General features: G+C 50.9%; 1 protein-coding gene across 5 annotated transcripts; it reads left to right on the top strand.

Annotated features, from left to right (window-relative positions):
- Positions 1–629: 629 nt before the first annotated feature.
- On the top strand, positions 630–104,586 carry Rgs12 (regulator of G protein signaling 12). 5 transcript variants are annotated; one of them, XM_052736141.1, is made up of 18 exons: positions 633–767; positions 16,832–18,814; positions 34,596–34,712; positions 58,382–58,403; positions 83,323–83,492; positions 84,281–84,373; positions 85,073–85,216; positions 86,466–86,645; positions 86,921–87,062; positions 88,166–88,242; positions 89,755–89,949; positions 90,241–90,314; positions 90,786–90,912; positions 92,340–92,436; positions 93,899–93,978; positions 94,357–94,510; positions 95,764–96,384; positions 104,077–104,586. In XM_052736141.1, the coding sequence occupies exons 2-18, from the start codon at positions 16,934–16,936 to the stop codon at positions 104,301–104,303; spliced, it is 4,401 nt and encodes a 1,466-aa protein (XP_052592101.1). In that variant the 5' UTR covers positions 633–767; positions 16,832–16,933; the 3' UTR covers positions 104,304–104,586. The 5 variants fall into 5 exon arrangements, with proteins under 5 accessions (XP_052592102.1, XP_052592101.1, XP_052592099.1 ...); XM_052736139.1 differs by having other exon boundaries at positions 86,921–87,077; XM_052736140.1 differs by having other exon boundaries at positions 635–767; positions 86,924–87,077.
- The last annotated feature ends 1,188 nt before the right edge of the window (positions 104,587–105,774 follow it).

The raw sequence follows: 105,774 nt of genomic DNA, 5'->3' as shown, positions 1-105,774 counted from the left end.
CCCCGTCCCCTGAAGGAGGACGAAGTGATCACCTTTCTCTACACGCGAAGGAGACCACACTTTCCAGCCCTCCGGAGCCACTCAAAAAGAAACCTTTCAGGCGTTTGCGGCTCGGTGGGGCAATTCAGCCCCACAGCTAGACCAAAACCGCCTCCACCGGGCGGAAGTCCCGCCCCGGCCTGCAGGCCCCGCCCTGCCCCTGCCTATCCCTTTGCCTAGGAGGTTGTGCTTTCCGTTAGGTCTTATTTCCCGGGCACGTCCCTACTTCCTGAGCACCCCTGTCCTGGGAGCCGTCTTTCCCCCCGAGCGGCTGTCCAATAGCCGGACCCTGTCCTACCAGGAGCCGCGCCCCCAGAAGCGGGACCCTGTCGGTCCCTGACCCGCCTCCTCATCAAACCCCCGTCCCCCAAACCCCGGCATCCTCCAAAACCCTGAGCCCGTAGGATCCAGAGTGAACCCCGCCCCCAAGACACTGCGTCCCACCCTCCAAATTGGTTGGACCCCGCCCTTCCCTGAGCCACGCCCCCAAAAGCTGGCCCTCGCGGGTCCGAGTCCCGGAGTCCACAACGGCCTGACCCGCCCCTCACCGAGCCCCGCCCCCTAGACCCTGGGTCCCGCCCTACAATGACTGGGTTCCGCCCCCAGGAGCAGGAGCTCCGCTATCGGGGGTCGGACCCCGCCCCTCCCGGAGCCCCGCCCCCGGCCCGGCGACGGCGGTGACCGTTGGTGCTTTCGGCGGGCGCCCGGCGGGAGCAAGCGGCGGCCCGGTAGGTGAGCGGGGCCGGCGCGCCTCCTCGCGCGTCTTTCTTCCCTGGCGCGCGCCCCCGCACGGCCCGGGCTAGTCGGCCTGCGGCGGTGGGGCCGAGTTCGGGCGCCGCCCGCGCCTTCTTTGTTCGCGCGGGACTCCGGGAACTTGCTCGCGCGGCCGGCGGCCGGGGTCCCACACAGGCCCGATGTGCAGGTTCTGCACGGGCCTCAGCCCACAGGACCCGGGTGGGATCTGACCCGGCTCAGAAGCGGGCCCGGCCGGCAGTGAGGGGGATTTAATGTCCAACTCAGCCCACGGGTGCATTGTTTGGGCAGAGACCGTTTCCAAGGGACCCGAACTGAGGAAATGTAGGGCAAGAACGCAGGGCAGCCCACAGCGAGGATTATGGAGTATAGACAGAGGGGCTAGAGCTGTGGAGTATAGACAAGGGGCCTCAGAGCTGTCGAGTGTACACGGAGGGGCTCACACCCGTGGAGGGTAGACAGGGGGCCCCAGACCTGTGGAGTAATGACCAGGATGCAGAACTGTGAATTGTAGACAGGGGACTCAGCTATGGAATGTAGATGGGGGGGCTCAGACCCCTGGAGTGTAGACAGAGAGGCTCTGACCCATAGAATACAAATGGAGGGGCCCAGGCTCCTGGAATGGGCTCAGATCCATGGAGTGTAGATAGAGGGAAAGCTGGTACAAGGGAAGTCATCCTGGGAGTAAAGCCTTGAGCCTACAGTAAGCAACTGGTGTGTGTGTGGGGGTGGGGTGGGGAGAGGAGCAAAATCAATTATGAATCAAGGGATTGTGCTTAAGTTTTAAAAGTTTCTGAAGGAAGCACACTTGTCGGTGTGAAGTTTCTTCTGCAGAAAGACTGGAATAAAAATGTTACACCTTTTTTATTTGGGGCTTCAGGGACACTGTTGAGACAGGGAAACTCATGGGGGTAGAGGGGCATGGCTTAGGTAAGGCTCTGGGGTAGGACCTTGCAATGATGAAGACAGGGAACAGGTACCCAGGAATCTGGGTCTTTAAAAGATGCAAGGCCATTTCTGTGAAGCTTCTTGGAACGTACCCTCAAGGGGACTCAGAAGGAAGGTTGCCTCTGACAGTGAAGAGGAGAGGGAGAGGCTGGAGAGCTGGCAGAGGAGGCCAGCAAATAGCAGAGCTGAGGAAAGGCCCTCAGACTTGGGGTGGCATGTGTGTTCCAGGCTTTGCAGGAGTCAGGCGAAGGCAAGGGTCCATACTGAGAGGACCTAATTGCAGTGCATCACTGAGTGCCAGCTTGTGATGGGAGGCACTTTGTGGTTCTACGTGGCACACAGGAGGGGCCCAGGGTCAAGGACTGGCTCACGTTTTGCCTTATGTTTAGAACAGCAACCTCAAAAGGATGGAATGATGGTGGGTGGTCACAGAGGCGATATTGAGCCTGATGAACCGGCTGCTGCAGTAGGTCCTTTGAGGATCCCAGAAGTGGGAGAGGTTGAGGCTGAGCCCTGTATTTCTAATCCTGTTGCCATTTGACATCTGTATCTGAGACAGAGCCAGCATGCAGGTCCCATCTGGCCAAGGCAGAGTGATGCCTTACTTGTGGGCTCCCTGCCTTGCTTTGGCAGCAAGTGCACCATGATGGTATGGGGTGGCCGAGGGCCCTTAACGGTGGTGTGTGTGTGTGTGTGTGTGTGTGTGTGTGTGTGTGTGTGTGTGTGAGAGAGAGAGAGAGAGAGAGAGAGTGAGAGAGAGAGAGAGAGAGAGAGAGAGAGAGAGAGTTAGAGTTTGCTGGAAACCTTGCAAACATTTACTTACTAGTCAGCACTTGCTTTAGTTTCGTATTGAGCTGTTGCAGAGACTTGAATTTAGTGGCTTAAAACAACAGTTTATTCTTCATGGTTCTGGATGCCAGAAGTCTCACTGGCCACGTGTCCTCCGGGGCTCAGGGAGAATCTCCTAACTTCTCATGTCAGGTGGACCCTCATCTCATCCCTGGGCTCAGGGCTTGGTTCCAGCATCATGTGACCTCCTCTATTGTAAGCCTCCCTCTGCCTTGGTCTTTGAGGACATTGAGGGTTGCCAGGAGATCCAAAGTTCTCAGTTTACATCTGCAAAGCTCCTGGTATGTTTGCCCCTTCTCACTGAAGAACAGCTGTGTCCTGCATCTTCCCCAGGGTGGGACCCAGGGATCTACCCAAGGGTCCCACCCACCAAGGACTGCAGTAGTTTGTGGTGGCACTGCCCTGTGGAAGTGTTTCTGGATGCACGCCCAGTTATAAGAGGGTGCAGTGTCCATTGGTTCTTTCTCTTTAGGGAGGTGGGGCTCCTACTCCTTCAGCAGGCCAGTGAAACAACAGTCTCCAGAAGTCTGCTCAGTAGTAGCCTGTAACCCCGGCACTCAGGAGGTTGAGTCAGGAGGATGATGGGTTGGATGCTGGAGCCTGGGTCAAGTGAGACGGCTCAAAACAAAAATCACTGGGCTAGAGAGATGGCTCAGTGGTTGAGATTGTGTACTGCTCACGCAGAGGACCCATGTTGTTTCCAGAACCCGCCTTGGACAGCTCACAACTCCCTTTAGATAGAGTTCCTGAGGAACTAATGCCTCTGGCCTCCTAAGGCTCTGGAATTCATGAGCATATACATGTAGTTAAGAAAACAATCTTTCTGGGTATGGTGGCACATACCTTTAATCCCAGCACTGGGGAGGCAGAGGCAGGCGGACCTCTGAGTTCGAGGCCAGCCTGGTTACACATTGAGTTCCAGGACAGCCAGGACTACACAGGGAAACCCTGTCTCCAAAACAAAACACACACACACACACACACACACACACACACACACACACACACACACACACACACACGCACACACGAAATCAACCCCCTCAAAAAACAAACAAACAAACCCAGAATCGTTAAAAAAGCCCCCAGACTTCAAATTCCAAAGTAAACAAGCTCAAATATGCACTTTGCGTCTGATTTTCAGGGGCTACTGTTTTTAGAAGTGCCCAGTTTCTCCCATGGAGAAGTCACTTGTTCCAGGCAGGAACAAACCTGGTTAGTGACCCCACTCAATGTCATTTGTCCTTTGTTTTCTTTTCTTGTTCTCTTATGACCGCACTGTCCCAGCTTTGTAATAAGGACATCCCCATGTGTTCCCTTCCTTGTTCAGGCAGTTACATACATGTGCACACACTGTATGCTACATGCATATGTTTTGTACATCACTCATCTATCTCTGAGCCATAGTCTTAGTTTTCCTTCCATGACACCGGTTTGTTGGGAACTAACCCATGGGTTTAAATTCAACAGTGGCATTCTGTGCCACTTACCTAGCCCCAGAGGGGCCACCCTAGGTGGGTGGGGTCTTCAGGTCTCTCTGCACATTCTCCCCCATGTCCCGTATTTTAAAAAAGATACTTTTGTGTGTGTATGACTATTTTACCTGCATGTATGTTTGTGAACCATGTGCATTCCTGTCAGATCCCCTAAGCTGTGGTTATGGGTGGTCGTTGGTGACCATTAAGTGCTGGAATTGAGTCAAGAGCCCTTAAACACTGAGCCATCTCTCCATACCCCTTTCTGTAGTGGGGCCTCTTGCTTAAACTAGCCGCCATCACTGAGCTGAGCAAGGACTTGCAGAACAGCTCCCATCATGCACTTATGGGTCGATCTTGCTGTCACTGGTGTACCCAAACTGGATTTCATTACATCCTCGTGTTAGTCTACCCCCGCAGCTGGTGGTATTGAAAGACCCTGCTCCAGTCTGTTGTGACGTCCCAAGATCTGCACAGAGCTGTCACCTGGGCTTGTCTGCTGTACTGCTCTGTATTGGGTTCCTGTGTGATCTCAGATCCATCCTTGTTTTGTTAAAACTATTCTTTTTGGTAGCTAAGAAACGTAACTGAGAGCCTTTCCTCTTGATTTTGAAGCCATCCTTCTTACCGTCTAGTTCCTTTTTAGTTTAGCTGGGTATAGAATCCTAGACAGCTATGCTTCTGTGCTTTGTGCAGTTGGTGCAGGGGGACAGTTGTGAAGGAACTGTAGTAAAGTTAGCTAGGAACAGGAGAGCAAGGTGCCCCCAGGATGGGGAAGCTCAGGCTCCTTGGGTGGGACTATGGGCACCAGGGAACGAATGGCCTTGTCTCTTTATAGTTAGGCTTGTCAGAGAAAATAGTGCTGCATAGTACTTGAGACGCTGGAATGCCAAAAAGCTCTTTGTCTTTTATGCAGCATCTAAGATGTGAATGTCTCAGGTTTTTGTTTGTGGAATCAGTCAACTCTCTTCAAAGACTTACTTTGCACAGGTTTAAATACCACAAACAGGAATAAATGTCAAATAGAGATAAAATGGAAAGAGCAAATAAAAATAAAATGGAAAAATTGGGGTGGTTTACTCTTAAATATTTCAAAGATTTGGAACTGGTGTGTGTTTCTGGGGTCAGAATTGCCACTGCAGAGCCGCTGACAGTGAGGACCCATGTCCTGATGAGCTGTGGCCTCTGCATCATGTCCTATCACTTTCTCGAAACTCAGGAGCCTAGGTTGGTGCCCAGAGCCAGAGGAATGAGTTGACAAATGGCCTCTGCCTAGCAGACTGTGGGCCAGGGTGGCATCCATTCCCAGGGCCAGCCCTGGTCTCAACCGGCCGTGGGGTCTCATGGAGTAGTGATGGAGGCTAGCTACCTCCTCTGCTGATTCTTGGGTCAATGTGCTGCTGCTATTGCATTTGAAGGTCTTCGACCTCTGGCAGGTGGACCCCATGCAGTCAGGTCCTCATTGGCTCCTCTTATGGCTCATGGCTCTCTTCCCTGCCCCGAGAATTGGGTCCTCTACCTGTGTGGGCACTGCAGAAATGGGCACTGCTGGTTTCTGCAGTTCGACAGTGGAGAATCCCAGGAGACCAAGGGTAGTGCCCATTCCCGTGTTTCCTCACCCCTGCAGTGACACAGTTCTCTCGCCCCACTTCTGCTGGGATCCTGTGAGTAGCTGGAGGCGCTGTCTGCTTGCAGACGATGGGATCTCTACCACCTTTTGGATCTCTAAGTGTGCTAGTCCTTGGTAACCTTGCACTTACATTTCTTTTATATTGGCAGCTTGTATATCTTTGTTTCCATGAATAGGCTAGCCTTTGGGTTTTGCTAGTTGTGAACTTCATATCATGAAAGATTATAGTTGCTCAAAGACTAGAAAAGCAAACCTTTTGCATTTTGAGATAACATCTTTGCTGCTAAATCTGAAAAAAGGTAAGTGTGAGTTGAGCTTTGCCTGGAGGCAGCCTCTGGACATCCTATGTTCCTGGTCTTCTCTCTTCTGGGGTCCCTGGGTGTGCAGCAAGTCCTGGCTCTACTTTCTATGGGAAACACTGCTCTTTGGGTCCTGGCAGCTTAGCTGGTACTTGGAGGGTGCAACAGAGCTGAGCACTTGTGAGTCCTCTGGGGACGGGCTGTGAAAGCCACCCATGATGATTATACCCTGTCTCCTGAGGCCCAATATCTAAGCTCAGCCAGCATTTGAAGCTTGTTTCATGTGACAGCTGTGACATTAGCCTAGCTGCGTTGCCTCTGATCCCTCTGCCTGTCAGTATTCCTCGCTGTGATGATAGTATGTATTTGGAGAAGTGGAGCAGGCCAAAGGTGGATGTCTTCACGTTCTTCTCTACCATCCCTACTTCTTTCTCCTTTGAAACGTTTTAATCTAAGATGAACTCAGATTCACTATTGAAAGGAATTCTTTTTTTTTTTTTTTTTTTTTTTTTTTTTTTTTTTTTTTTTTGGTTTTTCGAGACAGGGTTTCTCTGTGTAGCTTTGCGCCTGTCCTGGAACTCACTTGGTAGTCCAGGTTGGCCTCGAACTCACAGAGATCCGCCTGGCTCTGCCTCCCGAGTGCTGGGATTAAAGGCGTGCGCCACCACCGCCCGGCTTGAAAGGAATTCTTAATGCCTAAGTTCTGTGCTGCCACTTAGCAATGGATTAAATCTTTGGTATTAAGATTGACTGGGATAGGGAGAAAAAGGCTTGCTATGCAAGAGCAGAATTAAGGCATCTGTGTGGTCCAATATTTGATCTCAGGTTTCTTGGAGCCTAAACTGTTGAAACCATTACAGAGACCCCGGAGGAACCCTGCCTGATGAAGAGCATGGGAGGGGATCGACACTATGCTTACTGGGCCAGGCAGCGCTGCCCCATCAGCCCCTGGGCACACTGACAGTGCAGTGGCTGCTAAGCTCCTCTCAAACACATTGGGGACATGAGCTGCCAAGGACTTCCAGCAGACTCTGAGAACTGTCTTTGAGTGGAGATCGGGAACCATGGTGTGTCCAAATTCATTTCTTCATTGGTCAGTGTGATTAGTAGACTTGATGATGAGACCTTAAGCTGTCAGGTGGCTGTCCAGTGGTGGTCACTCCCAGCCAGTTCTTCGGCTTTCTTGTTGGAACAGCTCCGATGTTGCAGCCTGGCTCCCCTGTCATCCTGTCACAGGCTCCGTTTTAGGGAACCTGTCTGAAAACACCTACCCATGCTTGGCCACCTAGCAATGCTGTTGTGTGTGTGTGTTTATAGTGGAGTGCTGGCAGATCAAAGGATTTTCATTTTGTGTTCTCTGTGACATTGGTCATCCACGACTGAACAGGCAGCTTGTCCCCAGCACAGCAGCTTACACAGCATGCTTCTGTGGTCAGGGCTCACACAGGTGGGATCTAGCTGTCAGTCCTAGCTGTGGTGGGGGGAGCTTCCAAGGTTCACCTGTGGCAGTTGCTGGCCCCAGAAGATCCTCTTCCAAGGTTGCTAATACAGCTGCTGGCAGACTTCCCATCTTGTTGGCTCCCTGTCATGTGGGTGTCTAGTTAGGGAAGCTCACAACCCGCCATCTCCCTTAGAGTGAGACAGAAGGGAGAGGCAAGACAGAAGCCATGGTCCTTTTGTAACCTAACCTCGGAGGTGACACCTCATCACTTTTGCCTTGTTTTAGTACTTGGAAGGGAGTCACTAGGTCCATTTTCATCCAAGGCAAGAATACTATTAAGGCAGGATGAGTAAGAGGCCTATTGATGGACATCTCAGAGGCCGCCTCTCCCTGCCAATTGCTGGTCCCCGGCCCTTATCCTATATACAGAATATGTTCCCTATGGCCCTTCCACGGCAGTAGCAGGTCCGAATCTAGCACTTGAGTTGGTTTTGATGCAGATGAGAGCCTGACTAAAGCCCCTGGAGAAGAGCTGGTCTCCATCTATAGAATAAACTGAAAGGATAAGCTGTCAGCCCACCAGGCCATACCCAGGACAAATGTCAGCTGAAGCCACCACCACTGCAGGCCTTCCTGCTCAGTGGGAAGAAGAATGGAGACGAGTTAGGGTCAGAGCTGTGGCCACCCTGAAGCCTGGACTGGCAATGGCTGCAGGTTCCTTGTTAAACCTCAAGACCGCAATATCCCTCCGAGTCTGGTCTCTCCTCCTGGAATGTGCTCTTCCTGCAGCTCAGACACTCCTTGCCTGCTTCCTGTTAGGAGGGTTTGCAGGATCCAATGCCCACTGTCCTCCTGAGGCCCTCTGCCCTTTTAGTTCCATCTGGTAGTGTTTCTGATGCCATTGTTTTCTTAGAAACTTGATGGCTCTCTGGATCTCCTTGTTGGCACTCCATATGACCTGAGTCATGGCCTGCGAGATAATCCCTGTTCACACTGTTTGATGTGGAATCATGCCCCTCAGTTTTCCTGGGAGTCCTCTTTTCCCAGAGGCCTTTTAGAGGGACTCTGTCTGTCTTGTTTATACTCTGGCTGTCTTGTTTAGTCCATGTACTTCACTAGCTGGCTTTCACAAGCAGGGACTCTGGAACATTAGGTGCTATGGGACGGTGACTGCTCAGAGTAGGACTGGATGTCAGGATGTGTTTATAGGAGGGTGTGGATTGGGGAGACAGATGCAGGTGAGTGTTCCAGGGAGTGGTAAACCTAGTGTGCTGAACAGGAAACTGGGAGTTGTCCTCCTCCTTCCTCCTCGAGTCCTTTAGATTTCTTTGGCATAACTGGGCTTTAGCAGGGGCTTCCTGCCTGCCTTGCTGAGAGACCTGTGCGGTGCATGCCCCTCCGTTGGTTATTTATCTGACTGAGGTGCTGTCTGCTCTGCTGAACCTTGGGACAGCTAGAGAGACAGTGCTGTATGCATGTGCCCGTCTTATAGGGTGACCAGTACAGGTAACCTGGCAGGGAGCAAGGAGTGGTCCTGACCCCAGCCACAAAGTGCTGTGCTTCCGTCCAACTGGGAGAGCTCGTGTGTCCCAGGCTGGTCATCCTCACAGCACTTGTTAGGGGGTTGGATTGGGCTGGGCACAGCATAATGGTTTCCTTTCCTGGAGGATGGACGGCCCTGTCGCTGTGGGCAGCTGGGAAATGTGCCAGGGTGTTTGCCAGTCCTCTGGTGTTTGGTTTCCTTCTGAATGTGTGCTCATCGGGCTCCCGAGTGATTGATATAGATATGTGTGTGGTCGGTGGACTTCATGGCTTGAGCCTGTGTGAAGTCATCATGGAGGGGAGCAGACGGTGGAGCAGAGCTTACTTCATGGAGCCAGGAAGTGAAAGACAGGCAGGAAGGAGCTGGGGTTCCAGTACTCCTTCAAGGGCACACCATGTCTCATTATTTTCCTGTTGCTGAGATAGAATAACTGACAGAAGCAATTCCAGGGAGGAGAAGTTAACTCTAGCCCGTGGTTGGTTTAAGGGAATCCAGTCCAGCGTGGTGTGGAAGGCATGGTGACTGGGGCATCATTGGTGGTGGGAGTTAGCAGGACAGATGGTTATATCTGTGCAGATCAGGAGGCCAGAGCTCAGGCTGGAACTGGACCAGGCTAATTCTCAGGGTCTGCTCCCCAGTGACCCTCTTCCTCCAGTTAAGTTCCACACCTTAAAGGTTTCACAACCTCCCAAAACAGCACCACTGGCCGGAGATCAAGTGTTCTAAATAAAGGCTGTTGGTGACATTTCACATCCAAACCTTACCAGATCTTGATGCCCTAGCTTCCTCTAGTCAGCCCTGCCTCCTAAGGGTTCCTCCACTTCCCAGTGGAGTGTGGAACAACCCTTTCTCTGGCTCAGCAGCTTCTGGTAGAGCTCTTCCTCTGAGGGTGGGGATGTGCCTTGCCCTCTAGATCATGGGGCACCCTGCTAAAGGCCCTGCCATAGACATCTCCCTTTCTGTCACTGTAGCAAAAATACCCAACACTGGGGTACTCAATAAGGTAAAAAAAATTGTGTAACTCTCCAAATTTGACTAGCCCTTTCTGACTGGCCCCTGGTCAGTCTCATGGCCATGGTGATCTAGCACCACAGAGTAGGAACACAAGCAAGAGGAAGCCAGCAGGGAGGGGCCAAACATACCCTTTCAAACAGCCTGCTCTGGTGGGAACTAACCCACTCCTGTGAGACCAGCATTACCACTTTTACAGGGTAGGCCTAATGTGTTCAATGTCCCGTTACTTTTAAATACTGATGCATCGGTGAATTAATGCGAGTTTGAGGGGGACAAGTCTCATTCAGCATGTTACGAGTATACCAGGGGCCCGTGTGATTTGAGCTTCTGATAGTGGCCCTGGGAGTGGGAGATGGGAAGAGTGTTCCAAGAAGTGGGTGCAGGTGAGGTGGGTAGGTGATGAGGAGTGGAGCTAGCATGTTTCTGCCCTCAGCTTGGTGCCTTCTTTCTTCGATTCTCTGCACGGACCTGTGGCTCCCTGAGTGCGCTCTGCAGGTGGGCCCTGGTTGTCCCTGTTGGTTCTCTCCTGCCTGGCATGGAGAAAGCTTTCGTGTCCATGTGTGGGACAGATGTGGGCACAGCAACCCGCTCCTTCCAGTGAAGCTGTTTGAGGTGCCTCTGGGAAAGCAGGCAGGACATGCTGACTGAGAAGGCAGCCTTCAGAAAGGGAACAGGGAGTCTTTAGAAAGGCAGACGGGGATACTCGACTTCCCTGAGGCATTTGGGCATGTCTCACTAGGATACTGGGGCATCCAGGCAGATGACATTTGCCAGGGCTTTGTAGAGCATTGTGGGTGCTTATTGGATTCTTGGTACTCAGTCCTTGACTAGGCACTCACATCCTTGGGCCAACCTGTGGACAGTTTATACAGGCCACCAGTCTATTTAGTGTTTCTAGGGAGTGGCCATGAGGAATCTGGCCACCTCTCTGCTGATGCCTGTGTGAGGACATTGGGCTGGGCAGGGTTCCCCCACAGTGGTCCACCTGTCCCCTGAGACCAGAGCTGGTCCCTTCAGTGCAGATGATGAATCTGGACAGATGGAGAAGACTAACTAGAGATTGCAGTAATCTGAGCAGGACAGAGTCATCTGGATGCCTGCAGGTCCAGCTGTGCTCATTCACACAGGTGCCTGGTGGGAGGTGTGGCCAGCCCGGTGCGTTAGTGGGCTGGACCTGGAGCCTTTGGTCATGTGGGTGTGGCGGCTGAAGTTCTGTGTCCTCTCAGCTTAAGTGTTGTCTGTGGCACATTCTTGTCCTTTTGCTCTAATGTTTTATGGGGCACTTTCCATGTTCCCTGTTCTCTGCTCAGAACTTTTGAGCTCACAGCTCCTTGTCCATCTTTGGCTCTGGGAAATGACCTACTAACTTCTGAACCTCCCTACCCACCATTGGCCCCCACTAATCATTACTCTCCCAGGATCCAAGCCACCAGCAGCTCATTTAGAGACTGGATAGAACTAATGGGGTCCCTTGGTGTCTTGTCCTAACACTACAGCCTATGTTCCTTGAGTTGCAGGGTAGGGTGGGGCCCTCTTTTTCTTTTAATAGCTACATGATCCCTCCCATTATTCTCTGGGTTTCTTTTTCGTAGCTCCTCCTCCTTTAAAAAGTCAAACAAGGCCAGACATCCTACCAGATGCTGGCACCTGGCTTCAATTTCAGCTGTGGCCAGGGTTTACTGAATAGAATTCTCCATTCACCCAAACCTACAATTTAAGTTGGACATCCCCAAACATACCCTTGAGGTAGGGGCCCTCCTGTCCCCTTGCAGACAAAGCCAGCTCGTGTTTCATCCTCCTGTGTAGCTCAGGGACAGGGCCCCAAGCCTTTATGGTTCCCCTTGCTCTGCTGTATGCTGTGGATGGCCACCATTCAGCCCCATGTTTTGGGCTTAGGAGATGTTCTATTGTGGTGGTCTGCCATTGTTTGGATAACTTTATCTTGGGGTGGTACTTTCTGGAATCTGCATGTCCTTGACAAGGTTTTAGGGGTGCTCTCTTAGGGGCCCTTATGGGCTGGCTGCCTTCCTCTGACATCTGGGGAGCTGGCCCTGTCTCTGAGGATGTTTGGACTCTGCTGGGACTGAGGTGTTGGGCATTCTTTCGGGAGATAAGTGTATAGGGGACCAGTCATGGAAAATCCCTGGGGATGAGGTCAGCTGGGACCCCTGCCTAGAGGCTGAGCAGGAGAAGGGGAGAGAGAAGAGAGACTGTCACAGAGGGAGGCCAGCCATGAGCTGGAGCCGGAAGGGAAGGGAGAGGCAGCTTTCAGAGGTCTGGGAGCACAGTGAGGGGACCCTGGTGTAAAGGACTTAAGAGGGGACCCAGGGCCCTATGGTGGGTGGGATGCCTTGTGGCAGAGGCAGTGCCGGACAGCCATGTGACTTGGAAAGCTTGGTGGGGCAGCTTGAGGCCCTGGGGCCTGAATTTCCTAAGGAGGCTGATGCATGTATAGGGGAGAAGAGGTCCAGAGGGGACAGGAGGAGAGGAAGGGGAGGGGAGGGAGGCTTTGTAAGGTATGTAGCTTGTGAGTTGATAGCAAGTGGGGTTGGTTGGTTGGTTTGTTTGTCAAGGCAGGATTTCTCTGTGTAGCCCTGGCTGGCCTCGAACTCAGAGATCTGCCTGCCTCTGCCTCTGCCTCCCAAGTGCCGGGACTAAAGGTGTACACCACCACTGCCCAGCTGTAGCACATTTTTAAGGGAGAGCTCAGAGTGGGGGCTTGGAGTTCAGTTGGACAGAAGTTGGGTCCTTAAGGAGAAGAAGCAGACAGGAGATTCCTTAGTAGGTGAAGGACTCCCTGGTTGAGAGCAGCTGGGTTGCCACTGCCTTTGGGAATAATTCATGAAGCAGCAAGTGTCAGAAGTCAATGGTGTCCTCTAGAGCAGAGGCCTTGTGGCCCCCTGGTCTGTGGGCTGAGAGGTCTTCACATAAAGAGCTATTTTTTCTCACCTTGCTGCTCTGGGCCTTGCTTGGTGACAACCATGTGGCTTAAAAACCTGCTGGATCCTACTTCTATCCTGTGTTCTCATGGATCCAGATCCAGGTCTGCCAGGGTCAGGAAGATGGACGGGTAGGAGGACAGGCCTGGGTCTCCATAAGGTTCTTCAGGAAGGGCCTAGGAGTGGGGTTGGTATTAGGCTGCTGCAGTAATTGGGAGGCCAGGGACCATCATCTTGAACCTGTAGGGTGTTGCCACTGGGACAGCTGTTGGTATTTGGTGGGTGCCTGATGTAGAAGTTGGTGTAGGTGGTGCCAGGTGGGGGTTTGACAGCCACAGGTCTTGCTGGGTGGGGGTAGAGATATGATTGCTGTGGGGAAGGGCAAGAGATGGACGGGGGTCTGCTGGGGGTAGGTCCCTGTTAGAGAATGTGGCTTGGCGGCACCTGTGCTGATGAGGTTGGGCTCTGCGGAGGGCCTGTCTCAGGCCCAGTCAGTGCCTTCTGTGTTCATGGACTCTTGTCTAGAGAAGCCAGGGGTTTCTTGGCCCCAGAGGAAGACAGCCTGGTGCCGCAGCTCTCTGGTCCTGGAGCAGTTTGCAGGGGTGACTGACCTTCACAGTGACACCATGGTCAGTACTGTTCCAGGCAGACATCCTGTGCTGTGACCCCTGCAGTCCCTTGTGTTTGCTTCTGGAGCTGCCCAAACAAGAAACTATAAGGCTGTGGCTTTACAGCTTGCCTTGTGGTGACCCGTGGCTCTGGTGACCTGGCTGAAGTCATGGTGTCACAGGGCTGATTCTTCCTGGAGGCTTTGTTGCCTCCATCTTCTGTCCTGGGCCCTACCCTGTCTCCCCATCTCAGCATCCTTAACATCAGCTCATTGGCCATGCTTTGTGGCTGGAGAGGGGACGTGGATGAGTTGTGGGCATTACAGTGCAAATGTGTTAGAGGCACAGTTCTGCTCAGCACTCCCCAGAGAGGATCCAGTGAGATCTTGTTTTTTTTTTAATCTCAGCATCCTTAACATCAGCTCATTGGCCATGCTTTGTGGCTGGAGAGGGGACGTGGATGAGTTGTGGGCATTACAGTGCAAATGTGTTAGAGGCACAGTTCTGCTCAGCACTCCCCAGAGAGGATCCAGTGAGATCTTGTTTTTTTTTTAATTTATCTATTTTTATTTTATCAATGTTTTGCCTGCCTGTATGTATGTTTGTGTGAGTGTGAGGGTGTTGCATCCTGGAGTTACAGACAGCTGTCAGCTGCCATGTGAGTGCTGGGAATTGAACCCAGGTCCTTTAAAAGAGCAGTCAGTGCTCTTAACCACTGAGCCATTTCTCCAGCCCCCAGTGAGATCTTAAAACAGCTTCTTGGTCATCTTCAGTGTGGAGTGGAACCCAGGGCCTCTCATATGCTAATCATTCTCTAGATGGAATTGTACTCCCAGCTCCAATATGTACATCTTATTATTGAATATACATATATTTATACATAGTTAAATTATGAATATCATCACTTGTATATTAAATGATGCCATATTTTATAGATAAATTGTTCTTTCTTCGCTCCTGTGTATCAAAAGTAATTCTACTCAAACATGCATCCTGTGTACCCTTGCCCTCCCTGTTGGGACCATCCCTGCAGTCTCCTGGTGCTCTTCCATGGCCTCTCACTGTTTAGCCTTGGTTGTCTGTGAATCATTTAGAATCTGTTCACAGTTCTGTTACTGGAAACTATCTTAAGACACAAGAATGTCTTAAGAGAGTAATTAATTCAGCAACGTGTTCTGCAAATACCAAGCTCACTATTGTAGTGTGGATCATCACACTCCAACCTCTACTGTATTGCCTTTTCTTCCAGACATAGGGTCTCCTAATAGCCCAGGCTGACCTCAACCTTCTGGAGCTCCCCTTCCTCAGCCTTCTGAGTGTGGTGGTTATAGATATATGCGTGTTGATATCTATTTATGTGTGTGTGGTTTATGTGTGTGTATGTGTTTGTGCATGTTCAGGCACACAGGCATGTATGTCTGTGCATGTGGAGCATATGGAGGCCAGTTGTGCTTGCTCTCTCTGTCTCTGTCTCTGTCTCTCTGTCTCTCTCTGTCTCTCTCTGTCTCTCTCTGTCCCTCTCTGTCTCTGTCTCTGTCTCTGTCTCTGTCTCTCTCTCTCTCTCTCTCTCTCTCTGTATGTGACAAGGTCTTACTCTGTATCCGTGGCTGCCCTTGAACTCACAGTCTGCCTGCCTCTGCTTCCTGAGTGTTGGCCTTAAATGTATAGGCCCCCACATCTGGCTTCAGCCTTATTTTTGAGACAGGCTTCTCACTGAGCCTAGCTTCTCAGTTAGGCTGCATTGCCTTGCCCATAGCCCCTAGTACCCTGTCTCTTCCCCCAGTACTGCAGTCCCAGGCAGGCACTGCTTTGCCCACTTTTTATGTAAGTGCTAGGCGTCAAACTCAGTTCCTCATGTCTGCACAGCAAGTGCTTTACCAACTGAAGCACCTCCGCAGCCCTGTGTTGTTTTTAAAGATAATCCCGAAAGAGTCTTAGGCAGTAGAGTTCTCAGAGCATTAGACACCCATCCAAGCGATGCCTGCATGCTGGGACAGTGCCTGCCTGCCTCCACTGGAGGGAAAGGGTCCTTGTGCCTTTGCTGGCTGTGTAGACAATGTGGGTTATGTCCATACTTGCTTTTCTTTTGGGAGCCTGGAGTTGTGATACATGTTTTACAGAGGACACCAGTGGTAGTGACAACCCTGGACTCCGAGTCTCTGCTGGGCCCCTGCTTGGGCATTTCACAAGTGCATGTTGTCACAGCTCCTTGCTAGAGGGACTTAAGTGTGCCCTTGTGATTCCCTCGGGAGAAGATTCTAGAAGCTCATGCCTGGTTTCTTGGGCATCCCTGTGTATCTTTTCCCTCTGCTGATTTTGTCTTGAGTCCCTTCATTGTAATGAATCTTAACCTGTATGTGCCTCTGTGCTGAGTCCTGGGAGTCCTGGGAGTCCTGTGGATCACTGTCCTGGGTGGTGTGTGGGACCCTGACACGGGTCTGTTGTTTAACCTTTTTTTAAGTTTACAGTTCATTTAGTGGCAACTGGTAATCACAGAATTTTTCCTACAATGGCTCCATATTCTTTAGAGTAAAGTAGCTACACTTTCACTATCTTAAGGCTGATTAAAAAATACCCTCAAGGAGCTGGGAGAGATGGCTCAGCCATTAAAGGCTAAGGCTCCCAGCCAAAAGGACAGAAATACCTAGAATCTCAGGCCTGGATTTTAATGACAACCAGTACTTGGTGAAGTCATGCCCCCTGGAATAAGTCAGAACAGCGTGGCTTTGCTTTGTTCAATTGCTGTCTTTATCTCTTCTCTTGGATGACCTCCATGGTTTTATTGATTGAGGTTGTTTCAGACTTACGTATTTTCCTAGCATAGCACTTTGTTCAAAATAAATTAATTGTGGGAGAGTCATGGGATATGGAGAACATTTTGTAGAGGAGATTTGAGATGAGATCAAAGAGTTGGGTAGTGATATTTAGGGCCTTTGACCCCAGGACAGCAGTAGACCTTGCTCTTCACACTGGAGCCTTCAGAGGAGCCTGGGCCTGCACCTGACCTCTTTCTATCTATTCAGGCTGAATGCAGAGGCCTCCACGCTGTTCTATGTACATCCTCTTCAGGAACCCTGAAGGAGACCACAGCTTTCCACTTTGATATCAGGGTTCCTAGCCCAGCATCAGAGCCACCAAATTTAGATTGTTTGCCTTTCACCTAACATTTATGTGGTGACTGTAGAGACCCTTGTGATTTTTTTTGTTGTGAATTACCTTGTAGAGTCAGGAAATGCCACTAAGGTTGGAGTTATGGGATCTTTAATAACAAAGTATTTGCATTTCCTCCTTAGGACAACATTTCAAGACAAAAAACTCAGTAGCATCGAACATTCCTTGACACATGGAATCCCTGGAATAGTGGGATATGCGATCGGCCTTGACTGTGCACCAGGATGTACAGGGCAGGGGAGCCAGGGAAGCGGCAGCCTGGCCCTGCGCCCCCTCGAGTGCGGAGCGTGGAAGTGGCCCGAGGCAGAGCTGGCTACGGCTTCACCCTGTCAGGACAGGCACCCTGTGTGCTCAGCTGTGTCATGAGGGGCAGCCCTGCGGATTTCGTGGGCCTCCGGGCTGGAGACCAGATACTTGCCATCAATGAGATCAATGTGAAGAAAGCCTCACATGAAGATGTGGTGAAACTAATTGGAAAATGCTCTGGAGTTCTGCACATGGTGATCTGTGAGGGCACCAGTCATGTGGAGTCCTGTTCCAGCGATGAAGAAGGCGGCCTGTATGAGGGCAAAGGCTGGCTGAGGCCTAAACTTGATTCTAAGGCCTTGGGTATAAACAGAGCAGAGAGGGTTGTGGAAGAGGTGCAGTCTGGTGGGATTTTCAACATGATTTTTGAAAGCCCAAGTCTCTGTGCCAGTGGCCCTGAGCCCCTGAAGCTGAAGCAGAGGTCTCTGTCCGAGTCAGCTGCTTTGCGGCTTGACGTTGGCCAGGACAGTCTCTGTGCTCCACATCCCAGCATGCTCTCCAAGGAAGAGATATCGAAAGTTATCAATGACGATTCTGTATTCACTGTGGGGCTGGACAGTCATGACGACTTTGGATTAGATGCAAGTATTTTAAATGTTGCCATGGTCGTGGGCTATTTGGGCTCCATCGAGCTCCCTTCCACAAGTTCCAACCTGGAGCATGACAGTTTACAGGCCATTCGTGGCTGTATGCGCCGCCTGCGGGCTGAGCAGAAGATCCATTCACTAGTGACCATGAAGGTCATGCATGACTGTGTGCAGCTGGTCACTGACAGGGCTGGTGTGGTGGCAGAGTACCCTGCTGAGAAGCTGGCATTCAGTGCAGTGTGCCCAGATGACAGGCGGTTCTTCGGGCTGGTGACCATGCAGACCAGTGATGATGGAGGCCTGGTGCAGGAGGATGAAGGTGCCCTAAGGACATCCTGCCATGTGTTCATGGTGGACCCAGACTTGTTTCATCACAAGATTCACCAGGGCATCGCACGGAGGTTTGGGTTTGCATGCACAGCCGACCCAGACACGAGCGGCTGCTTGGAATTCCCAGCGTCTTCCCTCCCTGTGCTTCAGTTCATCTCTGTCCTCTACCGAGACATGGGTGAGCTGATTGAGGGCGTGCGGGCCCGTGCCTTTCTGGACGGGGATGCGGATGCCCACCAGAATAACAGCACCAGCAGCAACAGCGACAGCGGCATTGGCAATTTCAACCAGGAAGAGAAGAGCAACAGGGTGCTTGTAGTTGACCTGGGCGGGAACTCAAGCAGGCACGGCCAGGGCAATAGCCCAGGCTGGGAAGGTGTGAGTGGGAGGGGCTCACAGCCTTGGGGTGCACCCTGGAATGGAGCCTTCTGCCACGACGCAGAGGTGGGCTCCCCGTTGGAAACCAGCCCCCACACTGACAGGTTCTGGGACTTAACAAAGCATTCGGGGCCTGCCTCTCACCTAGAGGTCCCTCCAGCCTCCTTGAGGAGTTCTGTCCCCCCTTCCAAGAGGGGTGCCACAGGTTCCAGCTGTGGTTTCAACCAGAGGTGGCTCCCGGTCCATGTGCTACAAGAGTGGCAGTGCGGACATGCCAGTGACCAGGAGTCTTACACAGACTCTACTGATGGGTGGTCCAGTGTCAACTGCGGCACACTGCCCCCTCCCATGAGTAAGATTCCTGCAGACCGATACCGGGTGGAGGGCAGCTTTGCTCAGGCCCCGCTGAGTACCCAGAAGAGAGACTGGTCCAGGAAGGCTTTTGGAATGCAAAACATTTTTGGGCCCCATCGAAATGTTCGAAAGACCAAAGAGGACAAAAAGGTAAGTTGGAGGGATTTCGGGAGGAATGGCTTCGCTCTAACATGGCCAGTTGCCGCTCACAGCCCTGGCTTACTCCTAGTGGCCTTGTGGCCTCTGCAAACTGTCACAGCAGATCTGCTCTGCCCTGCACTGAGGCTTTTGTCCTGCTCCGAAACCTCTCCGCTGGTCTGGACCCTGGCCTTAGGCTGTTCTCTGACTGGTTCTGTCAGGACATCTGTGCTGGACAGGTAGTAACCGTGAGAAGGTGATTTCTCCCAGCTTTGGTAGGACGACCCCCCCCCCCCCCCCCACACACACACACACTGCTCTGGCTCCTGGCCACGATGGTTGTGTGTGGCTCCTTTGAAGCCCATTTCTGATCCCAAGTTGTCATTGCAGTGTGTGAAGTGAGAGGCTTAGAGGAGCACAGGGGGCCGGCTCACTTTGGGACCTCCCTGGCAAGTTCCTGGGCTGGCTTAACTTCCTTGCCTGCAGCTGATGGGGCCTTGTGAGCATCACTGCCTCAGAGAACCTGATCTGTCAATGGTCAGTGTCCCTTGGGGACCTTTGGTTTCCTGCGGGATCTAAGTTTGGAACGTAAGAGAAGACAGTCTGAAGGTGGTGCTGCTGATTGAGATGAGGGTGTGCTGGCCACATCGCGGCTCAGTCAGCACTTACCTCCTTGTTTCTGGGAAGCTGTTCTCAGAGACGCTTGTCGTTACAGGCACCTTTTCTGTGTTGGTGCATACTTTGGTTTTAGTAGTGGAAAATGTCTCCCAAACCCTCTGAAAGCTGGCCAGGGCATGGGGTAAAGCAAAGGCTGTGACTGTCACATTGTGGGATTTTGTCTCAGAGCTGTAGTGATTTTTCTTATGACTTATATCCAGTGCTCTTCCCCCCAGATGGTCATAGGTAACATCGGTGTAGCTAAGTGCAGATTTGAAGCGAACACACAAAGTTGTACTTGTACTGGTTTTCAGCCTAGTTCTTTTTCCCTTTCTAAGGAGAAATCAAATCTTAGCAGGTTGTTCGAGCAGGAGATTTTGTAAATGAGTGCTGTGGATTCCCAGCTTGGTAAGTGCAGCCCAGACAGCAAAGAGGGGGAGGTGTGTCATCTTCAGGAAGGAAGGAGAACACTGGGGCGTTCCCAAAGCAGTGCCTTCTTGGGCAGAGGAAGCATGGGGCTCTAGAGATAGTCATATGGGGAATGTCCCATCCCTGAGCATGCTCAGTTAAGGAGTGCATTCCTGAGCATGCTCAGTTTAATATTATGGAGTGCATGCTTAGAAGATTCATGCCTCTGAGCATGATCAGTTTATGCCCTAAAATTTTAGCTGAAAATAAAGGATAGAACTATGCTGGGCTTGGGGTTTGTCAGAAACGGAGGGGAGGCCAGAGAGCTGAACTGCCTGGAAATGAGAGGAACAGAAGAGGCTGGAAAGGGAGGGGGCAGTGCTGGAGGGCGTGGATAGCCAGTGGTCAGGTCTCACAGCACTCCTGATTCTTGACAGCTGTGACTTAAGTTCATCATCTGCTGGGAGGCAGCTAGGCCAGCCAGGATCTGGTGGGGACACAGAACACAGCGCTGCGATGTGATCAGGGAGCCTCAGTGTGTGTGAGGGCAACTCAGGAAGGGCCTGAAGCTACTGACTTAACAGGAGACAAGGTGGTGAATAAGAAAGGGGTGTGTGTGTGGCTTAGAAAAGTCAAGGAAGAGACCAGACACTGAGGAGGCCCTGCAGGGTGAGAGTCTTGTGAGGAGCAACAGATGGTGGATCCCTTAATGACAGGAACGACTTGTGGGTGGCAGTGGGGCGCAGCTGCTGAACTGTAGTGGCTATCCCCGTGAGAAATGAGCTGGAGAGATGGCTCAGCCGTTAAAGGCTAGTCACAACAAAAATATAAGAGAAATCTTGTCAGGGTTATTGCATGCAGATCTCCCCCCACCACTTGGAGGAGATAGACACTTTAACCTGACTGTCCCCTCCAGTGCCTCTGGCAGCCCTGGATGTCAGCCTGTGGGCAGGGGCAGAGTGATCTGCAAGGTCCAAGGTGCAAGAGCAGGAGCTGGCCATGAAGGGTGGCTTGGTGCCTGACGCCTGGCATGACACCCCTGCCTGGCCACACAGTATCCCTGGCACCCTCTGTCCAGTACCAGACAGAGCAGCCCAGTGTCCCTGGAAGGCAGGCTTCCTAGTGAGAGTGCCCTTTCCCCTCGAGGAGTCCCAGAGTTCTTGTTTATCTGCTGTGGCTGTTAATTGGCCTCCTTCATCAGAGTGTAGGGGGTGTGTTCTTTGTTATGCACCCATGAAGTGTCTTCCTGGTTAGCTTCATGCCTGGCTCATGATGGAACAGAGATGTCACATCTTAGATGCCTGAGACAGTCAGTTCTCCAGCCTTAGCCTTCTCTTCCTTCTCAGATGGGAACTGTGGCTTTCTAGGTCTTTCCTGAGCTTGTAGCCAGCCCTATGGCAGCTTTCTAGATTCCTAGGGATATGTCGTAGCTTTCCTCACCCTTCTCTCCCCACCCACCCCTGGGGTCTACTTCTGTAGCTTTTCCTTTTGAGTAAGCCTTGGCCAGAGCTCCTTTGAGGAGATCCCTGTGACCAGGAGCAACTGAGGCTGGGCAGTCCTGCAAGCAGTGGGTACAAGTGCATTTTAGCCAGTACGGCAGTTGTCTCCTGTCCCTGTCCTGGTAAGAATGAAGTGGACAGACAGCGAAGAGTACACATTGGAGGTACTTTGTTGTCAATTTGGGACTGACCTTAAATGAGGTAAAACAGCCTGCCACACGGGATTTAAATAAAACAAGTTTGAACTGTGGCGAGCAGCAGGCGGCTAGCCAAGAGCTGAGGAGGGTTGCAGCTCAAAGCTCCCGAGGGCCCTGGGATGCCAGTAAGGAGCCATCCCTTCCAGAGCAGGTCTGCAGCTCTGCCTGCAGGTCTCTGAAGTGGTGGGTGGTCTCACTGTCTGGAAGCCTGAACAAATTCTTGCCTGTATCTGATCCATGAAGTCTCAGAGACCCAGGCAGGATCAAGCCCCTCAGTCTGCAGCTACCCATCCAGTCCTCTGAAGAGCCCTGACTTCATCTCTTCTTCCTCCATTGAGTTCTAATGCACCCTCTTGCTGAAGCCCTGATTTATAGGACATCGGCTGGGCCTTGATAGGATCCAGCCTAGTAGGGGAGGGGAAGAACCCTGAAGCCACCCGAAGTTGCTAGAAGTTCAGGTTAGGTCGAGGGTCTGCCTGTGAGGACACTTGTTAAAATGTTTCAGGCAGTCCAGGTGGCTGCCTGTCACTTCCTTCCTTACTTCCTCTAGAAGGGGTTGCTGTTCCATTGGCCACTGCTGCAACACTAACGCTTTAAACTGGACGTGAGCCTGCCAGCTGACACAGGCCTGTCAGGAAACTCAGGGATCAGACACCCTAACGCCAGGACTGCCGCTGCCCAAGGCTTCTGCCGGGGGCGTTCTTTCAGAACTTCCCCATCCTCACTCAGCTGCTGGACTCCGGTGAACAGCTAGGGACCATGCAAGGATGGTGATGCTCCCTGAGAGTGGACGCCTGCCATCTCTGCCTGCTGAAACACCAGGGAGGGTAGTTGAAAGGACCCAGGGCGTCAGGTGGTTGGAGCTGAGAGGTCCTTACTTTGTTTGGGCTTCCAGGATGGCCAAGCAAACCTCCCTTCTCTTTGGTCTCAGGAGGCAGAGAAATGTTTTCACTGGTGTGCAGTGTGTGGATAGGACTGCCCTGGGCCATGAGATGTCCGAGAGTCACCTTGGGGCCTGAGGGTGTATACCTGCGTGGATGTGTTGAGGCCCATGCCAGGGCTGTGTGGGCCGAAGGTGGAGGTGTGTTCTCCCACAGACCTGGGTGGTCAGGCTGGCTCCTCTTGAGGCCAGCCTTGAGTGGAGTCATGGTCCTCTCCGTATGTCCTCACAGAGTCATCCTGTGTGTGTTCTGATCTCCTGTGTCCTGTCATATTACATTAGAGCGTACCCAGTGAGCTCGTGTGATTGGTACCTCTGTAAAGGTGCTGTCTTTAAAAGTGTAGGCATGTGCTGAGGTTCTAGGTTTAGGATTCAACATGTGGATGTTGGGGAGCACAGACCGGCCTGTGATAGGTAGTGTCCTCCTGGGATTGATGGGGGCCATGTTTGTCTCCTGCAGTAACCAGTGCCAGAGTTGTGAATGATAGCACCGAATATGCCCAGTGGGAACATGAGAGTAATGTTGGGAGAAGGGGGTCAGCACAGGGACAGGATGGCTCACGACAGACGGTGGTCTCACCCTATGCTGATGTCATGATAGGTAGGGTCTCTCGATCTGAAGTATTAAATCAGCAATTACATGACTGTCCCTGCCAGTCCACCGAGCTGTGAGGGATAGGCATGAAACATACCACGCAGGGACTCAGACATAATGTGGTAGGCTATCACAGACAGACTGAAAAATCACCTGACTACTTGTAAATGGATTGAATTTGCATTAGACATCATTTGGGCTTAGGAATCAAACGGAATTTTTTTTTTTTTTTTTTTTTTTTTTTTTTTTTTGAGACAGGGTTTCTCTGTGTAGCCCTGGCTGTCCTGGAGCTCCCTTTGTAGACCAGGCTGGCCTTAAATTCACAGAGATCCGCCTGCCTCTGCCTCCTGAGTGCTGGGATTAAAGTCAAACTGAATTCTGTGCAATGTGGGTTCCTTTGCAAGTTAACCTTCTTGCTTGCCTGAATCCGTGGATGTGTTAGTTGGAGTTGGAGGTAGAGCTTGAGTCACTGGGATTCAGGGGGGGTTTCAAGAAGTGTGCAGTCGGTCAGCCATGAGGAAGGACAGTGTGTGACTAATGAGGGACTCCTCGTGCCAAGGGAAAACAGGTCACAGAAATGCACATTTAAAGCCCTTTCTTGTGTAAAGGTTTCTATGTCCTCAAGCCGTTGTTAACTGTCCACATGGATTTTTTTAGCTTTTAAATTAATTGTGTATGTGCACACAGGTGGCCCTGCACATGTGTGTTGTATGTGGTGGTCAGAAGACAACATCTGAGAGTTGGTTGTCTTCTTTCACTGTGGGTTCTAGGCTTGAACTCAGCTTATTAGGCTTGTGCAGTGATTTTACCTGCTGAACCGTCTGGCCAGCTCAAGTGTGCACATGCTTAATGCAACAGATGATAGCGCAGGCCCGTAACCCAGTTACTCTTAGGCTGAGACAAGAGGGTAGCCTGTTCAAGTCCCGTTTAGGCTCCAGAGTTCAAGGCCAGCCTAGAACTTACTTACAGCCAGTGTAGTAAGGTTCTGTCAGAAAGGAAAAGAGGGTTGAGGATGTGGTGCATTGGTGGGATGCCTGCCTAGTGTGTGAGGCCCTGCATTCAGTTTCCACTTCAACCCTTCACCTCCCACACACAGATCAACAAAAGAATTTCAGCAAGCACACTGGTAATAACCATTACCTTAGGGGCCAGTGAGAGCCAGGGAGGGTATATGACACCTTTCTTTTTGTGTCCGTTTTTTATGATGGAAATGTGAACTTAGTGACTAAAAAAGTTTCCCTCGAGAAAAAAGGCATTATTTTAGATAGTTTAAATTTTTATTTTATTTATTACTATCATCATCATCATCATCATTAATGTACACACACATGCACACATGTATGCCATGGCATGCATTTGGAGGTCACAGGACAATTTTTGGAGTTGATTCTCTCCTACCAAAAACTGGGGGATTGAGCTCAGATCATCAAGTATGCTTGCTAACAGCTTTTACTACTAAGCCATCTTGCTGCCCCTAAAGATTCTTTTAAAAAGAACAAAGCCAGCTGTAACCAGCACTCAGGATATGGAGGCAGGAGGACCAGGAGTTCGAGGCCATATAGTGAGGCTAGTCTGGGCTACATGAAACCTTGACTCCAAAACAACAAAATCATGAGATAGTGAGGCATGGAGTTGGAAACTGTAATTCCTCCTTCATGTGGCCCAACAATGACGGGCTTACCAGAGACCAAGCCCTGAGAGCTCTGTATTCAACAAACAGATTTGGGTAGTTTTTCCCTGTGTGAGAGGAAGTTTCAAAATAGATGTAAATATTTTCTCCTGGTACTTTCAACAAAGACCACACCTGAAAAAGGCCCCGCGGTGTCACCTCCCTGAGCAGGATATCTGTGACCATCACCTGTGTAAACTGAGACTCTTAGAGCTGTCTTGCCCTCCAGTACCCACCCCAAGTCTTTGATGGATGAGGCAGCCAGTGGTCCCGTGTGTGTACTGGCTTCTTGGAGATGTGTGCCCTGTGTAGCCCCGCCCCCATGAATGCATCAGAGATCCTTGCAGTGCCAGCCTTCCAGGACCGTGTCTGACCTTTGGATGGTGCTGCTGGGAGGGTTGGTGGACCTGGGGTTGCAGAGGAGCCCCTGGAGGTGGAGGGATGCACATGGGTGTGCCTGCTGCCTTTTCCCTTGTCTGCTGGAACAGTCCCAGCTGAGCGAGTGGCTTCCCAAACATGGGCATCTGCTGCCCTTCCACTGTGTGCAGATGCTTTGCAAGAGTCTGCGCTTGTTTATAGTAGCCCAGTACAATGTCAAAGCCTTCCCTGTGATGTTATGTGTAGCTGCAGCTTGATCACCTTTCTACTGTATTAATGTTCCAGTGTGTAAATGTGTCACACATAGCTGTTATAGTCCTATCTTTCTTAGATTTATTATCTTTAGCTCATGAATATTTCGCCTGTGTGTATGTCTGTGAACCACATGTGTGCTTGGTGCCCACAGAGGTCCTAAGAGGGTACTGGATTCCCAAGAACTGGGGTTATAGGCAGTTGTGAACTGCCTTATGTGGGTCTTGGGAACTGAACTTGAGTCATCTGGAGGAGCAGCATACAGTCCTAGCTGAACCAGCTCCCCAGCCCTCTGTTACATCACTATTAATGCCAGGTGGGCATTCTTGCCGTGTCTAGGTGTGGTTGGTGGCTGTTGGGCCTCTTGACTCTGGTTCCCTAGCACTTGTAGCTGTGGCTCACTGTGGCTTATGCTTACATTCTCTTGATTATTTAGGTTGTGCTTTCTCCTTGCTGGTGCATTGCTCACACCTCTTGTTTGCTCACACACTGTTTCTGCTAGGTAGTCTCTTCTGGGAGGGCAGGACTGTAGATGCTGACTTACTTGCTCTGTGATGATAGTAAGACCACACATTTACAGACACATGTGCATGCACACACACCCCAGCCTGTGGCTTGATTCCTTTCACTTCTTCATGTGTTTTTGGATGCCTAGAAGTTCCTGGCTTTCCTTTAGCCAAATGTATAATCTCTGTCTTAAATAGTAAAATTCTGCTACCTTACGATCAGATATTCTTCTCTCCCACAATTTTTTTTTAGAGTTAACTTTTTAATACATGTGTGTAAGTGTGCATATGTGTGTGTATTGTATATACTATATGCATGTGTATGTACGTGTGTATGTAGAAATCAGAGGCTGATGCTGGGCTGTCTTTAATAAGCTTCTCTACTGTATGTTTTTGAGAAAGGGTTTCTCACTGAACCCGAGGCTTGTTCTTCAGCTAGATTGGCTGGCCAGTAGGCCCCTGGTATCCTTCTGTTTGCTAGGAGTCCAAGCACACACCCAGCTTATATTTTTTAAAGATTTATTTTATTATGTTAAATTATGTGTATGTATTTGTGGGGGGGGGGATGTGCATATGAATGCAGGTACCTGCAGAGGCCAGAGGCAATATATGCCTGGATCTGGAGTTCAGAGTGATTGTGAGCATTAGGGATCCAAACCCAGGTCCTCATGCTTACACAGCAAGCACTTTGTCCACTGAACCATCTCCCTGGCCCCAGAGATAACTTTGTGAATAGAATCTGGTAGGGTGAAGGTTCTTGTGGAGGACATCATTCTAGCTGAGTTTATCCTCTCATCTATATCAGTAATACCCCATCATAGATGGCACATCCCCCTTTTTGTCTTAATAAAAATGAAAGGTTTAACTTTAACATAGTAAAATTACATACAACAAAAAAAGTTATCAAGTAAGAATTACATTTACAATATTTAGTCCATTTGTATTTAGAAAATTTAGAGAAAATACTCCATTATCTATCTTATCTTAGTGACTTCCAAGTTTTATACCTAATTTACTTTCTATCATAATTAAGGAAAACTGCAACTATAATGATCTAGTCTTCATTTTTATCAAAGACCCCAGAAGGATATAATATTACCTGACAACAGAGACATTTGGCTGCCTGGATAGTCACCTGAAGTTCCTCTGCTACATTGGGGCATCCATCTTCAGCCTACAGGCCTGGAGTATCTGGCAGACTCTTCTATGAAGCAGGAATCTTGAAGGACTGTCCTACTTTGTTTTGGCAAAGTTCAGCAGTCACTTTCCTGTGGGTCTTGCATGTCCAGTTTATACAGCATACTGTCCCCAATAAAGGCAAAGCAGTTTCTTGCCCAAATGGCTAGCCTTACCACATTGAAAGAAATTCTGTATGGAGTTTCTTCAATGTCCATCATCCTTTTATGAAGTAAATTGATGCTTTGAAGAACAGATGTGCCTCATTGTCATGAAAAACCTTAGGTTATTAAACATCTTAGATGCCATATTCTATAGGTCTTTGAAGTAAGTGTTTGAAAATCATCTATCTGTAAAATATACGTTTGACCTTGAAAACATACCTAATGTGACTACAAGTTTGATTTTTATAGATTAACTACTAACCTCATTTCTTAATTATACATTGCTTTTTAAAATGAGCTACATAAGCACAATACCCCAAACAAGAGTAGAAACAAATATATAGTATAACAAAAATAACTTTAAATTTATATCAATATACCAAAATCCATGCCAGTGCAAAAACATCTGAGATTAATAGTTGTCTTTTTATCCTGTATTCCCCTAAATTATAACAAACATCCATAACCCACCAAATAGCCAAAGACCACCCACCCCATCTCTTGGGAATGTGGGCATCATTTTCTCTAGACTGCTTCTTATTGTCTGTGGGTGAAGGCATCTTTTAGGGGTCCCTGAGAAAATAAGATAATTGCCAAGTCCTGGGAAGACCAGCAGTAACCTCATTGATATATACCACCTGTCAAGATTCAGGAGGTCTTCCCTGATCAAACCTAATCCATAACAATCCTGAAGGAATCCACAACTTCTTGTCTCCTGTGGAAACAAAAGCAAGACCTCTTCTCCAAAGCAATGCATCTTTGAAGTTCCATTTTACAAATACTGTTTTTTTTTTTTTTTGGTTTTTCGAGACAGGGTTTCTCTGTGTAGTTTTGCGCCTTTCCTGGAACTTACTTTGTAGACCAGGCTGGCCTCAAACTCACAGAGATCCGCCTGCCTCTGCCTCCCGAGTGCTGGGATTAAAGGCGTGCGCCACCACCGCCCGGCCAAATACTGTTTTTTACTTCCATTTTAAAGTTAAGGCATTCCTAAAGTATATAGACTGGTTTATTTAAAAAAATCTCTCTTTCAATTCCAGGTCTCTTAGCAGCTGTCCTTTGCTTACCAGCAATCAAAAAATTCAGAATCAATACAGCAACATACAGGATCTAGACTCCCTGTGTATTTCCCAACTTATGTAGCTTTTTTCTTTTATATTACTTTTACTCTCTCTTTAAAGACTTTATTACTTTTTAAACTATTTATTTCTTTTCTTTCTTAAGCCTATGCCATTGTTAAATACACTGGAACCTGTTTAGAAGTTCTTTTCTGTCTGGACCTATTTTACTGCGTATCTCTAGTGTTTATTGACCATGTGAGCAGACTTTAAGCTTCTAAGCTACAGCTGGATCGTCTGCATGGCTCTATAAGCTGGCTCCACCTGCTTCTAGGTTTGTGAGAGCCAAGCCTGAAGCTGGCAGCCCGGTCAGAGGTGTGCTTGACCAGGAACTGCATTCAACCTCCCAACTCTAGAATGCCAGTGTTGTGCACTGTGGCAGATTTTTTTACTAATTTTTTTTGTTTCTATTTAGTGTGAAAAAGGCTGTTTAAGTGCTCTGCTATAGTGCAGAGTTAAAGGAGCCGTATCCATTTTTTTTTCAGCTTTCTTTTTTTTTTTTTTTTTGAGCCCCACAATGGGTGCCAAAATGTAGGGCTGTAGATGTATCCAACCTTCCCATCAAACAATAAACACAGAACCAATGCAAAGAAGAAAGCCAAGAGGTCAGAGCCAAGAGCCAAAACCTTACCCTTCCTCCTGCAGTGGTCCTACCTCTCCGAACCAGAGCTACCCCTGTGTTAAAGTCTTTATATAGAGTTCCTGTCCTGCCTTCTCATTGGTTGTAAACCCAACCACATGACCGCCTCCTCACAGCCTGTCTGTATAGGCCTCCAGGTTTTCCATGATTGGTATTAAGATTAAAGGCATGTGTATCCAATAATGGCTATATCCCTGAACACACAGAGACTTACCCAGCTCTGTCTACTAAGTGCTGGAATTACAAGCGTACGCTACCACTGCCCTGCTTTCCTATGGCTTGCTAATAGCTCTGACCCCCGGGCAACTTTATTTATTAACATACAAATAACATTTTAATACAAATAAAATATCACCATATAGGGCTTTTTTTTTTTTTTTTTTTTGTTACTCTTTACTCTTTGGGATGCCTGCCACCCTGCTCCCAAATAAATACATAGAGTCTTATTTTTACTTATAAATGCCTGGCCTTAGCTTTGCTTGTTTCTAGCCAGCTTTTCTTAGCTAAATTATCTCATCTATCTTTTGCCTCTGGGTTTTTATCTTTCTCTATTTCTGTATACCTTTCTTTACTTCTTGCCCCTGGTTTGCTGTGTAGCTGGATGGCTGGCCCTTGGAGTCCTCCTCTTCTTCTCCTTTGGCACCTCGATCTCCTCTTCCCAGATTCCTTCTCCTATTTATTCTCTCTGCCTACAGCCTTGCCTACCCTTTCTCCTGCCTAACTATTGGCCATTCAGCTCTTTATCAGACCAATCAGTTGTTTTAGGCAGGTAAAGTAACACAGCTTCATAGAGTTAAACAAATGCAGCATAAAAGAATGCAATACATCTTTGCATCATTAAACAAATATTCCACATAGTCAACTAGTATTCCACAACAGGCATGCTCTGATGTGTATGGGTCTGTTCCTTGGCAATTTGTTTTTCTGTTGTCAGTTTATTGTAGGTTTATGATGTTTCTGTGTCTCCAGGGCAAGACTCTATATGTATGCCTGTTCTTGCTTTGTCAGTACCCCAACAACAGGATTCTAACAGGAATTCAGATGGGACAGTTCTTGTGATTTGTTTGTTTGTTTGTTTGTTTGTTTGTTTTTGCCAAGAATTTGGCTGCATTTTCCTGTCTTGTGAAAACTTGAGTAGGGTTAAGTTTGAAGATGATGGACTGATCTCTGTTTGGCAGAGGAGAGTCACGGCAGGATGGTATTCAGGCTGGTGCTGAAGAAGCAACTGTAAGTGGTAAGGAGATCAGCATCACTGTAGAGAAGCTTCCTGTGTTGTACTGGGACAAGAGGAAGGCTATCCCAAGGGTAGGACCTCACCCATGAGGTAGGAGGCCTCATCCTGTAGAGAAACAAATTCATTTAAAGGAATGAAACTTAATCTGAAAAGGTTCCCTGCTCCTCAGGGGCAACTACCTAGGAGAGTATGTCCTCAAGGTCTGCATATGGCGTGGTCGGTCCTAGGAGCCTGGTTACACCTTGAGCTGGCAGCAGAGCTTAGCAGCATTGCAAGCATTGTGGACATGGTACTGCTTTTAAAGACAAAGATGCAAGGATCCTGAAGAGCAGCTGAGGCCAGGCACCCCTGTGGCAGAGTTGTAGTCCCTGTGGAGAGGCCATTGTGTGGAGCTGTGAAGGTGAGACCTCAGTTGCAGTGGAGACCCCAGAGTATTGGAGATGTCAAGACCATAGGGCGTCTGCATCCTGTGGATGCAGGGAGAGCTGCAGTTGTCAGATAGAGCCAGCCTTAGAGAGAAGCTGCAGGTACTGTAGCTGGCAGAACTCAAGGGCTCAGGGCTACTCCAGCCTTTAGAGCCAGATGATTACATTCTAAGTTCCAGATGCTGGACAAGAAGGTGTAGGGTTTGGTATCATCTGATGGATTTTAGTTTTATTTTGGTGTGACTGTCCTGTTCCCTGGTTCTTCCCTTTTAGAATAAAATATATTTATACTGTGCTATTATATGTTCAACGTATATAACTTGTTTTTTATTTTAAGGCACTCACAGTTAGACGGGATTTTTTTTATTTTGTTTTGTTTTGTTTTGTTTTTTGAGACATGGTTTCTCTGTGAAACAGTTCTGGCTGTCCTGGAACTCACTCTGTAGACCAGGCTGGCCTCAAACTCACAGAGATCCGCCTGCCTCTGCCTCCCGAGTGCTGGGATTAAAGGCGCGCGCCACCACCGCCCAGCTTTAGATGGGATTTTAAAGTGTTGGAATTTTTAAAGACTGTGGAGACATTTTTAAATGATTTATTTTTATTTTATATGCATTGGTGTTTTGCCTGCATGTATGTCTATATGAGGGTGTCAGGTCCCCTGGAACTGGAGCTCCAGACAGTTACAAGCTGCCATGTGGTTGCTGGGAATTGAACACAGGTCCTCTGGAAGAGCAGCCAGTGCTCTTAACCGTTGAATCATCTCTCCAGTCTGACTATGGATACTTTTAAAGTTGTGCTGTGCTTATATTATGAAAGAAATATGAGTCTTTGGGGACAGGATGTGGAAGAATATGGCTTAAAGAGATGTGTCTGTGTGTCAAATTGACAAGGGGTGGGGATTTAAGACAGTATGTATGTATGTGTGTGGAGAAGTGCACATATATACTGCAGCGTGTGTGTGGAGGTCAGAACAATTTGCCTGCCAGGAGTTGGTTCTCTTCACCCCCCATGTGGGTTCAGGGGTCAAGTTCAGGTGGTCAGGCTTGGCAGCAAGTGTCTTTACCCACTGAGCCATCCCACCACCTTGTTTTTTTCCCCAGCAGTTTTGGCAATTACCTTCCTAAGAGTCTTTAATAAGGCTTATTGTTTCATTAGAGTCATTCCTAGCTGTTTTATGCAATTTTGTTGCTATTATTAATGGTACCATCATGAATTATAAATGCCACCTCTGGTGATACATGAAAAGTACAGTTGGTTCTTGGCCTTTTTTACAGCTCTCTGAGTTTGGAAAGTTCCTATTCTTCCTTTGTTAATACGGATCCTCCAATGGGTGTTCTAGTTTAGCTTTTCTTTCTGAATATTCTGCATCCATCGGATTGTGTGGGCTTCCTCCTCTTCATTAGATTTTCAAATGTTAGACCACATCTGCATTCCCAAGATAACCCAGCTCAGCACAATGAGCTTTTCATATGCTAGTGGATTTGGTTTGCTAATATTTTTGTCGAATTTTTAAATCTGTTTTTGTGAGACTCTTCTGTAATTTTTGCTTTTTCTCATTGTTTTTGGTTTTGGTAGCAATTTTTTTTGTCTTATAAAATAAATTATATTCTATCAAATTAATAGTGTGTTTCTCCCTCTCTTCCTTCTCTTTTTCCTCCCTTTTTGTATTAACCTCCATCCCTATTTTAGTGCTAGGAATGAACCCAGGGCCTTGCATGTGCTCGGCAAGGGTTCCATAGCTTAGTAACATCTCTGGCTCTGGGGTCTTTTATTAAACACCAACAGAGCAATCAAGCCATACCAGCGACACAGCTTGTCTGAGTCAGCACTCTCTGTTACAGAAACGTTTCCACTTCTGTATTGGAGGTAGCTAGTTGGATTTCTTTCCCAATTTAATTTGAGATGCTTCTGTTAGCATAAGGAGTGATATCCGAAGGCATCTACAGATGTGGTCCATCCATGTAGTAGGAGGAGAGGTGAGTCCTGGGCTCCTGGAAGGCCTTTCACTGTGCCTTGTTTTGTTTTCAAGGCTGTGCGGGTTGTCTCCTTAGTCCCCTTTCTTCCTTCTTGTGTGGCAGTTCATACTTGGTTTTCTTCTGTAAAGGTCCTTGGCCTTGCCTGACAGGTATTTGGCCCTTAGATATTTGCTAACTGATGTAATTTGCCATCGTATTTAAATATGCTTTCCTGTGTAGTTGTCCATTCCTTTCTTGAGTAGAAGACCCGGATTTTCCTACTTCTCAGAAAGGTGATTCACAGCGTCCAGTAGTAGTTTCTTAAGCAGTGTGAGCATGAAGTGCACGGTAGGGCTGAAGGGAGGCCTCATTTGGTGAAGTGATTCAGATCCCTAAAATTCAGTCCAAGCATTGACAGGATGGGCATGGAGATAGCGAGATCCTTAGGGCTTGTTGGCCAGTCAGCCTAGCCAGCTTGGTGAAGTTCCAGGCCAGTGACAGACCCTGTCTGTCTCAGTTAGGGTTTCCATTGCTGTGATAAGATACCATGATCAAAAGTAACTTGAGGAGGAAAGAGTTTATTCCAGCTTATAACACTCAGCTTCTTCATACAGTGCAATTCTGCCCCGAAAAGGAAAGAAATTCTGACATGTACTGCAATACGAATGAGCCTTGAGGGCATTATGGCCAATGAGAGAAGCTAGTCACCAAAAGATAAGGACGTACAGATTCTGCTTACATAAGGTCTCAGAGTGACCATTATCAGACAGAAAAGGCAGACATGGGGACAGTTCCCCTGTGGGATGGTGAGAAAGTTCTGGCTGTGGAAGGAGGTGATGGCTGCCAACACTGGTGGTGGTGAATTTTGTGTTGCTGAATGCTGATGTCTGAAGACTGTCTTCCAGTGTGCCCTCTCTGAGTGGTGTAGGGCCAGCTCCATGAACTAGTAAGTGTATTGAGGTGACTTATAAACCATTGGTGAGGGGTTATTACAGGACTGTGACATCTTTAGGCAGCTGTATTACTGAAAAGCCTATTCCAGCATGAGTGAGGACTCAGGAAAGCTACATCCTGGGAGCTCCTCACGTAACAGCCCACCGCTTCCACAACTGGGGTGTCCGAGGCTTTGTGAGTCCTTCTGACTCTCTAAGCTCTCCAAGCCAGCTGACCTGCCTGCTTGCCTGCACTCTGTCGCTCTCCACCCCCCCCTTTTCTAAAATGTGTATGTGTATGTCGTGTGTGTGTAGGTGCCAATGGAGGCCAGAAGAGGGTGTCATATTCCCTGGAACCAGAGGTAGAGGTTGTGATTCACCTTTTGTGGGTGATGGGATCCAGACTCGCGTCCTCTGGAAGAGCAGCAAATGCTCCTGACTTCTGGGCCATCTCTCCAGATCATAAGCCTGGTTCTATCAGCTTTGAAATCATGTACATTTTGTTAGCTTCCTAAGTCTTCTGAGTCCCTCTCCTCCTTCTGGGAGGGGATGTTTGAATTGGGAAGAAATAGCAACCCAACGCTGTCATTTCCTGGAGGAAGAAACACAAGCTCTTGCTGGAATGATCTTCAGACACTGGTTAGGGCGTCTTTAGCTTCTTAAAGCGATTATAAGAAGACAGGAGCGCACAGGAGTGATGAAGACAGCCTTCACATTGAATTAGTCTTCACATACTTCTGCTTTTTAGCCGTCAGTATCAATCCGCCCCTGAGACAGGCTGTCTGTGTGCGGTTTGGGAAAGCAGGGCGGGCCTTATCATCTAGGGTACACAGTTGCTAACTAGCAGCAGATAGCTAAAGAACCTGGGAGGACTCTTGCAGTTTTGCATATTTTGTGGTAAGTATTTCAATTAAAATGTACCAAACAATGACTTCAATTGAATCTCTCACTGTGTTGCTGGGCTTGGCCTTTCCTTCAGTGTAGCACAAAGGATAGAACTGATGATCTCTTCCCAGGAGGGTAGCCTAACACATCTTTTTCTTTTTTTTAGAGCTCAAAATTGGGGCGCGGAGTTGCCCTGGCCCAGACTTCGCAGCGCACCTCAGCTCGAAGATCCTTTGGAAGGTCTAGGAGGTTCAGCATCACGCGCTCCCTCGATGATCTTGAGGTAGGTGGATTGGACTTGCTGGCCACTGTGTGCTGTGGCCAGTCTTTCCCCTCTGTTCCCCTCCAAGGCTTTGTACCTACCCTCCTGGGAGCCCAGTGAACTCTCCCCGTCAGCAGGAGCTTCCAGAGCATGTTGCTGGACTTTTCCTATCCCTCAGAATGCCTGAGTCACCTGGACCCCCACACTGGGGAGCCTGATCAGACAGGAGTATGTTTAATCCTGTGGGACAATTGAGGTAGGACCTAAAACCTGGTCAGCCAGATCAAAGGCCATTTTTTTTTTTCGAGACAGGGTTTCTCTGTGTAGCTTTGCGCCTTTCCTGGAACTCATTTGGTAGCCCAGGCTGGCCTCGAACTCACAGAAATCAGCCTGGCTCTGCCTCCCGAGTGCTGGGATTAAAGGTGTGCACCACCACCGCCCGACTCCCCCCCCCCCCCCCCCCCCCCCCCCCCCCCCCCCCCCGAGACAGGGTTTCTCTGAGTAGCTTTGGTGCCTGTCCTGGATCTCGCTCTGTAGATCAGGCTGGCCTCGAACTCACAGAGACCCACCTGGCTCTGTCTCCTGAGTGCTGGGATTAAAGTTGTGTGCCACTACTACCCGGCTACTCAAAGGCCATTTTAAGAATAGATTTTATTCTTCTGGGAAGTTTTAGGTTTCTAGAAAACTAGAGCAGAGAGGAAGTAGAGATCCTGATGGTGATGCCCCACTTGTCACCATGTGAGGGTTGAGTCCTTGTTATAGCCAGTGCTCACTGTGGGGGCATTGCTGTTAAAGACAGTGCAGCAACATTGAAGGGGCATTGAAGGGGCATCTCCTCTGCATGTGGGCACATGTGCCATGCCATGCCATACTAGCCCACACAGCACATACAGGCCATTGACAGCACCCCCAAGGTCCCCTGTGCTCTCTGTCCCCTCCCTGAGCCATTAGCACCCACAGATCACGTTGCTGGCTTTACTCGTTTATGAATTCTGACAGACACAGTTGTCCTCCCTGCCTTGTTCCGCCACTTTTAAAGTGCAGCCCCATTTGCTCTCAAGATTTATGTTGTGGTTTTATGTGGCATGGCGTCATAAACCTGTGGCAGTTAGACTCCTCTGTCTTGATGGACATGCTGGGGAAGATGAAGTGTCTACTAAAGAGGCTGTGTGAGTGTTCTCCTACACATGTTCTGCACACGTGTGGAAGAGCTGAGTGACAGGTGCCCATGGATGTCCCTAGTGTCTGCTTCCACACTTGGCCAGGTGACAGTGATGACTAGCTACAGGGCTGGTCCATGGTGTAGAAGAGAAAAGGCGTGTTAGATGAGAGGCTGTAAGGCAAGGTCTGCCTGGGCCTGGGGACCCTCATGGCATTGCTGGACCTCATGAGAAGGTGGATTATAGCTAGCCTGCCTCCAGGCAGGGCTTCCTGCCAGGGGTCTGTGTCTGTACTTCTGTGAGAGGCCTTAGTGGGTCTGAGCCCTGAGCGTGTATACAGCTTCCTGGTTTATGTTTGAGAAACCACTGTAGAGGTTTGGGCTCTGATCTGCTTCCCTTCCTCTCTAGGAATGTGCTGGGTCTTCCTGCTGGCCAGCAACTGAGTCTTGCTGTTGTCAGCAGTTGGAAGTAAGCATGGGCTGGTGTTCCAAGCCTCTCCCTCCTATCTTCAGACCATCACAACAAGGGGGTTGTCAGAATGGCCTTGAACTCACAGCCTCCTAAGGGCTAGGATTCCAGGCCTGTGTCTTGCTGACATGGCCTCTTTACAGATAGGAAGCCCATTGCAGACCAGCTGTGAAATGCTTCTTGGGTCACATGGCAGTGATGCTGTGGCTTTTCATCACATAGGTAACATCTTATTTAATCTTTCTGAACTTCTCCTAAAGATTTCAAACTGTGGAAGCAACAAACAATCCTGACCACCTGGGGAGCTGGAGCCTGTACTTGACTTGGCTCCTGTGGCAGGTGTGCTCGGAGCTTCCTCCTAGTCTCTGCCTCTGTGGGCTCCACAACCCTTGGGTGCAGCTGACCCTGGTGACCAGGACTGCTGTAGAGTACAGCAGAGTGCTGGGATGTCGCCCGGATGGCTAGATAGTGATCAGCTCTGTTCACTGGAGGCCACGGGTCAGGCAGCTATCTGTGGTCAGCAGGCCGCTGGGACGGAAGCTGTCTCATGGATGCTGTATGGTCCTGCCCCTGTTGCCATGTGCCACTCATCCCTGCACTCTCTGGCTAGTGCCAGAGGTTAGCCCTGTCCTTCTAAGGACTCCGCTGGTGGTCTAGGGATATTCTGTGGTGGATGTAGTCGTGTGGGGCAAGGGTTCATGCTGTCGCTCTCCTCCTGCCGTTCTGAGGCCTCCCTCCCTTCCCCAGCCATCCTTTTTAGCTGAGGTCTTCCAACCACATCACCTGCCCTGCTCACGAACCTTTACATAGTCTTACCTGGGCTTGTTCTCCTCACACATAAATGTGGCCAGGCTACCCTGTCACAATCTGATCCTTTTGGCCATCTGTTTTTGATCCACTTCATCCTGAGCTGACCTGTTTGCTTCGCTGTCTCCTCCGCTGTCCTCCACAGTCACTAGTTACAAGCACTTACCTGGGTGGCCCTAGGTGTGGGTGTCCTGGCTGTGAGTGACATGGAGTCTGCAGCCTGCTCCTCCCTGGGGTGGGTGTATCCATGCTGTCTCATGGACCATTTGGTGCCTGGAAACTGACCATTGTCCCATGTAGAAACTTTATATTCTGGCCCAGCAGCACTAGGAGCTGCTTTTTTGGCAGCAGGAAGTAGCAGTAGGAGCACAGTATGTACAGAAGGAGCTGAGCCATGTTCCCGAGGGAGAGGCAGTCAGCATCTAGAGCCCAGACAAGCCTCCAGGCTGTGGCTTCTCTGTGATTGGTGAGAGGTCTGTGTTAATGACTTATCTCTGCTTGGAAGGGATGACTTCTGACTACTCTGCTGATGGACAGCCCTGAATGCAGGTCTGTCTCTTACCCTCTGGGGTTCCAGTGCTGGACCAAGGCCCATGTACCTGCTGCTTGATGGTATCATGAGCCCTGCCCTGTTGTGCTGGTCCAGGGGCCCAGATTATTTCTGACTGTCCTGTGACAGGGTGAGCATTGATGTTGGCTTGGAACAGCTGCACATGTTCCCAGCATGCTGTCTCCCAGTACTGTGACTCTTTATGTTTCTTTTCAAGTTGCTGGGCAGAAGCAACATAGGAGAGAAAGGATTTATTGGCTCACAGCTCAAGGTTATAGGCCATCATAGCAGGGAAGTCAAAGTGGCAGGCTTGAAGCAGTTGGTTGCGTTGAATCTGCAGTCAGGAAGCAGGGAATGGTGATTGTGCTCATGCTAGTTCTCAGCTGGCTTTCTGAGTTGTATACAGCCCAGGATCCTCTGCAGGAAATGGCCTCACCCATGACTAAGATGGGGTTCCCCAGCTGGGCAGTGGTGGAGCATGCCTTTGATCCCAACAGACACAGCGGATCTCTGAGTTCCAGGCCAGCCTGGTCTACAAAGCGAGTTCCAGAATAGCCAGGGCTACACAGAGAAACCCTGTTTTTTTTTTTAAATGGGGTTCCCCATATCATTTAACACAATCAAGCTAATCTTCCATGGGTATGCCCAGAGGCCCATCTCCTGGGTGATTAGTTGAACACTAGGGAAAAACTAAGCAACTCCTACTGACAACACTTGCTTTGGTGTCATAAGGACCTTCCTAATTGTCTCCTGATAGCTCCCAGCCAGCTGGCACCAGGAACACCTTGCTCTGCCCTCAGTGAGGGGATGTACTGGAATCAAGAGTTCTGTCTTCCCCCTGAGTCTCTGGAGGACTCTGCTCCCTGCCCTCTGGCTGCAGGGGATGGGATCCTACCTATTCCACAGTAGCTTTGATTGTGCTCAGTCCCTCTAGACCTTAGTCTCTTTTCCCTCTTGGTGTGGTTTGGGATTCAGTGCTTTCTTGCTACACCCTCTTCGAAGGTTGCAAAGCTGAGCACGGGCTGGACCATAAAGCAAGTCTCAGAAGAATGAGAAATGGTGCCCAGCCTGTTCCTGCCTCTGTGCAGGCAGACCGGAAACAGCAGCACCTGTCAGCTCAGTGGACTGTGCCTTGCTAACGCAGCTGGGTCAGAGAAGAAGTCCCCGTGGACATTAGGGAGTGTTTGAACTGAATGGTGGTGAAAATATTACCTGTCTAAGCGGGTAGGGTGTGGCAAAAACTGTTGTTATGGATTGAATCTAAAATGCCTCCCATAGGCTCATGTTTTAAATGCTTGGGCCTTAGCTGTTAGCTCTGCTTTGGGAAGCTGTTACAGGCCCATCAGGCAGAACATCAGTTAGGGCCTAGGAGTGACTCTTTGAAGGTTATCCTGCCCGTGGTTGCACCCTTACACTCTCATTCCTGCTTTACCAGCGTGTGAACAGCCTCTGACACTCATTAGGACTGTGAATCTCAGCCACACTGTCCCCAGCATGAGGGGCTGTGATCCTCTGCCCCTGCACCAAGTGATCTTCCTCCCTAAAGTTGTCCTGTGATGCAACATAGCAGTCACACCAAATACTAACTTAATGTTCTTAGGGCTTCTAAGTGTGTGTGTGTGTGTGTGTGTGTGTGTGTGTGTGTGAGAGAGAGAGAGAGAGAGAGAGAGAGAGAGAGAGGGAGGGAGAGGGAGAGGGAGAGAGAGAGGGGGAGAGGGGGAGGGAGAGAGGTGTGTGAGTGTGAGTGTGCGCACATGTGCATGCAGGTGGAGGTCAGAGATTGACATCAGGTGTCTTTCTTGGTCTGTCTTCACTTTATATTTGAAGCGGATTCTCTCACTGAGCTCATGGATTCTGTGAGGCTGGCACCAGTGAGCCTCAGGGATCTGCTTGTCTCCGCCCTCCCCAAACACTGGGGTTGAAGGTGTGTAGCACTATGCCCCAGCCTTCATGTAGGTGCTGTTAATCTGAATTCAGGTCCTCATACTTGTGTGACAGGCCTGTAGAGATGGGCTGTCCCCCCAGCCCCCACAGTGTGCAAACAGGGAAAGTGGAATGTCATCTCAGGTGGGACAAGAGCCATACAACAGGATCACAGGAAGCGGAAGCTGGGCAGTAATCAGATTAAAGCAGTTCATCTAACAGTAGATAAAGGGAGTACTTACTCTCGGCTCGTTTTTATGAAGCCACTGAGGAGAAAGTTTGGGAGATTGGCTAATACTAGATGTAAGAATCCTAAACAAGATATTAGCAATCTGAGTGCAGCAATTTTTATTTTAGAAAAATATTGTTTGGATTTTAAATTTTTAATTCTCTCTCTCTCTCTCTCTCTCTCTCTCTCTCTCTCTCTCTCTCTCTCTGTGTGTGTGTGTGTGTGTGTGTGTGTGTGTGTGTGTGTGTGTATATGTGTGTGTGTGTGTGTAAAACTTACCACATTAACAGAGTAAAGTAGAAAAAAATTACATCAACAGGCAGGAAAGGCATTTGGTAAAATTCGCTACCTATATATAGTGAGACAGAAGTTACCAGTGTAAGAATGGAAAGGAGCCCCTAGGTCCCACAGTTCTCAGACTGGCCTGGTGTGCATTATACTAAGCTTTCCCTTTGAGACAGGGACAAGATACAAATGTCTGCCTTTCCATTTAAAGTTGTACTAGCAGTACAGTTAATACACACAGGAGATAAAAACAATAGAGAAGTGAAATGCTTGCAAAAAAGAAATGAAAATGTTACTGTTCCCAAGTGATTAAAGATTATCACAGAAAATCCCAAGTGATGGCCCAGCTACTCAGTGTAATGAGGAGATTAGCAAGGTTGCTGGATACATGGATACTGTACAACAGTCAGTTATGAACGCAACTAGAAAATGATCTGCAGATTCAGTGCAGTGCATTCTTTTTCAAGTTTAAGTTAACATACTGTTGTATTTATTTATCATGTGATAGAGTACGTGCCTAGGCCTTGGGTTCCATCTCAGCACATACGTGTATACACACACACACACACACACACACACACACACACACACACACAAAAGTAAATTCCAATTTAAGACCTGCTTCTGGCTCTGTGTTTCTTTTGTGTATGTGTAGGTGCTTATTTTTTTTTATTTTTTTATTTTTTGGTTTTTTGAGACAGGGTTTCTCTGTGTAGCTTTGCGCCTTTCCTGGAACTCACTTGGTAGTCCAGGCTGGCCTCGAACTCACAGAGATCCGCCTGGCTCTGCCTCCCAAGTGCTGGGATTAAAGGCGTGTGCCACCACCGCCCGGCGTGTAGGTGCTTATGTGTGCACTTGTGTGTGGAGACTGGAGGACACTCTCGGGTGCCATTCCTCATGCATTGTCCAACTTCTTTTTGTGACAGGAGCTCACTAGCCAGCAGCTTCTGACTCCAGGGGTCTGCTTTCTCTGCCTCCTAGTACAGGGTCGTAACATGTCACCATAACTGGCTTAAAAAAATAATATGGGTTCTGGGGATGGAACTCGGGTCCCTTGTGCTTTGCAAGCACTTAACTGACTAAACCATCTTCACAGCCTGATGGTCCTTGAACTGTTTTTTGTTTGTTTTGCTCAGCCCAAGTCTTGCCATGCCTGGCTTACAGGTCAGCTCCTGAGGCTGGGTGGCAGTTTGAGCAGTGAAAAGTGGGATGGTGAGGCTGAGGTGGCTGCCTAGGAAAACATCAGGTCCCTTTACTTGATGCATCTTTGATTGCTCGAGATCCCTGACTGGCTTTTGCTGTCTGTGGAGCCTAGAGATGGGGACAGGTGCGTATGAAAAGCTCTTCCTGAGGGTGCTGGGGATACCAGCCATCTCTAGTAATTTATTTTAAGTAGTTTTTTTGTTTTGTTTAGTTTTGTTTTTTATTTTTTTGTTTTTTTCGAGACAGGGTTTCTCTGTGTAGTTTTGGTGCCTGTCCTGGATCTCGCTCTGTAGACCATGCTGGCCTCAAACTCACAGAGACCCCCCAGATTCTGTCTCCCGAGTGCTGAGATCAAAGGCATGTACCACTACTGCCCGGCATCTCTATAATAATTTATTAAGGAGCCCTTGTTCATGTATGGATTTGCTGCTTTTCCCAAACCCTGCAGATTCTAGGAAGCACAGCAGAGACAGACCTACCAAATGGCACAGGGAGGGAAGACATCTGGGGAAGTCTGGCCTGAAGCAGCTGCACCACTGGCGGTGTTTAGCCTGGCATACTGGCAGCCAGGAAAGAAAGCCAGCACTGGCCAAGGAGGTCTGTACACTGTGGACCCTCGTGGTTGGAGCAGGTTTGGTCCTGAAGATTGACCAGTGACTGAGGGAGTTGAATGCTTGGTGCTGGCCCTGGTGATGGGAAGTTGCAGAACCAGTCCTGGAAGGAAAGCTACCCTGAAGCCTTAGCAGAGCCTGAAGCTCAGGGAAGGCATAGCCAGGGATCAGCTGGAAGGGAGGCATAGACCTCCCAGGAGAAGCCTGTACCCATAAAGCTGTATGTGTCTGGTGATCTTCAACTCTCCTTGACTGCATCACCCATGAGTTGAAATGTGATGATCTCTGGCTCTGAAGAGGTGGATGGGAACCACCTTCCATTGAAAACCATTGTTCTGTGTTCACTTGGGAAGTAAGATGTAGCAGGCTTTCTTTTGGGCCACCAACCAGCTCCCAAATAAAGACAGGGAGACTTAGTATTAGTTATGAATGCTCAGCCTTAGCTTATGCTTGTCCCACTAGCTCTTATAACTTAATTTAACCTGTTTCTCTTCATCTGTTTTGCCTCAGGTTTTCTTGTTTTTTTGTTTTTCAAGACAGGGTTTCTCTGTGTAGTTTTGGTGCCTGTCCTGGATCTCGCTCTGTAGACCAGGCTGGCCTCAAACTCACAAAGATCTGCCTGGCTCTGCCTCCCGAGTGCTGAGATTAAAGGTGTGAGCCACCACCACCTGGGTGCCTGGGGGGCGCGGGGGGGGGGGTTACCTTTCTTTCATTCTGTATGTTCCACTCTCTGTCTGACTAGCTGGTGGCTGCCTGCCTGCCGTCTCTCCTCTCATTCTCTTCTTTCTCTCTCCTACTTGTTCTCTGCACACCAACCCCACCTACCCCTCTCCTGCCTAGCTATTGGCCGTTCAGCTTTTTATTAGACCAGTCAGGTGCTTTAGGCAGGCAAGGTGAAATAGCAACACATCTTTTCATAATTAAACAAATACAGCATAAACAAATATAACCCACCTTTACATAGTTAAAATAATATTCCACAACAGTAAGAGGCATTGGTCACATTGAGTTTAGTTCTGTAGCTGTTGTGGGGCCACCGTGCAAGTATGGAGAAAGCCTTGCCATCCTCCAGGCCTGCTGGCTCTGATCACATGGTGGTATCAGTGCCCACAGCAGTCACCATGCCTTGAGGTCTCCTGGTTGTCTACTTGTCTTGTCCTGAGTGCACCCCATCATCCCATGCTCAGCTTTTGGTACTGGGTCCTCTAGTAGATACCCGGGAGACATGGGTGTCCTTATTCCATATGGAGATGGCCAAAGTTCCTGCAGGGTAGGGACATAAGCGTTTCTTCCGTAATAAGTTGGAACCTGGGGCAAGAAGCCAGGAATACTGTGGCCGAGACCGTGAGTGTGTGAGGACTACAGCCAGGACATTGCCCCAGCAGGCAAGTCCTGATCGCATAATAGTCAGTTGTCCCTTTCAGGAGACTGTAGGGCTGGGTGGTAGGGCGGTCACCTGTCCTTCGTGCCTCCTGTCATTCCACACTGTTCCTTTAAATGACACTGGTGCTAACATTCCTTCCCAGGTGAAGATGTAAGCACTATCTAACCCCTTCTTCTGAGGTCCCAATGACGGGCCAAGACTGCATTCCCCCAAAATTCACTCTGGGGAACAGAGTTTATTGGGCTCTGTGCTGGCTAGTTTTGTCAACTTGGCACAACCTAGAGTCTTCGGACCGAAGGGAGCCTCAGTTGAGAAAATGCCTCCAGAAGATTGGGCTGTAGGCAAGCCTGTAAGGAATTTTCTTAATTAGTGATTGATAGGAGAGGGCCCAGCCCATGGTGGGTGGTGCCATCCCTGGGCTGCTGGTCCTGACTTCTGTAAGAAAGCAGGCTGAGCAAGCCATGGGGGCAAGCCAGTAAGCAGCACCCGTCCATGGCCTCTGCATCAGCTCCTGCCTCCAGGATCCTGCCCTGTTTGAGTTTCTGTCCTGACTTCTTTTGATGATGAACAGTGATGTAGAAGTGTAAGCCATACAAACCCTTTCCTCCCCAAGTTGCTTTGGTCATGTGTTTTATCACAGCAATAGTAACCCTAACTAAGACAGACTCCCTCACAGAGCATAGATGAAGGGTTAGTTATAGGGATGTGGTTCCCCCAGAGGGCTACATCTGGAAGTCTTTACTCAGCAGGGATGAGGGCTTCCTCATAGTTCATAGGTGGCGCTCCCTCCCCTCATCTCAGCTTCCTCAGCTTATATACTCTGGCCCCTCCCCAGGCCACGTACAATGAAGCAGAGTTGCATACACCAGGTGGTAGGGAGAGACAGGGTACTCAGGAGAGGGGGCTTGTGACCCTTCCCACCCCTCCATGAGAATATGTAAACAGTCAATAAGTCCAACTGGAACAATCCTTTTGCAGGGTAGGGGCCCAACTGAATTCCCCATGATGGCTATTGCTTAAACTCTGAGGACATTCATTCACAATAGGCAGTGATGTGCCCAGGAGAGATCTTGAGCCCAGGGGACTGCTGTCCACATCAGCAGACAGTGAACAGGCAAGGCAATAAAATGAGACAATAAGCCAAGCTCTCTGGGCGAAGAGTGGAACATGGCTATTTTGAGAAGGAGGCTGTACCTACCGAGCCTTCCATACTGAGAAGGAACCAACCACAAAGAACTCAGGTCACAGGCAGTGTGTCTGAAGGACAGGGAGGGCTGGAATGGAAGTTTGGATCTTATTCTTGATGTAATAGAGCTTTGGGTAAGTTTGTAGCAGGGAGCTGAGAGAGAGCAACTGCCCTTGGGCCTGGGATGGGTGGTCCAGGCTCTTGCCTGTGACTCAGTTGGGCTGTGCCAGTGAGAGCTGATGTGCAGTCTCTCTGGAAGCTTAGTGTGGCTGTGTTTAGAAGGGCCTTGGGGCAACAAGTTTCAGTTAGATAGGGGCCTGTGTAGCTGAAGTTTTCTGCGGTCCTGCCCAGCCCCACGAACCCCGCAGCTGCTTATAAAGTAATCACTCAGAAGCTTATATTAATTAAAACTCTTTGGCCATTAGCTCAGGCCTACCACTGACTAGCTCTTACATTTAAACTCAGCCCATTTCTGTTAATCTATGTGTTGCCACGTGTTCCATGGCTTTACCTGTGTGCCATTACATGCTGCTCCCTGGATGGCGGGCTGGCGTCTCTTGACTCAGCCTTCCACTACCCAGAATTCTCCTCTGCTTATCCCGCCTATACTTCCTGCCTGGCTACTGGCCAATCAGCATTTTATTTATCAACCAATCAGAGCAACACATTCACATCATACAGAGCAACATCACCCGTCAGGCCTGGGGACAAGCCTGGAGGGCAGTGCAAGAGGGAAGAGCCCACAGTTTGCACAGCCATTGGGAGTCCAGGAGGCACTGTCCTGGGCTGGGGCCCTCAGAATGCCGTCTAGAGCAGGCTGTCATGTTTCCATGTAACAGGAGCTGCAGCATAGAACCTGAGGGCAGGGTGGATAGAAGGCGCTTTGTGAGGGTCTGGGAGCTAGAGCTGCTCCAGTTAATGACCACAGCCATATCACCTAGGCTTGTATCTCAGCTGTTTTTGTATTATATTGGCACTGAGTGGTAAAGGCAGGGTTAGGATGGCTTGCAAAGCTGAGCATGTGCCCTCTGAGCCTTTCACATAGAAGCTCGCTGTGTTCTGCTCTGAGCTTCCTGTAATTGTCTAGGTAGAGCCTACAGGGCTACAGCAGGATAAAGAACTCTGTCTGCCTCCCTGTGGCTCTGGATTGTTCAATAGCCTGTTAAACAACTGAATGAATGAATGAATGAATTTGTGGTGGGTGTGTGTATGTGTGTGTATACATGCTTGTGCCACAGCATCAGTGTGGAGGTCAGAGGACAAGTTGTGGGATTCAGTTCTCTCCTACTGTGTGGGTTCCAGGGATTTAACTCATCAGGCTCTGTGGCATGCACCTTTATCCAGTGAGTTGTCATCTTGTTGGCATTTGTTTTGATTTTTGAGACAAGGTTTCACTGTGTAGCCTGGCTGGTCCTGAACTTGTAGCAGCTTCTTTGCCTCTGCCTCTGGAGTGATGGGATTACAGGCATTCACCATCTATCTTGCCTCCACATTGATCCTTCTTGTGGCTCCCACATTACCCTATTCACGGGCCATGCCTGCCTGTCCTGTGTGCCCTGATCTCTGTTCCTGGCTAAAGCCCATGTTCTAGCCTCTACTCCTTCCGGCACTCAAGGGATCTGTTAGTGGCCCTGCAGAGCACTGTGCTGGGAGGAGCTGGTTTGACCTCTTTTATCTAAGCTAGGGTTACTGCAGAGTTGCCTGTTGCTGTAACAGCAGTACTGTTTTGCTGGTACTGGCAATGGCAGGTTCTGGGCAGCAGGGGGTGCCCAAGTCACAGTTTTGCCTCCATCGAAGAGCCATGAAGCAGTGGGAGAAGGCCCTACGTGGGTGCTTTGAGGCTGTCTGTAGACTCAGCCCACTCTTCTTGCTTGTCATCCAACCCCTAGCAAAGCATGCAAAGACCCCAAGCGGAAGCCAGGACAGGACGCAAGGGAAGGTGCCCTCTTGACGTTTGGCAGGGTTGGTCGCTTCCACTGCAGCCCCCCCCAATTCCCCCTCCCCCCATGCTGGTGGTTGCAGAGCGGGTTACCTTCTCTAGGACGGCTCTGCAGATAGCTCCGAGTAAACTCTGTGTTCTTATTTCTTACATCTGTCCCTCGCTGTTTCCAGAGTTTCGATTCGAAAAGTGTGCTTAGTTTGGTCGTTCATACTCCTATCTTCTCATCCTTTTTAAGGGGAATTATTGTGGTCTTCATTCACTCAGAGACACACAGTAGGGGAGCTCTGCCTGGAGTAGTTCCTCATTCAGTTATGGCTCACTGGGGCCCTTCCGTTTCTGCACACCCTTTAGTCTGGGAGCACAGCAGCCAACAGAAGCTGATGTGGGTGCAGGCCGTGGAGAGCACCAGTGGGAGGTGGGCCTGCTCTGGCAAAGTGGGCGAGGGCAGGAGGCAGTGAGGGTCCTAAGGCTCTGCTCTGCTGTGATGGTGCTGGTAGGTGGAGGGGACTCAGCCTGGCTAGTCTCTCCTCCTGTCCAGTTGGCAATGTTTGGGTGAAGAACGGGAGGCTGGGCTCGGGGAGCCTTTTGTCTGCACTAGAACTTTTGGGGGACCCACCTCCCATGAGTTCTCACTTCTACTTGGTCTTGGTCTTCTGCCCACTTAGAATGCTGGTACTCTCCTCTTGTCCCTGTGCTTCTGGCCAGCCCCTTGTCCACATCCCCGTTTGCTCCAACTTTCTTATTCCACGTGCTGGCTCTGGGTGTAAGGCAACTCCTGGGCTCCTGTGGGCACTTAGTAGGTACTTCTTGTCTGACCAGGTAGCAGTCTTCTGGGTACTCTAGGTTTAGTGTTCCACCTGACAGCCCACATGCACTTACTGGTCTGCCATGTGGTGGCTTTGGCTCTTCTCTGGGTTCCAGGTAGCTGGTGTGGGAGGCGGCTGGCCTGAGCTGGAGGGTGGATAGTGACTCACTCTGAGCTGGTGCCCAGTGCTTTCTGCTCACCTCTCACTGTCTTGGTGAGGTCCTCTGCTGCTGTCTTCCTGGCTTCTGGTTCCTGAGCTGGCCATAGGCTTACATCTGTGAGGCTGTGCTGGGGCTGGTGGGCCCAGACTTGAAAACGATCCCCCAGCACTGGTGGTGAGCAGAAGGCAGGAAGGCATGTGAAGCTCTGGCTACCACCACTGTTATCTGTCACCCTTGGGCCCTGATCTGGCAGGCAGCTAATCAGTCCTTGCTCAGAGCACGTGTGGGTCAGGAAACAGCAGGATGGCACCGAGTCCTGGGTGTTGGCCTGGTTGTCTTCTAGGCCTGTCCTCAGATGAAGAGGCTAGTCTCAGCCTTAACAATGACCTCATCAGGTACAGAGGCTAGGCCAAACAGCAGGTATGAGGAGAGGACGTGGCCTTAAGTCTGCAGGGTGCTTGTGGCTGAACCACAGCCTCCATACAGACAAGATCCCATTGTTTCTTCCTTTCGAATTCCTGATGGAACATACATGGGATGCAGGCATTTCTGTTTGGGATAATGAAAGTAAGCACCTAGCACTTGCTGTCTAAAGTTCTTAAGTGTTATATGGCTGGGTTGTCTCCCAAGGTCCCCGCAGGTTCCTCTCTGCACATTAACCATACCTGGCACATGTGCACCTCGATCACTCATAGCTGTTTCTAGGGTCTGGGAGGGCTTGTGGACTAGGATGTGCTGCCCTCTGCACCCCTTCCAAAACTCTGTAGATTAGTGCCAGGCCCTCAGACACTTGTCACTCTGACTGCTGTGTATCACCGGCATGGAAACAGTTCCCAGTAGCCATTGGATTCACAGGACTGACTACAGCCTCCATACTGCTCACATAGCAGAGGTGGTGCTCCCTTTCAGCAAGGAGCATCTCTGCAGAGGGAGGACTAGGCTGTCTGGGCGTCTCTAGCTCCCCTTGTTTGCTTCTTCCCTTGTAAGCCCCCTGTCTGGGTGTTAGCAGCCCTTACCTGTGCTAGCGGTGAGGACGAGGGTGGTGCACATGAGCTCTGCCCACTGCTGCTTTCACTGGCTCTGTTCCCGTGTTCATGACTGCAGCTCCCCCAAAGCCACTGGTCTAAGGAGACTTGAGCTATTGCAGGTTCTCACCCTGCCTGGCAGTCACTGTAGCTTCCACATGGAAGGGCAGGTAAGGTGCTGTGGCTTCAGCCCCTTGATGCTGACCCTGTGGTCACACATCTCTCTCAATGAAAAGCCCTAGGCGCTCCCGTCTGGTGGCCTGACAGACCCAAGACCCAGCCCAGCCTAAAGGCCAGAGGCACTGCATTTGTCATTTCTGGGGCTGCCCCACCTAACCCATTGGTCTAGGGTGATGGAGGACTGCAGAGCCTGCTTGGCCAGGCCGTGATGCCCGGAGACACCTAGGTGAGCCGTTCACCGAGTCTCAGGGAAGCGGCAGGTAATTTTGCAATAGGACCCAGGTTATAGCCACAGTTTCTTTCTCCCCTCCTTTCTTTCACAAGCCAGGATCCATCAGGTTCACACATTCTTGGGTTGTTCATACTTGGGAAGCAAACATAGCCAATCATGTATCACAGATGCTGCGTGGAGGTGGAGGGGTTTTTAGGAACATACTAGATCCTGCTGGCTGCCACCGAGGAAGCGCGTGCATATGGAGCAGGCTTATAATAGAATCAGCGGCAACTGTAATTAAGGTTGCAAACCATACCACGCCGCTAAAACACAAATTCTCTGCAGCTGTTGTGCTGAGAAATTACCCCTATCAGCTAGTGTTGCTCTTCAGATTCTGTAGAGGAAATGCTTTAAAAATGATCTCACAGGGTGATTTATATATAAATGGCTCTTCTCTATGAGTCGATCAAGATAGAGTCAAAGTCCCTGGCAGACCACAGCTTCCTCGGTGTCCTGTTGCTATGGGTGACGAAGGGAGCACATGGAACTGAAATGTCTGAACTTTTCTGACATGCACAGGCACGCTGCTGTGTTGGATGAGGTTTTAGATCCAGGTGCCTGGCGCGTTATGGACATTTTCTTGTCTTAAGATGAATTTGGAACAGGGGCTGTCAGAGGATTCGGATGTTTTTACTGACCAGCAGGTAAGTGATCCAGCTGCCGTGTGTTGTGTAAATGGACTTCCGTAAGAAAGCTTGGCATCCGGGTTACTGCTTTATCTCTACCTGTTCCGGGAATAGTAGTTGTGGAATTTCCAGGTGCTTTGAAGTGTCAACTTTGAAGCTGCTTTAATGGGATCATGAGAACCCAGTGGAGTGAGTACCACACCAAGGACCACAGCCCCGGTGCAGGGCTGGGCTGGTCAGCAGGGCAGAGTGAGCTCCATGGGTGAGTGTGGGACTCAGGCTGTCTGTGGCTGCTTGGGACACTGGTCCCTCCTAACCCCTTGGGAGCCTGTACTGCCTGAACCCTGTGAGCCTGTCTGAAAGCACCGACGTTTTTCTTTTAGTTACCCAGAGTAATTCTAACAGCTCTTAAAGATGTTAGTGAATGTTTTGTTGAAATACTGCGTTTCAAGTGGATAAACATTAACATTTCTCTTCTTGTTAAATTGCTAGCTTGTAGCTCACATTTCAAAATATAACAAATTGGCTCTGCAGGAACATACAGACGAGTACTAGAGTTTAATGTTTGGTTATTATAGGAGTGTATGGAGTTGAATGTGTTATAGAGTGTTTTTTAAAAAATGTTTGAGAGAAGACAAAAAGAGCATTTTTCTTTTTGTGGCAGTTCTGTGTTGATAGGAAGGTAAAATAAATTTAAGCTTATATAGAAGATTGTCATTAATGTCTGGGTACTGATTTCAAATTTTTCCTTTCCTGAGAATTGCTTAATCTTTCTTCCTGCTACTTAATTCACACTTCCTGGAGGAGAAGCTGCTAGAGTGTCAGCGCCAGGTGTGAGTGTAGAATTCTAGTGCACAGGAGGACGGCCGTACCCTTTCTTTGCCTCAGGGCCAGAACTGGTCCCATGGGTCAGGGGTGGGTTTCCAGGGTAGAGCAGTTCCCACCAGGTTGAGTACGTTTAGGTGGCATGGTTGTGTTTGCGGCAGTGACAGCTCCCTGCTTCCTAGCTTTCTCTTTCCCACCAGGCGCTGGCCAGCTGAGTCATTCTGCTGGGGACCGAGACAGGTGCTCCCGTCTCGGTGTTGGATGTAAAGTAGAGAGACTGTTCTCAAACCCCGGGTCCCAAGGGAATCTCTCTTTCCTCTGAGCCTCAGATTGCTTGTCTTTAAAATAGGGGGTCTCCTAAGAATACTGGGGTTCTGTGTATAGTGTATATGCTCACTGCAGCCTTTCTTAAAGGGCAGGCGTCTGGACTTTCTTTGCCCTGAGGCCAGCAGCTTTCTAGTTTTCCTAGGTCCTGTCCACTGTCTCTCAGGGCACATGGACAGCCGAATGGGAATTAGACGCAGAGAGCCAAGAGTCTTTCAGTGGCCGGAAACACTGACCATGGCTTCCTCAGATTATGTAGATTGGGAACACATGTACCCCTTTGCCATACATGTGCTGGACTGCATGACCATTAGATGTAGTCCTGGGCACTGGTATAAGAACTACTTAAGGAGAGTAAAACCTGTAGTCAAAAGAAACATGAGTTATCATAGGAAAGCAGCATTTCCAATCTGCCAACACCCTTCCAGGGTCTCTCTTCTCCTAGGTGGTCTCTTGGGAGTGGCAGTTGTACCCAGAAGCATTTAAGGTCCTGTGTGGATTGGGGTGACAGTCAGCACATCCCACAGGTGGGATGCTGTTTCTGCTCCAGGCCTCAGATGTTAGGACCGGCAGGTTGGGCCATGTGGTCATCATGGGACCACATTGTGGGAGAGTGGCCATTAGATTGTATTGAGTTCTGTTTAATATTTAATATAGTGAAAACTGGTCCTGTTGTAAAGAAAATACATGACTTTTCTTTCTGGGGTGTGCGGAAGGCCCATTGTCTCCTTGGGGTGGTAAGTAGGACTTTAGTGGGTAACATGTACAGGACATGCACCAGCTCCTGCTGGAGGCTCTGTTGCCTGTATGGCTCTAGCTGTGCCCATGACACAGCAAAAGACCTTTGAGCTTTTGGTGAAGGCAGAGCCTTGTTGGGACATGGGGAAGTAAATGAATAGCACAGAAGATGAGTGTTGAGGGGACTTGGGCCGTGTGGCGTGAGGGGCGGCTCAGATTCAGTCCAGAGTGCCCATTGCCTCTTGTGTCTGGAACCTTCTGACTTGTCCTCATACTGCCTGTCCTGTATGAAAAGAGACTGGCAGCCGTGGAGCTGGCAGTGTGGGTATGCTCAGCAGTGATGAGTGCGGCTCAGCCGGGGGCAGCCGTGGGACGTGAGAAAAGCAGGCGATGTGTTTGAGGTCGCCTCTGCCTGGCTCTGGCTGAGCCTTGGTGGGCTGAGCTTGAAGAATATTGTGGAATCTTTTCCCCCTTTGAGTTTCTCTTCTAGTCAAATTAAATTCCCCTGTTTGTCTGCCATGGACTCCCTATGCCATGGACTCCCTATGCCATGGACTACCGATGCCATGGACTCCCTATGCCATGGACTACCTATGCCATGGACTACCTATTGTAGCGCTCTGAAATGATGTTCTGACCAGGACTGAGCATGGCAGACCCACAGCGCTCTGAAGTGCACAGCAAGGTGAAGCTGGTCAGCTGCTTGGGGGATTGAAACAAGCTAGGAAGCAAGGAGCAGCTAGTGCTTAAAACATGACCACGACGCTTAGGCGTATTCAGCATGTTCACATGAACAACTTACTTGCATTAGGAAAACTTTAGACAAGTCCAAACCATTCATGTGGGCACTCACCATGGGTAGATGTCCACGGACCTGTTTTCCTAGCAGTGAAAAGTGGAATAGTGTAAAGCTGCTTTGACGTGCAGTTGAAAGAGTGCTGCTGACATGTGTCCAGGCTATGGCTGGGCGGTGACCCACTAGGATATTGCAGTGGGGATTCACAAGAATATGCTTCTGCAGAGGCACATGCCCTCCTAGTCCTGCAGGTCCAGCCTCTCTGCCATGTAAGGTGTTGTCCCTAACTCTACCTGTCTTTGTCAACACAGGCTTTGTTCCAGACCTTGAAACTAAGTCACCTGCACACTGCCACCCGCAACCGTTACAGCCTTCACTGCCTCCCTGGGCCCCAGAACCCTCCACACATCCCTGTCTTCCCCTGGATATCTGGGAGCTCCATCAGACTTGATTTATCTCCCACCCCTATATCTCTCCCCTAGCTCAGGAAAGGTTAGCCTCTGTCCTCGGACTCAGGCCCAGACTCTGGTGCTTCACATCAGCAGCTGTGAACTTGACCTTCAGACTCCTAGCCAAGTTCACATGTTCTCCCCTCCCCTCCCCTTTACCTTACTTGGAGTGCTGACCCATGCTTGGAGTCTGTGGGCCTTTGACAGGTTGACGGACAGGGACTTCCCTGAAGGGCTGTGTGGGCTGGGTTTCCATGTTCAGTTTTGTAAGGAGTACTGCAGGCACAGGTGGTCAGCCATGGCTGTGTGTGAGTGTGAGCATTGTAGCATGTGTTTCCCTACACACTGCCCATCCTGATCACAGAGACTGCCTGTGGCCTGTGCCTCAAAATTACCAGAGCCCAGGGTGGTGCCTAGATACAGTGGGGGCTGCTGGGAGAGGGATGGAGATTTGCCTGACTTACAGTAGGAGGCACCAGGACAAAGGACTGGGTGCTTGTGCCCGCTCAGCCTCACTGCAGGAGAACATTTCAGTCAGATGTGACACTCAGCTGTGTGTGTGTGGTGCTTGCCATGTGCCACCTTGTCACAGTACTTGTCTGGACTAAGTGCTTCTCGGAATCTTCTAGGTTTCACAGCAGTGAGAGGGGCACAGATGTGAGGCTCTGTGAGAGATGTTGTGCTTAGTTCCCTGGTCCCCATGTCTTCTGATTGTACTGAAAATGGAAATGCTCTTTTACAGCCTCAGTCTCTCCCTCTCTTCCTCTCCCTCCCGCCCCTCTCTCCAAGCACACCCCCCCATTCCAAACTTTTTTCCCCCTGAGGTCCTGCTTGTTGAGTAGCTTTAAGCAGAAAGAACTTAGAATGTTCCCACTGACCTGCCGTCTACTTTGGCTCTTGGATCACAGAAGTTCTTCTTGTCCACGTCTTCCAGGCGTGCAGCTGCTGTGCGCCTCTTCCGCCTTGCCCTAGGTGAGCATGGGCTCCAGCTGTCCCTTTATTTTCTCTTAAAAAGAGAAGTACTGTATTGTGTTGGTGCAGTATGTACCGTGTCTGAGAGCATAAAGAGTACTAGTAGGCTGCAGGTTGTAGCTACAGGTACCGGGCTTTGACGCCAGCTCGGTAGTGCAGTCCAGCCCTTAGCTGGGGCTCCTTGGAGCTCTGCGGAGCCAACCTTCTCATTCCACAGCCAAAGAGCCCCAGAGCAGACAAGACCTGGCCAGAGGGTAGCAAGTGGGGGGCCATCCAGAGGAGGTGCTAGTTTATCTGAGCCCAGGGGAGGGACCCTGCCAGGTGAGACTGCTGTGTGATCTGGGGCAACAGCTCCACATTGGGTTAGAGCATGCAGCCAGCAGGAAAGGATTGACTCCTTCTTGGGACACACCAGCAGTCCTCAGACTAACCCCTGTGGGGAGGTAAGTATGCATCTCTTTAGGACCTGTGAACCCAGATGGACACATGTCCACACATAGACACTCAGAGATGCACACTCAGGTGCTTGCATACACATAACACACTGTTCGTTCCAGTTTGATAAATCATCCTGACCAGAAGCAACTTAGGTGAGAGAGGGTTTGTTTCAGCTTGCACTTCCAGGTCACAGTCCACTTCTAAAGGACCCCAAGCCAGGAACTCCTTACAGTAAAGGCAATGTCAAGAAAACAAAAAGACAATCTCACAGGCGAGAGAATACTTGCTAACCATGTACCCATTAAGGGTTAGTAATATATGAGAAACTCAAACAGCTCAATAGCAACAAGGAAAAAAATCAGAACAAAACACTACTTATAGGCTAGGTGTATTAGTGAAGCCTTTAATCCCAACTCTCCAGAGGCAGGGTCAGAAGCAGGCAAATCTCTGGGGGCCTGAGGCCAGTCTGATCTACAGAGTGTGTTCCAGGTCAGCCCGGGCTTCATAGTGAGACCCTGTCTCAAAAACTAAAAATAGATAAATCCTTCTTGCAAAGTGGCAGAGGAACTGGTTTTCTGAATAACACGTGCAGACCACGTCACATGTGCCCTTCGTTAGGGAGATCACAGGTCAGTAAAGTGCTGTGGACTCAGGGATGCCCATGCTCATTGATGTGGGCCCACACTTGGGTGGCCGAGAGTAGATTCCCCACACAGATACCTTGGAAGGTGAGGGTATGCCATCTGGTATGGTGATCATGCTGTTGTGAACTTCAGGTATGCATGGTCTTTCTCTGTGTAAGGAAGCCATAACCACGTCCTCCGAGGGCAGCTGACTGACGTCAGTCCTTTATGGATAGTTTGTAAGGAAAGTGACACCCCTGTGACAGTACTGTGAAAACCACTGCATTGTTAGCAGTGGCACTGATGACATAGTGTGCAGTTTCTCACCACAGGTGACTGTACCTCTCACAGTTAGCCACAGTGTCCTCCTTCCCATGCCCTCAGGAGTGTGAGAAACACCTCTGGTTATTCAGGCTCCTCCTGATTTCCCTCTGTTGGGAACACAGGCCAGCCCAGTCAGGTCCTGGCAGCACAGTATGACTGCTGTGCTGAGCCCATGTTGTGAATGCTCCATCCCTCCAATGCCCTGGGGGATAAATGTTCTGGAAATCACAATGTAATGTAAAAAGTCACATTGAACTGCAGGTGACTGGTTTACCATTGAGACAACATCCTTTGGGACTGTTACGAATCCTAAGGAAAAGGGGAATGAGTTGGGGGCTCCTGCCTCTTCCCCTTCCCTGTGCCTCCTCATCCCTCCCTTACATTCGACCACTGCCTCCTTCTCTCTTCTAATGGCACCATTCATTTCTGCATGGTCTCATGGCTGTTTGTCATTCTGTCAAGACCTTTCTAGTATGTGAAACTGCTGATGTTTCTACTGACTCCTTTCAAAAATGATTAGTGTGTATGAGTGTTTTGTGTACATGTATGTCTGTGCACCATGTATGTGCCTTTTACCTGTGGCGATCAGAAGAGGGCTCTGGAGTTGCAGATGGTTGTGAGCTACCCCGTGGGTGCTGGGCATTTAACCCAGGTCCTCTGGAAGAGCTGCCTGCCAGGACTCTTAACCACTGAGCCATCGCTCCTGCTCATGTTTCTCCTGATTCTGGCATGTGTGGGCCTCCCTTGGGTATGGCAGAGCTTGTGCTCTGGTGTTGCGTGTATAGGGACTCCTGAAGGTGGGGTCATGCTGCTGCTTCCCAGAGGACTGTGCCCTCTCCTGCCCCAGGGCAGCCTCCTTAAGGACTGTGCCAAATGAGTGGAGCATCTCAGATGAGATAGAGTGCATGACAGTACTGTGGCCAGGCTGCTCACTGGTGGCCGTGGCTTTTCCTTACTGCTCCCGATCCCCTGACTGCCTGCTCTTTCTTGAGGACTCTGACTTTTGTAACAATAACATATTAAAAAGTACACATCTCTGTCCTGACTTTTTCCTATAAGTTAAAACTGTTTCAAAAATTGAAAGGTTACCTTTTCTAAAAGGTGTCTCTTGAACTTGACTCAATGCACTGTCAGATGGATACAGCGCTGTGCTCATTCCCACTTTCTCATGGGTATCGGTCCTTGAAGGCCATCTTCTTACTGCCTGTCTTTGGCTTCTAGGCCCCTGTTTCTAGGCCTCTCTGCTTCTCTAACTGTGGGTTCTGCTGTGTGTTGAAATTTCCTGGTATCTGTGTCTAGTCGGCTATGATTTGAGGGGCTGCGTTTGTCTTGAGTAACACAAGGTGACACCTTGTTGAGGTTTACACTCTAAGATTGACAGGATTTCTGAATATGCACGGCAGCAGGGATCTTCCTCACAGTCCCCAGGAAGAGCTGGCTCTGGTGCCTTTCAGCCTCACACTGGTGGCAGATGACTGGCCATGGCATGGGAAATCCAGCCTGTAAAGGAAGCCAGCATACAGGATGGTCGAATACTGCTTGTAGATGTCCAGCAAGGGGAAAGTTAAGTGGCTACAGGGCTGGGGAGGTGGCTCAGCAGTTAAGAGCACTGGCTGCTCTTCCAGAGGACACGGGTTCAATACCCAGCATCCACATAGCAGCTCACAGTCATTTGTAACTCCAGTTCCAGGGTTACAAATCTGATGCCCTCTTCTGGCCTTTAGGGGCACCAGGCACGCACGTGGTGACAGACCTACAGGCAGGCAAAATAACAACATACATAAATTAAAAATTAAAAATTAGTTGGATGCATCCTGTTGGTGACTAGGAAAACTGGATTCCTTAGACCTGAGTTTTTGTGGATTCAGACCCCATCACAGGTTGTAGCAGTCATAATAAGAAATGACTTCTCTCTATGTTCTATGACAGTCTCTTGGTCATAGGTGGAAGCTGGCTATCAAGGTGGACCCATTGAGTCCTTCATCATGTATCATAGCAGGGTAGTGATAGGAGCCCCTCAATATCAGCCAGGGTGGATAGAGAGTTCTAGCTGGCTGCCTGGTAGGCCTGGACATGGGATGTAGAGTTAGATAGGAAGTGCACAAATCCAGGGGCCCTGGTGGGTTGTGGATCATATGTCCTTTGACTTACTTGGGGAGAGTGGATGGTGTCTTATGGCCATATGTTGACTGCCACTGGAGTGTCTGGTGGACGCCACCTGAGTAGATTGTTTTACTGGAGGGGTCTTACAACATGCCTAGGGGAAACCCAGATCTGATGGTGAGCCATACTCTGCTCAATTGCTGTCTGTTCTCTTAGAAGCTGAGACCTGAGTGCTATGGCAAAAACGGTAGAACCCTGGCAGTACAAAGCCTGGGAGCATGGGCCTAGGGAGCTTTCTGTAGGGCCCACTATAGCCCAGGCCACAGGAGGGGAGGTTTTCTGGGATCTTGGCATGCTGCAGACATGAAAGCAGTGCTGCTGGACCTGCTCTGTGTCACATGCCTTTTCTGAGCCACCCTGGCACTCCGCTGTCCTGCCTGCTTTTGGAGAAGAACCGTACCGAGGCCGGGATCCTAATAACCACGGGCTACACTGGCTCTTCCATGCTCCACCTTCTCCTACTGGGTCCTTCTGCCGCCCCTATGATGCCTGCCTCCTTATCCAGCTACCTTTCTCTCCTGGTCCCTATCCTGGGCCACTTACCACCTGCTTGACCAATACCAAATGTCCACATGAGCCCAGGCTGGGCTCCCTCACAGAACCACTGACAATTTTTATTCCCAGAAGATCAGCCTTTCTACCCAGTAGTTCTTAGCAACCTCCAACTCTTTTTATCTGCCCCCCAGGCCTTTCCCCAGGCCTGTAACAGCCACTCTCCTGTGTGTGTGTGTGTGTGTGTGTGTGTGTGTGTGTGTGTGTGTGTGTGTGTGTGTGTGTGTGGTTAGGGACACACACACTTCCTGTCCTGCCTTCTCACAGCCCAGGTCCCACTTTGGGGTGGAGGTGACACTGGTGGATACACTGGGCCTGAGCTGAACAGTGTCTGGCACTGAGAGCCCTGCCCTGCAGGGTGCCCTCACTGGGGCATCAGTCTTAAGCTGCTATCACAAGGGCTGTTAATAAGACTGTGATGTCAGACATGCTGGGATTTGTTCTTTTCAAGTAAAAATGACAGCAACTTCCTCTTACAGGGAGTCACCAGCTGGGGCGGAGTTGGAGCCCCAAGGCTTGACTCACTGTCTGCTTCTCGGCACCTACCTGGGTAGCTGCGAGTCTCGCAGGACCTTGGGTTGTGTTCTCGATGGAGGAAGTGAAGTGCTGTTCCCTGAATCTTGTCATGAGATGCAATTAACTCATGTCTCTCTCTCTCTTTTTTCAGTCTGCAACTGTGTCTGATGGTGGTAAGTCATATATATTTTATTATTTTTATTGCCATTTTCAAATTATGAAAATATATTTGCCATTTGATGTACTCAGGAAAGATGTTTTCTCTGCCTTTCCCTTATGGGAGGGTCTCAGTTGGAGTTTTGCTGGGGGAGCGTCCTGGTGGCCTGGGCCTGTGTTTGACTAACAGGGCACTAGAACCTCGGAGATAGACAGCACAGGTAGTGTGCTGGGCTGCAGTTCGTGCTCCTGCATGCCTGTGATCAACAAGCAAAAACATGCTTGCTGATCCCTTGTACATCCAGCTTCCAAACGAGCAAGTTCAGCTTTCAAAGCACTTGCTGAATTTGAGCCATTCTGGAAGTTTCCTTCTTAAGGAAAGCATGGTAATGAACTGAGAGTGTAGGAGGAAGAAGAGTCAAAGCCTTTCTCTCAGTCTTCAAAACATTTTGTGTACAGGCTCTTTTAGTGTTACGACTAGGAAGGGAAACACCAGCCAGGTTTAACTCCATTTCTCTGAGATAATCCCTGGTTTTCATTCAGAGTTGTGTTTTTTTTTTTAATTTAAAAAAACTGCCTAAAACTATTTGGAGGGTTTCATCTAGACACTCCTCATGAGTGTAGTAGTCTTAGTACGACAGAGAACTTGGTATAATTTCTAGAAACTTCTGCTCTCTCTCCTCACTGCTGCCCACCTCAGGCTGGTGCCTGTCTCCCACAGGAAAGTGCAGGCGGAGCCTCTGGCATTAGGAGCTCTGTAGGGGTCACAGAATGTTGAGTGGAGCGGAATACAGCTTGAATTACAAACCTGCTCATGCCAGAACACAGACCACAGGGAGCCTGAGCACCAGTGTTAGCATATATTTTAGAATAAAGGGGGTTATATTTCCTGTGTTATGTACAATAATGATCGTGTCATTTAATCAGTCTTAAGACGGGAGCAGGAAAAGCCTCCTTAATGCAAGAAAAGAAGTAGGACATGCAGCCAAGCCTGGGCCAAGAATGCAGGTTCACAGCCTTGGTTCCGACTTCTCTTTTCTGGCAGAGGACATTTAGTCTTGTGGGAAATTTATATACTTGAGAGGTTTCCATAATCCATCAGTTTAATAGTATATAGTATTTCTTATTGACTTTCCAAAGTTCTTCCCTGTTGCTAGGAGTCGGGGAAGCCAGCCCTTCCTAGCCCCAGCATCTCAAGTTGTCCCAGAGGCTTCAGAATGATGGGAAGCCCCTGGCTCCCAGCCCCCACCGTGTCTTTCTGAGGAAGTGGTGTCCTGGCCAGGTGATTCCCCTGTCCCTGGGGGCTTTCCGCCCTCTGTCCCCTCCTCCTCTACCTCAGACCCCAGGGCTGTGGTCCTGTTCTTGCATGGAGGGCCTGCTATGGCAGGAGGCAGAGAATTTCAGTAACTATTAGACAGCCGGATGTATTTTATTTGTCACTTTTCATGCTTTTATTATTTTTCTACTTTTAGTTTCTTTTCTGATTATAAGATTAAAATGAAGAGACTGTTTGGCTCAGTCTGTGTTCTCGGAGGTCAGTGTTATGTGCCTTGGTTACATTGGTACTGAAGTAGTGTAAGTATCACTAGTTGAGGTCCCTGGAGCTCAGGCCTGGAGAAGAGCCTCTGCCCTTCACTCTACTAATCCAGCTAAGGCCTTGCATTTCCCACAGGCCCCAGGAGCTATTTCCTGCTCCCCTATGCCATGCCCAGGCACCTATGGAGAAGGGCTAGGCAGAAGCGTGAATGTTTCCACCTAGAGATATTTTATAGACTTGGTCAGTAGTAGACAGGTTCCCACATGGAGCCTCAGAACCGCAGCATCCCACTGCTTCTGTGGAAAACCATGCTGCAAGTGTGGGCAGAGATGAGGGGCCAGCTCAGTCTGTGCCCAGTTGGGGCTATGGCTGCCTCCTCATCCAGCCTGGGCTGTGGTTATCAGGAAATCTCATACTCTTCAGAAGTGTCCTGCATCCAGCTAACTGTGTCCTTGACATGACGTGGCTCTTTGCTGTCATTCCAGGCCGTGTGTAACGTTTGGTAATGTGTTCCTACCATGTCATTTCGTGCTGTTTTAAGGAAGTTGGGCAGTGCCACTTACGATTTTGCTCAGAGTGTGCTTTTCACTTGCTCAGCAGGAAAGGGCTTAAGGCCACCACTGCACCACAGCCTGCACATTGGCCTTCTGTGGAGGGCAGACTGTCCCTAAGACAGCACATCCTGCTTAGAGAAGGAGTGTCCCTAGCTTCGAGACTTGCCAGTGACCCACTTGTTGAAAACTTATCCAAACAGAAAACAAGGTTAACCTGGAAGGTTGAAAGTGTGTAAACCAAGTATGGGATGGGGGTGTAGCTCGTGGTTCGAGCCCTTACGTAGCATGCTTGAGCCCAGGGATTTTATCCCAGTCTCAGGGAAGAAGGGAGGAGTGAGAAAGATGGAGGGAGAGGAGAGGGGAGGGGACATAAATGTGAGAGTCCCACTGTTGATGCTGGTACTGAAAGGAGTTTTCTGCCTCGGATACAGGCTTGGCTTTCCCACTGTCATCTGTGGTACCTCAGCATCATGCTCCCACAGTGCTCCACTCCTGTGTTCTTGCATTGTTCTACCCTTGTGCTCCCGCAGTGTCCCACTCCCGTGCTCCTGTAGTGATCCACCTCTGTGCCCCCGTAGCGTCCTACCCCTGTGCTTCCATCTCTGTGCTCCCGTAGTGTCCCACCTCTGTGCTCCCAGTGTCCCACCTCTGTGCTCCCAGTGTCCCACCCCTGTGCTCCCACAGTGTCCCACCCCTGTGCTCCTGCAGTGATCCACTTCTGTGCTCCCGCAGTATCCCACCTCTGTGCTCCCACAGTGTCCCACCTCTGTGCTTCTGCAGTGTCCCACCCCTGTGCTCCTGCAGTGATCCACCTCTGTGCTCCTGCAGTGTCCCACCTCTGTGCTCCCGCAGTGATCCACCTCTATGCTCCCGCAGTGATCCACCTCTGTACTACCTCTGCGCTCCCATGATGCCATCTCTGTGCTCCCATGGAGCTTAACCTCTTTAACTTCTTATTGGCAGCTCTACCAGGATCTCCCCTCCCACCGGACTCTTGTCTTCTCAGAAGGGTACACCACTTTCTGCTGCATGAGGACATTTAGGTGTGCCTTTCCTGCTAAAGGTTCAGTAGTTCTGGTGTATGAAGTCAGCTGGCAGCAGGCAGATCATTAGAGACATCACTACCAGTTTTAGCATGCAGACAGCTTGAAAGTCACAGAGCTTAAGAGAGGAGTCTATGAAAGGTAGGAGAAAGCACTCCAGGGCAGACAAGGTGGTCTTGTCACAAAGGTAGTAGTCACGACCTAGGATCTCCTGCCTGGGTCGGGTCAGAACCCCTCCTTTCTATGGAAGGATTCCTCCAGCCTCTGGTTATACCTGCTCCTCACTGAGATAGAAAGATACAAGCTTCTTTTAGCTTCCAGGTCCCTGTGAGGGTAGCACCCTTTGATTTATGCCAGAGAAGGGCTGCGTGATGGTTTATAGTGGGTAAAGGCACCTGCCACAAAAGCCTAAAAATCCTGAGTTCTGTTCCTGGAACCCACATGGTACAGGGAGAGAACCAGCTCCCCAAAACTGCCTTCTGATCTCTGTAATCACACACACACACACACACACACAGAGAGAGAGAGAGAGAGAGAGAGAGAGAGAGAGAGAGAGAGAGAGAAATAATGAAAATATGCCAGAGAAATAGATTGGAGTGGAGGAAGTTAGGACTGTCAGCATGGTGCATCCTGACCTAATCAGCCTGTAACGTGTGACGTCAGTGGGTGGGTGTGGCTTTGGGATCTGTGTAACACCCGTCCTAAGCTCTCTGTACTGTCCAACCTTAGCTCTCCTGCAGGCCTGCTGGTCCTGGAAGCCGCCGTTCCTCATGTGCTCATGTCAGACCCTTCAACTCTAACTCCCCTGCCCTCACCACATCCACGGATCCTTCGTGTAGAAGTGAGGCTTTGCCTCCTCCATCCCGCAGTGCATGCTCTGTCTCCTCCCCGCAACCGCGCCTGTCCTCTGCAGTCTCTCGCAGGGCAGTAGTCCACACTGAACTTGGACCCCCTTCATCTGACCAGTCCACAGTGTACTGCTGTCCCAGACTAGTTCCAGTGACCCGTCAGTGGCTCTCCAGCACTCCAGGTCTCTGGACCTCCCCCTCTACTCTTCCTGATGTCATTCTCCTGTCCCCGCCTGCCACCTCCCCTGCCCCTTCTCTGAGTGGTAGTCTGTGTTCTTTCCTGCCAGTGACTGACATGAGAAAACTTGGTGAGAGGGTCATTGGATCTGGGCCCCAGTGATCTTCAGTGACATTAGCCCAAGTGTTGGAAGGCTGGGTTAGGGCAATGGCTTCTAAAGTGTTTTCAGTAGCAAAATGCTCTTAAACCCAGTCAAGCAAATGTCCTATCCTGGAGCACAGATGGAAAATGCCTGGCTGAATGGCAGGGGGGTGACCTGGTCTGTAGCACCCGTACCTGGCTAAATTCCAGAAGGCACCTCAAGTCTGTCTTCATCTTCTTTTCCAGGCTGCTAGGCCTCAGGTTAGGTTTTCTCTGCTTTTATCCTTTTCTTATCTGAAGTGTGGGCATGAGTGTCCTCTTGTTTGACCCTCTGCCCAGGTTCAGCGTGGACAGGAGAGCCAAGGAATGTCTCCCTGAGCCGTGTGGCAGTGGCGCACGTGACTGTAGGTTTGCTTCATGGTGGAACTTTCAGTGGAACTTGAGGGAACAGAGTATCGGGCCAAGGGCGATTCTTGGCCTGCTGTGCCCCATGGGGCTCTGGGTGCTTGACACTGGTCTAAGTACTTGTCTGGACTTGGTACTTGTCTAGACTCTAGGCTGGCATGGACACTGGGCTGAGTGCTGGGAGTCCCCAGACTGTCCTGGAGACTTGAGCAACTTTGATGAGGACTAGTATGCCTGCTGAGAGCGGTGGCCGCACCTTTGTTTCGTGTTTTTGTCTCTGTGACCTGTGCTAGGTGCTGGGGGCTTGGCCAGGTCTGCTTAGCCTCCCCCCTGGTGAAGCCCTGCCTCCCTGAGGAGGCTGCTGGGCTCTCTCAGTCTTCTCAGTCCGGTTAGTTTTGGTTTGTACTGCTTGCAACTCTGAGATCTGGAGGGCTGCTTAATGTCTCAGACTGTGAAAAGCTTATCTTTACCTGTGGATGTTCTGGGAATGACCATGCCCTCCTGCCCTTTGCCCTCTTCACTCCCTGGCACTTCTTACTGTTCATCCTCACCCTAAGCTGTGGGGTAAAGATTTGGGGTCTGCCCAGGGCTGCACTCAGGCAAGCCATCATCCCTTCCTGCCTGGCAGCTTTGGCTTGGCCCCAGCCTGATGGCATCTTCTGTCCTACAGAAGTGGCTGCAGCGGTCCACATCACAGCTGTGATGAGCTGACGTGGACGCCGCTCGGTGATGAAGGGCCGGCCGTTGTTGCCACAAGGATTTGGAGTTAGGTCGCATTCACTTTCAACATATGGAGCATTGTAATTGTGAAGATTCTTGGCAGGTGAACCCATATTCTATAAAATCACCAGAGATGAGGGACGTGAAAGGAACCCCAGTGGAACCTCGGATACTGTGCAGCGTGACTCGGTGGTTCATGGCACCACAGCCTGATCTTGTACTTTTCACTGCTCACTAACTAGTGGGAATGGAATGTTAATTTGTAGCATGTGGGGTGAGAGCAGGTGTTTTAATCAGAGCCTTTTATTTGGCTCAGTAGTTCCCATTTTTTGTGGCTTTTTTGGACTTAAAACTCAAACAGACTGTAGACTGTTGGGGAAGCAGGCAGACTTGGTTTCTGCCAAGATGCCTCCCAACACACTCATTTCTTTCTGGTTTTACAAGACATTTGGAAGGAGTTTTTATTAGTAACTATGTTGTGAATTTTTTTTCAAGCAAAGTTCAAGAGTAATAAAGCCAGTGACTTCTTCTTCCCTCCCCTCCCCTCTCTCCCCTTCCCTCCTCCCCCTCTTCTGCTTGTGGGAACCTTGGGCATGTTCAGAACTTGTCTTAGTGCACTGGAGTGGGAGTGGGGTCCTCTTGGTTCCCCTTCTGTCTTTAGAGGCCCACCGAGGCAGCTCTGCACCTTCCCCTCACCAGGGGAATGCATTCCCTAGATTCCTAGAGGACAAGACTCTGTGGAACTGAGCCTTGTGTGGGTCTCTGTGGCAGAAAAGCACTGTGAACCTGGCTCTGAGATCAGGAGGGTAGAGTCAGAGAGGTGATGCCCAGGGGCTTCCTGCTTATGTGCCAACACTCCGTTTCGGAGGAGTTGGCATAGTATGCTCACTTGCAGAAGCCTTTGCAATACATGCCTGGGGCTTGTGCTCTTTTACACTTTGATAAAGAGCTGTGTAGGGTGCTGTCCTCCCTGTGGTTCCCCTTGGCGCCGTAGAGCCTTTGGCTGGAGAACTGGTTAATGGGAAGGAAACATGAGTGTCTTAAGTGCACACATACGAGGATCTTCATAGGAATGAGTAGGAAGGAGTGACAAAGAGCAGCAAGTCTGTGATGGCATAACAAGGGGACTGGACATCTGGACCAGTCTGGCACTTGCCAGGAATTTTGCTAAGAGATGTGGTGGGACACGGGATGCAGTTGTCCTAGTCCGTTTACTCAGTGCTCGGCAGCAGCAGTTCCTTTGTCAGGTGACCAAGGTGCTTTCCCGACTTGACATATGAAGGATACTCCTCCTGAAAGAGCCTTTATGTTCATGGCTTGATGGAGTCCCTCCAGGGATTCCTACAAGAACTGGTTGGATCTGGAACTTCCCCAGACTTGTGCAAGGGCTGGCAGCCTTCATCCTGTAGCTCCACATCATCTTGAGCATGCATTGCCTAGAGTCAATACTAAGATGTCCTGGGTGGTCCCCAGCCTAGTCTCCTCCAATTGTGTTTGGACTGCATGCTGCAGCCCCTTAGCTTTCTCTAGTTCTCATTTGTCTCTTCAGCTCAATGAAGTGTCAATTGTAGAGACCCTTTCCTGCTGTAGTTCCCAACATGCCTCCTGGTAAATGGGCTGATCTAAGCATGCACCCTCCTTGATGGCTTTCCCATCAGGAGTGACAGTCTTAGGGTGACAGTGGTCCAGCTTCCAAGGGTCATTGCTACACACATTTAGTTCAGTTTTCTAGTGCTGCGTGGCAGTAGGGTTCCAGTTACAGCCAGACCATCACAACCAACATCCTGTGATTGCAATGCTTTCACACTCGAGTTGTGGAACATGATTTAGAAAGTTCTGAGCTCAATACAAAGAGCTCCCATGGTTTTTCATTCCACAGGTAGAACACTGTCTTTAGAAGCATGAAGCACCAGGTCTCACCCCCAGTGTGCCTGGGGTATCCTGTGTCCCACACATTCCAGGCTTGGGAAGTAATCAGTTCATCATTCATTCAGAGCTGATACCTCATTCTGGAATCAGCAAGCCCTGCCTGCCTGTCCATCCTGTTACTTTTCTCTGCCTTTACCGAGCATTCTGTCATGAAAAGTCAGCGCATCATGATGAAGTGGTGGCATGGCCCTGACCACACCAGAGCCTGTCTTCTGAGCTGTTACTGTTCCAGGGCACTCTGGTGCATCTTGGTGTCCTACCCAGCTCTCCAGGGAGCAGTGTTCTGCACACTATAGAATATTTGGGCTCCCTCCTGGGAGGGCTCTTTATCTGGCACAATGTGGTGTAACACTCAAGGGTGTCCTTAGATTAGGGGAAGGTTGTAGTGCTGCATGCCTAAATAGCAACACTTAGACCCACAGGTTCCAGTGTATCCAGCCCTCACCTCAGTGAGTGACAGTTGTAATTCAGGTGCAGTGTAATCCTTCTGCATTTGAGATCCAGACACGGAGGCCTTGCAAGGTCTCAAAGCTGGTGAGGAGGACCGTTCCCACTGTGTTACAGGCTGGTGGGAGTCAGCACCACCATTTGCTCAAAGATGGCTTTGTTCTCTGAACAAAGGATGTGGACAGGATCTGGGAGCTTCCTGAGGTCCCTTGCAGCTCTGAACACGATGGAGGTCAGCTAGGTGGCACTGCCATGTACTTACTCCTTATCCAGTGACTTCACCTACCAGTTATAAGTGGCACGAACTGGTTGAGTAACATGGACTTTTGGTGAGCCTTGTACAGAAGGGATTGGGGCCAGCTTGCAAAGGCCACTTACAGACAGCATATCTCTGGGACAATTTACCACATCCTCTGGGAAGGAAGGCTTTTATGTAAATATTTTAAAACAAAACCCAAGACTCATGACCTAATGATGGCTTTCCTGCCTTTAAAAAGGCATCCTTTCAAGTTAGTTGACATTAATGGGACTACAGTGATTGATGCCAGTGATCTTTACAACACACTGGGGAACGGCTGGCACTGGAGGAGGAAGGCACCTACCTATTCTTGGGGCATCATCCTTTCAGTCTCTGCCTGGTTCCCAGGGTACATTGACCTTCCACGTTCACTCTGACTCATGTATCATCCCTACCACGTGATCTGTTAAAAATGAAAGCACATACACAGTCCCTGTTTCATTGTCTGTGCCCCAACCTGGTCACACACAGGCCATTTGTGCCCAACATAACAGCTTCTTTTCTTTTGGAGACAACTTCCCATGTGTTTGGCCATTTGAATTGCCAAACTTGATCATATAGACAGCATCTGAGAAAGGTTGCCTAAAGGCAGAAGCCCAGTGAGAGCACTCACTCCCTTCCACAAAGTTATGCTGTGTTGGGGGAACACACCTAGAAGGTGCATCTCACAGTTCACAACACTACCGGCTTCGGGCACTTGACGTGAGTTTTGGTGACCACTTTTCAAGTAATGAAAACTTTTTATTGAAAAGTAGCTTAGACACTGAAAAGTATACATACCATCACCTGGGGCCTGAGTGGTTGGCTACTGTACCCACTTGGACTAATGCTGCCATGTGTGCTCTGGTGCCTGACGACTTTCTGTGAACATGCCTTGTGGGTCAGTTACCATTCACTCTGGCTCCCGTGCCCTGTTCCGTTGTTAAATGGCCACTGTCCTCTCTTGCCCCTGGTGATAGCGTCTGTGCTGGTTCAGACTTCAGCTAACACAGAGGTGTTGTAAGACATGCCTGTGCAGGTCTCTGCATGGCCATCTGTGTGTGCCTTGCTCTGATGAGCTGGCCATTGGTGTGTGTGTGAGGCAGTCTCCATTTCCAGTGTGCACACCACCCAGCAATATGTAAGAAACGGCCTTCTCAGAGCTTCCTGTTGTGTTCATCGTGGCAGCTAGGGTTTCTGTGTGGCCATCTGATTTTTTTTAAATACTCAGTCCAGACTTTTGCTTCGATGGGTGTCAGTGTAGACTACCTGACAAACAGGCTTGGGGCCCTGCATCCCATCCTAGACACTGCCAAAAACAGACAGGCTTGGGGCCCTGCATCCCATCCTAGACACTGCCAAAAACAGACAGGCTTGGGGCCCTGCATCCCATCCTAGACACTGCCAAAACCAAACAGGCTTGGGGCCCTGCATCCCATCCTAGACACTGCCAAAACCAAACAGGCTGTGCTTGTTGCTTTTTTTTTTTTTTTCCTCATTTGGCTGGTTTATGTTGTTGTTAGTTGATCAGTAGGAAATTGAAAAAATAATGAATTCTGACAATGATTCTTGGATTGAATGAACGAATTGCGATAATCTTCTATATTGGCTACTTTCCCATTGCTGTGATAAAATGCGGTGACAAGGAGGCTTATAGAAGAAGTTTATTTTAGCTTACAGTTTCAAAGGGATAAGAGTCCATTATGGTGGGGAAGCTTGGTTCTAAGTGGCAGGCATGGCTGCAGGACCAAGAAGCGGAGAGCTCACATCATCGAGCAGAGAGTGGCCAGGAAGTGAGGCAAGACTGTGAACGCTCACAGCCTGCTCCCAGGGATGTACTTCCTCCAGCAAGGCTCTCCCTCCCAAATGCTCAACCACCCCTCCCCCCAAACAATGTCATCAGCTGGGGACCAGGTGTTCAAATCCTGGAGCCTATGGGGACCGGTCTCCTTCACACCACCACAGCTTACATTTTGGATTGCATTCCTTCTTGGTTTTTGTAGCTAATGAAATGAAAGAAGGAATGATAGCATTTGAGGAAGGCATACAGGCAAGCCTTCTGCGGTTGGTTCTCAGTACTGTCTTCTGAAGACTGGAAGTTTTTAAGATAGTCCCAGGCGCCTCCCCTTTAAGAAGGCTTTTGTCTTAACTCTCCTCCGCCCTTCCTGAGACCGTGAAGGTAAGACTGTTACCATTGTATTGTTCACATTTAAGTCTTGGATGCCCCCGGAATCCGCTTTTCTGCCTGGTGTGGGGGAGGGGTTTGAGTTTCTGCTTCGTTTGCAACACTTAGGGACACTCCTTGGGGGCAGACCCAGTCAGTCCATCAGAGTTGGCTTTCAGGGCAGATGATGGCAGGCACACGAGCAGATCTGTCACAGTGCAGAAGAGGGGAAGCCAGATGACTCACACCATGGAGGCCAGAGGAGCAGCCGATGGGGTCGAGCACTGGCTTGACTTGTCTTGGTTGTACTCAACGATCGGAATAACACGAGCATGTCCACATCTCAGCAACTTTAGGTTTTAGGTTAGCTAAGAGTAGAAAGACAAGAAAGAGAGTCTTTAGGACTGGAAAGGAGACAGCTACATATGCACAGTTCACAGTTGACATCGTCTATGACCCCAAAGCAGAGCTCCTGGCCAGCCCTGACCTTCACAACTGATTGAGTTCATCAAAGAGAAAGCAGGACCTTCCTTAAATGAGGTGCCATGTCTGTGTGGAGAGGGGATGAGAACATGAGTTTAGATACTGACCAACAGAAGGTTTAGATTTATATTTAAAATTTTAAAGAGGAAAATATGTTATGAATCATGACTTAACACTGCAGATACATAGCTGGAGTTGCTCGCCCTTTCACACGATGTTCAGGACTAGCATGACCCAGTTATTAGTTGGCATCATTCAGTGCCTGTGTGCCTAACGTTGTCACCACTTTCCTGTGATGATAGTATATAGTTATTACCAGGTTTTATTGAAAGGTTAAGTAGCTTTCCAGTGAGGAGTGGAGTGCACCCCATCCTATGAAGTTAGCTCCATCATTACACTTGGCACAGCCAGAGCACCCTCTTTGACAAGGTTTATGTAGAAGGTGAAGCCTGTCTCTAGCTCCCAGGTGGGTGTGTGGCTCCGGAGCCTTCCTCCTGAGCCCAGCCTCTGGATCCCTGGGCTTATGTTCTGGGCAGTGTGTCTGTCTTCTCCTTTGTCCAGGTTCTCTTGCCAGGTGACTGTTTCATGTGTGCCCATTGATGTGAACAGAAAAGGAGAATGTCTTCATGATCCCAATTTTTTTATTTGTCAAAATGAAGTGAGTCTATTTCGAGAAAGAATTAGCCAGTTAAGGAATCGTGACCCTTTTTGGTTTCAGCTAGTGTGTGAATCTGATCAGGGCTTGAAAGAGATGCTGCCCCTTTCTGGCATGTCCTAGGGCCCCCTGTGGTCCAGTGACCCTCATGGTGGCAGCCGATGGCTCCTCAACTGAATTCTGAAAATGCAGCATGACGAACGAAGGAACTATTTGCTCCCACCACTTCCCACACTGACCCTTGGCAGCTCCTGCTCTACCCACTCTTACGGCCCTGAAAGCTCTTGGCATTTGCCCATCTGCTTGGCATTTCCTCTCCTGAAACACTGTGTCGTTTCACATGCTGAGTTTGGTCTGCTGGGCTCAGATGGGTCTGGTCTCACTTCAGGACAGCATTTGGGTTTCTCCCATTCTGTCCCTCAGGGCCCTTGAAGTATACGTAATCATGTGATCCTAGAACAGCCCCAAAGGACTGTCTGGCCTTGTACTCCCTGTGAGACTGTGAACCTGGCTGGCTGATGCCTGGGAGCAAGCAGGGCAGGAAGGGGTACTGGGACACCACCTGAGAGTTTGTGGTGCCTGCCCAGTTCTACTACCCACCACTATCCTAAGACCTCAGAAGCCTCACCCTCACAGTGGACCCATAGAATTAGACCAACAATTGGGGGACTCTGTTCTGAGGAGGTACTGTGGGGCTCAAAGCATGTCATTCTGATTCTCATCGGGATCTGTCATTGCTGGCTGTGGTTTTCTCAGGTGAGGAGCCAATGGCTGCCCTCAGGTTTCCACTACTACATAGTGGAGACATAGACTATTCTGTAGCAGTTAGTACTGTCCTGAGCTCCTCTCACTGCTTAATACGAAGTGTCAGCAGCTCTTGGAGTAAGGTGACAGAAGTCAGATACACAGATTGTGACTCAGGAAATGAGGTGAGTCCAGGGCTGTCTTCCCCATGCCATGCAGGACTTCCATGTAGACCTGGCCCTCCAGGTAGTTTGAAGGTCTCTCTTGTTGATGATGTGTTAGCTTCTATCTGGTACAGTTCCAGTACTTGGATGTGTAGCTTGGGATCCTTACTGTGTTCTCCGGCCCCAAGCCCTGCAAGTGTTCAATTCTCCCCATAAGAAGGGCAAGACATAAACATAAGGGATCATGTGATCATCATGTCCTGTCACCTAGATTCAGGTCATGTTGTGCTCTGTCTCTGCCTGGCTTCTTCCAGAGCCAAAATTGTCCACAGTGGTGACCTTGTGGCTGATGTTTACAAGAGCACTGTGGGAATGAAGGGACCATGTTTACAGAGAGGCAGTGGCTTCACTGAGCAGGTGACAGGACTTCAGGGCTCAGCAAGGTTCGTAGGAGGACTCCCCTGTGAGTGGGAAATGCAGAGGAACTCTAGAGAGCTCAGCTGCTTTTGTTGAGGGAATAGTAGGAGTGGGCATCAGGAGTGAGAAGGAGGCTGTCCACTGCTGGAGAGGAAGTGACAGGAAGATACCCAAAGGCCAACTCCTGGGCGGAGCAGGGAGAGCACACAGTGGGTCTGCAGGTCTGTGTCTGTTTCCCATCAGTACTCAGTGCATGGGAAGACTCACAGGGACACAAGGCCCACCTGATGGAGAGCTGAGTGGGGAAGAAAGGTACCAGACCATTGAGAGCAAGCCACTGACTGACTGAAAGGCAGTATAGCCACGAGAGACCATCTCAGGAGGCTGAGACCATGGGCACAGTTCACTGAACATGAGACACTTTCTGCGTTAGTGGGAGACTGAGAGTCCTTTATACAAAATCCTTGGGACCAGTATTTCAGTTTCTGACGTTTCCCCTTGGGTTTTGAAATATTCACATGTGTACAATGAGCTGTCTCAGGGATGAGACACAGGTCTTACCATGGGCTTCATTTATTCATCTTACACATAGAGCCTGAGGGTAATTGTACTCAGTACTTTCGTGTGCTTGCAGGTGACTGACACATTGTCACATGAGACAAGGTATAGAAGTATCTTTTTTTATTCACCCAAAATTTTTGGATTTGGGAGCATTTCGAATTTCAGATTTCTGAATTAAGGCTAGTCAGCCTGTATTCTGAGAGGAAAGAGTAATAGTGCAGAAACCTGGTGCCCTGGCTACAGGATCAGGCCTCAAAACCAGCATGGTGCACCCAAGCAAAAGGTGCCTGTAAGACCTGCTTCGCTCCCTGACATTCTGACAAACCAAGATAAGATAGATGGCTGACTTCAGATCCTCTGGCCCACCAAGGTCGCAATGCAGAGAAGTGGGAGGTGTGTGAGAGCTGTGATCACCAGCTCTCAGAATTGAGTCCTAGACAGAGGGGATGACGCCGTGAAGGACAGGGTGGGTGGTGAACGTTCGGGTTTTTATCACAGTGCTTTAGAAAGGCTTGGCAGGGAGTACACCTTGGTGGGTTCAGAGGTGTGTGTGTGTGTGTGTGTGTGTGTGTGTGTGTGTGTGTGTGTGTGTGTGTGTGTGTGTGTGTGTGTTGCTGTTGGCAACTTACCCTCAAACAGCTTAGAAAAAAACGTGTGTGTATGTTTTGGTGATTGTCCCTGGCTGGAGGGGGCATGGAAGGCTGTGGCAGGAGGGCCAGACATGATGGGCCCAGAAGAGACTGGGGGTCCTCTTCCTGCTCCCCATCCTCACACCAGCCAGACTCCTGTGAGCTTCCAGGCAGCCTCATGGATGGTAAGGGTGTATTCCCTGCTTCAGACACTGAAGGGGAAGCAGTGTGCTGAAGGAAGGGAGGCACACCAGGCCTTCCTTTTAAACCTTCACAGGTTTGTTGTAGAGAACAATATTGAGATTGCTCTGATGACCGTTTTACTGGAACTGACAGAGTCTTAAGGTTTGTGGAGGAGTGTCCACCCAAATTAACCAGTTAGTGGACTGTGGTCATCCGGCTTTGGATAGTAAAGTTTTGACCTAGTCAGATCTTTTCCCGTGCATGTCTTGGAGACCAAATTTGGAATTGCTGGGGACTGTGTCCAGAAAGCTGAAAATGGCCTCTGCTGACCCTTACCTGTGCTACCTGGGGGAAGTCCCAACCTCAGAAACCAGTAGAACTCACGAGGCCTCGCTGGCTCTGTCTTTTATCCACCTCCGTTTGTGCACTGGTTTTGTTTGTGAGGACAGCAGAGAAAGGCTTTCTTTTCCAAAGCTGGCACGCCTCACTCCCCTCCGGCTTTTCAGAGGTGTGCTGCTGATGCCACAGACTTTGCTTTGGAACTGGTTGAGTTCAGGCTGGTTGTCTCTTACGTGCACGCCCTGGAGACTCCATGGCTTTAGTCATTCTCACTGAGAATTTAGATCTCGTGTTTATGGGACTTAAGATCTTAAATTCGAGATGATGTGTAAATGACAGCATCGCATAACTATCACGAGGAGCTGTGTGTTCTCGCTGCTGCTGCTGCTGCTGCTGTTTAATGAACTGCACAGCGGCTCCTCCCCAGCGTTGGGAGAACAGTGTCTCTGCCCATGTGAATAATTCAGGCCTCTGCAGCAGGCACTCCGGCTGTGCATTATGCATGAGTCTCTGAGGCTTTGTGAGGCTCTAGGGCCTCTCCAGCAGCCCGTGCTGGAAGGCTGAAGGCTGCCTTTGTGAGGGTCCCCGAGGCTCTGCAATAATTCATCTACCCCCAAGGCTGAGCTAAGGAGCCATGTCCTCAGCACCCGTGGCCCAAGCCTCTAACCCAGGCCATCCAGGCTGAGCCTCGTATGGACTCAGAAGGGTGGTTTACGGTGAATGGTTGGAAGTATTTGGTTAGATGGCACCACAGTGGCTCTTATCAGCTCTACCCAGGTAAAGTCCACATCTGTCTGTCAACTTGTCTTGAGTGTCAGAGCAGGCTGGCATGTGCAGTCCTCAGGTATGTTTGCTGCGTGGGGAGGGTCTTATGCTGGGATGGGCTGCCACGTGACTTAGAGTTGAGACTTGAACATTTGGAATACTTAGGGTTATGATTTGGGGGAAGAGTCCAGTGAGCTGGGAGTGGGCTGAGGCTGTGCATCACAGAAGTAACTGCACACTGTCAGTCCCAAGGACTTAATGAAATGTGTAACCTATAGCCTACATCTCTAAGCAATCTCTGCAGCTGTGCTGGCAGCTGTTCCAGCTTGTTTCAGCAAGTCTGCCACAGACTTGGGTCACGTTCTCACCAGGACAGCATTTGCCTGCAAGAAGAAAACCCACATCACTGCGAACACCTAGAACACCCCCTACAGTGTTAGAGTTGAGACTTGAACATTTGGAATGTTCAAAACTACAGTGCAGGTGAATGACTGCCACCGTGCCTTATCGTCTTCAACGCAGTCTGTATTTCACCCAAGTGCTTCACATGAGGACCAGGCAGGCAGCTCCCAGCAGGCCAGCGAGTCTCACACCTGACATGTGTCAGCCTCCTGGCCTGGCCTTGAACTTGGTGTAGGAAGAGATGTGTTTATAAGGAATCCCTTGCCCACCAGGTGCTGCCTGCTGTCCCAGGTCAGGCTTACTCTGAAGGTGTTTTGTTCTCTGTGTGACCAGCAGTGAAGGAATGTGGTGTGGATTCTGAACTCCAAAGTGGATGATAAAGTGGGAGGGGACTTCTTGTCTGTGTAGCCGGTCAAAAGCACTAAGATTCAACCCACAGGAGCAACTTGAGGGGACTCTGTGGTTACCCCTCTGCTTCGCAAGCCTCCTGTACCCCCATTGGGATCAAAACATCCACTAGGAGCTCTGTTTAAAAAATCCCTGTATGTCATTCTTGTGGATTCAGAACTGCCTCTGCATGTGTGTGACCTGTCACAGCACACTGTAGCTAGGCGCCACCTCAGCATCTGTGCTGTCTTTGTCTAGGTCCCTGTGCTGTGCTGGACTCAAGGCCAAGTCCCTGTTTCCACAGCCTCAGGGAGGCGTTATCAGAGCACAGGACACTTCCTCTTGTCCTAGGGGAAGTGCTTTGCTGCAGCCATGGAAACTGTCCCCTCACTAACCAGGCTTCTCACCTGAGTGGGTCTCTAGTCCCGCTGCCAGGAGATGGGCCCTGTTTCCCCTCACCTCCTGTGGTGTCAACTCTCTGCTCTTGTCATCGCCACTTGAGCTGTGCCTGCTGAGGTGCTGCACCGCCTTCCTCTGTGACCAGTGTCCATGCCTGAGAGACCCAAGAGCAAGCCTGACCCACAGCCGGGAATCCTGGCAGACGGTACAGTGTGGGACGCTAAGTGACACACCGGAGTTCAGCATCGCAGTCATTTGCTATAATTCCTTCTTTGTAAGAGTTCATAGTGTCAGGTTGACTTGGGAGTCTTGGAAAGTCATTGTTTTGTATCAGGTTATACAAATGAGTTTAGTCGGTAGACTGGTCATCTTTCACTTACTGACTCAGACAGCACAGGTTCACTCCCACCACAAACCCAGCACTTCCTTCTGCAGCACTGGGGACCAGTAACCCCTTGTAGTTAGGTGGGCGCACAGGAACCTGGATGTTTAAGGGAGTGGGGAAGGTCTTGTTGAGCTGGCAGGCAGGGACAAGCTGCATATGATCAAGCTGGGAGGTCTGCATGGAGGACTGGACCACTTACTCTAGCACTTAGGTGCCTTGGCCACAGAGGAAGTGGGTATTTCTCATACTAAGCTTGTGCTGGAATTACATGTACCTTATAATTCAGATGCACAAGCTTCACCAAGGTGAGGTCAAGTATCACCTTCTACACCTGGCACCTCTACACCTCCTAGTGTAGAGGATTCTGATGTATTCCTTGAGTTAACTTCTGTTCCTTGTTCAGTCTTTAGTTCAGACTTCATTGCCTTGGGGAAAGCTGGAGGGAAAAAGTTGCAGTGATTACTCTGCTGGGCTCAGTTCTTCATTGGTGAGGGTCTCCTCATCAACAGAAGATGCAGTGGGGTGCAACATCAGCACCCTCACTTTCCATCAGGGGCCTGGGTCACCAAAAGCCTGCACTGAGCATAGTGTGATTCCTATGCACCTAGAGGTGCTAAGCATCTTCTTTGTTTTGTTTTTTGTTTTTTGTTTTTTTTTGTTTTTCGAGACAGGGTTTCTCTGTGTAGCTTTGCGCCTCTCCTGGAACTCACTTGGTAGCCCAGGCTGGCCTCGAACTCACAGAGATCTGCCTGGCTCTGCCTCCCGAGTGCTGGGATTAAAGGCGTGCGCCACCACCGCCCGGCTAAGCATCTTCTTTGATGTACAAGTCCTCATATCTGCCTGGGTTGTCAACTGGCTAGGCAAAGCTCATGACTTTGGCAGAATGGGGCAGAGTGGTATGGAGCTTGAACTAGCCTGCAGCGGGTTGCAGAGAGAAGGAGCCATGCCCCTGTGCTTAGGAGCCTGGCACCTGTCGTGTGCTTCCTTCTTCCTTCTTCTGGCTCATCTGTCTGCGTGGTGTGAAAGGCACAAGCCCTCAGTCTGGGTGTGTTGTATGTCACCCTTAGCCTCTTGCCTGGGCATTGTCATGGGGTTCAGATAGTGCTGTGCTCTATGCCATGGGAGCTTCCTCCAGGCCTCTCCTCACTTGGGTTTCCTAGTTTTTCTCCATTTTCATTTCACATCTAAATCACGGCCCTATGAGGTCAGCTTTAATGTGCTCTGGAAAGCAAGAGCCCAGCTTGAATATTTTCAGATGTGGTTCAGTTCCTGCCTCCACTGCAGTCTTCCTCATCCACTTCTCAACTTTGCCTTCTGTCCCAAGCATGGGTCTGGTGTTTTTCCAGAACATCTTCCTGCTTGGATGGTGCTGCAGCAAGTGCTGTGCAGAGGGATGGGCGTGGCGTACAGTGGGGATGGGGATGGTGTACAGTGGGATGGGGATGGTGTACAGGTGTACAGTGGGGATGGTGTACAGTGGGATGGGGATGGTGTACAGTGGGATGGGGATGGTGTACAGTGGGATGGGGATGGTACAGTGGGGGTGGTGTACAGTGGGATGGGGATGGTGTACAGTGGGATGGTGTACAGTGGGGATGGGGATGGTGTACAGTGGGATGGTGTACAGTGGGATGGTGTACAGTGGGATGGGGATGGTGTACAGTGGGATGGTGTACAGTGGGATGGGGATGCTGTACAGTGGGATGGTGTACAGTGGGGATGGGGATGGTGTACAGTGGGATGGTGTACAGTGGGATGGTGTACAGTGGGGATGGGGATGGTGTACAGTGGGGATGGTGTACAGTGGGGATGGTGTACAGTGGGATGGTGTACAGTGGGATGGGGATGGTGTACAGTGGGGATGGTGTACAGTGGGATGGGGATGGTGTACAGTGGAATGGGGATGGTGTACAGTGGGATGGTGTACAGTGGGATGGGGATGGTGTACAGTGGGATGGTGTACAGTGGGATGGTGTACAGTGGGATGGGGATGGTGTACAGTGGGATGGTGTACAGTGGGATGGGGATGGTGTACAGTGGGATGGTGTACAGTGGGATGGTGTACAGTGGGATGGTGTACAGTGGGATGGGGATGGTGTACAGTGGGATGGGGATAGTGTACAGTGGGATGGGGATGGTGTACAGTGGGATGGTGTACAGTGGGATGGTGTACAGTGGGATGGTGTACAGTGGGATGGGGATGGTGTACAGTGGGATGGGGATGGTGTACAGTGGGATGGGGATGGTGTACAGTGGGGTGGGGATGGTGTACAGTGGGATGGTGTACAGTGGGATGGTGTACAGTGGGATGGTGTACAGTGGGATGGGGATGGTGTACAGTGGGATGGTGTACAGTGGGATGGTGTACAGTGGGGATGGTGTACAGTGGGGATGGGGATGGTGTACAGTGGGGATGGTGTACAGTGGGATGGTGTACAGTGGGATGGGGATGGTGTACAGTGGGATGGGGATGGTGTACAGTGGGATGGTGTACAGTGGGATGGTGTACAGTGGGATGGTGTACAGTGGGATGGGGATGGTGTACAGTGGGATGGTGTACAGTGGGGTGGGGATGGTGTACAGTGGGATGGTGTACAGTGGGATGGTGTACAGTGGGGATGGTGTACAGTGGGATGGGGATGGTGTACAGTGGGGTGGGGATGGTGTACAGTGGGATGGGGATGGTGTACAGTGGGATGGTGTACAGTGGGGTGGTGTACAGTGGGGTGGGGATGGTGTACAGTGGGATGGTGTACAGTGGGATGGTGTACAGTGGGATGGTGTACAGTGGGATGGTGTACAGTGGGATGGGGATGGCGTACAGTGGGATGGGGATGGTGTACAGTGGGGATGGTGTACAGTGGGGATGGTGTACAGTGGGATGGTGTACAGTGGGATGGTGTACAGTGGGATGGGGATGGTGTACAGTGGGATGGTGTACAGTGGGGATGGTGTACAGTGGGGATGGTGTACAGTGGGGATGGTGTACAGTGGGATGGTGTACAGTGGGATGGTGTACAGTGGGATGGGGATGGTGTACAGTGGGGATGGTGTACAGTGGGATGGTGTACAGTGGGATGGTGTACAGTGGGATGGGGATGGTGTACAGTGGGATGGGGATGGTGTACAGTGGGATGGTGTACAGTGGGATGGTGTACAGTGGGGATGGTGTACAGTGGGATGGGGATGGTGTACAGTGGGATGGTGTACAGTGGGATGGGGATGGTGTACAGTGGGATGGTGTACAGTGGGATGGTGTACAGTGGGATGGTGTACGGTGGGATGGGGATGGTGTACAGTGGGATGGTGTACAGTGGGATGGTGTACAGTGGGATGGGGATGGTGTACAGTGGGATGGGGATGGTGTACAGTGGGATGGGGATGGTGTACAGTGGGATGGGGATGGTGTACAGTGGGATGGTGTACAGTGGGATGGTGTACAGTGGGATGGTGTACAGTGGGATGGTGTACAGTGGGATGGTGTACAGTGGGATGGTGTACAGTGGGATGGTGTACAGTGGGATGGTGTACAGTGGGATGGTGTACAGTGGGATGGGGATGGTGTACAGTGGGATGGTGTACAGTGGGATGGTGTACAGTGGGATGGGGATGGTGTACAGTGGGATGGTGTACAGTGGGATGGGGATGGTGTACAGTGGGATGGGGATGGTGTACAGTGGGATGGTGTACAGTGGGATGGTGTACAGTGGGATGGGGATGGTGTACAGTGGGATGGGGATGGTGTACAGTGGGATGGTGTACAGTGGGATGGGGATGGTGTACAGTGGGATGGTGTACAGTGGGATGGTGTACAGTGGGATGGTGTACAGTGGGATGGGGATGGTGTACAGTGGGATGGTGTACAGTGGGATGGTGTACAGTGGGATGGTGTACAGTGGGATGGTGTACAGTGGGATGGTGTACAGTGGGATGGGGATGGTGTACAGTGGGATGGTGTACAGTGGGATGGTGTACAGTGGGATGGTGTACAGTGGGATGGTGTACAGTGGGATGGTGTACAGTGGGATGGGGATGGTGTACAGTGGGATGGGGATGGTGTACAGTGGGATGGTGTACAGTGGGATGGTGTACAGTGGGATGGTGTACAGTGGGGATGGTGTACAGTGGGGATGGTGTCCAGTGGGATGGTGTACAGTGGGATGGGGATGGTGTACAGTGGGATGGGGATGGTGTACAGTGGGGATGGTGTACAGTGGGGATGGTGTACAGTGGGATGGTGTACAGTGGGGTGGGGATGGTGTACAGTGGGATGGGGATGGTGTACAGTGGGGATGGTGTACAGTGGGGATGGTGTACAGTGGGGATGGTGTACAGTGGGATGGTGTACAGTGGGATGGTGTACAGTGGGATGGTGTACAGTGGGGTGGGGATGGTGTACAGTGGGATGGTGTACAGTGGGATGGGGATGGTGTACAGTGGGATGGTGTACAGTGGGATGGTGTACAGTGGGATGGGGATGGTGTACAGTGGGGATGGTGTACAGTGGGATGGTGTACAGTGGGATGGTGTACAGTGGGGTGGGGATGGTGTACAGTGGGATGGTGTACAGTGGGATGGTGTACAGTGGGATGGGGATGGTGTACAGTGGGATGGGGATGGTGTACAGTGGGATGGGGATGGTGTACAGTGGGATGGTGTACAGTGGGGATGGGGATGGTGTACAGTGGGATGGTGTACAGTGTAGTGGGGATGGTGTACAGTGGGATGGTGTACAGTGGGATGGTGTACAGTGGGATGGGGATGGTGTACAGTGGGATGGTGTACAGTGGGATGGGGATTGTGTACAGTGGGGATGGTGTACAGTGGGGTGGGGATGGTGTACAGTGGAATGGGGATGGTGTACAGTGGGATGGGGATGGTGTACAGTGGGATGGGGATGGTGTACAGTGGGATGGTGTACAGTGGGATGGTGTACAGTGGGGATGGTGTACAGTGGGGTGGGGATGGTGTACAGTGGGATGGGGATGGTGTACAGTGGGGTGGGGATGGTGTACAGTGGGATGGTGTACAGTGGGATGGTGTACAGTGGGGTGGGGATGGTGTACAGTGGGATGGTGTACAGTGGGGTGGGGATGGTGTACAGTGGGATGGTGTACAGTGGGATGGTGTACAGTGGGATGGTGTACAGTGGGATGGTGTACAGTGGGGATGGTGTACAGTGGGGTGGGGATGGTGTACAGTGGAATGGGGATGGTGTACAGTGGGATGGGGATGGTGTACAGTGGGGTGGGGATGGTGTACAGTGGGATGGTGTACAGTGGGATGGTGTACAGTGGGGTGGGGATGGTGTACAGTGGGATGGTGTACAGTGGGGTGGGGATGGTGTACAGTGGGATGGTGTACAGTGGGATGGTGTACAGTGGGATGGTGTACAGTGGGATGGTGTACAGTGGGATGGGGATGGTGTACAGTGGGATGGTGTACAGTGGGATGGTGTACAGTGGGATGGTGTACAGTGGGATGGTGTACAGTGGGATGGGGATGGTGTACAGTGGGATGGTGTACAGTGGGATGGTGTACAGTGGGATGGTGTACAGTGGGATGGTGTACAGTGGGATGGGGATGGTGTACAGTGGGATGGTGTACAGTGGGATGGTGTACAGTGGGATGGGGATGGTGTACAGTGGGATGGTGTACAGTGGGATGGTGTACAGTGGGATGGGGATGGTGTACAGTGGGAATGGTGTACAGTGGGATGGTGTACAGTGGGATGGTGTACAGTGGGATGGTGTACAGTGGGATGGTGTACAGTGGGGATGTGTACAGTGGGATGGTGTACAGTGGGATGGTGTACAGTGGGATGGTGTACAGTGGGATGGGGATGGTGTACAGTGGGATGGTGTACAGTGGGATGGTGTACAGTGGGATGGTGTACAGTGGGATGGTGTACAGTGAGATGGGGATGGTGTACAGTGGGATGGTGTACAGTGGGATGGTGTACAGTGGGATGGTGTACAGTGGGATGGTGTACAGTGGGATGGTGTACAGTGGGATGGTGTACAGTGGGATGGTGTACAGTGGGATGGGGATGGTGTACAGTGGGATGGGGATGGTGTACAGTGGGATGGTGTACAGTGGGATGGGGATGGTGTACAGTGGGATGGGGATGGTGTACAGTGGGGATGGTGTACAGTGGGGATGGTGTACAGTGGGGTGGGGATGGTACAGTGGGGTGGGCGTGGTGTACCATGGAACTAGATGGAGCCATCCTGCCTTTTCCTATGCTCCCTGTTTAGTTTTCTGCTGGGACTGTCACACTAAGCTGTGCAGCTCTTGGGAAACCTCTGTCAGGACATATTTTGGACTTGAATGTGCATTCTGAGAAAATCAGTATTTGCTCTGGTCACTGGACACAGATCAGCTTCAGAGAACCAGTCTGTGTGGGTCCCGGCCCTACAGAAAATGTGTGAGGTGCTCACGTAGTGTGTGTGTGGTGGCTGAGCTCCCCAAGAAGCAGCCCTGTGGAGTGCCAGCTGCTCTGACCATGCCACGCTGCTGAACAGCGTTCCAGAAGAGCAGGTTGGAACGCCTGTGATGTGTCCTGACCCAGGCCCTTTCCTCTAGACCTCAGGAGTACAGTGAGTAGTGCACAGACAGTGTGTGTGTGTGTGGGGGGGGTAGGGGTCAAAGAAAAATTAAGATCATACAAGTTCTGATCTCACGATATCATTTCTTCTGACATAAATGTCTGTAATGGGGTCAGTGTATGGCTCTTATGTCTTCCCCTTGTCTCTTCTAACCCAAATACTGGCTGGCTTTGAACACTCTTGCCCAATATTGAATCTGGGTGCCATGCTGATCTGAGGAAGGTGTCTTAGGAGACTGTAGTCACATCACAGGCTTGGCTCCTATCCCTCCGGGTCACTTTCCTCTAGACTTGTAGTGTGTGTCCACACTGGGCCTCCTCTGAGGCCCTCTGTATTCTGGCTTACACACCATGTGTGTGCTCTTCTGGGTTGTAGGCTCAGTGGCAGCTCTCAGTACACCTGTGGACTGGGTGTGATCAGGAAGTTTAAGTGGCCACGCTGCTTCCAGCCCCTCACTCCCCCTCCTCCCCTCCCTGCTAGGAAGGGCACTTCAGTGACTGACCTCAAGCTCGAGCCTGCTCACGTGTCCCCAAGAATCTGTCCTGTGGCCTGACCACAGGCAGACCATCCTGAGTGGCCTGTCCTGAATGCCAGGCAGCAGGTGCCCAGAACAGGTGATGGAGCCCGGTGTGAACATGGGACTAGCAACGTTAACTCAGTGATGCCGTGTGGAAAGTCACCTTAGTCAGCTCTGCTACAGAGCCTGAGGCCTCTTGACAGCATAGCCCAGGAGGGCTCCTGTCCTGCCTCCCTCAGTGGGTGGTCTGGCCTTGGCTCTGACCTGGGTCATTCTCATCTAGGGAAGCTCCATGTGCCCAGAGGCAACACGGGTAACGACTCTAGAGCTCCACCTACACTGGCCTGTGGTCCTCCTCTCCACCCTGGGCTGCTTCATCGAGTGGACAGGAGTGACAGATGGGGTCTTTCTAGACACCTCTCCTTCTCTTTATTGAGTTGTAGTGTTTTCCTGTATTGGGATCACCAGTGAATGAACTGCCAGAGGGCACGTGCTTATATACTCAGTTTGGATGTTTGGCTTAATGTTTCCACTGAGAAGTGACCTGCACACAGAAAAGTGCACAAGCCACGAGCTGTGGACTCCAAAGTGGAGCAGACAACATCAGGAGGGTGATGGGGCCAGCTGAAGCCTCTTCTTGGACTTCACTCAGGGTCTTTTGCTTTGTGGTACACTTGTAAATGCCTCGCTGCTGTATACTCAGCATGGAACTTTCTGCTCTGTGTTGTATGTGCACCTTAGGTAATAGCTTCTCTGGTTCATTCTCATGGTCAGAGTTTATTATTCAAGTCAGTGTGTGTGTGTGTGTGTGTGTGTGTGTGTGTGTGTGTGTGTGTGTGTGTGTGTGTACGTGCATGTGCAGCCCTATGAGGCTGAGATGTGTTCTTTTCACTGCTATGTCTGATGTCTAGAAAGCCTTGGCTAGGCTTCAGGTGCAGTGCATGTCATTGACTGGACAAGTATGAAAAAATAGAGCCAGTGTAGGTACCTGTGGCCTCCTGTGGAGCAGGCATAGAAAGGCAAGAGGTGCAGGTGTGTCTGTGCTGATCCTGCAGAGTTGACGGGAGCTGACCTGAAGGACTGCATCAGTAACAACAGCCTGAGCAGCAATGCTAGCCTCCCCAGTGTGCAGAGCTGCCGGCGCCTGCGCGAGAGGAGGGTCGCGAGCTGGGCTGTGTCGTTTGAGCGTCTGCTGCAGGATCCCATTGGTGTTCGCTACTTCTCTGTGAGTAAGGGAGACTGCTGCGGGGGAGGGTGTCGGCACTTTGTGCCAAGGGTGCTTGAGCTCGCTGGGTCATCGCAGACATCGGAGACTGTGCATCACCTTGTAGGGGTGTGACCATCTCAGCATCTGCTCCAAGCTCAAGACTCAGAGTAGGGTGTCCATTTGTAGAGACCCTCAGTTCAGTCTTCCTTCCTTGGAGTTTCCTGAAGGTCCTCCTCCCTCCCCCCCCCTCTCTCTCTCTGGGATATCTGTGCATCAGGGAACATCAGAGTTTCTTGGCTTTGTTTGTTTTGAGACAGGGTCTCACTATGTTACTCAGGCTGGCTTGGAACTCATAATCCTGCCTCACCGTTCTGAGTGCTAGGATTATAGGTGTGCGTCATCATCCTAGCTGGAGCTTCTTCAACATTCTTGGAAGTGCACTCTGACAAATACAGCTCTTGAGGACCCAGGAGTGGGGGAGGAGCAACAAGAGAGGGGAATGGGATGAATCCGAGCAACACGGGTAGGACAGTGCCATAATGACACAATGTCGGATTTTGTATGTGAACTAGAAACTAAAATTCTTTTCTTAAGGAATAAGGATGAGCAGCTCTTGAGAAAAGAGCAGTGAGGCAGACAGCACCCCTCAGGGATGTTGGGCATCCTCTACGCTTGCTTTCAAGGCCCTCTTGAGAGGTGGCTATTCTGCTGTGTTGTAGACAGAGAAGGCCAGGATGGGGGTGTGGGGGTCAGCGGCGTGGAGGAGCTGTGGAGTGACGACTGCTGTCTTTGCTGCGTCCCCTCAGGATTTTCTACGGAAGGAATTCAGTGAAGAGAACATTTTATTCTGGCAGGCCTGTGAATGCTTCAGTCATGTCCCTGCACACGACAAAAAAGAGGTAAATTGCTCTTCAGCATAGGGGGCTGTGTGAGGGTCAGGTGCACAGGGCTGCGTCAAGTGTGGCTTTGAGCAGTTGACGAGGGATGCTTCTGTGACTTAAAAAAAAATGACATTTCTGCTTCCGAATAAAAACTTAAGTGTGTGACATTTAATCCTGCCTAAACATAGTCTGCATAAATGTCCCGTCACAGAGCCTGGCAGAGGTGGTACTTGGTGTTGGGATTGGGAGGAAGGAACAGTACTGGAGGGGACTTGGAGAAGTACCCTCTCCCTGCCAGCTTGGCAGCTCCTTTCAAGCTGCCCAGCACTACCCCGGCCATGTCTTTGGCATTTCCCCAAGGTAACAGTTGTCCTCACAGAGTGGCCTCATGCCTCTTTCTTGTGCTCTGAGCACTGTGAACTCCTGTCCTCCCCTGTGGCTCATAGCTTGCTGGTGGATCCTACCCGGAGGCCTATTCCAGGTAGTGCCTCTCAGTTGTTGAGGCCCTTACAAAGCAGCCATTCAGGAACTTGCAGAGAAGCCGATTCGGGAGTGTTTTCCTGGCTCATTCTTTTTTATTTCCCTTTGTAAGCCAGGATATAGACTGGGCCTGTGGATCAGTTCTCCAGCCTTAGGAATGCCGCAGTGACCCAGGTGGGAAATGCATGTCCAGTGGGGGTGTGTCCACAGATCTGCTCAGACCTTTCTACCTGTCAGCTCTCTTACAGGGCCCGGGAGATTTTCAGTAAATTCCTGTGCAGCAAAGCCACCACTCCTGTAAACATTGACAGCCAGGCCCAGCTGGCAGATGACATTCTCAGTGCACCCCACCCTGACATGTTCAAGGAACAGCAGCTCCAGGTGACTCTGTAGGGCTGGGGTGCAGGACTCTGTCAGAGCAGCATGCTTTCAGCTGGGGAGGAGGGCTGCTGGTAATGCGGGCATGGTGAGGAATCCATCTGGCCACTGGCCTCCAGTCTCAAAAGGGTTCGTAGAGCTGAGGAATAAGAAGCCTGTGCCGTAGACTTGTACCCACTGTGAACCAAAGTAAAGGATTATTATCTATCAGAAGCCATCACTGGGGCTGTGAGATGCTCAGCAGGTAAAGGCCCTTGTCACCAAGCCTGATGACCTGAGTTTGGTCCTTGGAACCCACATGGTGGAAGGAGAGAACCAACTTCTACTAACTGTACTCTGACCTCCACACATGGACCATAACGGGTGTGCATCTCTCTCTCTCTCTCTCTCTCTCTCTCTCTCTCTCTCTCTCTCTTTCTCTCTCTCTCTCTTTTTCTCTCTCTCCCTGTCTTTCAATAAATAAATACATATTAAAAAAGTTTTTTAAGTGCATTGGACCCACCTGACCTGCAGCACATGACAGCTACAGCTTTTCCGCACAGCATATTATGAAAGGTTAGTGGTCTCATGATTGCGTGGCTGACCTGGAGCCAGAGTTCAGTGTCACTTGTAGCATCCAAGAGAGGATGGTACTGCATTGTACCAGCCCAGAGAAAGATCCAGATCAAAACTTTAAGCACTATTTCTGTGAACACACATTGCTGCCACACCAGTGGGCCTGTTTATATGCTTGTGATCTGGGTTCAGTAGTGTTAGCAATTGTTGTCTGGTCTCACTGTGTAGCTCACCAAGGCTGACCTGAAGCTCACCATGCACATGGCACCCTGCCTGTGTGTTCCTGTCTTAATTTTGGAAGAACACGTGCTCTGACCCAGTGATGCCCGTCCAGAGCACACTCCCCATCCTGACAGCTCTTCTGTCACTAGGTTGCAGGAATTAGCTTAAAGCAAAGGTCTTCCCCAGGCAGCACTCAACTCTCGAGACCACTGCCTTCCAAGTCGTTAGGAAACGGAGGCCTGAGTCTGCCCATGCTTCTGGCTGTACATAACTCCTATGACTCTGCTCCTACCAGGGTGGCAAAGGAGAGAGGTTGTTGAGAGAAAGAGCCAAAGGATCCCTGGAAAGTTAACCTCAGAATGCCCTGGGAGGATTGGCTGAAGTGACACCCTTCCAAAATAACATTCGTTCCTGGGAACAGATCTCCTGCACCACCTAGGGCCTGTAACTTTACTGCATGGCATTTGCTCCACAGATTTTCAACCTGATGAAGTTTGATAGCTACACTCGCTTTCTGAAATCCCAGCTATACCAAGAATGCGTCCTGGCAGAGGTGGAAGGCCGCACCCTCCCTGACTCCCAACAGGTCCCCAGCAGCCCCGCCTCCAAACACAGCATCAACTCCGATCACTCCAATGTGTCCACACCAAAAAAGGTGCTGGGCCAGCCCTTGTGGGGGTGAGAGAGAGGCTGCTGCGCCTCATCCCTTCACCAGCTAGGGGTGGGGCCATGGAGGACACTGGTACCCTCCAGCCCTTTCCTGGTCCCCTAACGCCTGGGACCAGAGGGTCAGGACTGTGTCCTTAATCCATTGAAGGATTAGATAATTCCTCAGAATCCTTACTCATAGAGCTCTGTGTCCAGCCCCTTTGGTGTTTCATGTAATGTTAAAGTAACTTCAGTGTCTTAACTGTTGTTTCTATTTGCTAGCAGTTAAGTGGAAAATCGAAATCAGGACGATCCCTGAATGAGGATGTGGGGGATGAGGACAGCGAGAAAAAACGCAAAGGGGCCTTTTTCTCTTGGTCAAGGAACAGGAGCACGGGGCGGTCCCAGAAGAAGAAGGACCATGGTGAGCATGCCCATGGTATGTGGACATAGACCATGCTGTTATGAGCAGGAGCTCAGCTGCCATGGTGATGTGAGCGACCTTGGTAGGCAGGCAGAGGATAGCAAGAGTTGTCTGGAGGAATGAGAAAATGTCACAGAGCCTGACTGTACAGCAGACCTAGGGATGAGCAAGCCTACTAAGCAGGCCTGCTCCAGAACCTTCTGGAGACTCCTTAATGCTGGGTGTTTGGCTGACTGGAGTCCTTTCCTACCTGCTATGAAAGTAACAGGTACTTCAGTAGAAAACTTGGAAAACAGAATCAAGTAAAGAGAAACATATGAAAACATGCTATCCCTTGTGACCAGGTACAGCTTGTTGCCTGTGCCAATGAATGTGCACCCGCCATTGTGTTGGTGGCTGGGTATTGGGAGATGGGGAGTGTCCCATTCAGGCCTCCCATACCTAGCAGGCTTGTAGAGGATTTCAACAGAGCTCAGACACTCACTCGGTCTGGCACAGGGTCTGTGGATGCCTGAGAGACTACTTGTTCAGGGCAGGTCACTGGATCCAGGAGCCTGAGTGTCAGTCCGACTTGACATGTGTTTAGGCCCTTCATGGGGTGTAGGCCAGCTTAGACTATAGTTAGAACAAGCTAGAGAGTTGAACTAGCGGCTCTGAATGGGGTTTATGAGGAAGAAGATGGGAAATGAGTCACCAGTAGAATGAGCAGCCAGCTGGTCACAGGGACAGTCTTCTTCAGACCCAAAATAGCACTTGGAGATAGAAATCATGGCTCAATTAAAGACAGGTCCACACAGGGACATGAGACTGGGCTGCACAGCATTGCTCCCTGCGATCTGGTGCCTGGCAATGCCTTGAGTCCTACAGGGCCCCCACAATGGTGACCTCCTTGGCCCTGACCTTGGCCTCTGCTGTGAGGGAGCTGTTTGACTAAACCCAATGGCCCAAGGTGGCACCTGGAAGGACCTCTGATGTTTTGCTGTCTCTCTGTCTTTATTATATGTGTCTCTTCAGTCTGAGGGGTGAGGTAGGGGTTCTGTGCTAAGTTGAGGGCGAGTAAAGCTGTGGCTTCTGATTTACCCCGTTCTTTCCCTTCTTTCAAGATGTCCTTCATGCCAACGGAGGCCTCTGCCGCCGGGAGTCCCAGGGCTCTGTGTCTTCTGCAGGGAGCCTGGACCTGGTGAGTGGCCACCTCCTCTCCTTCCAAGGGTCACAGGCTAAACCTACCAGCTGGTAGATGAAGTCTGGCTCATAAAAACCCAGCATTTGTTTCATAAACACGGTACCAGGATTGGACACTGGCCTGGGTCCCCTAGGCCTCAGGGTCCCTAGCCCAGGATTCCTAGGGCATTTTGAGAAGCTGTTTAGTAGGTGGGGATGGTTACTGTGTAAGGACTAAAATTAGCCTTGAGTTTATTTCTTAAATTCCTTTGTTGTGATGTGGTTAATATTTCTTGAACTTCCACTGAGAGCACCAGCATGCTTTGAAGCATGGTTCTGTCTTCGGCTTGAGCTCAGACCTCCTGTTGACTCTACATTCCAGTGTTTGGGTTGGCCTGTGGGGTCCTAGGAGCTGGCCTCCTGCCACTTAAGAGCTAGGCCTGGCTCTGCAGCTCTCTTCAGGGCACCCTGCTTGCCCTGCTCTTTGCTAATGTGCTGTGAGGGGAGCTGGGTAGGGTTCAGGACCTGCTACTCCCTCAACTCTTGTCTGATAAGAATTTTGGGAAACCCTGTTGGTCGTCAGCATCGTGACATTTGTAACTATCCATCAAGATGGCTGATGGTTGGTGGTAGAAGGTTTTTTCTTCTTCCATTATTCCAGATACCCTGTCAAGACCACTGTGAGTCAGTTACCTATTACCACCAATACCAATACCCCAGCTTAATGTTGGGGAACACGAAGTGCCTGTGCCTAAGTGTCAGCTGGATGATGGTCCTGTGCTTGGGGGGCCTCATCTATGCCTCCAATTCCCTGGCCTCACGGCTCAGCAGATGACTATGTATGTGGCTGTGGGCCAGAGCAGTGGGGACAGCTGGACCATGTTTTTGTCGCCATCCAGTGGCCAGCCCAGGTTCCTCCCCATGGAGAATGGCTTTGCCATTTCTGACAGGTCCTTCCTGGGCAGGTTCCAAGGCCAGGGATGAAACAGCTACTTCATGGGAGGAGCCACACAGATTTAGGAGAAAAAGTCTGGGCCGTTTCTGCAGCCGGTCCTCACCCTCCCAGCCAATTTTCTGAAATAACAGACTTTTCAGGCATTGGGAAGCAGTAGCGATAATATGATAGCTATGAAAGCAGGTTTCACAGCAGGCCTGGAGGGGATTAGGACAGCCTGCAGGCCTGTTGGCAGCTCATTATCACAACCTCAGTTCCCAAGGTGAGGTGGGTCTATGTACAGCAGTATGAAGGGCAGTCTCCTCTGGCAGGACAGCAGCCATGCTTCAGTTACAAGCCATATAGTTCCTATAGTTGAGAGAGATCATTGTCCACCCTGGCCCTGGCCTCCAAACCCTACCACACCACCAGCTTTGGGCTCAGAGAATGCCCTGTGGTGGATTCTGAGTTTCTGTGTGTGTGGAACTGCATGGGGGACAGGCAGGTTATTAGGCACTTTAGACCAGGCAGGCTGACTCTTCCTCAGGAGTTACTCCCTTCCCTCCTGATACTGACACTTGTCCCCCCACCCTCCAGTCAGAGGCCTGCAGGACCTCAGCACTGGACAAAGATAAGGCTGCCAAACACTGCTGTGTCCACCTGCCAGATGGGACGTCCTGTGTGGTTGCTGTAAAGTCCGGGTTTTCCATCAAAGAGATCCTGTCTGGATTGTGTGAGCGGCACGGCATCAATGGGGCTGCTGTGGACCTCTTCCTGGTGGGCGGAGACAAGGTACTGTGCCAGGCAGGAGTGAACCAACTGGCAGTGTCCTGGTCCTGTCTGCTCCCTTCCTTCTGGCCTGGTTAGTGCCCGCTCCTGCCACCGCCACCACTACCCCCTGTCTGTGGAGCCGTGCAGCCGGAAGTGGAGGCCCCAGGGGGTCGGTGGGTGCAGGGCAGCACAACCTGGTGTCTGGAGGGTGTCGGGCTAATTTTGAAACTGCTCTTTTGTTCTTGCAGCTGTGTGCTGTTACATGTCAAGCCCGCATGCTCCCACGTTAACTCTGGTGTCTTTGTTCCTCAGCCTCTGGTGCTGCATCAGGACAGCAGCATCCTGGCCACCAGGGACCTGCGCTTGGAAAAGCGTACTTTGTTTCGGTAAGAGAACAGCATACAGGTTTCTGGAGACTTTCCAGTACCTCCATACTTTGAGCCTCAGGACTTCTATTCCATGCTAATCTCTGTTTTTTACCCATGAGCATGTACTTGTCCCACACAGGCCATAAAAGAATGCCAGTGCCCCACCAGACCCTTGGCAAGGGGGCAGGCACCACACACAGGCTGCTTGGCCCTAAAATCATAGTGGAGAAAGAGGGAAAGTGGGTGCTGGTGATAGCCTCACTGCTCAGTCCTCCATCATGAGGGTTGAGGACCACATCCCTGAGCCCTGTGTTCAATCTCAGAAGGGCCTCATGGACTTGCTTCCACATGCAGGGAGCGCTCCTTACAAGGTGGGGCTGAATTCCCGGGGTCCCCAAGCAGTGGAATCCTGTTCTGTTGAGGGGACCCTTGAGATGTGGTGAAGCCAGAACTGGACATTTCGTGAGAATGTTTCTTGCCTCCTTCCAGGCTGGATCTCGTTCCAATTAACCGATCAGTGGGACTCAAGGCCAAGCCCACCAAGCCTGTCACAGAAGTGTTGCGGCCGGTGGTGGCCAAGTATGGCCTGGACCTGGGTAGCCTTCTGGTGAGGCTGGTGAGTGTCATTTGGAGTCTGAGCACTGCCACCAGGGTTGCGCCCCACCTCGCCCTATATTATCTGCAGTATGTCTCATCTCATGTCACTGTCCTCCCTAAGTTAAAGGACAGTCCCTATTGTGCCCATCTCCTCTGTTACCTTTTATTTACACATTGTTTATTATGGCAAGGGTTGATATTGGCTTCAGGTGAACCGAATCGAAGCAATAAACACCTTGAAACATGGCCACCATTTTCAAGTGTGACAAGCACCTGATGGTACAGCCAGTTCCCCCTGGATGTGCAGTTTGCCAGGGCACAGGTACCCTGTCCCCTGCACTGACTGGCAGTTTCCTGTGCATGTGCACACTGGGCTGCTCCCTCCCTGTTGTGAGAGGGGGTTTGTTATGGGGGTGAGTTGAGGAAAAAGACAGCAAGCCCTTCCTGGCCTTTTCCTGCCTCCATGGGTGTTTATGGACCAGCAGCTAGGATGGCTCTGGCCTTGAGGCTGTGTTGACTCACAGCGGCCTGGGGTATAGCATCCGCCAAGCCTTCCCCATCAACTTTATCCAAGCTCTGATTTCCAGGGTTTTTTGTTCTGTTTTGATATTTTTGTGACAGGGTTTCCTGTAGCCCAGGCTAGCCTTGAACTCCTTATCCTCTGCCTATATCTCCCAAGTACTGGGATTACAGGCATGCATCATTGTACGGGGCTGAGATTTCAAGCATTCTTCAATTTTTAATTTTCCCTGAAATTATCCTCAGAATTGTCTAAGAGCCTTGAAGTAAACAAGAGGAACCTACTTAATTATTCACAGGCTCAAGCTTCAGGTAACTTGATACCATTTCCCTACTGTGGGCTCACTCCAGAAATCTGCCTGCAGAGACCAGCCTGGCATCCAGGGTGCCCCCCCCCCCCCCGACTCCCCCGTTTCTAAAGCTGTGGTAGTCTCACAGGCAGAGAGAGCAACACTGACTAACCGAGGGGAAAAGCGTCCTGAGCCGAGTCAAGAGCACCTAGAGCTGCTAAGATTGCTCCCTGTACCTTACCTTCAGGGTCCCCCTCAGAGCAGTTTGGGGATCAGTGCAGGGGTTTTAGGTTGGCCATCATGGAGACTATGAGCAGTGTTGAGACAGAGTCAGATGAAGTTATTGAGTATTGACACATGCTATCAACCTTTTTTCTAGGGCTGAGGAGTTCCCAGTTTGCCCCTGTGTTATTCTGGGTTGTCCCTTTGAGTGAGCCTTGAAAGACCTGCTCTACCAGCTTCTCAGGGTTCCATATTCCCACAGGTCAGCCAGGCTGGGTGACCTGACCCCAGGGCCAGCTGGATTGAGGCTCCATTAAGCCTGGGTCAGTCTTACTGTCAGTGGCTGGGTTACAAGCAACTATTCCAGAAAGTTCCAATCTGGGTAAATGGTTCACTGCATCGTCTCTGCCTCTAGAGTGGGGAGAAGGAGCCCCTGGACCTTGGTGCCCCTATATCAAGTCTGGATGGACAGCGGGTCATCCTGGAGGAGAGGGATCCTTGCAGAGGGAAAGGTAAGGTTGCACCCTCAGCTGCCAGCTCCCCACCCTGCCGCTCAGTGGTCCAGTAGTTGTCTCATAACCACACCATGGACGGACTGATCTGTCCGTGTAACCCCTCACATGGCACTTTACCTCTCATGTGCTCACCCAGCCTTCTACAGGGGAAGGGACAGCAGGATTGGGGAAGGAGGACCTGACTCCTTGAGCATGTCTTCTCAGCTGTAGAAAGAGTGACAGACAGGGGCTGCTTATGTGGCAGAAAGTGCGAGAAGGTGCTCTTTCCTTTAGAGGCTTCTGTTGCTACAAAGCAGGGACCCAAGGCCCAAACAGCCCAGTTCTAGGTCTCCTGTTTTTAATGCAGTGTCCTGTTCTGAGATCTGTCCCTCCAGATGAAACAGGCAGTGAGGGCAGTGGTGGGCATGAGTCCTGGCCAGTGGGCACTGGCACTGTACTCAGCATTGGCCTGCTGCGTTGTTCCTCATATGTGGGGTCGAGTGGACCACACAACTCTTTCCCACCCAGTACCTCAACAGCCACAGTCCTGACCTGGTCAGTCAGTCCTCACGTGGGCCCCCATACTCCAAAGCCTCAGGGGCCTATACTATTTAGGGCACTAGCACAGGAAACCCATGGGAGAGGCACTTCATCTTATAGCCCATAGGACTGTCTGGGAGGGGAGAGAACTTTCTAGAAGCTGCCAAGGAGGGGTGATCTAGATGGAGGTTCCTTGTGTGGAGCTACTCCAGGTAACTTTAGGCTTTCCCCAGGACTTGTGCCCAAATGACTCCTGAGGGCTTTGTGTAAGCGGATCCTCCAGGGCCTGGGAAGGAGCATAGGTCTCTATCATATGGCAGCTTAGAAGATATGGGTTCTGTGGCCTGGGCTACAGCACTCTAGTCCCTATCTGTTTCTGCCTTACAAAATTTCCTCTTCCTTGGTCAACCTCCACTCTAGAAAATGCATGCTAGCCCTGGTGGTGGGTGAACTCTGGGCAGCTTCCATGGGGCAGGCAACTTGGTTTGCCTGGTGGGTTCTCAGCAGCCTCCTCCAAGGCTGGCAAGTCGGGTCTATGTGCAAGTGAGTTCTCAGGGGAGCTGCAGGCTTACAGGGGCTGTGGACTAGGATTCTGGTTAGCCAGACAGCAGTCCTCAGACTCAATGCAACCAAAGCCAGATACACCCTGACAGGGGAAAAGGCAGGGCTTAGTGTCAGATTCTAAAGGACCATGTGTAATACATGGTATATTGCATGAGTTTTTCCATCTCAGTGTCCCAGGAAATGTATAGCCCTTCCTTCATGCCCTGCTGCCTTCCCCCAGCTTTCTCAGGTGGGCAGAGGGAAGCTTAGGCTGGCCTGTGTGTGCATGTTAGATAAGGGATGGAGAGGGCCTTTGCTCTCACAGAACACGGCAAATTGTGTTTATTGTTCAGAGGGCACTGTGAGCTCTGGTCATAAGCTTGTCTCATGTGTTTAGTGTCCGCAGACAAACAGAAAGGTGCTCCTGTCAAACAAAGCTCAGCTGTGAATGCCAGCCCCAGAAACCACTCGGCTATGGTAATTCCCCTACGTCTGCCCACACTGTCCCTGCCCCTCTCCCGTGGCCTCCACCTCTTGGGGCTACTTGTGCCTGATGTCGCCCCTTTGGCTGACTGAGGCTCTGCTCAGGTTGTGCACCTCCCCCTGTGGGTGTTTCTCATGTCCCTTTGGGGTTCAGTCTCCACCTTGCTAGGAGCTGCCAGCTCCGGTTTTCTTTTGTCCTGGGTGGGTAGGTGGGCCCTCAGTGCTGTTATATTATCCATTATTGGGGTTGATTTGCCAAGGGTGTCTAGACTCGCTGTCGATGCCTGGGCCCCCAGGGCCTTTCCTGTACTGTTGAGTGATATGTTACCGTGTGCTGACATGCAGTAGAACTTGACTTTCCTTCTGATGCAGGGAGAGGAGAGAACACTAGGCAAGTCTCACTCTATTAAAATAAGAGGAGAAAATGGAAAAAGTGCTAGGGATCCCCGGCTTTCAAAGAGAGAAGAATCTATTGCAAAGATTGGGAAAAAAAAATATCAGAAAATTAATTTGGACGAAGCAGAGGGTATGTGTACTTTTTAAAACTTCCGTGTTTTTCAGTAAATGCACAGTATGGTCCTTAAACCTGCTCTGCCCTGTCTGTGGCCTGGTCCTTGTTGCAGAGGCTACTGATATAACTTCACTAAAGCCCCTGTTGTGAGGGGAAAGCCAGAGGCCCTGCCAGAGACCAACAGCCCTGACTGTGCTTTCAACCAGCTCCCCTCCCCCACCACCCAAACCCTGACATGAGCTGGGGCCCAGCTTGGGTGGGGGCAGGAGCCAGGTGTGAGGGAGGAGGGCAAAGTCCTAGGCCTGAGAGGGCTATGGGTTTGCTAAGTTATGTTGACCATGGAGGCTGGAGAAAGGCTTGTTCTGCCCTGACCAGGATTTCTGTAGGGTGCCCCTGGGACTTGGGGGCCATTGGGTGGGATGTGTCCCTTACTCTGGAACCTTTTCAGAATAGAACCATTAAATGTCTCCCTTGGGCATTCTGACCACTAAGCAAATGTAAAACACATACTCTTGGAGTGTGTGCATTTCTGAGAACCACCCACAGTGAAGATGTTGTACTCCTTATGGATTACAGACAGCCATTAGGATTCCAGAGACATTTTAGACCACTGTGGTGTGAATGGTGAACTTGAGTCACACTAAACATGGCCTCATGGCAAGAAAATGCTCTGGAGCAGTCAGTGAGGAAGCCAGGCAGGTGCCCAGCCCAGAGTGTCCATTCTGGCCCAAGGGCTGGGAGCTTCAGATGGGTCAGCCCCAGAGCACCACCTGAATTTGGGAGCCAAGTGGATCTCAGGGCTCTCCATTCTACCCAGCTAAGGCTTTCTCTCAGCCTTCCACAGGCTAGCCATCCATTCCTGACTTGGGTCTGCAGTGCAGCTGGGCCCTGGCTCTGTCATGCCCTACTCTGGCCATTGCCTATACCTCAAATTCATCTGTGCCCAGGTATAAAGGGCCCCACGTATGAGTACTAGCCACATGCCAGAGTACCAGCAGCATCCTAGTGAGTGCTTGCCAGCTTGTCACCTACTGAGTAGAGGGGGTGTTTTCAGGCCCAGGCCTGACAGTGTAATTTTCAGGGGGGCTGGCAGCCAGACATTGGCCTCGACTCTGAGAGAAAAGTAGTGCGGCTGACCTCATACCCCTGTTTGCTGCCACTGGCAGCTCAAGGAAGCAGAAGGCCCTGGTAAGAGTGAGTGGTCAGCTGAGGCATGCATCCATCTGTGAGTCTCTCAAATATGGTCACTGTGGGTTTTCTTCCAATAGAGTTTTTTGAGCTCATTTCCAAAGCTCAGAGCAACAGAGCCGATGACCAGCGTGGGCTACTAAGAAAGGAAGACCTGGTGCTGCCTGAGTTTCTTCGCTTACCTTCTGGTTCCTCAGAACTCGCCCTGTCCAGCCCAGCCCCAGTCAAGGGCTTTAGCAAGAGAGCTGTTTCAGGCCATGGCCAGGAGGGAGCGGCTCAGACTGAGGAGAGCTACAGTGACAGCCCAGCAACCAGCCCTGCCTCAGCCCAGAGCCCCAGCTCAGCCTACAGTCCTGGCTCCGCCCACATCCCCGGCTCCGCCCACAGCCCCGGCTCCGCCCACAGCCCCGGCTCCGCCCACAGCCCCGGCTCAGCTTACTGCCCCCCTGGGCCTCCTGGGACCACCCAATCTGGAGAGAAGCCTCCAAAGCCCTCCTGCATCCCCACTGTGCAGGAGGGTCCTACACAGGCCTGGAGGAGGCTATCGCCAGAAGTGGAGGCTGGGGGCATCCAGACTGTGGAGGATGAGCAGGTGGCTGACCTGACCCTGATGGGGGAGGGGGACATCAGCAGCCCCAACAGCACGCTGCTACCGCCACCCCCCCCCATACCCCAAGACACACCAGGACCTACAAGACCAGGTACCTCCAGGTTCTGACTCTCCAACCTTGATCTGTCCTGCTCACTGCCCACAGCCTGCTCCATTCCGTGTTTAATAAAGGGACCACTGAGGCAGGCAGCCACTCCTTTACTTCTGTGTGTTGAAACGTGCCGAGGGATGGCCTCCTCCTCTTGTATTTATGGGGCCTCTTTTGCCTTGTCTGAAAGGAAAGCAGGCGGCAGCCAAGGTTCAGTCTCCCTGGGAGGGCCACTGAGGCTCAGGCAGACACACCATATTGAGCTGTTCCTGCGAAGGTGCCATAGGAATGGTAACCCGTGTCCAGTGACACCTTGTGCAGCCTCAGGTCTGAGTGTGGCTCTTACCTTTAAAACCTCCTTGCTGCCATTTTAGGGTTTTAGTCTCAAGATGGAAAAACATAGTATTTGCCTTGAGCCAATCGGCAAGGGCCCCATGCAGACAGGGACCAGGGTTCTCAATGTCAGCCCCTCTGTGGCCAGCCAGGACTTCCTGACTGCCCTCCACTGCTGCTCTGCTGCTCCCTGGCTGGCCTCCAGTGTGTCCAGGCATTTCCAGTGTGTGTGGAGGGGAGCAGCGTGACCCAGGGGTAGGGACGCTACTCTAGGCCCACCCCAAACACTCCAGATGCCACACAGTGGAGATGGGACTCCAGCAGCCACTGTGCTCGGTTCCCCACAATGACAGTGATGAGCCTTTCAGTGCATGTTTCCTGTTGTTCCTGTCTAAAGCCTGGCTGTGATCTGTGGCAGGCAGTGTGGGTGCCCATCCAGGCCTTTCTTCCTGGGCCGGGTCTTTTCTGGTTTCCATGCATGTTCCACACACACACTCACACATCTGGGCACCTGGGAGGGCGCACCCGGTGGACTGGACTCCACAGCCCCACCCAGTGGGCTACACCCAATGAGGAGGCACGAGGTGCCATGAAGTGACGCTGCGTGCATGCTTGGGCACCTCTGTCATGCCACACCCTCCTTTCTGCTCCTTTGTAGCTCCCTGTTTACAGTTCTACCTGTGTTCTGACTGTTCTTCCGAGAGTAATAAACTCTAGAGCTCATCACTGGACTGGCTAAAAACTCCTTTCTTCCTCATGTGAGTGGGTTTTCTCTTCAGGATTAAAGTAGATGATTCTTTCTACATCTTAACCGTTTCGGGGAAACTGAGTAGATTTACCTTCAACAAGCTTTTTAAAAATGATTTCTTTTTTAATTTGTGCGTATATGAGTGTTTTGCCTGCATATTTGTATGTTAACTACATGAGTGTCTGGTGCCCCCAGAGGCCATAAGAGGGTGTCAGATCCCCTGGAGCTGGAGTTACAGATGGCTGTGAGCTGCCATGTGGGTGCTGGGAACCAACCCAGGTCCTCTGCAGAGCAGCCGTCTCTCCAGCCCCAAATACACTGGCTTTCTAGAGAGACTTGGCAAAGCCCCCTCACATGCCTGCCACACACAGCTCTGGGACAGGGACATCAAAAGAACAACTTTAAAAGTGCCAGTAGAACTGTCCCCTGCCCAGAAGGCAGGCTCCTCCCCACCTCGGGCCTGTGGTCTCCACAGCTGCCTCTGCCGTCACCTGGGCACCTCCAGCACAGAAGAGGTGAGTAGAGCAGAGATCCTGGGGTGGTTCCTTAAGCCCTGGTCCCCTCTCTGAGGTGGCTGTGGAGCCTGTTTCTGCTCACACTGGCCCACAGCTCAGATGTTGGTGTCATACCTGGAGTACGAGTAGGCCGTGTAGTTTACCCACAGGGTACATGGACACTGGCACCCAGTACGGTACCCGGCCAGGTGACCTTTGCTGGCATGCCTTGGAGTGCTAATAGGGGAAGAGCAGGGCGGTACTAGACTTGTAGGAAGTGAGTCTCTGGTGGCCAAGGATAGGGAAGCAGGGCCCTTGGGCTTTTCCTGGAAAAGATGACAGCAGGAGAAGAACGAGGGGGCTTTGGCTGTGTGACTTTGGTTGTGGCTCCTGCCAGCCAGTCCCCAGTATCATTGGAAGGCCATAGGTGTTGATAACTTCCCATCTCCTGGAGGCAGTGGCCCCAACATGGAGGAGGCTGCTCCACTGTTTAGCTTGCTTTCCCAATACCCCTGTTTGTGTCTCTGCACCAAGTATCACAGGGCCTCTCTATGTGGGAGAGAGCCTTGCTGAATGAGACTGTTGACGTGCTGCAGAAGGCTGCCTTTAAGAGCACCCTCAGGTGCACACTTTAGGGTCCTTTCTGGCTCTCTGAGCAGGGGTGGGCCAACCGACTGCCACTTACAGTTTTCAGGGTTTGAAGGCCCCATATCCACCCAGCTACTCAACTAATTCTGTAAGATAGTTTTTAGGGATATGTTGGCTACCTTGGCCCTATGATCCAGTAAGAAAAGCATTGGAATGTGGCCACTAACACTCTAGACACTTGGATAGGTGTGTGCGTACATGCGCACGTGCACGTGTGTACATGTAAGTGCCTCTATACAATATTTCATGTATGTTTGTGTCTTGATAAAGGAGACTCCAAAATACCCAAGTTCCTTCATGATAGGGAGAAGCAGATGGGTGTCCCCAGCCTGGGAGAGCTTCCTTCTCAGCGCTCTCGGAGGGCTGCTCTGGTTTTTGTTTTACGAGGCATTGCAAAGGGAGCGGGGACCTGGATAGGGCCTCCCAAGCAGGAAGTTCCTGCAGGCAAGTCTGGAAATTGTCCCTCACAGTTATGTGAGGTGTTCTGACAGTCATTCCTGCCCATCCTTCTAGTATTGTCTATTTGCTGGCCTGCCAACATGCTGGGGGCTTGAAGAGGTCCTCTGGATGGGGTGGCAGTGTGGGTCGGCAGCCTGAGTCCTGTCCCGTACATCTCTGAGTCCTGGGAGGGTGTGGAGTTCTGCTGTGAGGACACTTTGTTTTGAGGAAGAAAGAAGCATTGCAGAAGTGAGCTTGTGGTGATAGGGTCTGAGGTGAGAACCACAGAACAGTCTCCTGCTGTGATGACCGTGGCAAGAGCCCCACACCCATCTCAGCAGAGGGCACATAGCCAGCAGTAGTGTGGAGCCCAGGGGTGCTCGGGTTCTCTTCCCAGAGACTGGACCCTTCAGCTGCCCCTCTCTTCACCGTGGCTGAACTGTGGTGCCACTGCCCTACCTGCTCTTCTAAGGTCCCTGCCTTTACCCTGCCTCATCTTTACCCTCTGGCCACTTGGAGGCCAGACTCAGGTCTTGGCTAAGGACAGATCAGTGAACCCCTCCCAGCCCATAGTGGATGGCCCGGTTCCTGGGGATACCTGGCTAGGCTGAGCTCCCTGCCCAACCTCAACTCCAGACCCACGGGAGGCTCCCAATAAATACCAGCTCCAAAGGGCTTCCAAAGGCCTGAGCCACGATCCCTTATGGAAGGGGCCTTCACAGAGCCATCCAGGGGCTTGTCATGTCATAGTGGCTGTCTGGGGGCTGCCAGCTCAGTTCCCCACTCCAGCTCTTCGCCCTCCTACCTACCCGTCTAGAGGTGGCTGAGGCTTGGGACAAAGTCTTTGTGACAGTTCCTCACCCTGGAGGTAAAGATACCGTGACTGCTGCTCTGTGGCCAGATCCTGTCTGTGCCAGGCTTACCTGCCCACCCCAGCCTGGGTGCTTCCCCAGCCCTGCATGGTGTCACACTTCCTGAGCTTGGAGTGAGGGTGCACAGTCTTGCCTGACTCATGCTCCATCCAGACTGTCTGTAGGAGGCATTTCCTCCTTGGCAAGTGCCATCCAGTTCTTTTCCCAGGGCCCCCAGAGCACCCTCAGTCCTCAAGGAAATTGTACGCTGGAAGCCCAGCCCTCACGAGGCACAGACACAGCTCAGAACTCCTCACCCCTGGGGCTGACACTCTCAAGTTTGCCAAGTTACCAAGGAAGCCATCTTCCAGGGGCTACCCCATAGCACATCTGGTACCAGACCTTGTCCAGTGTCTAGTATCAAGTGGATCTAGATTCCTGTTGATGCCCCAAGACCCTGGACCTGTTGTACTCCCTGACACTTGAGGCCTGAGTTACAATGGCCTCACCCTCTGGCCTTGCTCACTTCTGCCACCCATCCTGATCTGCCCCACTCCCACCCCCCTCTAGTACGGGCCCTCCCTAATCCTGCTGACTTCTTGGATGCCCCTACCTTAGGAGGCTCCCGAGAAATACCAGCTCCAAAGGTACCTCGCTAGGTGCCATCCTCTAGACTCCCCCATTCCCTGTCCACCAGTGTACCTTGTACGACTGTCCACCCCAGCTACAGGCGAGCATGTGCCCAAGGCCCAGGAAGTGTTTGTAGAATAAGGAACTTACTCTAGCCCAGGCTGTCACAGCCCTGATCCTGAGCTAGGGTCTTTGTGAAGGCAGGTGGTGAACAGGGGTCATGAGGCAGAAGCAACATTAAGTGATTCTCTCCACGAGGAGCCAGGAGTTGGCAGGCCCCTGTGGGAACCTTTGATGCCTCCTCCAGGTGTTCTGTTATCTGTGGTTCACCTGGACCTGGTTGTTTCTAGGAGCATCTGGGGGCCCTGGCAGGAGACAGCAGAACCAGATGGTGCACACAGTCCTGAGAGTATGGGGCCATAGCTCAGGGCAGCATCCCTGCCCTGTGGAGACAGGCAGGGAAGAGGGACAGACACCTAGGGCTGGACCCTGAGAGAGGGCTGGCTTTGGGGGCAGCTTAGGGGGTGAATCCTCAACCTTCCTTAGCTGTGGGGCATGGAACCTTATGTATGGGCTTTAGGAGTAGGCATGCCCAGCCCAGAGCAGGCAGCAACAGCTGGGGCAGAGAATGTCCACAGGTAAATGAAGAGGCCTGAGGGTGACAGATGCCACCAGTGCTGACTGAGAGGCAAAGGAAAGCTTCAGGCTCCCAGAGAGGAGCCTAGGAGCCTCTGGGGCTCTGGCAAAGACCCTGTTAGTGAGGCTAAGTGGACCAAATAGGACAAGTTAGCCAAGGGGCCAGTGTGCCAGGAAGAGAGACCAGTGGGTAGCCCAAGGGGCAGGAAATAAGGCGTTGATGTGACCTTGGTCTGGGTGCTTGAGTACTCACCGAGAGCCCGAGGGAACTGGCACCAGGGGGTGTGGTTTGGGCTTTGCTGCCCCAGACTGGCCCTGCCCACTGGTTCCTGGAAACCAGTGGGGTCCCGTGCATTGCACCCAGCCTAGGGAGCTCTATGGGGCCTCGGAGGTGGGCTGGCCCTGACATATAGTTGCTGTCTGACTCACTGGCTGGGACTTGGCACATTTTCAGAGCAGGACTGGGCAGGCAGGAAGTGTAAGGGTGCCTCTCCTTTTGAGGTGCACTTCCTTGATCCCAAGAAGATCTGTCTTGTCCCCTTCTGGGTACATAGGGCTGCTGGAGGTTGGCACCTCTTCCTGAGTATCCATGCAGGGCTGGAGGGGACTGCACAGGCCTCCTGTACCTGTGCGGGGTCACTGGTTCTTCCTGGACCTGGTGCCACTCTACATAAATGCCCCAGTGGTGTCCACTGGTTGATGGCTGATTCCTGCGTCTTTACACACAACCATCTTGCTGTCATGCCATTGGGAGCCATGGAGGTCTGATGACAAGCGGGATAGGTAGGGGCCAGACGATCCCAGCAGGCCCTGGCAGAGCGTTTGCTGAGTGACCATAGGGCAGACTGGGAGAGAGTTCCAGTCTTACACTGTGTGCTGGGCACCGTCATTGAGACCAGCTGAGGCCGATGAGCCCCTTCATGTATCCCCTGGACTTGTCAAAGGATGAGCTGGGGAGCCTCAGCAGAGAGAGACATTGTATCTCTGTGTACAAGCCTGAACTTGCCACACAAGGCCTCATGGAAGCCACTTCTGAAAGCTTGGGCCACAGGTAAGGTGAGATACAAAGAGTCAGGGGACCTTGGAGTCCACAGAGAAGCTGGGCCATCACAGACCCCCTGATCCCTATGCCTGTTAGGGGACTTGGGCTGTGGAGGGAGCAAAATCGTCACCTTTAGTGGCAAGCCCTCTGTTATAGTTGGGTAAACAGTCTAGGGGTGGTTGGTAGATTCAGTTCCGTGTTCTGGGTTCTTATGGCTTGGAATAGGACTGTCACCCCAGTCTGTCCACTGTGGGCTTTGGCAGGGATGGCCCCACTCTACCTGTGGACTCCCAGAGGTGGAGGGAAGTGGGGATCCATCTCTGCAGAATATGCTTCACATTCCACTGATCTCAGTCTAGAGGGAAGGTGGGGTACTCAGGGACTCCCTCAGAGCCTTAACCCTGGTGGCACTGCCTCTAGCGAGGAGCTCAGGATAGTGCAATGCAGGGAGCTGAGACCTGTCCCAAATGGAGCCACTCCCAAATCCCTGCAGACTATTACTGGACTCTGGGGATACCCTCACCCAAAGTAGGTGGGTAGGTCTCTTGCAAGGCCCATGCACAGCCCCCAGATAGGTCAAGACAGTCCTGGAATGAGGATTTCTAAACCCATCTTGGGATCTAGAAACTTCCAAGGCAGTTTTGGGCAGCTGGGACAATGGGGTAGACATTCAGACCAAAGAAGGGAATGATCAGGAGAGCACAGAAGGGCCTCAGCAAGGGAGGGACAGTGACAGCAAGGTTGGTGACAGGGAGGAGGCTACAGGTGTTGGTGACATGGAAGTCAAGGGGCACTACAGACCCAGAGGAATTTGTGTGGGTGAAAATGACCCTAACATTAGGAAGAGGGAGGATGGGGGGTAGGGGAGCTGGGCTGGGAGGCCTGTTAGGGGCGGATCCTAGGGTCTCCAAGGCTTGAAGGATGCAGACAGTACCAAGAGAAATGAGGGTGGATATTGGCTCCAGGTGGAGGTGAGCAGTCAGGACAAGGTGACTGGGGACCTAAGCAGGTGGCTCTTTGCTTCTGAGCTTCTGTTGGGGCAAGGAAGAGCCTGTGAGGGGAGTCTCAGTAGGAGCTCAGAGACAGCGCCCCTCCGTGCTCTCTGGGAAGCCTACTGGACCCCAGGGTGCATCTACCTCTTTGGGTTGTCCTAAGCCCTCCTGGCCACTCCGGCCTCACACTGGATGAATCCACCTCCCTGCTTACACCTGGCCTGGAATCAGTTCAGTATCCCCACTAGAAGCCTGTCAGGAAGGAGGCTAGCCGTCATCCTGGAAGATGAGGAGAGCTAGCCAAACAGGGCTGGGGAAGGATGCCCACCAGAGGGAACAGCATGCATCAGTAGTGTTTCAGGAGGGTGGGCAGAGGACGCTGCAAGGGCCAACATCTAGAGAGATGCCCCCTAGTGGGTGAGACCCTCCGAGCAGTCTGACAGATGAAGCCAGGGTACAGGTGTACAGGTGTAGGAAAGTCCTGTGACAGGAGGGACTAGGGTCAAGGACTGCCCAGGGCTCCCCAGTCCCCAGAGCCCTGGATCCCTTATTCATTATGTCAGAACCACCTGTGATTCATGACCCTCCCAGTTGAGACTGTGTGGTACTGCCTGCCATCAGAGCTACTCTCCGTGAGGTGGCCAATTAGGAGAATCATCTGTGGAGTCTCCTGGTAGGCATGGTGACTAGCCTGGAGATGTAGGCAGTTGAGTGCCCTCTGACCTTCCCAGCCCTCCTGCCCAGGTCCATGCCTTATGGCTAGAGATCATCTTGTCTGGAGTGGATTTGGGGTATTTTGGTGTCTGTGCAGGGATGATGGTGTGGGTTTTGGAAGCCCAGGGCTGAGCCAAGCAGGTGACAGCTTCTCTTCTCCCTGTGACAGGGGGCAGGGCCCGAGGCAGCGGAAGCCTCCCAGTCAACAGGATCATCGACGTGGACCTCGTTGCGGGTGTGTCTCCTGGGTGGGGAGGCAGCGTCCTGGGGGTGCGGCTGGGCCCCAGGAGGGTGAAAGCTGATGGACCCTTTCTATCAAATAATCCTGGCCTGAGCCCCATCCCAGGTGAGCCCACCAGGCCCAAGGCCAGCACCCACCATGCCACCTTTGTTTGAAGCTATTCTGATCTTGCGAGTCCTACTGCTCCAGCCTGTACTATCTTCGTGTTCATATGGACATTTGAGGGGAAGGCCATGTCTCTGAGACAGCAGGGGCCTATTTTTCAATAATGGGTCCTCAGGGGCCTGAGAGGAGCACCCTCTGCCACAATCCTCAGGAACCAAAGCGGGAATTGAAGGGACAACCTCGTCACAGGGGCTGGATTTAGACACCTCCACAGCAGCCTGCCTTGGCATTCAGACTTTGCCCAATAAAATGTTTCTGAAGACGTGCCATGTATTGCGATGTGCTAAGTGCTGGTATCACATGCTACCCACCCACCCCCGGGAGCCCTCACTCCTGGACATGGCCTCAGGAGGGAAGAATCCCAGGGAGGAAATGGTGCCTGGCCATGAGGTCAAGGATGGCTACAAGGAGAAGGTTGCAGGGTTGGGGATTTAGCTCAGTGGCAGAGCACTTGCCTAGCAAGCACAAGGTCCTGGGTTCGGTCCTCAGCTCTGGGGAAAAAAAAAAAAAAAAGAGAGAGAGAAGGTTGCTTGGCATCTGGGAGCTGAAGGTCTCAGAATCCCCTCCCACCCTCAGATGTGTGGGCTCCAGGACCTCCCTGGGATAACAAGGCCAGCTGTACCCCCAGTATTGTCCATTCACATTGCCCCTTGCAGATGATCTGGGGTTCTTGGACACCTGTGCTCTTCTGTCTCGTCTGAGGTTGGTTGTTGATGAGGCCAGGGCTTGGTTGAGAGCTAGTTTCCACTGCACACTGGAGTCCTCTTGCCACTGGCCATGCCCCCCCAACCCTAGTCTCATTCAGGTGACCTGGGAGAGTCTCCAGAGAGGGACATCTGAGCTGAAACCTGACCATAGACAAGGCCTAGCAAGAGCCAAGTATGTCAAAGTCTGAGACAGGAGCGACTCTTATAGAATGAGAAGTCCTGTTATGGCAGGGCATCAGTGAAGAGGTGGTGGAGAAGGGCCATAGGGTGCTGTTGGGCTGAGCCCGAAAGGCACACTGCCATGGTCCCAGGATGCCTCAGTAGAGGCTCCAGCACTGATCAGCCCACTGCTGAGAAGCTTATCCCGAAACCTTCCTTGGAATTGGAATTGGGCTGACTGGAAGGTTTCTCAGAGAGCATACATACTAGGTACCCTATCATGCACATCCCAGTAGTACCATGTCCCCAGTACCCACCATGTCCCAGCACTCATCATTTCACCCTAGTACCCACTGTGCCCCAGTACCACTATTTCCCTCTGTGACCAGAACCACTATGTCCTCAGTACCCACCATAGCCCACCATGCTTCTAGCACCTACTTTAACAAGCTTGGGTGCTGCTTGGTGTCTGCTCTGGCACCGGAGAGGCAATCCCAAGACAGCCCTCCCACAGCTAGAGCCATGGTGTGAGATTTCCACTTCAGCTTGCCCAGGGCCCCCAGTGCCTGGCTAGGGCCACAGGGCTCTAGGCTCA

Source organism: Peromyscus californicus, unplaced genomic scaffold (genome assembly GCF_007827085.1).
Source record: "Peromyscus californicus insignis strain IS unplaced genomic scaffold, ASM782708v3 Scaffold_13__1_contigs__length_99412109, whole genome shotgun sequence".
Classification (NCBI taxonomy): Eukaryota; Metazoa; Chordata; class Mammalia; order Rodentia; family Cricetidae; genus Peromyscus; species Peromyscus californicus.
This window is presented reverse-complemented; position numbering and strand designations above follow the sequence as displayed.

Excerpts from the sequence above, each read along its gene's own strand:
- Rgs12 (XM_052736139.1), top strand. The coding sequence starts at position 16,934 with ATGTACAGGGCAGGGGAGCCAGGGAAGCGGCAGCCTGGCCCTGCGCCC. Across the intron at positions 34,713-58,381 it reads GCTCCCTCGATGATCTTGAG|TCTGCAACTGTGTCTGATGG; the intron begins GTAGGTGGATTG and ends CTCTTTTTTCAG. Across the intron at positions 83,493-84,280 it reads TTGGTGTTCGCTACTTCTCT|GATTTTCTACGGAAGGAATT; the intron begins GTGAGTAAGGGA and ends GCGTCCCCTCAG.